At 49.5% G+C, this 144,179-nt stretch overlaps 3 protein-coding genes across 4 annotated transcripts in view; 2 read left to right on the forward strand and 1 right to left on the reverse strand.

Moving 5' to 3' along the window:
* Nucleotides 1-14,581: 14,581 nt before the first annotated feature.
* smyd5 (SMYD family member 5) lies at nt 14,582-64,446 on the forward strand. Of its 2 annotated transcripts, XM_085976080.1 has the most exons (13): nt 14,583-14,707; nt 22,400-22,508; nt 24,239-24,378; nt 24,966-25,087; nt 28,358-28,427; nt 32,636-32,740; nt 34,879-34,941; nt 35,230-35,300; nt 36,442-36,548; nt 38,588-38,644; nt 51,998-52,092; nt 55,434-55,504; nt 62,540-64,446. In XM_085976080.1, exons 1-13 carry the CDS (start codon nt 14,615-14,617, stop codon nt 62,676-62,678), a joined length of 1,242 nt encoding a protein of 413 aa, XP_085832206.1. In that variant the 5' UTR covers nt 14,583-14,614; the 3' UTR covers nt 62,679-64,446. The 2 variants fall into 2 exon arrangements, with proteins under 2 accessions (XP_085832216.1, XP_085832206.1); XM_085976090.1 differs by lacking the exon at nt 38,588-38,644 and having other exon boundaries at nt 14,582-14,707.
* A 767-nt stretch (nt 64,447-65,213) lies between these two features.
* On the reverse strand, nt 65,214-93,337 carry LOC147123794 (protease-associated domain-containing protein 1-like). Its single transcript, XM_085976100.1, has 5 exons — nt 93,232-93,337; nt 88,414-88,514; nt 71,180-71,289; nt 66,975-67,142; nt 65,214-65,471 (listed from the first exon to the last, which is right to left on the reverse strand). Exons 1-5 carry the CDS (start codon nt 93,296-93,298, stop codon nt 65,351-65,353), a joined length of 567 nt encoding a protein of 188 aa, XP_085832226.1. The 5' UTR covers nt 93,299-93,337; the 3' UTR covers nt 65,214-65,350.
* A 7,428-nt stretch (nt 93,338-100,765) lies between these two features.
* Nucleotides 100,766-144,179, forward strand: part of cct7 (chaperonin containing TCP1, subunit 7 (eta)) — a 50,839-nt gene continuing 7,425 nt past the window's right edge. Inside the window, exons 1-9 of the mRNA XM_085976111.1 lie at nt 100,766-100,869; nt 109,465-109,618; nt 113,399-113,505; nt 120,057-120,182; nt 127,879-127,931; nt 130,429-130,600; nt 135,895-136,059; nt 142,874-143,062; nt 143,974-144,071. Coding sequence (XP_085832237.1) covers nt 100,864-100,869; nt 109,465-109,618; nt 113,399-113,505; nt 120,057-120,182; nt 127,879-127,931; nt 130,429-130,600; nt 135,895-136,059; nt 142,874-143,062; nt 143,974-144,071 — 1,070 coding nt within the window. The 5' untranslated portion in view covers nt 100,766-100,863. The remainder of the gene's footprint in view (nt 100,870-109,464; nt 109,619-113,398; nt 113,506-120,056; nt 120,183-127,878; nt 127,932-130,428; nt 130,601-135,894; nt 136,060-142,873; nt 143,063-143,973; nt 144,072-144,179) is intronic.

The raw sequence follows: 144,179 nt of genomic DNA on the forward strand, positions 1-144,179 counted from the left end.
AGCTGCTGCCCAGAGGACCAGGTGGACACTCCTTACCAGTGGCCATCAAAGTCACCACCACACTCAACTTTTTGGCCTCAGGCTCATTCCAGGGATCATCAGCAGACATCAGTGGCATCTCCCAGGCGGCCGCACACACTTGTATCACGCAGGTAACCGATGCCCTCTTTGCCCTCGCGCACAATCACATCCATTTCTCCAAGGATCGCAAATGTGACGGCACGAGCGGTTGGATTAGCTCAGCTGGCAGACTTTCCAAGGGTGCAGGGCGTCATTGACTGCACACATGTGGCCCTTAGGGCACCCCATCGCAATCCAGGTATTTTTGTCAACCGCAAGGGCTTCCACTCCCTTAATGTTCAGCTGGTGTGTGACCACAAGAAGGAGATTTTGCATGTTTGTGCCAAGTACCCTGGCAGTTGCCATGAATCCTTCATACTGCGCCAGTCTAGTGTGCCTCCGCTATTCAGGCCGCCAAACCAACTTTACGGATGGCTACTTGGAGACAAGGACTATCCCCTGAGGACTTGGCTAATGACGCCGTTGAGGAGGCCATCCAACGAAGCTGAGGAGAGCTACAACTCCAGCCACATTTCCACCAGATCCATAATCAAGCAAACCATCGGCTTGCTGAAGATGTGCTTCAGATGCCCGGATAGATCAGGTGGAGCCCTACAGTACTCAGCAGTCAGGGTCTCCAGAATCGTCGTGGTCTGCTGTGCACTTCACAACATGGCACAGCGTCGTGGCTTGCAGATTCCTGAGGACCAAGTGGCTCCTCTCATACCCTCCTCAGATGATGATGTTGATGAGGAGGAGGAGGAGGAGGAGGAGGGCGAAAATGAGCAACCTGCAGAGGCCCATCAACCAGCGGCAGCATTACGCGGGAACATTACTGCCCAGAATGCAAGGAATGCACTCATCCTGGCCAGATTTGCTTAGCCTAGTAAATCAAACTCTTTTGCCTCGCAGCTTCTTACCTGAGCATCGACAATAGCCAAACCCTGCGGATTCCGAGCTATTTGATTAGCATCCTGACAACTGCAAGTGATCAATGTGAAAGCCCCATTCGCGAAATGACACACGCCAGAACTGCAGCAGTTGCCATCAGAAATTTTATGCAAAACAAACAACTGATGGCATTTTTACAAAATACACAACATTTCACCCAAGTGACTACCCTTGTGACTATTTGTGCTTTATTTTCCTCTTAAGCGTGCTCCTACGTAGTGGTTCCCCTGTGGCTTCAGCAGATGTGGAGGCCCCTTGCTCACTTTCCTGCTGCTCCTGTCTCGACACCTTTGGCGGGCGTCCTCTGGGGTGGCGAGCCTGTGAGTGCTCGTCTGCAGTCAGCTGCTCCTGCGGCTGTGCAGGAGTTGAGACGTCTATCTCAGTTGGGTGTGGACTCCGGCGGGGCTCTGACCGTGGGCTCTGCAGTGGCATGGAAGTGTGAGCGCTTGGAGAGGAGCCCCCACTTCCTTGAGGTCTGCCACCAAACTCCCTCTCATGGGTTAGGTCCCCCTCAGTGCCTGCAAGTGGCTTAAGAGCACATTGCTGCACATCAGGGGGGCCATGGGGACCTGCATCTGCAATGGCAGTCCTACTCAGAAGGACTTCCATGAAGGTCTGGTTTCTCTGTTCAATAGATGCCCATCGCTCCTCAAGAGATGGCATTCTATTCTGAACACTCACCATGTTTTCCATACCCTGGCGACTAACCTCCTTCATGGCCGTAGCCCTCCTCTCCTCTACCATAGCCCTCCTCTCCTCTACCCTAGCCATCCTCTCCTCTAGGGTAGCCAGCCTTACCACGGAGGCAGCAATCATTTCCACGTAGGTAGCCATCCTTTCCGTGCTGATGTGTTCATGCACCACTGACTCCACAAAGGCTCTGCTCATGTTCGCTATGGACTCCTCCATTCGCTCCACACTCACAGCGACCCTGGAGACAAAACCTGCCAGAGACTCCTGCATCTGTGCATGGAGTTCCATCACCTCTGATCTTATGAATGGAACCAGAGACATGCAGCTGAGCCAAGCTGGCAGAGTCCTATGCCCTCCGACGAGGACTCTCCACTGCTGTCCCTGTCTCCACAATCTGCTGATGCTCACTTGTGAGCTGTGATACACCAGGTGACAACTCTACTCTATGTCCCGAAGGTCCCACCGAGGTGTGAGTGCCTGCGCTGGTGCTGGGTGCACTTATTTCTGCTGACGCTGCGCCCTCAGAGGTTGCAGATTCCTCTGAGGAGTCTGGCATCTCAGGCTCTTCCTCCTGCACACTGGGGACGGGGGCTATCGATGGTCCTGTGGGGGAGTCAAGGAAAAAGTTAGAGATGTGATGCCAAGGTTACATGCACATTGCATTTTGCAGATGATCATAAGTCCAAATGATGTAGCTTCAGAATCATTATCAGCAACTCATGCAATGCCAATGAGAGAGATGGAAAACTATTCTGTCACCAGCTTAAGGGGATGCACCTATCTGTCCTTCCCCATCTTCCGCATCTCTGTCAGCCCCGACAATCTCCAGGACGGCTTCCTCCCAGGGGGTGAGCTGGGCTAATGAGGGCGGCCCTCCTCCTGTCCTGGCTCGCTCTCTCCTGTTGTGAGCTCTCTTTTCCTGCAATGAGGGAGACAAGTGGAGATTGAGTGAGAATGAAGGAGTGAGTGCAGAGATTGCATAGCATAGATACTTAGAAGGAGACAAAGATGGAGTGAGGTTGCAAGACCAAGGGCCCTCCCTGTGTGTTGTCAGTTGTGTTCAAAGCATCAGAGTGAGAGGGAGTGTGAGGGCTGCATGGTCGAATACTTAGGTGAATGTGAGCATAGAGAGAGAGGGAATGGCTAAGGGTGCATGGATGTGAGTGTCAAGTGGGATGTGGAGGAAGAGATTGCTGAAGCTGAGTGCTGGTGAGGAAAGGCAATGGGGATCAGATTGAGGGTGATGGAAACTTCATACTTACTTTTCCAGTGCGATGAAGGTCATGGAATCTTTTCCTGCACTGCATCCAGGTGCGCTGTGTGAGCCCCAAGGAGTTGACTTCCCCAGCCACCTGTAGCCACACAGCCTTGGTCTGACTGGGAGGCCTCTTCCTCCCTGAAGAAGAGAACAGGACCTCTCTGTGGGCCCAGCACCATCCAGCAATGTCTGCAGTGAAGCCTCATCAAATTTTGGGGCAGCTCTTGCTCTCCCGCTGGCCATTGCTCCTGCAGGCTCCCGTGCCATCTTAATGGTAAAGTTTGGAAGCCTGCAGAAGATGCAAGGCTTGCTGTGGACCTTAAAAGCAGCAACAATGATGATGTAATATTCTGCGACTTTCTGACTGGAAATAGTCAATTGCCAAGGGTTCCCACACGTTGGAAATCAATTGGCTAATTGTGTTAAATTTGCGTCAATCTCACAGACCCATTTAGAATCATGTCAGAATCACTAAATTTGGGGAACCTGCCAATTCCCCGCACCTGAATTAAAATCGACCCCTAAATTCGGGGAACCCGACAATTCCCCACATTGGAGTTAAAATTGACCCCGTTGTTTTTATGATGGTTTTTGAAACACCTAAAGGTAGAGACATAATTATGCATGCAGCAGTTGAATTGGCAGTAAGAATAGAAAGCATTCAAAAGAGAGAATGAATAAGACAATTAGCTTACATCAGCAGAGAACTTCAAAGAATAAACCACTGCAAAAAGGGTATAAAAGATAGACCATTTCAAACAGAAAGTCAGAAGTCGCTGAACGGGCCAAGCGTTTCTCAACTTTACAGGCACCATCTGTAAGTTTTTAACTTTGAGTCTCGAGTAATCAAGATATTGATTTTGGTGAATGTTCTGGATTAGAAATAAGTAAGAAATGTAGAAATGTAACGAAGTAAAGATTTGAGAATAAGGATCTCTGAGAAATAAGAAAAGTAAGCTATTTGGGGGAAAAATTCAGTTGTTTGCACCTCCCGTTAGTGCCTTAAGAGGGCGCTAATTGGGGCGCAAAGCAACTAGCACCCGGGCACGGCGATGTTTGCACCGCTCGCGAAATTAACTAGACATTTTGCAGCGGCGCTATACACTACCGCCACGATCTCCTGCGCCGGCAGACTGTGACGTCAGTCGAGTGCACAACGCCCCGTTAGCACCCCAGACCAGATATTGAGTGGCGTCCCCTGCCTTACCGCCTGCCGCTAGCAATGACAGGTTGAGGGGAGTGTTATGCTGTCAGAAAGGGACTAGGGGAGCGCTACTTAAAGGCGACCGCTTCCTGCCTTTTTTTGTCGGTGACATTTTTGCACCACGCATTCTGAGGGAGAGAGAGACTTCTGGAGAGATTCAACGCTGTGTGAAGGAGTTTTGAGTACTGAGCAGCACTTTGCAGGTATATTTTGATTTGCCCTTCCTTGCTTCGCCAGCGCTCTGAGGTAGCGCCTCTCTCCTCGGCCTTTGCGCCTTAAGACAGGTGTGAAGTGCCTGATTTAGCGCTCCAATCACCTCCAGGGGCGATAAAAGCCAAGTTTGCTGTCGGAGGCGATAATTAGCGCCAGGCGCAAAACTTTGCACACTGTCGATAATGGCGGCCCAAACGGGGCGATACTGAATTTTTCCCCCTTTGTATTTTGAATTGTTAATGTTACGACTGACTCAACAGCTGTTAAATTAATGTCGGCTCTTAAATAAAACTCTATGGGGGAGAAATTGGGTATGAAGCACCACCTATTAGCGCCTAAAGAGGGCAGTCAGTGGCTGTAGCGCCACTGGCTGCGCCTCCCGCGATATTAAGCGGGGGCGCTAATGGTGGCGTTAGCTTGTTGCGCTGCGCCGCCACCGATGACATCATCGGTGTGCGCAGCGCCCCATTAGCGTCCCGATCGCGATATTTGGTAGCGAACGCCGCTGTAGCGCCGTTCGCTACCCGCGCCCGGTTCACGGGGCCTTGCTGTGCCAGCAGTGGTGCAAGTTAAGGTGGAGGTGCGGGGCGGCCGCCTTTTTTGGCGGCCGCCTGCCAGCACCTCCGTCCCCGGCCTCCTGACCCCCCCCCCGCGGCATTGCCGGCTGTTTCCCGAGAGCCCGGCACTTCTCGGTGCCGGGCTCTTTTGCCGGCACTCGCGATCGGGGATCGCGCTGTTGCAGGCCCCTCCCTCTTAACAATGGGAGGAAGGCCTGCAGTACCGCAGTGTGCCGTGCCGCAGCAGTTTCAGCGCCCTAAGAGGGACGCGGAGCGCCTCGCCCCGTCTCCCTCTAGGGGCGCTGAAACTGAATTTCTGACGTTCGTTAATGCTCCGAACGCGGTGCAAAAATCAGCGCCCAGGCGAACTTGGCGCCACTTTGGCGCCTCAACCCAATTTCTATGCCTATATTTTTAGAATTGTCTCAAAGAGTATTTCTGTATAAACTCGTGAACCCAATTTCTGTACACTCTTTTGTAAAGAGTTGCAGAATTCTGCGGGGTATTCCGGACTCTCATAATATCCGGAAGGTTACAGTCTAGTTAAACTTATTAAAAGTGCTATCTGGAGGACGGTAACGTCTTCAGTCGTTCCTTTCCTTTAGGGAGAGGTAGCCTGAACCTTTAGACCCATTTAAGTGTCTTATAGATTTCGGCTATCTCTAAATTAAGTTGCAGGTGAACGTCTGGGGAATACGCCTGATCTCGGGTAGCCCAAACAGGGCTAGGACTGTAATTATCCCTTCATGATGGGCCCAGATTATTTACAGTGTTTAGATTAATTGTAGATTGATAAGCCCAGATTATTTACAGTGTTTAGATTAATTGTAGGTTGATGGACCCAGATTATTTACACAGTGTTTAGATTAATTGTGGTTGATGGGCTCAGATTATTTACAGTGTTTAGATTAATTGTAGATTGATGGGCCCAGATTACTTACAGTGTTTAGATTAATTGTAGATTGATGGGCCCAGATAGAAACACAGAAACATAGAAGATAGGAGCAGGAGTAGGCCATTCGGCCCCTCGAGCCTGCACCACCATTCAATGCGATCATGGCTGATCATCCAAATTCAGTACCCAGTCCCAGCTTTCTCCCCATATCCCTTGATCCCTTTAGCCTTAAGAAATATATCCAACTCCTTCTTGAAGATATTTAATGAACTGGCCTCGACCGCCTTCTGTGGTAGAGAGTTCCACAGGTTCACCACTCTCTGGGTGAAGAAACTCCTCCTCATTTCTGTCCTAAATGGCCTACCCATTATCCTTAGACTGTGTCCCCTTGTTCTGGACTCCCCGACCATCGGGAACATCCTTCCTGCATCTAGTCTGTCCAGTCCTGTCAGAATTTTATAAGTTTCAATGAGAGCCCCTCTCATTCTTCTAAACTCCAGCGAGTATAAGCCCAATCAACTCAATCTCTCCTCATACATCATTCTTGCCATCCCAGGTATCAGCCTGGTGAATCTTCGCTGAACGCCTTACATGGCAAGAACATCCTTCCTCAGATAAGGCGACCAAAACTGCACACAATACTCAAGATGTGGTCTCACCAAGGCCCTGTACAACTGCAGCAAGGCATCCTTGTTCCTGTACTCAAACCCTCTCGCTACGAAGGCCAACATACCATTTGCCTTCTTAACCGCCTGCTGCACCTGCATGCTTACCTTCAGCGACTGGTGCACAAGGACACCCAGGTCTCGTTGCACTTCCCCTTCTCCCAATCTATTGTCATTTAGATAATAATCTGCCTTCCTGTTTTTGCCACCAAAGTGGACAACCTCACATTTATCCACGTTAAATTGCATCTGCCATGTTTCTGCCCAATCACCCAATATGTCCAAATCATCCTGGAGTTTCTCGACATCCTCCTCACTGCACACATGCCCACCCAGCTTGGTGTTGTCTGCAAATTTGGAGATATTACATCTAGTTTCCTTGTCTAGATCATTTACACTGTTAGATTAATTGTAGATTGATGGGGACCAGATTATTTACAGTATTTAGATTCATTGTAGATTGATGGACCCAGATTATTTTCAATGTTTAGATTAATTGTAGATTGATGGTTCCAGATTATTTACAGTGTTTAGATTAATTGTAGATTGATGGGCCCAGATTATTTACAGTGTTTAGATTAATTGTAGATTGATGGGGCCAGATTATTTGCAGTGTTTAGATTAATTGTAGATTGATGGGCCCAGATTATTTACACTGTTTAGATTAATTGTAGATTGATGGGCCCAGATTATTTACAGTGTTTAGATTAATTGTAGATTGATGGGCCCAGATTATTTACAGTGTTTAGATTCATTGTAAATTAATGGACCCAGATTATTTTCAGTGTTTAGATTAATTGTGTAGTGTATGTGCCTTTAAGAGCCCCATGTGTACTGTAATTCCGGTAATGGCCACTCGGGCTATATAAGCCTGTATATTGTGTTGTATCCGTTAGTTCCCCTCCAGACCTTGTTTAGTAAACACCTATGAAACCAACTCCTGTCTTCAGTGTCTCTATCAACACACAGACACAACAGTGGCGACAAAGTGGAAACGGACTTACCTGCAATTCGGCAGCACCTCAAGGACATCGATTCCTCTGGCGTCCAGAATAATCAAGGAAGTGAAAGAAGCTGTGGTTTCACCAGCTGGCCAAGCTGGTGGCAGGTACTGCACTAATCCTTCCTGGACGTCAGGCTGGGGCTCCAGCGGCTGGCTCTACAGCTGGGCCAAGCAGCGAAAGCGGAGGCAAGCAGTAACAGACGGGGAGGGAGCACTCGGGAGACGGCCGGCGCTGCAAGCAGGTCGGCGTTCAGACCTAGAGAGAAAGTCCGGCGGGAACGAGTCTCCAACTGTAAATAAATAAATAAAAAAAGAACGGAAACCGCGGGAAACAGCGTTGTCATCGGCGGCAGCGGCGGGAAAGCGCGGGAAGCGCCATATCTTTTCTGCAGAAAAGAAAGAAAAGCGCGGGAAGCGCCATATCTTTTCTAAAATGCCTAAGTCTGGCAATATTGATGCTTTTGATAACGAGATAGAGGATTGGACCACATATGTGGAAAGAGTGGAGGTATATTGCACTGCAAATGGAATAGAAGATGAAAAAAAAGCTTCAGTACTGCTAAATCTAATGGGCGCAAAGACATACAGGCTGTTACGAAATTTAATCACTCCAGCCAAACCAAAGGACAAGAATTTTAAAGAAATTGTTGATACCCTACAGGAGCACTTAAACCCAACACCGCTGCTGATAGCGGAACGATTCAAATTCTTCAAGGGAAATCTACACAAAAATGAAAGTAACGCTGATTACCTCACCGAATTAAGAAAGCTATCAAAACACTGCCAATTCGGGGCAGGACTAGCAGATTATCTTCGAGACAAATTCGTCTGCGGTCTCTTAAGTGAAGGAACACAGAAAAGGCTGCTTTCTGAAAAAGATTTGACACTGGACAAGGCTTTCAGTATGGCTGTATCATACGAAGCAGCCGCAAGAGGAGCTGCAGAGATACAACAAAAGACACAGGACTTCGGCACCCATGAAATGACACAGGGTTTCGAGAGATGTTATCGCTGCGGCAGATCCACCCATGACCAGAGGGACTGCTGGTTCAAGGACAAAGCATGCAGGCAATGCGGAAAGATTGGACACATTGCACGGGTATGCCGATCTGGACAAAATAAATCCACAGACAGGAAGAAAAAAAATCAATAAAGAAAAGTACAGAAAGGTACAAATGATGACGGACAGTAGCTCCGAAGACCAGAAGAGCGATAGCGACTCCGAAAACAAGAGACTAAGCTGTCTCAAATTACATAATGTACTTGCCAAAGATGATTACCAGACCATTTGGGTTACCCTCACGATAGCAGGGTCCCCAGTTAAAATGGAGCTAGATACAGGATCAGCTCTGACCGTCATAAATCGACGGGACTACGAGTGGCTATTTCCGCATATACCTTTAAAAGACGCATCCATTATCTTGAAAACATATACGGGGCAGAAAGTATACCCCAAAGGAAAAATAAGGGTGCCTGTTGTATACAACGGCAAGGAAATACAAAAGTTGTATTTATACATTCTACAAGATGGTGGCCCACCGCTGTCGGGACGTGAATGGATCAGGAAAATACGTTTAGACTGGCACTCCATTCAGGCACTGATGGTGACCAGTAAGAAAAAAAACGATGATGACGTCATACCTGAACGATTAAAAGACATCTTGGCCAACGCCAAAGAAGTGTTTCAAGAGAAACTAGGAACCTTGAAAGGCATCACCGCCTCAATAAAAGTGGAAGATGCAGCAATTCCCAAGTTTTTTAAAGCAAGACTGGTGCCATACGCAATTCGTCCAGCAGTCGAGGCAGAGCTGGAGAATTTGGAAAATGCAGGCGTATTATCCAAAATAGATTGGAGCGAGTGGGCAACACCCATCGTTCCAGTCATGAAGAAAGCATTGAATAATGATAAATCTGAAGAACAGAGAAAAATTCACATCTGTGGAGACTTCAAGGTGACGGTAAACCCGGTCCTTCACATGGTACAGTATCCTCTTCTGAGGATAGAAGATATTTTCGCCTCACTATCCAGAGGGAAACGTTTCACCAAAATTGACTTGGCACAGGCATATCTACAGATGGAGGTTGAAGAGGCCTCTAAAAAATATCTCACGACAAATACACACAAAGGTCTGTACCAGTACAATCGACTGGTTTTCGGAGTAGCATCCGCTCCAGCTATCTGGCAAAGAGCTATGGAGCAAGTCCTCCAAGGGATTCCAGGGACTCAATGCTACCTAGACGACATCCTTGTAACAGGAGAAAACGACAACGAGCACCTTGCCAATTTGGAGCAGGTGCTCACTAGGCTGAGAGAATGGGGCCTACGAGCAAATCGCCCCAAGTGCGAATTTTTCCAAAATCAAATATCATATTGTGGCCACATAATTAATAAGGAAGGGTTGCATAAGTCACCTGAAAAAATTGAAGCGGTCATAAAAGCCCCAGCACCTGAAAATGTTTCACAATTAAGGTCGTTCCTGGGATTAATAAATTACTATCATAAATTTTTACCGAACTTATCAACTATTCTACACCCTCTTAATGAACTGCTACAAACAGGAGTAATTTGGAAATGGAGCGAAGACTGTAAACATGCCTTCCATAAATGCAAAGACTTAATCACGTCCAAAGAAGTTTTGGCTCATTACAACCCATCACTGCCAATCAGACTGGTGTGCGATGCACCCCCTTACGGCACAGGAGCAGTATTATCGCATAAATTCCCTGATGGCTCGGAATGGCCGATAGCTTTTGCGTCACGCTCATTGAACTCAGCTGAGCGTAACTATGCCCAAATCGACAGGGAAGCACTCAGCCTGGTATGGGGAGTGAAGAAATTCAACCATTACCTACACGGACAAAAATTTACCTTGTTGACTGACCATCAACCCCTCATCTCCATATTCAACCCTAAAAAGGGTGTTCCCATTATGACAGTGCAAAGGCTACAGAGGTGGTCCCTTTTTCTAGGGGCACACCAATACAACATAGAATACAAAGAATCAAAACAGCATGGGAATGCTGACGGTTTATCGCGCCTACCATTGCCAACGGTACAAGAGGCACCTACAGTAGACCCAGTGGAGATGTTCCACTCAACCATAGTGGAATGTCTACCAGTAACAAATTCTGCCATTGAAAAGGAAACGATAAGTGACCCGACTCTTCCACGAGTCTACGACTTAACGGTGAAGGGATGGCCAGCACATGGCGAACCACTGTTGCCAGCATTCTTGCAAAGAAGAGAACAGCTGTCAGTATGCTGAGGAACCTTGATGTGTGGATCCAGAGTGGTGATTCCACCCAAACTCCAGGATAAAGTGCTAAAGGAGCTTCACAGGAAATCACAGGAAATCACAGGAACCCCACAGTGCAGATAGAGGCCATTTCGGCCCATCGAGCCTGCACCGACACATATCCCACCCTATCCCCGTAACCCCACGTATTTAATCCCCCTAACACTAAGGGTCAATTTATCATAGCCAATCAACCTAACCCGCACATCTTTGGACTGTGGGAGGAAACCGGAGCACCCGGAGGAAACCCACGCAAACACAGGGAGAATGTGCAAACTCCACACAGACAGTCACCCGAGGCCGGATTCGAACCCGGGTCCCTGGTGCTGTGAGGCAACAGTGCTAACCACTATGCCACCGTGCTGGCATCTGGGTGGAGTGAAAATGAAGAACCTAGCCAGAACGTTTGTATGGTGGCCAGGTATCGATGGAGACATAGAAGAATTGACCAAGAGCTGCCTAGGATGCCAGAAGGTCCAAAACGCTCCACCCCAAGCCCCTCTACATCCATGGGAGTGGCCCTCATCTCCCTGGCAAAGGGTACACATCGACTTTGCTGGTCCATTTATGGACTCAATGTTCTTAATCGCGGTTGATGCACACTCCAAGTGGCCGGAGGTAATAAAGATGTCCTCCACCACCACGGAAAAAACCATCACAGTATTAAGGACCATATTTGCCAGGAATGGGCTGCCGGAACAGATCTGTTCTGATAATGGACCGCAATTTGTGTCCGAAGAATTCAGGAAGTTCTTAAAAAACAATGGGGTTAAGCACTACACGTCCGCCCCATACCATCTCGCCACCAATGGATTGGCTGAAAGGTTTGTCCAGACCTTCAAGAAGGCCATAAAGGCCATGGGTAATGAAGACATAAAACTTCAGCACAAGGTGGATAACTTCTTGTTCGCATATAGGAATGCAACACATATGGTTACAAACCAAACTCCCGCCATGATGTTCTTCAATAGAAGCCTAAGATGCCGGCTGGATTTGATCAAGCCCAACATCAGAAGGGACGTGGAGAACCGGCAATTTCAAGGCATGAATGAAAGGCCAACTAGAACCTTCCAGATAGGTCAACAAGTTTTGGCCCGGGACTACCGTACCGAGAAATGGCAGCCTGGAACTATCTGCACACGACTAGGACCGCTGCTGTATACCGTGGACATCGGAGAATGCATAATAAGGCACCATGCTGACCAAATCATAGAGTCATCCGAAAAGGGACAACCTACACCACAACTCTATACGCCTAACGATGAAGTAGAGATACCCATATCTACCTCCGATCCGGTGATACTGGAACCCGATGAACCCGACACTGGCATTCAAGCTGAATCAGCCTTGCCAAAAGAACCTACTACACCACCAGAAACTACTACACCACCGAGGCGTTATCCGGACTGAGTCAGGAAGCCTCCAGAGAGACTGACTTATAATTAATTAACTGCAGCAATGTGTATATTATTTTTCTTATAACATGTAATTAATAATTACTTAAAATATTATGTACTGGTTAGCTAAAAGGGGAGGAATTGTAGTGTATGTGCCTTTAAGAGCCCCATGTATGCTGTAATTCCGGTAATGGCCACTCGGGCTATATAAACCTGTATATTGTGTTGTATCCGTTAGTTCCCCTCCAGACTTTGTTTAGTAAACACCTATGAAACCAACTCCTGTCTTCAGTGTCTCTATCAACACACAGACACAACAAATTGTAGATTGATGGGCCCAGATTATTTACAGTGTTTAGATTAATTGTAGATTGATGGACCCAGATTATTTACAGTGTTTAGATTAATTGTAGATTGATGGACCCAGATTATTTACACAGTCTTTAGATTAATTGTAGATTGATGGGCCCAGATTATTTACAGTGTTTAGATTAATTGTAGATTGATGGGCCCAGATTATTTACAGTGTTTAGCTTAATTGTAGATTGATGGACCCAGATTATTTACAGTGTTTAGATTCATTGTAGATTGATGGGCCCAAATTATTTACAGTGTTTAGATTCATTGCAGATCGATTTACCCAGATTATTTACAGTGTTAGATTAATTGTAGATTGATGGGCCCAGATTATTTACAGTGTTTAGATTAATTGTAGATTGATGGGCCCACATTATTTACATTGTTTAGATTAATTGTAGATTGATAGGCCCAGATTATTTACAGTGTTCAATTTCATTGTAGATTAACGGGCCCAGATTATTTACACTGTTTAGATTAATTGAAGATTGATGGGCCCAGATTATTTACACTGTTTAGATTAATCTTAGATTGATGGGCCCAGATTATTTACAGTGTTTATATTAATTGTAGATTGATGGGCCCAGATTATTTACAGTGTTTAGATTAATTGTAGATTGATGGGCCCACATTATTTACAAAGTTTAGATTAATTGTAGATTGAAGGGCCCAGGTTATTTACACAGTGGTTAGATTAATTGTAGATTGATGGGCCCACATTATTTACAAAGTTTAGATTAATGGTGGATTGATGGACCCAGATTATTTACATTGTTTAGATTAATTGTAGATTGATGGGCCCAGATTATTTACAGTGTTTAGATTAATTGTAGATTGATGGACCCAGATTATTTACAGTGTTTAGATTAATTGTAGATTGATGGGCCCAGATTATTTACAGTGTTTAGACTAATTGTAGATTGATAGGCCCAGATTATTTACAGTGTTTAGATGAATTATAGATTGATGGGCCCACATTATTTACAAAGTTTAGATTAATTGTAGATTGATGGGCCCAGATTATTTACACAGTGTTTAGATTAATTGTAGATTGATGGACCCCGATTATTTACAGTGTTTAGATTCATTGTAGATTGATGGACCCAGATTATTTACAGTGTTTAGATTAATTGTAGATTGATGGGCCCAGATTATTTACAGTGTTTTGATTCATTGTAGATTGATGGACCCAGATTATTTTCAGTGTTTAGATTAATTGCAGTTTGATGGGCCCAGATTATTTAAAGTGTTTAGATTAATTGTAGATTGATGGACGCAGATTATTTACAGTGTTTAGATTAATTGTAGATTGATGGGCCCAGATTATTTACAGTGTTTAGATTAATTGTAGATTGATGGGCCCAGATTATTCACAGTGTTTAGATTAATTGTAGATTGATGGACCCAGATTATTTACAGTGTTTAGATTAATTGCAGATTGATGAGCCCATATTAATTACACTATTTAGATTAATTGTAGATTGATGCGTCCAGGTTATTTAGTGTTTAGATTAATTGTAGATTGATGAGCCCATATTAGTTACACTATTTAGATTAATTGTAGACTGATGGGCCCAGATTATTTTCAGTGTTTAGATTAATTGTAGATTGATGGACCCAGATTATTTTCAGTGTTTAGATTAATTGTAGATTGATGGGCCCAGATTATTTACAGTGTTTAGCTTAATTGTAGATTGATGGGCCCAGATTATTTTCAGTGTTTAGATTAATTGTAGATTGATGGGCCCAAATTATTTACAGTGTTTAGATTCATTGTAGATTGATGGGCCCAGATCATTTACAGTGTTTATATTAATTGTAGATTGATGGACCCAGATTATTTACAGTGTTTAGATTCATTGTAGATTGATGAGCCCATATTAGTTACACTATTTATATTAATTGTAGACTGATGGGCCCAGATTATTTACAGTGTTTAGATTAATTAATTGTAGATTGATGGGTCCAGGTTGCACAACCCAGGGCTGTGAGGCGGGGCTCGGCGCTGATTGGCCGCTGCTGGCCGGGGTCGGGAGTCGGGGGTCAGGGGTGAGAGGAGAGGAAGATGGCGGCTCCCATGTGCGAACTCTTCTCGCTGTGCCCGGAGCCCGCGGCCGCCAGCTCCCGGGTAGAGGTTCGCTTCATCAGCACCCTGAAGGTGAGAGGGAGCGGGGAGAGGGGAGGCCCGGGGGTGGGGCGAGGGGGGCCCGGGGCAACCGGCTCATCGCCAGCGAGGCGACGGCACCGGGACAGGCCGCAAAAAACACACAGAAAGAAAGAAGTTTTGCTCTTTCTCCAGCGCCTTTCACCACTGCAGGCCGTCCCGAAGCGCTTCACAGCCAAGGTAGTACTTTTTTTTGACCTGTAGTCGCTGTTGTAACGTGGGAAACGCGGCCAGCCAGTTTTGCGCACAGCAAGATCCCACAAGCAGCAATGTGATAATGACCAGGTGTTGATTGAGGGATAAATATTGGCCCCAGGACACCGGGGAGAACTCTCCTGCTCTTCTTCGTGTGTCAGCTGTGGATCAGTGGGTAGCACTCTCTCCCTCTTTCTCCCCTCCCAGTCAGAAGGTCGTGGGTTCGCGTCCTGCTGCAGAGACTTGAGCACAAGATCTAGGCTGACATTCCCAGTGCAGTGCTGAAACATAGAAACATAGATAGAAGATAACATAGAAACATAGAAGATAGGATCAGGAGTCGGCCATTCAGCCCCTCGAGCCTGCTCCGCCATTCAATGAGATCATGGCTGATCATCTAAACTCAGTACCCGGTACCTGCTTTCTCCCTTGATCCCTTTAGCCTTAAGAAATATATCCAACTCCTTCTTGAATATATTTAATGAATTGGCCTCAACTGCCTTCTGTGGTAGAGAATTCCACAGGTTCACCACTCTCTGGGTGAAGAAATTCCTCCTCATTTCTGTCCTAAATAGCTTACCCCTTATCCTTAGAGGGAGCGCTGCACTGTCGGAGGTGCCGTCTTTCGGATGCGAAGTTAAACCGAGGCCCCGACTGCTTTCTCGGGTGGATGTAAACAGATCCCATGGCACTATTTCGAAGAAAAGCAGGGGAGTTCTCCCCGGTGTCCTGGGCCAATATTTATTCCTCAACCAACATCACTAAAACAGATTATTTGGTCTTTATCACATTGCTGTTTGTGGGAGCTATCTGCCGCGTTTCCTACGTTATAACAGTGACTAGACTTCAATAAGTACTTCATTTTCTGTAAAGCATTTTGGCACTTACGCTGGTCGTGAAAGACGCTATAGAAATACAAGTCTTTCTTTCAAAATATTGCCATGGGATCTTTTACGTCCACCTAAGAGAGCAGACAGGGCCTCGGTTTAACGTCTCATCTGAATGACGGCACCTCCAACAGTGCAGCACTCCCTCCAACAGTGCAGCACTCCCTCAGCACTGCAATGGAGTGTCAGCCTAGATTTTTGTGGTCAAGTGTCTGGAGTGGGCCCTGAACCCACAACCTTCTAACTCAGAGGCGACAGTGCTGCCCACTGAGCCACAGCTGACACACAAATAGACTCAGGCATTGAGGAACTCGACACCGGCGCGCGGGGCGACTCGACACCGGCGCGCGGGGGGACTCGACACCGGCGCGCGGGGGGACTCGACACCGGCGCGCGGGGGGACTCGACACCGGCGCGCGGGGGGACTCGACACCGGCGCGCGGGGGGACTCGACACCGGCGCGCGGGGGGACTCGACACCGGCGCGCGGGGGGAGCTCGACACCGGCGCGCGGGGGGAGCTCGACACCGGCGCGCGGGGGGAGCTCGACACCGGCGCGCGGGGGGAGCTCGACACCGGCGCGCGGGGGGAGCTCGACACCGGCGCGCGGGGGGAGCTCGACACCGGCGCGCGGGGGGAGCTCGACACCGGCGCGCGGGGGGAGCTCGACACCGGCGCGCGGGGGGAGCTCGACACCGGCGCGCGGGGGGAGCTCGACACCGGCGCGCGGGGGGAGCTCGACACCGGCGCGCGGGGGGAGCTCGACACCGGCGCGCGGGGGGAGCTCGACACCGGCGCGCGGGGGGAGCTCGACACCGGCGCGCGGGGGGAGCTCGACACCGGCGCGCGGGGGGAGCTCGACACCGGCGCGCGGGGGGAGCTCGACACCGGCGCGCGGGGGGAGCTCGACACCGGCGCGCGGGGGGAGCTCGACACCGGCGCGCGGGGGGAGCTCGACACCGGCGCGCGGGGGGAGCTCGACACCGGCGCGCGGGGGGAGCTCGACACCGGCGCGCGGGGGGAGCTCGACACCGGCGCGCGGGGGGAGCTCGACACCGGCGCGCGGGGGGAGCTCGACACCGGCGCGCGGGGGGAGCTCGACACCGGCGCGCGGGGGGAGCTCGACACCGGCGCGCGGGGGGAGCTCGACACCGGCGCGCGGGGGGAGCTCGACACCGGCGCGCGGGGGGAGCTCGACACCGGCGCGCGGGGGGAGCTCGACACCGGCGCGCGGGGGGAGCTCGACACCGGCGCGCGGGGGGAGCTCGACACCGGCGCGCGGGGGGAGCTCGACACCGGCGCGCGGGGGGAGCTCGACACCGGCGCGCGGGGGGAGCTCGACACCGGCGCGCGGGGGGAGCTCGACACCGGCGCGCGGGGGGAGCTCGACACCGGCGCGCGGGGGGAGCTCGACACCGGCGCGCGGGGGGAGCTCGACACAGGCGCGCGGGGGGAGCTCGACACAGGCGCGCGGGGGGAGCTCCACACAGGCGCGCGGGGGGAGCTCGACACAGGCGCACGGGGAACTCGACACAGGCGCAGGGGGTACTCGACACAGGCGCATGGGGGAAGTAGACACAGGCGCACTGAGGAAGTAGACACAAGGGATTTAGACGCAGACACACAGGAAATAAATACAGAACCGTATTAGGATATATATACATAGGATTACATAGGATGTGCAGCACAGAAACAGGCCATTTGGCCCAACCAGTCCATGCCGGCGTTTATGCTCCACTCGAGCCTCCTCCTGTCTTTCCTCATCTAACTCTATCAGCATAACCCTCTATTCCCTTCTCCCTCATATGCTTATCTATAATATATATATAACGTGCATGTAACAAGGGCAATACGGTAATCATGGGGGGCTTTAATCTACATATTGACTGGGCAAATCAAATTACCACTAATGGTGTAGAGGACAAATTCTTGGAATGCATGTGAGATGGTTTCCTGGATCAGTATGTGGAGGAACCAACCAGGAACAGGCTATTCTGGACTTGGTACTGTGTAATGAGAAAGGGCTAATCAATAATCTTGTGGTAAAGGGGCCTTTAGGGACAAGTGACCATAATATGATTGAATTTTACATTAAGTTTGAGAGTGATGTAGTCCAATCTGAAACTAAGGTCTTCAGTCTAAACAGGAAACTACAAGGGTATGAGGGACAAGTTGGCCATGGTAGATTGGGAGACTACACTAAAAGGTATGAAGGTGGACATACAATGGCTAACATTCAAGGAAATAATGCATAATTTGCAACAAACATATATTCCTCTAGGGCATAAATACCCAAAAGGAAAAGTGATCCAACCATGGCTAACAAAAGAAATTAAAGCTAGTACTAAGTCAAAGGAGGAAGCTTATAAAGTTGCCAGAAAAAGCTGTCAGCCTGTGGATTAGGATCTTTTTAGAAATCAGCAAAGGGGGACCAAGAAATTGATAAAGAAAAGGAAAATGGAATATGAGCACAAACTAGCGAAATATATAAAAACGGATTGTAAAAGCTTCTATAGTTATGTGAATAAGGAAAAGACTGGCGAAGGTAAATCTAGGTCCTTTACAGTCAGAGACGGGAGAATTTATAATGGGGAATGAGGAAATGGCAGGGAAATTAAATAAATACAGTAAATTCTTTCGTATCCGGCACCGACGGGACCGGGATGGTGCCGGTTGATTGAAAATTCTGGATAACGGAGAGGTATATCTACCGAGGCTATTTTTAACAAACAAAAATAAAATAAGATTTGAATGCTATTTACATAATATGACCAACTTTTATCTGGTATAATCCTTATCTGGACATCAATTTTCAGCTTTCACTGGCAAGTGTACATTGACCTCCAAGTAACTTATCCACTATAGCTTATCCACACTCACATTTCAATCTCTACCTAACTCACCAACAGCCAGTCAACTTTTTCCTCTGGGTAAGTCCCTATGAAGTATTTATTATTCCCTACCAACTGTATATTATTCCCTATACAACTGAAGATTTCCGACCCATCACCTGACAGCCATGAATCCATCGGGCGGTTAACATGCACCTGTCAACCTCCAAATGGAGAAAATTCAGCTCTTTCTCTTCGACAGGGATTGAGTGCATAATCTGACTGTCCTTGACGTTAACTCCTCTCGCCAACAAGTGCTCCATTTCCCAGCACTGTCATTTGTTACAATGATGAGCAAAGAGAAACAGCAAAAAAACAAACCCCGTAAGTTTTAAAAAGAAATTTCTCAGCATCCCAAGAGAATCCAGTGATTTCAGAAAATCAATTTCACATCGAATCGGCAATAGAACCTGGGACTTCCCTAGTCTATATGGCACAGTAACATACTGAAAAATTGGCAATAGAATCTGGGACTTCCCTAGTCTATATGGCACTAGTGGTTAGCACTGTTGCCTCACAGCGCCAGAGACCCGGGTTCGAATCCGGCCTCGGGCGACTGTCTGTGTGGAGTTTGCACATTCTCCCCGTGTTTGCGTGGGTTTCCTCCGGGTGCTCCGGTTTCCTCCCACAGTCCAAAGATGTGCGGGTTAGGTTGATTGGCTATGATAAATTGACCCTTAGTGTTAGGGGGATTAAATATGTGGGGTTACGGGGATAGGGTGGGATATGTGTTGGTGTAGGGGTTACGGGGATCGGGTGGGATATGTGTCGGTGCAGGCTCGATGGGCCGAAATGGCCTCTATCTGCACTGTGGGGATTCTGTGATTTCTGTGAGTAACATACTGAAAAATGAGCTCATCCATTGAGTCTCTGGGAAACACATATTCAATTCTAAAGTAGCTGCCACTCTCAATATTCTGAAGCAAACAGAAACTAAGACTTGGACTCGGCAACATTTCCGGTTATTGAGGTGTTGTTTTCTGAGTATCAATTTTGCCGGTTATTAGAGAATTCCGGATGATTAAGTGCCGTTTAAACAAGAGCTTACTGTACTTTGTTTCTGTCTTCACGGAGGAAGACACAAAAATCCTCCTAGAAATACGAGAAAACCAAGGGTGTGGCGAGAATGAGGAACTTAAAGAAATTATTATTAGTAAAAAAACAGTACTAGCAAAATTAATTGGACTAAAAGTCGATAAATCCCAAGGACCGAATGACCTACATCCGAGGGTTTTGAAAGAGGTGGCCATTGGAATAGTGGACACATTGGTTGTCATCTTCCAAAATTCTATAGATTCTGGAATGGTTCCTGCAGATTGGAGGATAGCAAATGTAACCCCGCTATTTAAGAAAGGAGGGAGAGAGAAAACGGGGAATTACAGACCTGTTAGCCTCACATCAGTAGTTGGGAAAATGCTGGAATCTATTATAAAGGATGCAATAACTGGGCACTTAGAAACTAATAGTAAGATTGGGCAGAGTCAACATGGATTTATGAAAGGGAAATCCTGTTTAACGAACCTATTGGAGTTCTTTGAGGATGTAACTAGTGGAGTAGACAAAGGGGAACCGGTAGATGTGGTGTATCTGGATTTCAGAAGGCCTTCAATAAGGTCCCACACAAGAGGTTGGTGAACAAAATTAGGGCACATGGAATTGGGGGTAATACACTAGCATGGATTGAGAATTGGTTAACAGACAGAAAACAAAGAGTAGGGATAAACGGGTCTTTTTCAGGATGGCAGGCTGTGACTAGTGGGGTACCGCAAGGATCGGTGGTTGGGCCCCAGCTATTCACAATCTATATCAATGATTTGGATGAGGGGACTAAATGTAACATTTCCAAATTTGCTGATGATACAAAGCTAGGTGGCAGTGTCAGTTGTGAAAAGGCTTCAAGGGGATCTCGACAGGCTCAGTGAGTGGGCAAGAACATGGCAGATGGAATATAATGTGGATAAATGTGAAGTTATCCACTTTGGTAGAAAAAACAGAAAGGCAGAGTATTTCCTAAATGGTGAAAGATTGGGGAATGCAGATGCTCAAAGGCACCTGGGTGTCCTTGTACATGAGTCACTGAAAGTGAATGTGCAGGTGCAGCAAGCCATTAGGAAGGCAAATGGTATGCTGGCCTCCATTACAAGAGGATTTGAGTACAGGAGTAAAGAAGTCTTACTCCAATTATATAGGACCTTGGTGAGACCACACCTGGAGTACTGTGTACAATTTTGGTCTCCTTACCTAAGGAAGGATATACTTACCATAGAGGGAGTGCAACGAAGGTTCACGAGATTGATTCCTGGGATGGCGGGACTGTCGTATGACAAGAGATTGAGTAAACTAGGCCTGTATTCTCTTGAATTCAGAAGAATGAGAGGGGATCTCATTGAAGCATACAAAATTATTACAGGGCTTCATAGGGTGGATGCTGGGAGAATGTGTCCCTTGGCTGGGGAGTCTAGAACCAGGGGCCACAGCCTCAGGATAAAGGGTAGGCCATTCAGGACTGAGATGAGGAGAAATTTCTTCAGAGAGGGTGGTGAATCATTGGAATTCTCTACCCCAGAGGGCTGTGGACGCTCAGTCATTGGGTATATTCAAAACAGAAGTTGATAGATTTCTGACTAGTGAGGGCATCAAGGGATATGGCGATAGGGCCAGTGAATGGAGTTGAGGCAGAAGATCAGCCATGATCTCATTGAATGGCGGAGCAGGCTCGAAGGGCCGAATGGCCGACTCCTGCTCCTATTTCTTATGTTCTTATGTAACTGTATAGAAAATACATACATAATGGTATAGGAAATATACATGGAACAGTATAGGAAATATACATGGAACCATTAGTAAATATACACGGAACCTTATAGGAAATATGTACATAACCACATAGGAAAATATATAGAATCATATAGGAAATATAGACAGAACTATATACAAAGTACACACAACAGTATATATAAAATATATACAGAACTATAGGAAAATTATACAGAATCTGTATGGGGAATATATACAGAACTATAGGACATAGAGGTTCCATCACATGCTCCCACGATTGGTGGCCTGACATGTCTGGATCATGATCTTCCCACGTTACCGGGCAAGTGAACAGGCTCGTTGTCACCCAATTGGCTGAATCTTGACTGTCAGTCAAACAACCTTTTTCCCTTTTATTTATATTATAACTAATAAAGAAACTTGATCAAAGAAAACGGGGAAAAAACACCAGTTATTTTAATGCCCCTATAATTTCTTCCCCCCAGGTTGCTGGCAGCAGTGTCCTGGAGATTAACCTTTAATTCCTGGAGATTAACCTTTAATTCCCGGAGACGCCCGGCCAATCCTGGAGGGCTGGAGACTTGAATAGGATATATATGCAGAACTATATAGAAACATATACAGACCTATAGGAAATACATACAGACTGTGTAGAAAATAAATACAAACCTATAGGAAATATATACATACATGTAGGAGATAGTTACACAACTATGTAGGAAATTTAAGAAAATGGTGGAAATGGGGGTAGAACAGATTGTTGAACAATTGCACCAGTTGGATGGGACGAATGGCCTCCTCCTGCGCTGCCGCTCTGGTCGAGGGTCTGCACCTGGGACGTTGACCTGCTCCCTTGTCTCTTTCTGCCGTGGGCAGCCCTGCTGCGTTTTGTGTTTCTGCCGAGGCTGATCCATTTTTGCTTTCTCTTGTTCCAAGGGGAAAGGACTCTTCGCCAGTAAGGCTATAAGGAAAGGGGAGACCATCTTTGTGGAGCAGCCCGTCGTTTCGGCCCAGTTCCTGTGGAACGCCTTGTACAAATACAAAGGTGAGGTAACGAGCCAGACCGGACCTCGCTCGCTGACTCGCACATCGATGTACTGTGTTCCCATCGCAACCCCTCCCCCACAACTTGTTGGGCCAATGCACAAAACCGAGTGGCGCTGAGCTCAAAGTGCACTTGAATTACATCAAATTTATATACAATTGCATAGAATTTGCATATATTTACATAGCACTCGCATACAATTACATATAATTTGCATGGCCGCATCAAATTTACACGCAATTACATAGAATTTACACATAATCACACAATTTGCCTATATTTGCATATCATTTACATTGAATTTGCATGCAATTGCATAGCACATGCATAGAATTGCATATAATTTACATACAATTGCGTCGTATTTACAGCACAGAAACAGGCCATTCAGCCCAACTGGCCCGTGCCGGTGTTTATGCTCCACACGAGCCTCCTCCCACCCCTCTTCATCTAACCCCTTTAACATCACCTTCTATTCCTTTCTCGCGCATGTGTTTATCTAGCTTCCCCTTAAAGGCATCTACGCTATTTGCATAGATGTATTAGTATTCAACCACTCCCTGTGGTAGCGAGTTCCACATTCTCACCACTGTCTGGGTAAAGAAGTTTCTCCTGAATTCCCTATTGGATTTATTAGTGACATCTTATATTGATGGGCCCTAGTTCTGGTCTCGCCCACGAGTGGAAACATCTTCTCTACGTCTACCCATCAAACCCTTTCATAATCTTAGACCTCTATCAGGTCACCCCTCAGTCTTCTCTTTGAGCCTGTTCAATCTTTCCTGCTAGCTGTACCCCCTCAGTTCTGGTATAATTTCTTGTAAATCTGACCCATCCCAGCCCCTGAAATCTCCACCCTTCGGCTCAGGTGCACCTCATTGAGCTGGGGACGGAGGCCGAGCTGTTCTGCCACTTGACCAGCAATCCACAGGTCATGAGTTCAAATCCCACCACCGCAAGTCAACCGACCAAATCCCAAGTCGTGGACTTCAACCCTGGGAATTGGTGAGCTGGCTCCAGATAAAGAGACCATTAAAAGGTATTGGATTGTCAGAAAACCTGGCTGGTTCATTCGTGTCCTTCGGGGAAGGGAATCTTATCCAGTGCTTGAATCAGTTGCTCCTCGCCCCGGTGGTCACTCACCAGGTGGAGCTCAGACGGGGAACCCGAGCAGGGTCTTCATTTGGGGAGGGTCACACCAGGTCCTGTCCCCACCAGCTCTCCACAGGCACACTTTCCATACAGATACACAGGATAGTTAACAGAAGCAATATAGAGGGAGCTTTACTCTGTATCTAGCCTGTGCTGTACCTGCCCTGGGAGTGTTTGATGGGACAGTGTAGAGGGAGCTTTACTCTGTATCTAACCCGTGCTGTACCTGCCCTGGGAGTCTTTGATGGGACAGTGTAGAGGGAGCTTTACTCTGTATCTAACCCGTGCTGTACCTGCCCTGGGAGTGTTTGATGGGACAGTGTAGAGGGAGCTTTACTCTGTATCTAACCCGTGCTGCACCTGCCCTGGGAGTGTTTGATGGGACAGTGTAGAGGGAGCTTTACTCTGTATCTAACCCGTGCTGTACCTGCCCTGGGAGTGTTTGATGGGACAGTGTAGAGGGAGCTTTACCCTGTATCTAACCCGTGCTGTACCTGCCCTGGGAGTGTTTGATGGGACAGTGTAGAGGGAGCTCTACAATGGATACAATGCCTTCAGTTGGTTGAATTTCTCTGCAGCGTGTGACTACTGTATGAGGTCCCTGGAAACGGCAGAGGAGAACAGCCGCAGACTATCGGGAAACCCCAGCCTGATTCTTCCGTACCCGGAGCAGTGCAGCGTCCGGAAGGATCTCCTTGTTACCTGTCCAGTGTGTTTGGTAAGGGACGTTCTGCTTCAGTGCGAGAGAGCCGCGATTTCACCATCATCAGTTTATCCGTGTCAGAATAACGTGTTCACTATTAGGATCGGGTGGAGGGGGTAGCACTGTACGGGTGGCAGGTCACGGGATCATCTCCAAACCCTCCAACACCAGGGAGATCCAATGCGGACCCCTAACAGTGGGGAGGGGCCGTGGGATGGGGCGGAGCCTCTAACAGTGGGGAGGGGCCGTGGGATGGAGCGCGGAGCCTGTAACAGTGGGGGAGGGGCTGTGGGATGGGGTGGAGCCTCTAACAGTGGGGGCGGGGCTGTGGGATGGAGTGCGGACCCTCTAACAGTGGGGATGGGGCTGTGGGATGGAGTGTGGACCCTCTAACGGGGGGGGGGGGGCTGTGGGATGGAGTGCGGAGCCTCTAACAGTGGGGGGGGCCGTGGGATGGAGTGTGGACCCTCTAACGGGGGGGGGGGGGGGGGGGGGGGGGCTGTGGGATGGAGTGCGGAGCCTCGGGCTGTGGGATGGAGTGCGGAGCCTCGGGCTGTGGGATGCAGGGCGGAGCCTCTAACTGGCGATACGTTCTCCTCTAGGTGTTGTACTGTAGCGTTGAGTGCAGGCAGGCTGCATTGAAGCAGTACCACCAGGTTCTGTGCCTTGGTCCCTCGATAGACGACCCTCAGCATCCGCTGAACAAGCTGCAGGAAGGTTGGCGGTGAGTATCTGCGAGTCTGTCCTCTCTCGCGCGAGGCGAGCCTTACGTGTGTGTCCAGTCCTGGGTGCAGTAGTGTAGTGGTCACTGGTTGCTGGGCCAGTGATCCAGAGGCCTGGACTAATAATCCAGAGAGTTCAAATCCCACCAGGGCAGTTTGAGAATTTGAATTTTAGTTTTATTTTAAATCTGGGAATAAAAAGCTGGAGTCAATAAAAGTGACCAGGAAGCTGCCGGATTGTCGTAAAAGCCCATCTGGTTCACTAAACGCCCTTTGAGGAAGGAAACCTGCCGTCCTCACCTGGTCTGGGCCTATACGTGACTCCAGTCCCCACACCGACGTGGTTGATTCTTAACTGCGCTCTGAAGTGGCCGAGGAAGCCACTCGGTCGTATCAAACCCACAGCGGTTCAAGAGGCGGCTCACCACCACCACCTTCTCAGGGGTGACCAGGGGTGGGCAATAAATGCTGGGCCTTGCCCCCGACACCCACATTCCCAGAATGAATTTGGAACAAACCTGTCTTAACTTCCCTGGATGGCGCACTGGGTGAATTCACCGTCCGGAGTTGCACAGAGCACGGGGTGAGTTGCAGTTCCCTAACTTCACCGCGTTGCCTTACCTGAGCCAGTCGGGGCTCCTAGGCTGGGACCAAGCAATCACCGATCCTGGTCCTGGCTCCCGATCACTATCCAGCGGCCCCTGCTGGAAGGCGCGTGTAAATGCCGGGCGAGAGCAGCAACAGTGATGCCCTAGCCTGTCGAATAGCCTGACCAGACTCACCGTCCAGGCACTCGCAAGGTAGCAGAGGGCGGGCGGTATCTGCACCCCAGCTGCAGTCGGCACCTTTTAGGGGAGGGTGGGGGGGGAAAACCTCAGAACGCTCCCCTTCCTAACCACAAAGACCCTGACCCCTCGCTGTGGGAGTAATGGGCATTCTGGAACGCAGAGATCTCCCCACCTCCAGAAAATGCAACCTAGTCATGAGGGGTTTTGATAGAGTAAATAAGGAGAAACTGTTTCCAGTGGCAGGAGGGTCGGTAACCAGAGGACACAGAGTTAAGGTGATTGACAAAAGAACCAGAGGGGAGATGAGGAGGATATTTGTTTACACAGCAAGTTGTTGTGATCTGGAACGCGCTGCCTGAAAGGGCGGTGGAAGCAGATTCAATAGTAACTTTCAAAAGGGAATTGGATACATGTTGTTCTCAGGATGCAGGTGATGCTGGCAAGGTGGATTTATAGCAGTTGATCCACAGCTTTTTGGGGAGAGAGTTCCAGATTTCCACCACCCTTTGTGTGAAGAAGTGCTTCCTGACATCACCCCTGAATGGCCTGGCTCTAATTTTTAGGTTATGCTCACTTATTCTGGACTCCCCCCACCACCACAGGAAATTATTTCTCTCTGCCCCATCAAATACTTTAATCATCTTCAGCACCTCAATTAGATCACCTTTTAATCTTCTAAACTCAAGTGAATTCAAGCCCAGTCTGTGCAACCTGTCCTCATAATTTAACCCTGGTATCATTCTGGTGAATCTGCACTGCTCCCCCTCCAAGGCCAGTATATCCTTCCTGAGATGCGGGGCGCAGAACGTATTGGGGGGGGGGTGTTGGCCTCGGCGGCCCGAGATGTGCAGGAAATGGGGTGGGGGGTGGAAATCAGGCGTGGTTCCTGCCCCTGATCCGGTGACTGCTCCTGGAACGTGCTTGTGAGTGGAAGCCGTTTGAGGGCAGGATTCGGCTCGGCTGTGATGCCGTCCATGGTCGAGAAGCCTGCCGGCGCTCGCAGACATGAAGAAACCGCCACTTGAGTGAGGTATTGCAGGGCAGTGGCTCCTGTTTTGAGCCGATCACCCTACAGGAAGGCAGATTATTATCTGAACGGCAATAGATTGGGAGAAGGGGAAGTGCAAAGAGACCTGGGTGTCCTTGTGCACCAGTCGCTGAAGGTAAGCATGCAGGTGCAGCAGGCGGTTAAGAAGGCAAATGGTATGTTGGCCTTCGTAGCGAGAGGGTTCGAGTACAGGAGCAAGGATGTCTTGCTGCAGTTGTACAGGGCCTTGGTGAGACCACACCTTGAGTATTGTGTGCAGTTTTGGTCGCCTTATCTGAGGAAGGATGTTCTTGCCATGGAGGGAGTGCAGCGAAGATTCACCAGGCTGATACCTGGGATGGCAGGAATGACGTATGAGGAGAGATTGGGTCGATTGGGCTTATACTCGCTGGAGTTTAGAAGAATGAGAGGGGATCTCATTGAAACTTATAAAATTCTAACAGGACTAGACAGACTAGATGCAGGAAGGATGTGCCCGATGGTGGGGGAGTCCAGAACCAGGGGCCATAGTCTAAGGATAAGGGGTAAGCCATTTAGGACTGAGATGAGGAGGAATTTCTTCACCCAGAGAGTGGTGAACTGTGGAATTCTCTACCACAGAAGGCAGTTGACGTAATAAAATTCACTACACACTTGGTTTGAGTATAAAGCAAGGCTTTAATCAACTTGTTTCAGAACATGGAGGTCTAGTTGTACTTCACTAGTTCCTTGTCTTACAAAATGTCCCTGGTAAGCTGGGCCCACGCCTGAGTATTTATACTCCTTGGACGGCGCCACCAGCTGGCCATCCAGTGTTATTTCATGAGTAGTTTCTTGATGATGAGATTTATAACAGCAGTTGAGGCCAATTCATTAAATATATTCAAGAAGGAGTTAGATATATTTCTCAAGGCTAAAGGGATCAAGGGATATGGGGAGAAGGCAGGGACAGGGTACTGAATTTGGATGATCAGCCATGATCTCATTGAATGGCGGAGTAGGCTCGAGGGGCCGAATGGCCTACTCCTGCTCCTATCTTCTATGTTTCCACCAGCAGTAAAAAAAACAAATATTTTATAAATGATATAATAAAGATTAATGTCTATGCGCACTTGCTGTCAATTTTTCCCATGTTAAATTTCTGTTATGTATAATGGAAACTTTCTGTGTAAACTTGTCACGCTGTAATTACACCTCCTGCCAGTGGAGGTGCTGCAGCACCACAAGTAGCAGGAGCGTGTAATTACAGCGTGACAAGTTTACATGATAAATGAGCACATAGGAATTTCTAATTGTAATATAAAAATGTATGATTTTTAGAATGAATCATGTCTGCACACCCTGGTCGATTGACCCTCATCCTCTAACCCCACTTCTCCTGAAGACTTGGTCTCGACTCTCCAGGTGCAGTGTCCTGGGACGTTGAGCGGTAAATCAATATTCTCCTTTTATTGCAGGAACATGCATTACCCTCCGGAGACGGCCAGCATTATGCTAATGGCTAGGATGGTTGCGATGGTGAAACAGGTAAATGAAGAGACTCCCAGACTATTGTACCTGAGCTGGTGGATGATGGGTTTTACTTTTCCCCAACGAGATACAGTAAATGATGTGAATTATTCGGAGCAAAGTCAGCCGGGGCGCCATCTGCCGACATATCGGCAAAGGTTAACCAGAGATTTAGCTGAGCCAGGCCCGCCCCAGGTCTCCATCCCTCGTCAGATGACCTCGGCTAAAGCAACTTGCATTCATATAGCGCCATTAATGTAAAACAAAACACTGTCAGCCATGGCTCAGTGGGTAGTACTCTCGCCTCGGTCAGAAGGTCATGGTGTCAAGTCCCACTCCAGAGACTTGAGCGCATAATCTAGACTGACACTCCAACGCAGTACTGAGGGAGCGCTGCACTGTCGGAGGTGCCGTCATTTAGATGAGACGTTGAACCGAGGCCCCGTCTGTCCTCTCAGGTGGATGTAAAAGAACCCAAGGCACTGTTCAAAGAAGAGCAGGGGGAGTTCTCCCCGGTGTCCTGGCCGATCCGGAGAAGTGTGAGCTAATGCATTTGGGGAGGGCTAACAAGACATGGGAATACACAACAAATGGCCGGACACTGAGAAGTACAGAGGATCAGAGGGACCTTGGAGTGCATGTCCACAGATCCCTGAAGGTATCAGGACTGGTAGATAAGGTGGTTAAGAAGGCATATGGGATACTTATATGCCTCAGCTAATAAAGGCAAGAGCAGGGAGGTTATGCTTGAACTGTATAAAACACTAGTTAGGCTGCAGCTAGAGTACTGCGTGCAGTTCTGGTCACCACATTACAGAAAGAATGTGATTGCACTGGAGGGGGTGCAGAGAAGATTTACGAGGATGTTGCCTGGGCTGGGGAATTTTAGCTATGAGGAAAGACTGGATAGGCTGGGGTTGTTTTCTTTGGAACAGAGGAGGTTGAGGGGAGACCTAATTGAGGTGTATAAAATTCTGAGGGGCCTAGATAGAGTGGATAGGAAGGACCTATTTCCCTTAGCAAAAGGGCCAATAACCAGGGGCATAAATTTAAAGTAATTGGTCGGAAGTTTAGAGGGGATTTGAGGAGAAATGTTTTCACCCAGAGGGTGGTGGGAGTCTGGAACTCACTGCCTGAAAGGGTGGTCGAGGCAGAGACCCTCATCACAGTTAAAAAGTACTTGGATATTCACTTGAAGTGCGGTAACCTACAGGGCTACGGACCAAGAGCTGGAAAGTGGGATTAGGATGGACAGCTCTTTGTCGGCCGGCACGGACACGATGGGCCAAATGGCCTCCTGTGCTGTAAATTTCTATGATTCAATATTTATTCCTCAGTCAACATCACAAAAAAAACAATTTTCATGGTCATTAATATCTTGACTCTACGTGTAAAATGGCAGTTGTGTTTTCCCATATAACAACCATGACTATACTTCAAAAAAGTAATTCATTGTGTGGAATAGGTTCCCTAGGGAGACAATGGGAGCAGTTAGTATTGATTCATTCAATTATTTCAGATTTATTTCAGAAAATAACATTTTGGGACACAGGATGCGAGTAATTTGGGACATGAGGTGCGGTGAGAACAGGTGACTTTGGATCTATGGTTCCCAAAGCTCTCCACCACTGGGGTTTCCTCAGCTCATGTCTGGGTCTACTGTAGCTCAGTGGGTAGCACCCTCGCCTCTGAGTCAGCAGGTTGTGGTTTCACTCCAGTCCCACTCCAGAGACTTGAGCACAAAAATCCAGGCTGACACTCCTATTGCAGTGCTGAGGGAGCGCTGCACTGTCCGAGGTGCCGAGTTTCGGATGAGACGTTAAACCGAGGCCCCATCTGCTCTCGGGTGGACGTAGCACACTATTTCAAAGAAGAGCAGAAGAGTTCACCCAGGTGTCCTGGGCCAATATTTATCCCTCAATCAACATCTTCAGCTGCTTCATCAATGACCTTCCCTCCATCATAAGGTCAGAAGTGGGATGTTCGCTGATGATTGCACACTGTTCAGTGCCATTTGCAACTCCTCAGATAATGAAGCAGTCCATGCCTGCATGCAGCAAGACCTGGACGACATTCAGGCTTATAAGTGGCAGGTAACATTCCCACCACACAGGTGCCAGGCAATGACTATCTCCAACAAGAGAGAGTCTAACCACCGCCCCTTGACATTCAACGGCTTTACCATCACCGAATCCCGAACCATCAATATCCTGGGGAGCCACCATTGACCAGAAACTTAACTGGACCAGCCACATAAATACTGTGGCAACAAGGGCAGGTCAGAGGCTGGGTATTCTGCGGCGAGTGTCTCACCTCCTGACTTCCCAAAGCTTTTCCACCATCTGCAAGGCACAAGTAAGGAGTGTGATGGAATACTCTCCACTTGCCTGGATGAGTGCAGCTCCAACAACACAAGATTCTCGACACCATCCAAGACACAAAGCGGCCTACTTGATTGGCACCCCATCCACCACCTTAAACATTCACTCCCTCCACCACTGGTGCACCGTGGCTGCAGTGTGCACCATCTACAAGATGCACTGCAGCAACTCGCCAAGGCTTCTTTGGCAGCACCTCCCAAACCCGCGACCTCTACCACCTAAAAGGGCAAGGGCAACAGGCGCAATGGAGGTGGTGGTGTTCCCAAGTTCCTCTCCAAGTCACACACCATCCTGACTTCAATTCAATTCAATTTTATTTGCCATATGTAACCAGTACAAGTACAAATTACAATGGAATGCTTACTCCCTGTAGGGACACGTCAGCTATTCTTACAGCGCCGTGTTCAGGAAGTCAATACAATGGCTTCCAGTGGCAGTGGGAGCACGATGTCTCTCAGCCGCTCCGTCCTCCTCATCACCGCGGCCTCCTCCTCACTGTTGCCGGCTCCACGTGTGGTGGCTTGGAAGTATATCGGCCGATTCTTCATCGTCGCTGGGTCAAAATCCTGGAACTCCCTCCCTAACAGCACTGTGGGAGCACCTTCACCACACGGACTGCAGCGGTTCAAGAAGGCGGCTCACCACCACCTTCTGAAGGGCAATTAGGGATGTGCAATAAATGCTGGCCTTGCCAGCGATGCCCACATACCATGAACAAATAAAAAAAAATCACCGAATACAATTTTCATGTACATTCATGTCTTAACTCGATGTGTAAAATGGCCATTGCGTTTTCTCAAAAAACAACCGCGACTATACTTCAAAAAGTAATTCATTGTGTGGAACAGCATTGAGGTGCTGCAAACACTGACAATCACTGTACAAAGGTGAGCCCTTGCACCCAGGCTCTCCAGTGACTCCCTCCTTAGGCTAGAACAAATGGCAGCTGCAGGTGAGGTTACAGAAGCGATCTGTCACTGGTGAGAGAGGTTCTCCCAATGAGGTGGGACTACACAAACAATTCAAAACTCGTCACCTACAGAAAAGTCTGAATACATTAAAAATGATTTTCCCCAACATTTTCTTACCTCTGAAACTCACCAGTCCACCATTGGATCCTTCACACCACTTCTGCAGCTGTCATCAATGCACAAACATTACAGTAGACCCATAGCACGTCACACTTACCTGGCGTGGTGTCCAGACGTCGGGAAGCCCGCAGTAGACCTGTCAAAATTGCAAAAAGCCTCTTAACTGCCTGTTAACAACCTATTAATTTGCAGTTAAGTGCCTATAATCCTCTTCCCGCTGCTAGGTGTCGGGTCCATGCGCAAATCGGGGACCCGACGCCTGGAAAGATCGATTGGAGGCGGGTTTCCGACCCGCTGTCAATCTTTGCAATTTTGCTGGATGTCCAGCCTCCAAACCCGCCCCCTGAGCACCGGCAAAATTCCTGCCATTGATAGAGATTAATTGCTCCGATTAAGCAGCAACCCCATTATTGTTGTATCGTGCGACTACCTGAATGGTAGAAGGCAAACTAGACAGAACGTGGTCTATTTTCACCCAACAATTCCTATGTTTCTGAGTAGTTTGAGGCACTGCGCTAAATATTATTAATCTGCTTAATGTCGGTGCTGTCTTGCTGTGTGAGCAATGATCCTTTCTCTAGATTTCCCAGTCTGTGTCTACTTTTTGACCAGCTCTCAGGTTTGAAGAACACAATGGTTGGAGCAAATCTGCTTCTCTGACCCACCGTGTCTCGCGATTTGGAGGGGACGGTGTGTCGACAATGCCAGAGTGCCGGCTTAACTTCCTAATTCCTACGTCTCTTTCTGACCAAAGGCTAAAGACAAAGGCCGCTGGATGAAGCTCTTCTCCCAGTTCTGCAGCCGGACAGCCAACGAGGAGGAGGAGATAGTTCACAAACTGATTGGGGACAAATTCCAGGTGTGAATTTCACCAGCCCGCACCCCCATTGTCTGTAATATCAGAGGGCAGGAAATAACCCAACTTACTGGGTGAACAATACCCCAACTTACTGGGTGCAGTTGGATTAAAGGGTACCTCTCTTGTCCTTGGCACCCTGCTCCACCTCTTCCATTCATTCTGCGGATGTGGGCGTCGCTGGCAATTCCGGTACTTACTGCCCATCCCTAGTTGCCCTTGAGAAGGAGGTGGTGGGCCGCTAGACTGGGTCAGAGGGTGGTAAAGAGTAAACCATGTAGCTGTGGAGTCACATATGGGCCCAGACTGGGTATGGACGGCAGGTTTCCTTCCCTAAAAGATCTTACTGACCCAGTTTTTTTTTAATTCACGCTGGCTTTTTATTTCCAGATTTATTTTTTTAAACTTTCAACTTCTCAAACAGCCCTGGTGGGATTTGAACTCACTATGTAACAGGCTCGAGGGGCTGAATGGCCTCCTCCTGTTCCTGTGTAACAGGCTCGAGGGGCTGAATGGCCTCCTCCTGTTCCTGTGTAACAGGCTCGAGGGGCTGAATGGCCTCCTCCTGTTCCTGTGTAACAGGCTCGAGGGGCTGAATGGCCTCCTCCTGTTCCTGTGTAACAGGCTCGAGGGGCTGAATGGCCTCCTCCTGTTCCTGTGTAACAGGCTCGAGGGGCTGAATGGCCTCCTCCTAAAGGTGGTAGAGAAAAGGCGGGGAATTATAGACGGGTAAGCTTGACATCGGTAGTGGGGAAAATGCTAGAGTCCATTATAAAAGATGTAATAGCAGAGCACTTGGAAAACAATGACTGGATCGGACAAAGTCAACATGGATTTACAAAAGGTAAGTCATGCTTGACTAATCTACTGGAATTTTTTGAGGATGTAACTGGTAAAATAGATAAGGGAGAACCAGTGGATGTGGTGTATTTGGACTTTCAGAAGGCTTTCGATAAGGTCCCGCATAAGAGATTAGCGTTCAAAATTAAGGCACATGGGATTGGGGGCAAGGTATTGACTTGCATAGAGAACTGGTTGGCGGACAGAAAGCAAAGAGTTGGAATAAACGGGTCGTTTTCCGAGTGGCAGGCAGTGACTAGTGGGGTACCGCAAGGATCGGTCCTAGGACCCCAGCTGTTCACAATATATATTAATGATCTGGACGAGGGAATTGGATGTAATATCTCCAAATTTGCAGACGACACAAAGCTGGGTGGGAGGGTATGCTGTGAGGAGGATGTCGTGAAACTCCAGCACGATTTGGACAGGTTGGGTGATTGGGCAGAAACATGGTAAATGCACTATAATGTGGATAAATGTGAGGTTATCCACTTTGGTGGCAAAAACAGGAAGGCAGATTATTATTTGATTGGCAATAGATTGGGAGAAGAGGAAGTGCAAAGAGACCTGGGTGTTCTTGTACACCAGTCGCTGAAGGTAAGCATGCAGGTGCAGCAGGCGGTTAAGAAGGCAAATGGTATGTTGGCCTTCGTAGCAAGAGGGTTCGAGTACAAGAACAAGGATGTCTTGCTGCAGTTGTACAGGGCCTTGGTGAGACCGCACCTTGAGTACTGTGTGCAGTTTTGGTCGCCTTACCTGAGGAAGGACGTTCTTGCCATGGAAGGAGTGCAGCGAAGATTCACCAGGCTGATACCTGGGATGGCAGGAATGACGTATGAGGAGAGATTGTGTCGATTGGGCTTATACTCACTGGAGTTTAGAAGATTGAGAGGGGATCTCATCGAAACCTATAAAATTCTGTCAGGCCTGGACAGACTAGATGCAGGAAGGATGTTTCTGATGGCCAGGGAGTCCAGAACCAGGGGTCATAGTCTAAGGATAAGGGGTAAGCCATTTAGGACTGAAATGAGGAGGAATTTCTTCACCCAGAGAGTGGTGAACCTGTGGAATTCTCTGCCACAGAGTTGGATATATTTCTTAAGGCTAAAGGGATCAAGGGATATGGGGAGAAGGCAGGGACCGGGTACTGAATTTGGATGATCAGCCATGATCTCATTGAATGGCGGAGCAGGCTGGAAGGGCCGAATGGCCTACTCCTGCTCCTATCTTCTATGTTTCTATTCCTGGTGTGAGTTCCTACCTCTTGTTGGTTGTTTCATGTGTCTCCTGCTCTCCTTCAGGGTCAGTTGGAAACGTTGCAGCAGCTCTTCATCAAAGCTCTCTACGAGGACAGCATCAACCGGGTAAGCACAGCCGGCGGTGGCTGGTGGTTAATGACCACTCCGGACGCGTTCCTCATTGTGTCTCACGGATTATCCTCGGCCATGTGGTTTGACATCTATTGTTCTCTCTCTCTCGCCCTCCCCCACCCTCTCTCTCTCGCCCTCCCCCACCCTCTCTCTCTCGCCCTCCCCTGCCCTCTCTCGCCCTCCCCCGCCCTCTCTCGCCCTCCCCCTCCCTCTCGCCCTGTCTCTTACTATCTCGCGCCCTATCTCTCTCACGCCCTCTCTCTCTCTTTCGCCCCCTCGCAGTGGTTCACTCCCGAGGGATTCCGCTCGCTCTTCGCTTTGGTCGGAACCAACGGGCAAGGCATCGGGACCAGGTGGGTCGCGCCCCAATTGGACTGGGCAGGCGCGTGCGGTCAGTACCGTTAAATTCCCCTCTCCCTCCCTCCCCCCCTGCCCCCCTCCTCTCCCCCTCCCTCCCCCCCTGCCCCCCTCCTCTCCCCTTCCCCCCTCCTCTCCCCTTCCCCCCTCCTCTCCCCTTCCCCCCTCCTCTCCCCTTCCCCCCTCCTCTCCCCTTCCCCCCTCCTCTCCCCTTCCCCCCTCCTCTCCCCTTCCCCCCTCCTCTCCCCTTCCCTCCTCCTCTCCGCTTCCCTCCCCCCTTCCTTCCCTCCCCTGGCTCCACTCCCTCCCCTGGCTCCACTCAATTCAATTCAATTCAAATCACTTTATTGGCATGACAAGGTACATCTTATGTTGCCAAAGCATCGAAAAACACTCATGGTTGTACACAAAAATACAGATCTATCCATACAGTGTATAAACAGATATATCCCTGAGTGTATATAAATATACATAAATACATAAATATACATTCATACACTCCCTCCCCTGGCTCCACTCCCTCCCCTGGCTCCACTCCCTCCCCTGGCTCCACCCCCTCCTTCCCCCCCTTCCTCCCCTCCCTCCCCTCCCTTCCTCCCCTCCCTTCCTCCCCTCCCTTCCTCCCCTCCCTTCCTTCCTCCCTTGCTTCTTCCCTCCCTCCTTCCCTCCCTTCCTCCTTCCCTCCCTCCCTCCCTTCCTCCTTCCCTCCCTTCCTCCTTCCTCCCTTCCTCCCTCCCTCCCTCCCTTCCTCTCGCCCTCCCTTCCTCCCTCTCGCCCTCCCTTCCTCCCTCTCGCCCTCCCTTCCTTCCCTCCCTCCCTTCCTCCCTCCCTCCCTTCCCTTCCTCCCTCCCTCCCTTCCTCCCTCCCTCCCTTCCTCCCTTCCTCCCTCCCTCCCTTCCTCCCTCCCTCCCTCCCTTCCTTCCTCCCTCCCTTCCTCCCTTCCTTCCTCCCTTCCTTCCTCCCTTCCTTCCTCCCTTCCTTCCTCCCTCCCTTCCTCCCTCCCTCCCTCCCTTTCGCCCTCCATTCCTCCCTCCCTTTCGCCCTCCATTCCTCCCTTCCTCCCTCCCCTTCCTCCGTTCCTGAATGGCCTCCTCCTGTTCCTATGAGTGAGCTGTTTCTGTGTTCATTCCCTGACAGCTCCTTGAGTCAGTGGGTCCACGGCTGTGATGCACTCGAGCTTCCTGCACAGGTGAGGGAGGAGCTGGATGGTTTCATTGACCAGCTGTACAAAGACATTGAGAAAGGTACTAATTCCACAGATATACGAGTAGTGCATGTGTAGGTAGCGTTATGTGGGTGTGTAGTGTCTGTGGGGGTGGGTGTGTGTGTAGTGTGTGGGGGTGGGTGTGTGTGTAGTGTCTGTGGGGGTGGGGGGGGTGTAGTGTCTGTGGGGGTGGGGGGTGTAGTGTCTGTGGGGGTGGGGGGGTGTAGTGTCTGGGGGTGGGGGGGGTGTAGTGTCTGTGGGGGTGGGGGGGTGTAGTGTCTGTGGGGGTGGGGGGGGGGTGTAGTGTCTGTGGGGGTGGGGGGGTGTAGTGTCTGTGGGGGTGGGGGGTGTAGTGTCTGTGGGGGTGGGGGGGTGTAGTGCCGGTGGGGGTGGGGGGGTGTAGTGTCTGGGGGTGGGGGTGTGTAGTGTCTGTGGGGGTGGGGGTTTGTAGTGTGGGTGGGGGTGTGTAGTGTCTGTGGGGGTGGGGGTGTGTAGTGTCTGTGGGGGTGGGGGGGTGTAGTGTCTGTGGGGGTGGGGGGGTGTAGTGTCTGTGGGGGTGGGGGGGTGTAGTGTCTGTGGGGGTGGGGGTGTGTAGTGTCTGTGGGGGTGGGGGGGTGTAGTGTCTGTGGGGGTGTGTGTAGTGTCTGTGGGGGTGTGTGTGTAGTGTGTGGGGGTGTGTGTAGTGTCTGTGGGGGTGTGTGTGTAGTGTCTGGGGGTGTGTGTGTAGTGTCTGTGGGGGTGGGGGTGTGTAGTGTCTGTGGGGGTGGGGTTGTAGTGTCTGTGGGGGTGTGTAGTGTCTGTGGGGGTGGGGTTGTAGTGTCTGTGGGGGTGGGGGTGTGTAGTGTCTGTGGGGGTGTGTAGTGTCTGTGGGGGTGGGGGTGTGTGTATTGTACCCACGCTGCCCCACTGTGTTAACAGCATGCTCTCCGTATAGAGCAGGTGGGGCTCCGAGTGTGTAACATTGAATTGGAAGGCGCTGAATGGCCTGAGCTTGTTTCTGCCTCATTCTGTTCTTTGCGTACAGCACAGAAAGAGGCCATTGGGCCCATCGTGCCTGTGCCGGCTCTTTGGTAGAGCTCTCCAATTAATCCCACTCCCCCTGCTCTTTCCCCAGAGCCCTGCAAATTTTTTCCCTTCAAGTATTTATCCAATTCCCTTCTGAAAGTTACTATTGAATCTGCTTCCACCGCCCTTTCAGGCAGCGCATTCCAGAGCAGAGAAGTTTGAGAGGAGATTTGATGGAAGTGTTCAAAATCATGAGGGGTCCAGACAGAGTAGACAGAGAAACTGTCCCCATTGGCGGAAGGGTCGAGAACCAGAGGACACAGATTTAAGGTGATTGGCAGAAGAACCAAAGGCGACATGAGGAAAAACTTTTTTACGCAGCGAGTGGTTAGGATCTGGAATGCACTGCCTGAGCGGGTGGTGGAGGCAGATTCAATCGTGGCTTTCAAAAGGGAATTGGCTAAGTATCTGAAGGAAAAACATTTGCAGGGCTACGGGGAAAGGGCGGGGGAGTGGGACTAGCTGAAGTGCTGTTGCAGAGAGCTGGCACGGGCTCGACGGGCCGAATGGCCGCCTTCTGTGCTGTAACCATTCTATGATTCTAGATCACAACAACTTGCTGCGTAAAAAAATTCTCCTCCTCTCTGGTTCTTTTGCCAAATACCTTAGATCTGTGCCCTCTGGAAACAGGTTCTCCTTATTTACTCTATCACAACCCCTCGTAATTTTGAACACCTCTATTAAATTTCGCCATAACCTTCTCTGCTCTATGGAGAACAACTCCAGCTTCTCTTGTTTAGAATCATAGAATAGTACAGCACAGAAGGAGGCCATTCAGCCCATCGAGTCTGTGCCGGCTCTTTCGAAGAGAAATCTAGTTAGTCCCACTCTCCCGCTCTGTCCCCATATCCCTGCATTTGTTTCTCTTTCAAGCATTTCTCCTAACTGAAACCCCTCAACCCCTGGTGCCATTCTACGTGACTGCGTCGTTCTCAGCTGGCAGAGGCTGAGAGGGAGGTGTTGAAGGGAGAGCGGGGAGTAAATTGCTGGACTGACAGTTGTGTGTCTCCACAGAGAGCGGGGAGTTCCTGAACTGCGAGGGATCAGGCCTGTACATCCTGCAGAGTTGCTGTGAGTAACCAGGATCAGAGGCAGGAGCAGAGTCGGGGAGTATTTAACCACAGGCATTGATTCGCTAATCAACATCGAAAGCACCTTTAACCATCACTAACAAGGGATTAGGACAGACTGCTGCGGGAGGGGTTACTGAGTGACAGTGTGAGGGAGCTGGATTAACATCAGTAGAGATACAGTCAGTAACACAGGGTGCTGGGGGAGGGGTTACTGAGTGACAGTGTGAGGGAGCTGGATTAACATCAGTAGAGATACAGTCAGTGACACAGGGCGCTGGGGGAGAGGGGTTACTGAGTGACAGTGTGAGGGAGCTGGATTAACATCAGTAGAGATACAGATACTGGGACAGTGTAGAGGGAGCTTTACTCTGTATCTAACCCATGCTGTACCTGCCCTGGGAGTGTTTGATGGGACAGTGTGGAGGGAGCTTTACTCTGTATCTAACCCCGTGCTGTACCTGACCTGGGAGTGTTTGATGGAACAGTGTAGAGGGAGCTTTATGTTAAATCTCAAAAGTTTAATAACCTTGCTTGTATATAACAATTAAAAGAGTACGCAGGAGACAGAGTTCAGTTAACAGCCAACCTTTCCAGAGAATCTTCTCAACTAAATGCACTCTATTTCCATAGTGCATGGCACATCACAACTACAGTAAGCTATGTGGGACAATTCAAATACAACATTCAAAATACACAACATCTCCTCCCCTCTTACATTAGATGTCCCAATAAAACCACAACATTTTTAAAACACAATAACCTGGAAGTGAGGGTAGACTTCCTCCAACCATGGCTATACCCATGGGGATTATTCTGCCCCAGATAAAGGGTAAGCCTCTGAACTATAAGTTCAAACGTATAGGGGGCCTGCCAATCTCTGGTAGGATACCGGTGGTCAACCTGGCTCTCCAGTTCATTGTCTCTCACAGGTGACGTCAACACAGGTGTAGGCGGCTGAGGCGCCTGTATACAGGTCTCCCTTGCTGATGAGATAGGGGCTGAAGCAGCTGCTTCCTCAGAAGGTGAGCCTCTCGGTGTAGAAGGCGGATGACCCACAGCATCACCCAATGGCAGATAAACTGCTGTTGGTGGTTCAGTGGGTGTTGCTGCACTTCGTAGAAGCTGATCGGTGTGTCTCTTCCAGACAATGTCCTCGGGTGTCTGTACAGTGTAGGATACTGGACCAGTCTGTGCAATAACAGTAGCAGGAACCCACTTAGGTCCACCACTGTAGTTCCGTGCCAACACATGTTCACCTGGACTGAAGACTCTGGCCTAGAAATTCACTAGCCTTAGCGCCGCTTTTGAGGCGCTAGAGGGACTAGCGCCAGAGTTATGGCCAGTTTAAAAATTCCCTGGGGCCCTAAATCGGCGTTGCACCGGTAGCGCTGCGCCGGCACCGATGACGTCATCGGTGTGCGCAGCGTCCCGGTTGCCGTGGTAACCCGCCCGAACTCCGAAATTGAGTTGCAGCCGCCTCGCCCGTGGCAGCCGCAAGCAACGTTCTGGCAGAGGTGCCTTACTCCAGTTTGCGCCGGCGCATTAAAGGCCCCGCGGCGGCCGGCCACTTTCCCGCCGGCCGCCTGCCCGCAGCTCCCTCCCCCCCCCCCCCCCCCCCCCGGAACAGATGCAAGCCCGGCACTTGTCCGAGGTGCCGGGCTCATTTTTAAGCTGATTTGCGCGGGCCGCGGCCGGGTGCAGGCAGCTCCTCCTTAACGGGAGGAGGAGGCCTGCACGTCCCCAGCCTGCCGCACCGCATCGGGTGCCGCAGCGCCGGAATTGCGGCGCGAAACGGCAGTTAGCGCCGATGTACCGCCGCAAAGACCCTTCAGTAGCGCCGGCAGCCGTTTGGGCGCGGCGCCACTGAATTTTTGGCGCGCGCAGGGGACTTAGCGCCGGCACTAACTTCCGGCGCTAAAGCCCTGGCTAAGCCAAAACCCAATTTCTAGGCCTCTGTCTTTGGAGCGTTGTTCACGTCGCTTGATCTGCTTGTCCTGCTGATACTGTACCACGTTTTTCACCTTTGGTGATTTCAGCAGGTCGAAGTTGGTTCATAGCTCTCTTTTGAGCAGTAGAGTGGCAGGTGATGCTTTTGTGGTCGCATGTGGTGTATTCCTGTAACTCAAGAGGAAACTATTCAGGTGCTGATGAAGCATTCCCTGGCCTTGCGATGCCTTTAGAGAGTGTTTCATGGTCTGAACAAACCTCTCAGGTATTCACCTGCAGGAATGTAGCCATTTCTTGTGACACCCACTGTGGACCGTTGTCTGAGACAAGTTGCATCGGAGATCCAAATCGGCTGAACACCTCACCTAACTTCTCGATGGTCTTCTCAGCGGTGGTGGACCTCATTATAACAACCTCTGGCCACTTACTGTGCGCGTCAACAGCCACCAGGAACATTCTCTCCTCGAATGGACCTGCAAAGTCTACATGAATGCGGTGCCATGCTTCCTCCGGAAAGTCCCAGGGGTGAAGAGGTGCAAGCTGTGGCACATTATGAACTCTCTGACATGAACAGGTTTTAGCTTTGTCCTCAATCTGTCCATCCATACCCAGCCACCAGAAGTAGCTCCTCGCTATTTCTTTCATACGAACCATTCCGCAGTGTCCGGAGTGTAGTTGCTGTAACACTGGTTTCCGTAGCGATGGTGGAATAACCACTCTCCTCCCCCACAGCAAACATCCAGACTGCACCGACAGTTCATTTCTCCTTAAGAGATATGGTTTCAGGTTTGGGTCATCGCTGTCAAGCTTGCCCCTGACGATAATGTCCAGCACTGCAGACAACACTGGGTCGTTTCTGGTGTTTCGTCGGACCTGTGTCGAAGTAACTGGCGCGTTCTCCACCTGCCTAAAATAGCAGATGTCCATGCTACGCGTCATAGGCTTGGTGACAGGCAGCGGCAACCTGGAAAGACCGTCAGCGTTGCCGTGCAGGTCAGACTTACGATATCTAATGTCAAATGTGTGTGCAGACAACAGCAGCGCCCACCTTTGCATTCTGCTCGCAGCAAGTGACGGAATCCCTGTATGTGGCCCGAAGATGGTCGTGAGAGGGCGGTGATCTGTTAGTAGGGTGAACTGTCTCCTGTACAAATATTGGTGAAACTTGCGAACACCAAAAACGATGCTCAGTGCTTCTCGTTCTATTTGGGTGTAGTTAGTTTCAGCTCTGTTCAAAGTCCTAGATGCGAATGCTATCGGCTTCTTTTCTCCGTTTGGCATGATATGAGAAACGACCGCTCCCACACCATATGACGATGCATCGCAAGTTAACTATTGGTAATGAAGGGTTAAAATGCGTCAAAGCCTCTGACTTCAGGAGCGTGTCCTTTGCTGTCATGAACGCCTCCTGGCACTTGTTAGTCCATTCCCACTTCTTGTCTTTACATAGCAACCAATGCAGCGGCCTCAGCATCGAGGCTAGGTTCGGTATGAACCGTCCATAGTAGTTCAGTAACCCTAGAAAAGAACGCAGCTGGCTGATATTTTCAGGTGCTGGGGCATCAACGATTGCCTTGGTCTTGGACGGTGCCTTGTGAAGGCCTGTGGCATTGATCACATGACCGAGGTACTCAACTGATGCCTGAAAAAAATTGCATTTATCCCTGCGAACCCTGAGTCCGTAATCCCTCAGTCTCTGTAGCGTTGCGTCCAAGTTACGCAGATGGTCTTGGTCATTACACCCAGTAACTAAGATATCATCCAAGTAGCACTGGACTCCAGGCAATCCACTAAGGATCTGGTCCATAGCACGTTGGAAAAGCACTGGAGCTGATGTAATTCCGAAAGGAAGTCGACGATACCTAAATAGGCCCTTGTGCGTCACAATAGTCAGCATTTCTCATGACTGTTCATCCACATGCATTTGCAGGTAGGCTTGACAGAGGTCGATTGTGCTAAACTTCTGGCCCCCAGCAAGTCCCGCAAACAAATCATCAATATGGGGGAGCGGATATTGCTCCACTGACAATACAGGGCTAACAGTTACTTTAAAATCTCCACATATCCTAACTCCACCCCCTTTCTTGAGCACTGGTACGATGGGCGTTGCCCATTCACTCACGCTGACTGGTTCTAGTACTCCGCTTTCAACTAGGGCTTCTAAGTCAGCCTCGACTTTTGGTCTGATGGCATAAGGTACGGGTCGTGCCTTCATGAACTTGGGTTTGCTATCCTGCTTAATACGAAGCTTCACAGTAATATCTTTCATGCTACCCCAGTTCTCCATTAAAGACTTCTGCATGTTTCTTTAAGATGGCGGGTAAGCCTGGATCATTGTGTGACATCATGTAGACTGATGACCAGTCTAATTTTATTCTCTCCATCCACGAGCGTCCCAGCAGGGAGGGGTAGTCTCCTTTAACTACGTAGAGTGGTAACTTCCTAGTTTGTCCATTCAACTGAACTGTGACCTCAGTGATACCTCTCACGGTTACTCTTTCACCGGTATATGTCTCTAACGCTATGTTAGCTGGCTGAAGTGGAAGGTGCTTTAATGTCTTTTTGTAGACTGTCTCTGACATAAGAGATACTGCTGCCCCGGTATCGATCTGCATTTGCACAGGCTGCCCCTCTAGCAAGGGTGAGACCCAGTAGCCATGCGAATCCCCAGCTACAGTCAGCACGTTGCGTGATAGTTCCTCCTCTGAAGTGTCACTTGCCTCTGTTTTGTCCTGTTCTACAGAGCGGACATGCTTCTTTGTCTTTTGTCTGAATGTTTTTTTTCTTCCTTCCGTCTTTGACGTTTTCTCTATGTCCTTTTTATTTCTGCATGCGCGCTGAATATGTCCCTTTTTACCACAGCTGTGGCAATCCATGTCCACACACCAGCATGCAGACGCAAGATGCCCCGTTTTGCCACAACGGAAGCATGGCCCTTGGCTCTCTGTTCTTACTTTGTGTACTTTTTCTGTTGCACCCAACTGTTGAGCTTCCTTAGCTGCCAATTCCATGGAAATACTGATTTCAATGGCCTTTTGTAGAGTCAGATTACTCTCCGTTAATAGTCTCTTCTGTATGGCTTCAGTCCCACACACTAGCCTGTCTCTTATAGTATCATTTAGCACGTCATTAAACTCACAGTGCTCTGATAGTCTTTTTAGTGCAGCTACAAACATGGTCACTGTTTCTCCTTCTTCCTGGTTACGCCTGTGGAACCATAACCTCTCAGCTATCACTAGGGGTTTGGGTGAAAAATGCCCTTTTAGTATCTCCACAATTTCGCTATATTGTTTAGTCCCTGGTTTATCTGGATGCACTAAAGTACGCAAAAGATTGAAAGTCTTTGGTCCCATCACACTTAACAATGTAGGTACTACTTTGTTCCCTCCAATGTCATTTGCTTGTGTGAAGTATTCAAATCGTTCTGTGTATGAGCTCCATTGTTCGACATTCTCATCAAACGGTCCAATGTTACCGATAATTCCAGCCATTTTCCTTCTCTCAGGCTCCTAATTATCATTCACTAAGGATCCTTCCAATGTTGAACTCAACTAAAATCACTATCAGTTATTTAGTGCTTCAATTCACAGATCGTTTCACAGTTGAATAAATGTCCTTCCCGATTTACTCACTGCTTTTCCTCCCCTTCCTCAAGTCGTTAGTACCTTATACGCCGTCTCGTCTTCCCGCCGTTGCAAGCTCCTTTATCCTCGAGCCAGCCTCACTTTAATTAACTGTCCACGGCAAAAATAACAGTTTTAAACACGTAAAACCCAACTATCTTCCGCACAGCAGAGCCACGTAAGTTCAGACGTCCTCGTCACCACTTTTGTTAAATCTCAAAAGTTTAATAACCTTGCTTGTATAAAAATTAAGAGTACGCAGGAGACAGAGTTCAGTTAACAGCCAACCTTTCCAGAGAATCTTCTCAACTAAATGCACACTCTTTCCCATAGTGCATTGCACATCACAACTACGGTAAGCTATGTGGGACAATTCAAATACAACATTCAAAATACACAACACTTTACTCTATATCTAACCCGTGCTGTACCTGCCATGGGAAACATAGAAGATAGGAGCAGGAGTAGTCCATTCGGCCCCTCGAGCCTGCTCCGCCATTCAATGCGATCATGGCTGATCATCCAAATTCAGTACCCGGTCCCTGCTTTCTCCCCATACCCCTTAATCCCTTTAGCCTTAAGAAATATATCCAACTCCTTCTTGAATATATTTAATGAATTGGCCTCTACTGCCTTCTGTGGTAGAGAATTCCACAGGTTCACCACTCTCTGGGTGAAGAAATTCCTCCTCATTTCTGTCCTAAATGGCCTACCCCTTATCCTTAGACTGTGACCCCTGGTTCTGGACTCCCCGACCATCGGGAACATCCTTCCTGCATCTAGTCTGTCCAGTCCTGTCAGAATTTTATCAGTTTCAATGAGATCCCCTCTCATTCTTCTAAACTCCAGCGAGTACAAGCCCAATCGACCCAATCTCTCCTCATATGTCATTCCTGCCATCCCAGGTATCAGCCTGGTGAATCTTCGCTGAACTCCTTCCATGGCAAGAACATCCTTCCTCAGATAAGGCGACCAAAACCGCTCACACTACTCAAGATGTGGTCTCACCAACTGCAGCAAGACATCCTTGTTCCTGTACTCAAACCCTCTCGCTACAAAGGCCAACATACCATTTGCCTTCTTAACCGCCTGCTGCACCTGCATGCTTACCTTCAGCGACTGGTGCACAAGGACGCCCAGGTCTCGTTGCACTTCCCCTTCTCCCAATCTATTGCCATTCAGATAATAATCTGCCTTCCTGTTTTTGCCACCAAAGTGGATAACCTCACATTTATCCACGTTATATTGCATCTGCCATGCTTCTGCCCAATCACCCAACCTGTCCAAATCATCCTGGAGTTTCTCGGCATCCTCCTCACCGCACACACGCCCACCCAGCTTTGTGTCGTGTGCAAATTTGGAGATATTACATCCTGTTCCCTTGTCTAGATCATTAATATATATTGTGAATAGCTGGGGTCCAAGGACCGATCCCTGCGGTACCCCACTAGTCACTGCCTGCCACCCGGAAAAAGACCCGTTTATTCCAACTCTTTGCTTTCTGTCTGCCAACCAGTTCTCTATCCAAGTCAATACCTTGCCCCCAATCCCATATGCCTTAACTTTACACGCTAATCTCTTATGCGGGACCTTATCAAAAGCCTTCTGAAAGTCCAAATACACCACATCCACTGGTTCTCCCTTATCTATTTTACCAGTTACATCCTCAAAAAATTCCAGTAGATTAGTCAAGCACGATTTAGCTTTTGTAAATCCATGTTGACTTTGTCCGATCCTGTCACTGTTTTCCAAGTGCTCTGCTATTACATCTTTCATAATGGACTCTAGCATTTTCCCCACTACCGATGTCAGGCTTACCGGTCTGTAATTCCCCGTTTTCTCTCTACCACCTTTTTTGAATAGTGGGGTAACTTTAGCTACCCTCCAATCCATGGGTACTGTTCCAGAGTCTATCGAATGTTGGAAGATGATCAGCAATGCATCTACTATTTCTAGGGCCACTTCCTTAAGTACCCTAGGATGTAGATTATCAGGCCCTGGGGATTTATCGGCCTTCAATACCATCAATTTCCCTAGCACCATTTCCCTACAAATACTGATTTCTTTCAGTTCCTCCCTTTCATCAGACCCTATGTTCCCCGACATCTCTGGGAGGTTATTTGTGTCCTCCTTTGTGAAGACAGAACCAAAATATGTATTTAATTGGTCTGCCATTTCTTTGTTCCCCATTATAAATTCCCCTGATTCTGACTGCAAGGGACCTATGCTTGACTTCACCAATCTTTTTCTCTTCACATATCTATAAAAGCTTTTACAGTCAATTTTTATGTTCCCTGCAAGCTTACTCTCATATTCTATTTTCCCCTTCTTAATTAATCCCTTTGTCCTCCTTTGTTGAATCCTAAACTGCTCCCAATCCTCAGGTTTACTGCTTTTTCTGGCCAATTTATATGTCCTCTCCTTGGATCTTATGCTATCCCTAATTTCCCTTGTTAGCCACGGTTGAGTCACCTTTTTTGTTTTATTTTTATGCCAAACTGGGATGAACAAATTCTGTAGTTCATCCATGCGGTCTTTGAATGTTTGCCATTGCCTATCCACCGTAAACCCTTTGAGTGACATTCCCCAATCAATCCTACCCAACTCGCGCCTCAGACCATCGTAGTTTCCTTTATTTAAATTCAGGACCCTAGTCTCGGAGTCAACAACTTCATTCTCCATCTTAATGAAGAATTCGATCATATTATGATCACTCCGACCCAAGGGGCCTCATACAACAAGATTGCTAATTAATCCTTTCTCGTTACATAATACCCAGTCTAAGATGGCCTGATTTCTGGTTGGTTCCTCAACATATTGGTCCAGGAAACCGTCCCGTAAACACTCCAGGAATTCCTCCTCCACAGTATTGTTACTAATTTGGTTGGCCCAATCTATATGTAGATTAAAGTCACCCATGATGACTGCTGTGCCCTTATTGCACAGTGTTTGATGGGACAGTGTAGAGGGAGCTTAACTTTGTATCTAACCCGTGCTGTACCTGCCCTGGGAGTGTTTGATGGAACAGTGTAGAGGGAGCTTTACTCTGTGATGCGCCATCAATTACTCAAAAGACTGAGGTTGAGCGAGTAACAATCAGGCTTTTATTAACTAAAGAACAAAGGTCTTGTCTCGAGTGGTCGACCCGTCCAGAATACTAAGGGACTGGGAGGTAGTCACTTATATACCTGGAATAGTGGGAGGAGTCAGCCGAGGCATGTCCAGACCTGTACCTAGTGGAATACACATACACATACAGACAGGTATAACAGTGGTTTACCACATTCACCCCTTGTTTAAAAATGAGTCCGGCGGGGTGAAGTGTATTTAAAAGTTCGTGTATTGGAGTCTCTCCGGAGGTCTTGTCTGCCGCTGTGATCGACGTGGCGACGGCAGGGGTGGTGGAGCTTCCGGCGTCGCGTCCCGTGTAGGCTGGGGCCCTGGAGTGTAGTCCTCGTGGGTGACGGTCCAAGGCGAGCCGGCTGCTGGGGTTGGATATCGGGTCGTGGGGGGGGGGGTGGTAATGGGTAGTGGGTTACAGCAGTCCCCGAGGGTGCGAGGTCTCGTATGGAGACTGTGTCCTCCCGCCCTACAGCGGTCCCCGAGGGCGCGAGGTCTCGTATGGAGACTGTGTCCTCCCGCCCGTCCGGGTACGCAATGTAAGCGTACTGGGAGTTGGCGTGGAGGAGGTCGACCCTCTCGACCAGGGGGCCCGTTTTATTGGCCCTCACGTGTCTTCTCAGTAGTACCGGCCCTGGGGACGTCAGCCATGGCGGTAACGATGTCCCCGATGTGGACTTCCTTGGGAAGACAAACATTTTCTCGTGAGGGGTGGCATTGGTGGCAGTGCAGAGCAGTGACCGAATCGAGTGGAGCGCATCGGGGAGCACCTCCTGCCAGCGGGAGGTCAGAAGGCCCCTAGACTTTAAGGCTAGTAGGGCGGCCTTCCAAACTGTCGCATTCTCTCTTTCCACCTGTCCGTTCCCCCGGGGGTTGTAACTGGTGGTCCTGCTTGTGGCTATACCCCTAGCGAGCAGGTACTGGCGGAGTTCGTCACTCATAAACGATGAGCCCCGGTCGCTATGGATATAGCTGGGGAAACCGAACAGGGTGAGGAGGCTGTTCAGAGATTTAATGACCGTGGCACTGGTCATGTCCGAGCAGGGGATAGCGAACGGGAAACGGGAGTACTCGTCAATGATGTTGAGGAAGTACACATTGCGGTCGGAGGAGGGGAGAGGCCCTTTAAAATCGACGCTCAGGCGTTCGAAAGGGCAAGTGGCTTTTATCAGGTGGGCTCTGTCTGGTCTATAAAAGTGCGGTTTGCACTCAGCGCAGACTTGGCAGTTCTTGGTCATGGTCCTGACCTCCTCGATGGAGTAAGGCAGGTTGCGGGCCTTGATGAAGTGGAAGAACCTGGCGACCCCCGGGTGGCAGAGGTCATTGTGGAGGGCCCTCAGCCTATCGATCTGCGCGCTGGCGCAGGTGCCACGCGATAGGGCATCTGGGGGTTCATTGAGCTTCCCAGGCCAGTACAAGATCTCGTAGTTGTAGGTGGAAAGTTCGATTCTCCACCTCAAGATCTTGTCATTTTTGATTTTGCCCCTCTGCTTGTTGTTGAACATAAAAGCAACTGAACGCTGGTCAGTGAGCAGGGTAAATCGTTTTCCGGCCAGGTAGTGCCTCCAATGACGCACAGCCTCCACAATAGCCTGGGCCTCCTTCTCGACCGCGGAGTGTCTGGTCTCCGGGCCCTGGAGGGTTCGTGAGAAGAATGCCACAGGTCTCCCCGCCTGATTAAGGGTGGTGGCCAGAACGAAGTCGGACGCATCGCTTTCCACCTGGAAGGGGATGGATTCGTCCACTGCGTGCATGGTGGCTTTGGCAATGTCCTCCTTGATGCGGTGGAAGGCCGAGCGGGCCTCTGCCATCAGGGGAAAAGAGGTGGATTTGATCAGCGGACGGGCTTTGTCTGCATAGTAGGGGACCCACTGAGCGTAGTAGGAAAAAAACCCTAGGCACCTCTTCAGGGCTTTTAGGCAGTGGGGCAGTGGGAGTTCCATAAGGGGACGCATCCGGTCCGGGTCGGGACCGATGACCCCGTGTTCCACAACACAGCCAAGGATGGTGAGGCGGTCTGTGCAGAATATGCACTTCTCCTTGTTATATGTCAGGTTCAGGAGTTGGGCGGTGCGGAGGAATTTCTCGAGGTTTGCGTCATGGTCCTGCAAGTCCTGGCCGCAGATGGTCACATTGTCTAGGTAAGGGAAAGTGGCCTGCAGCGCGTTTTGATCGACCATCCGGTCCATCTCCCTTTGGAAGACGGAGACCCCGTTGGTAACGCCGAAGGGAACCCTAAGGAAGTGATAGAGGCGGCTGTTTGCCTCAAAAGCAGTATACTGGCGGTCTTCAGGGCGGATGGGGAGCTGGTGGTACGCTGATTTCAGGTCAATGGTCGAAAAGACGCGGTACTGCGCGATCTGGTTGACCATGTCAGCTATGCGGGGGAGTGGGTAGGCGTCCAGCAGGGTGTAGCGATTTATTGTTTGGCTGTAGTCGATGACCAGGCGTTGTTTCTCGCCGGTCTTAACGACCACAACCTGGGCTCGCCAGGGGCTGGAGCTGCCCTCAATAATCCCCTCCTTCAGGAGTCGCTCCACTTCGGTTTTGATGAAAACCCTGTCCCCGGCACTGTATCGCCTGCTGTTTGTGGCGATGGGCTTACAGTCGGGGGTGAGGTTAGCAAACAGTGGGGGGGGTGGGACTCTGAGTGTGGAGAGGTTGCATCTGGTGCGCGGCGGGCAATTTGGAGGCTGCTGGCTGCGGACTGTGAGTGGGGGGAGGGGGCCACCGTACGCCATCGTAACGCTTTTGAGGTGGCACTGGAAATCCAACCCCAGTAGGACGGCAGCGCAGAGGTCGGGCAGGACCAGGAGTTTAAAATTATTGAATACAGTCCCGTCTACTACTAGTGTCACCACGCAGTAGCCGCCAATATCCGCTGACTGGGACTCGGAGGCCATAGAAATCCGCTGGTGCGCAGGCAGGACTGGGAGAGAGCAACGCCGCACCGTGTCGGGGTGGATGAAGCTCTCTGTGCTCCCGGAGTCAAAAAGGCAGTTTATTGCATAGCCGTTTACCTTAACGTCCATTTTGGACCGAGCTAGTTGGTGCAGTCTCGTTTGGTCCAGCATAACAGAGGCCAGCGTAGGGGTCGGTGTGTCGCTGCGGGTATCAGATGGGGTGGGGGGGGTTGGCGGTCTGCTGCATCCCGGCTGGTGTCCAAGATGGCGGCGTCCATGATTCCCATGTGGCTGGAGTCATCCAAGATGGCTGCTGCTGCGGTGGTTCGCACATGGCTGGGGAGGCCCAAGATGGCGGCCCACACGCGGCGCTGTTGGGGGCCCAAGATGGCGGCTCGCCCGGCCCACACGCGGCGCTGCTGGCGTTCGGGGTGGCTTTGGCCTTGCAGACGTTGGCGTAGTGTCCCTTTTTCCCGCAGCCCGAGCAGGTCGCATTCTTCGCCGGGCAGCGCGCTCTGGGGTGTTTGGCCTGGCCACAGAAGTAGCATTTCTGGCCTTGGGATACTGCTGTCTGGCTTTGGGACACTGCTGCGGTAGTTGGGCCATTGTTGGGCTGTGGCTGGGGTGGCACGGTGCTATGGGGCTGTCCTACCGTGTCCCAGGTTGTCGTTCCCCACGGCATCCATGGTGCAGAGGAGTAAGCATCCATGCCCCGGTAGGCTGCGTCCAGCGTTAGTGCGATTTCGGAGGCTTTGTTGAGGTTGAGGTCACTCTGCTCCAGCAGACGCTGTCGGGTGTAGTTGGACCTGTGGCCCGCTACGAAGGCATCCCGGATCAGTTCCTCCGTGTACTTAGCGGGCGTTACCGCCTTACACCCACAGGCCCGGCCAAGCACGGACAGTGCTTGGAGGTATTCCTCAGTCGATTCCCCAGGTTGTTGCTTGCGACTCCCCAGGAGGTGCCTGGCGTACACTTCGTTCACAGGGCGCGCGTACTGGGTCTTGAGGAGCTGGAGGGCGTCTGTGTACGAGGTCGCGTCCTGGATGACTGAGTACACTCGGTGGTTCACCTTGGAGATCAGGACAGACAGTTTGTCCGCATCCGTTGTGACCGCGGTGGAGGCAGTCAGGAATGTCTCGAAGCACATGAGCCAGTGAGCAAACTTGGTGGAAGCGTCCGCTTCCTGACTGTCGAGGTCCAGGCATGCTGGTGTGAGGATCTTCTCCATTATAAAAATTTAGTTAATAAAATTGATGCGCCATCAATTACTCAAAAGACTGAGGTTAAGCGAGTAACAACCAGGCTTTTATTAACTAAAGAATGAAGGTCTTGTCTCGAGTGGTCGACCCGTCCAGAATACTAAGGGACTGGGAGGTAGTCACTTATATACCTGGAATAGTGGGAGGAGTCAGCCGAGGCATGTCCAGACCTGTACCTAGTGGAATACACATACCTCTACAGACAGGTATAACAGTGGTTTACCACACTCTGTATCTAACCTGTGCTGTACCTGCCCTGGGAGTGTTTGATGGGACAGTGTAGAGGGAGCTTTACTTTGTATCTAACCCGTGCTGTACCTGCCCAGGGAGTGTTTGATGGGACAGTGTAGAGGGAGCTTTACTTTGTATCTAACCTGTGCTGTACCTGCCCTGGGAGTGTTTGATGGAACAGTGTAGAGGGAGCTTTACTCTGTATCTGCAGAAGTGGGAACGCAGGGATAGGAAGGAGCTGTAACCTTTGACCCCTCCTCTGTTGCAGGTAACCATAGCTGTGACCCCAATGCTGAAACCTCCTTCCCAGAGAACAACTTCCTCCTCCACCTGACAGCACTCCGGGACATCAAAGCCGGGGAGGTAAGGCCTCATCGCAGGACCGGCGAGTCTTTGGACGCTTGACCTGAAGCCCTTGTGGCTAAAGACAACTGAAGCAAGCTGGCAAGGAAGGGCCCAGCTCCTGGGTCCCTGCTCCTGGGTCCCTGCACCGTGCTGAGTTAAACGGTCTCGGCCAGGGGATGGTGGAGGGAGAGCGAGCGGGTAATGGAGAGAATAGGAAGTGGTTTGCAAACCTGATTGCTGTTCAGAGACCTCCTGCTGAAATACTGCGATGATCTCCGTAGTGGAATAGCCTGCTGACTGACTATGATCACACATTGAAGCTACAGCAGAGAAGGAGGCCATTCGGCCTATCGTGCCTGTGCTGGCTCTTTGAAAGAGCTATCTAATTAGTCCCACTTCCCCCTGCACTTTCCCCACAGCCCTGCAAATTTTTCCTTTTCACATATTGATCCAATTCTCTTCTGATGAACTTGGTCAGGCACCTTTAGGTGACCCCTCTCATTCGCCTCCTTTCAAGGGTGAAGACCCCGAGGTTTTATAACCTTTCCTCATAACAGCCCCACCTGACACTGGTGGAGCCTTGAAGCCCCTCTCTGTCTTTCCCTCTCTCTCCCTCTCCCTGTTTATCTCTTTCCCTCTCGCACTCGCTGTTTCTCTCTCTCTCTCTCTCTCTCTTTCCCTTTCACACTCTCTCTTTCCCTCTCACTCTCTCTTTCTCCCTTTCTTTCCCTCTCCCTCTCACTCTCTCCCTCACTCTCTCTTTCTCTCTCCCTCTCTACTTAACTCACAGTGTAGCTGAATTCATAGAATCATAGAAAGTTACAGCACAGAAGGAGGCCATTTCGCCCCATCGTGTCCGCGCCAGCCCACAAAGAGCTCTCCAGCCTAATCCCACTTCCCAGCTCTTGGTCCGTAGCCCTGCAGGTTAGAGCATCCCAAGTGCACATCCAAGTACTTTTTAAATGTGGTTAGGGTTCCTGCCTCTACCACCCTTTCAGGCAGTGAGTTCCAGACCCCCACAATTCTCTGGGTGAAGAAATTTCCCCTCAAATCCCCTCTAAACCTTCCACCAATTACTTTAAATCTGTGCCCCCTGGTTTTTGGCCCCTCTGCTAAGGGAAATAGGTCCTTTCTATCCACTTTATCTATGCCCCTCATAATTTTATACACCTCAATAAGGTCTCCCCTCAGCCTCCTCTGTTCCAAGGAAAACAGACCCAGCCTATCCAGTCTTTCCTCATAGCTAAGATTCTCTACTCCCAGCAACATCCTTGTAAATCTCCTCTGTACCCTCTCTAGTGCAATCACATCTTTCCTGTAATGTGGTGACCAGAACTGCACGCAGTACTCTAGCTGAGGCCTAACTAGTGTTTTATACAGTTGAAGCATAACCCCCCTGCTCTTGTATTCTATGCCACGGCTAATAAAGGCAAGCATTCCGTATGCCTTCTTAACCACCTTATCTACTTGGCCTGCTACCTTCAGGGATCTGTGGACATGCACTCCAAGGTCCCTTTGTTACTCTACACTACTCAGTGTCCTACCATTTAATGTGTATTCCCTTTCCTTGTTAGCCCTCCCCAAATGCATTACCTCACACTTCTCCGGATTGAATTCCATTTGCCACTGTTCTGCCCACCTGACCAATTTATTGATATCGTCCTGCAGTCTACAGCTTCCTCCTTCAGTATCAACCACACAGCCGATTTTAGTATCATCTGCAAACTTCTTAATCATACCCCCTATATTCAAGTCTAGACCATTGATATATACCACAAAAAGCAAGGGACCTAGTACTGAGCCCTGCGGAACCCCACTGGAAACAGCCTTCCAGTCACAAAAACACCCATCAACCATTTCCCTCTGCTTCCTGTCTCCGAGTCAGTTTTGAATCCAACTTGACACTTTGCCCTTCGAAGCAGCTACCTGCACAGGGTACTGGTGGTGACAGCAGCTCTTTAATTATCCGTTCCTGGACTCTCACAGCGGGGCCAATAAAGAAAGACTTGCCTTTTTATAGCGCCTTTCACAACCTCAGGACGTCCCAAAGCGCTTTGCAGCCAATGAAGTACTTTTGAAGTGTAGTCCGTGTTGTAATGTAGGAAACGCGGCAACCAATTGGCGCACAGCAAGCTCCCACAAACAGCAATGAGATAATGACCAGATAATCTGTTTCAGTGCTTTTGGCCCAGGACACCGGGGAGAACTCCCCTGCTCTTCAAAGTAGTGGCCCTGATAATGACCTGTTTCAGTGATGTTGGTTGAGGGATAAATATTGGCCCCAGGACACCGGGGAGAACTCCCCTGCTCTTCTTCAAAGAAGTGACCTTGGGATCTTTTACGTCCACCTGAGAGGGCAGACGGGGCCTCGGTTTAACGTCTCATCTGAAAGACGGCACCTCCGACAGTGCGGCACTCCCTCAGCACGGGCACTGGGAGTGCCAGCCTGGATTATGTGCTGAAGTCTCTGGAGTGGGACTCGAACCCACAACCTTCTGACTCCGAGGCGAGAGTGCTGCCCACTGAGCCACGCCTGACATCAGTGGGATCGGGAGATGGAAGTGTTCCCCACTGAGGACGTGGGGTACCCGCTGGTTAGTTTGCCCGTGATGTGTTTCTTTCTCCTCCCCACCCCCAGCGAGTAATTCTGCAGGGGTTTCCAGGCTGCTTCATAAGCTTGTGGGCCTTCCTCGTCACTGCTGGTATTTCATCTCAAAACTGAGAGCGATAGATTTTAGGCAAGGGCACTAGGGGTTACAGAACACAGTGGGGTAAATGGAGCCAGGATCCAATTGAATGGCAGAACAGGCTCGAGGGGTTGAATGGCCTCCTCCTGTTCCTGTATGACAGGCTCGAGGGGCTGAAGGGCCTCCTCCTGTTCCTGTATGATAGGCTCGAAGGGCTGAAGGGCCTCCTCCTGTTGCTATGCAATAGGCTCCAGGGGCTGAATGGCCTCCTGTTCCTGTGTAACAGTCTCGCGAGGCTGAATGGCCTCCTCCTGTTCCTGTGTAACAGGCTCGAGGGGCTGAATGGCCTCCTCCTGTTCCTGTGTAACAGGCTCGAGGGGCTGAATGGCCTCCTCCTGTTCCTGTGTAACAGGCTCGAGGGGCTGAATGGCCTCCTCCTGTTCCTGTGTAACAGGCTCAAGGGGCTGAATGGCCTCCTCCTGTTCCTGTATGACAGGCTCGAAGGGCTGAATGGCCTCCTCCTGTTCCTGTGTAACAGGCTCGAGGGGCTGAATGGCCTCCTCCTGTTCCTGTAACAGGCTCAAGGGGCCTCCTGTTCTTATTTATGTGAAGGGATGATGTAGCAGGGGTGACGGACATGGAATTGATGGCGGATGGTTTGTCTTTTGTCAGGAGGTGTGCATCACGTACCTGGACTGCTGTCAGCGAGATCGGAGCAGGCACACTCGACACAGGATCCTCAGGTACTGCTCCCACCCACCCCTCCCCCAACCTTCTCACTCAACACGGGAAGGCTTGGAAACACACTGCTCACAATCACAGAATCTTACAGCACAGCAGGAGGCCATTCGGCCCGTCGTGCCTGTGCCGGTTCTTTGACAGCGCTGTCCAATTGGTCCCACTCCTCTTTCCCCAGAGCCCTACAAGTTTTTCCTTTTCAAGTATTTATCCAATTCCCTTTTGAAAGTTACTATTGAATCTGCCCTTTCAGGCAGCGCATTCCAGATCACAACAACTCGCTGTGTAAAAAAATTCTTCTCATCTCCCCTCTGGTTCTTTTGCCAATCACCTTAAATCTGTGTCCTCTGGTTACCGACCCTCCTGCCACTGGAAACAGTTTCTCCTTATTTACTCTTTTTAAAAAAAAAAAAAAAAAAACCTCAATATTTGAACACCTCTGTTAAATCTCCCCTTAAGCTTCTCTGCTCTAAGGAGAACAATCCCAGCTTCTCCAGTCTCTCCACATTACTAAATACCCTCATCCCCGGAACCATTCTAGTAAATCATTTTCGCACCCTCTCCCAGGCCTTGAACAAGGATGTCTTGCTACAGTTGTACAGGGCCTTGGTGAGACCACACCTTGAGCATTGTGTGCAGTTTTGGTCGCCTTACCTGAGGAAGGATGTTCTTGCCATGGAAGGAGTGCAGCGAAGATTCACCAGGCTGATACCTGGGATGGCAGGAATGACATATGAGGAGAGATTGGGTCGATTGGGCTTATACTCACTGGAGTTTAGAAGAATGAGAGGGGATCTCATCGAAACCTATAAAATTTTGTCAGGCCTGGACAGACTAGATGCAGGAAGGATGTTTCTGATGGCCGGGGAGTCCAGAACCAGGGGTCATAGTCTAAGGATAAGGGGTAAGCCATTTAGGACTGAAATGAGGAGGAATTTCTTCACCCAGAGAGTGGTGAACCTGTGGAATTCTTTGCCACAGAGGGCGGTGGAGGCCAGTTCACTAAGTATATTCAAGAAAGAGTTGGATATATTTCTTAAGGCTAAAGGGATCAAGGGATATGGGGAGAAGGCAGGGACCGGGTACTGAATTTGGATGATCAGCCATGATCTCATTGAATGGCGGAGCAGGCTCGAGGGGCCGAATGGCCTACTCCTGCTCCTATCTTCTATGTATCTATGTTGACATCCTTCCTAAAGTTTGGTGCCCAGAATTGAAGACAATATTCAGGCTGGGGCCTAACCAGTGTTTTAAAAAGATTTACTATTTACCATGGCCCCCTTTTTTCTTCCCTCCCACCTGGCAGCTGTCCTTCACTCTGCCAGCGCAATTCACACTTCATCTAGAGCCATCCTTTATTCCTTAACCTGTCCCATTACCATCTCCTCTCGCCTTGAATATCTCTTAATCTCTCCTGCTCTCTATCCTATCACAGACCTTCCCTTTAGTTCTTTCATCCCCTCCCCCTTTTCCCAGCCCCTAAACTTGCTTTCCATTTCCTGTTTTTTTCCAGTTCTGACGAAGGGTCTTCGACCTGAAACGTTAACTCTGTTTCTCTCTCCACGGATGCTGCCCTGGCCTGCTGAGTTTTTCCAGCGTTTCCTGTTGTGATTTACCATAAACTTCCTTGCTTTTGAACTCTCTTCCTCCATTTCAAAAAATCCGTATGTTTTTTTAACGGCCTTCTCAACACGATCAAAGATTTGTGTTGGTCCACCCCCAGGTCTCTCTGGTCCTGCACCCCTTTAAAATTGCCCCATGAAATGTGGAACAAAGCCCTCGAGCACAGCACAACAGCAACAACTTGCATTCAGATAGGGCCTTTAACGTAGCAAACCGTCCCAAGGCGCTTCACAGGAGCGATTATCAAACAAAATTCAACACCGAGGCGCACAAGGGGCTATTGGAGCAGGTGACCAAAGGCTTGGTCAGAGGTAGATTTTTAAGGAGCGTCTTAAAGGAGGAGAGAGAGGTTGAGGGAGGGAATTCCAGAGCTTAGGCAGCTGAAGGCACGGCTGCCTATGGTGGAGCGATTTATAATCGGGGATGCTCAAGAGGGCAGAATTGGAGGAGGGCAGAGATCTCACAGGGTTGTAAGGCTGGAGGACGTTACAGAGATAGGGAGGGGCGAGGCCATGGAGGGATTGGAAAACAAGGATGAGAATTTTAAAATCGAGGCGTTGCTTAACCGGAGTCAGTGTAGGTCAGCGAGCACAAGGGTGATGGGTGAACGGGACTTGGTGCGAGTTGGGACACGGGCAGCAGAGTTTTGGATGACCTCAAGTTTATGGAGGGTAGAATGTGGGAGGCCAGCCAGGAGTGCGTTGGAATAGTCAAGTCTAGAGGTAACAAGGGCAAGGATGAGGGTTTCAGCAGTGGATGAGCTGAGGCAGGGGCGGAGACGGACGATGTTTGTGGAAATAGCCTCAGACAGTTGCCAAGGAGAGGGATAGAGTCGGTGACTAGGGAACAGAGTTTATGGCAAGGATCGAAGACAATGGCTTCAGTCTTACCAATATTTATTTGGAGTAAATTTCTACTCATCGGATAAGCACTCTGACAATTTAGAGACCGTGGAGGGGTCGAGAGAGGTGGTGGTGAGGTAGAGCTGGGTGTCGTTGGCGTACATGTGGAACCTAACGTTCTGTTTTCAGATGATGTCTCCAAGGGGCAACATGTAGATGAGAAATAGGAGGGGCCAAGGATAGATCCGTGGGGGACACCAGAGGTAACGATGCGGGAGCGGGAAGAGAAGCCGTTGCAGGTGATTCTCTGGTTCCGATTAGATAGTTAAGAATGGAACCAGTGCAGTCCCACCCAACTGGACGACGGAGGAGAGCTGGTGGAGGAGGATGGAGTGGTCAACCGTGTCCAAGGCTGCAAACAGGTCGAGAAGGACAAGGGGGGATAGTTTACCTTTGTCACAGTCACGTAGGATATCATTTGTGACTTTGATAAGGGCCGTTTTGGTACTGAAGCAGGGACAGAGATCTGATTAGAGGAATTCACACATGGAGTTCTGGGCAAGGTGGGCACAGATTTGGGGTCCCAGAACAAACCGCCCCAGTGTTGGGTTTGCTTTGGGGGCAGCAGGATGAGGCAGAACACCTGGCCTCAGTCCCCATGGGATCGGGAAGGTCCCTGATTCAAATACCCCTTCCCCCAGTCTGTGTTCGGTTAGCTGTATGTATGTGGACCACACTTGTAGTACTGTGGGCAGGTCTGGTCTCCATACTCCAGAAAGAATATAGAAGCACTGGACAAAATGCAGAAACAATTTATAAGCATGTTACCAGAATTGAAGATTGAGCAGGCTGGGCCTCGTTTCTCTGGATAGGACAGTGTAGAGGGAGCTTTACTCTGTATCTAACCCGTGCTGTACCTGCCCTGGGAGTGTTTGATGGGACAGTGTAGAGGGAGATTTACTCTGTATCTAACCCGTGCTGTACCTACCCTGGGAGTGTTTGATGGGACAGTGTAGAGGGAGATTTACTCTGTATCTAACCCGTGCTGTACCTACCCTGGGAGTGTTTGATGGGACAGTGTAGAGAGAGCTTTACTCTGTATCTAACCCGTGCTGTACCTGCCCTGGGAGTGTTTGATCGGACAGTGTAGAGAGAGCTTTACTCTGTATCTAACCCGTGCTGTACCTGCCCTGGGAGTGTTTGATGGGACAGCGTAGAGAGAGCTTTACTCCATATCTAACCCGTGCTGTACCTGCCCTGGGAGTGTTTGACGGGACAGTGTAGAAGGAGCTTTACTCTGTATCTAACCCGTGCTGTACCTGCCCTGGGAGTGTTTGATGGGACAGTGTAGAGGGAGCTTTACTCCGTATCTAACCCGTGCTGTACCTGCCCTGGGAGTGTTTGATGGGACAGTGTAGAGTCATAGAGTTATACAGCACAGAAAGAGGCCCTTTGGCCCATCGTGTCCGCACCGGCCATCAAGCCCTGTCTATTCTAATCCCATTTTCCAGCACTTGGTCCGTAGCCTTGCATGCTATGGCGTTTCAAGTGCCCATCTAAATGCTTCTTGAATGTTGTGAGGGTTCCTGCCTCTAACACTCTTTCAGGCAGTGAGTTCCAGATTCCAACCACCCTCTGGGTGAAAAAGTTTTTCCGCAAATCCCCTCTAAACCTCCTGCCCCTTACCTTGAAACTATGCCCCTTGGTTATTGACCCCTCTACTAAGGGGAAAAGTTCCTTTCTATCTACCCAATCTATGCCCCTCATAATTTTGTACACCTCAATTAGGTCCCCCCTCAGCCTTCTCTGCTCTAAGGAAAACAACCCCAGCCTGTCCAGTCTCTCTTCATAGCTGAAGCGCTCCAGCCCAGGTAACATCCTGGTGAATCTCCTCTGCACCCTCTCCAAAGCAATCACATCCTTCCTATAGTGTGGTGACCAGAACTGCACACAGTATTCCAGCTGTGGCCTAACTAGCATTTTGTACAGCTCCATCATAACCTCCCTGCTCTTATATTCTATGCCTCGGCTAATGAAGGCAAGTATCCCATATGCCTTTTTAACCACCTTATCTACCTGTCCTGCTGTCTTCAGGGATCTATGTACAGGAAACTCTTTTTTTATCCGGCACCGACGGGACCGGCGTGGTGCCGGTTGATCAAAATGTCCGGATTACAGAGAGGTATACTTACTAAGGTACGAGAGCCCCGTACACGGCCACAGATCCAGGAGTCCCTGTTGCATGGCAACAGGTGCAGGAACCCCGGTTACACGGCCACAGATCCAGGAACCCCGGTTACACGGCCACAGATCCAGGAACCCCGGTTACACGGCCACAGATCCAGGAACCCTGGTTACACGGCCACAGATCCAGGAACCCCGGTTACACGGCCACAGATCCAGGAACCCCGGTTACACAGCCACTAATATGAAGTAAAACTTACCTGACCCTACTCCTGAATTTTGCCGGTTAAGAGAGATTTCCGATTATTTAGGTGCCGGTAAAAAGAGAGTTTCCTGTACATGCACACCAAGGTCCCTCTGATCCTCTGTCCTTCCTAGGGTCCTACCACTCATTGTGTATTCCCTTGCCTTGTTAGTCCTCCCAAAATGCATCACCTCACACTTTTCAGGGTTAAATTCTATTTGCCACTGTTCCGCCCATCTGACCAACCCGTCTATATCGTCCTGTAGCCTGAGACTTCCCTCCTCGCTATTTACCCCTCCACCAATTTTCGTGTCATCTGTGAACTTACTGATCATACCTCCTACATTCATATCTAAATCATTAATGTACACCACAAACAGCAAGGGACCCAGCACCGATCCCTGCAGTACACCACTGGACACAGGCTTCCAGTCACAAAAACAACCTTCGACCATCACCCTCTGCCTCCTGCCACTAAGCCAATTTTGGATCCAATGTGCCAAATTGCCCTGGATCCCATGGGCTCTTACCTTCTTGACCAGTCTCCCATGTGGGACTTTGTCAAAAGCCTTACTGAAGTCCATGTAGACTACATCAACTGCACTACCCTCATCCACACACCTAGTCACCCCCTCGAAAAATTCAATCAAATTGGTCAGACATGATCTCCCGCTGACAAAGCTATGCTGACTATCCTTGACAAATGTAAGAAGTCACACAACACCAGGTTATAGTCCAACAGCTTTATTTGAAATCACAAGCTTTCGGAGCGCTGCTCCTTCGTCAGGTGAAGTGACTACGTTAGCTGTACTCCAGTCCTCTGGCACTTCCCCTGTGGCCAGAGAGGTTCTGAATATTTGTGTCGGAGCCCCTGCAATCTCCTCCCTTGCCTCACACAGCAGCCTGGGATACATCTCGTCTGGGCCTGGGGATTTATCCACTTTTAAGCCCGCTGAAACCGCTAGTACCACCTCCCTCTCAATACTAATTTGTTCAAGTATATCACAATCCCCCTGCCTGATTTCTATGCCTACATCGTCCTTCTCCATAGTGAGCACAGATGCAAAATATTAATTTAAAACCTCACCTACATCTTCTGGCTCTATACACAGATTGTCACTTTGGTCCATAATGGGCCCTACTCTTTCTCTGGTTATCCTCTTGCCCTTAATATACTTATAATAAAACACTTTGGGATTTTATTTTATTTTGTAGCGGGAGCTTTACTCTGTATCTAATCCGTGCTTTACCTGCCCCGGGAGTGTTTGATGGGACAGTGTAGAGGGAGCTTTACTCTGTATCTAACCCGTGCTGTACCTGCCCCGGGAGTGTTTGATGGGACAGTGTAGAGGGAGCTTTACTCTGTATCTAACCCGTGCTGTACCTGCCCTGGGAGTGTTTGATGGGACAGTGTAGAGGGAGCTTTACTCTGTATCTAACCCGTGCTGTACCTGCCCTGGGAGTGTTTGATGGGACAGTGTAGAGGGAGCTTTACTCTGTATCTAACCCGTGCTGTACCTGCCCCGGGAGTGTTTGATGGGACAGTGTAGAGGGAGATTTACTCTGTATCTAACCCATGCTGTACCTGCCCTGGGAGTGTTTGATGGGACAGTGTAGAGGGAGATTTACTCTGTATCTAACCCGTGCTGTACCTGCCCTGGGAGTGTTTGATGGGACAGTGTAGCGGGAGATTTACTCTGTATCTAACCCATGCTGTACCTGCCCTGGGAGTGTTTGATGGGACAGTTGTCGAGGGAGTTTTACTCTGTATCTAACCCATGCTGTACCTGCCCTGGGAGTGTTTGATGGGACAGTGTAGCGGGAGCTTTACTCTGTATCTAACCCGTGCTGTACCTGCCCTGGGAGTGTTTGATGGGACAGTGTAGAGGGAGCTTTACTCTGTCACTAACCCGTGCTGTACCTGCCCTGGGAGTGTTTGATGGGACAGTGTAGAGGGAGCTTTACTCTGTCACTAACCCGTGCTGTACCTGCCCTGGGAGTGTTTGATGGGACAGTGTAGAGGGAGCTTTACTCTGTCACTAACCCGTGCTGTACCTGCCCTGGGAGTGTTTGATGGGACAGTGTAGCGGGAGCTTTACTCTGTATCTAATCCGTGCTGTACCTGAAACCTGTGTTATTTTCTGAAGGGAGAACTATCTGTTTGTCTGCTCCTGTCCGAAGTGCGTGGCTCAAGCAGCTGACCCTGACTTGACCTCGGAGGAAGAGGAGGAGATCGAGGCTGACGCAGAGAGCGCTGAACTAGAAGACGAGATGACAGACGTTTAACAGACGCTGGGTTGAGGAATCGGCAGGAACGGGGCTATTGCTGAGCACCTCTGTTCACCAATGCAATAACCACACCTAGACATCCATTACAACACACACACACACACCAATCTGTAGAAAGCACTTGCTCCACCTCACGGGCAGGCTGGCTAACTAATCACGCCAGTCGCTTCATGTGAGTGAAGAAATCATCGCTGTTTTGGGAGGGTGGGAGGCTCCACTCAGGGACACTGCTCCCCCTTCCCCCCCCCCCCCTCTTGCTGAGGGACTGGGTCCAATTGCCAATCATCACATGGCGAGGGAAGGGTGCTCCAAGTTAGAAGCTGTGTGCGAGAGCTCCCCCTGATGGCAGCTCTGGGACATACGGGGCAGAAGATTCACGGGCTAGAGCTTGAGTTGGTGGTTTGGGTGCGGGGGGGGGATGAGGGCCGGGGAACGGTGGGGGTGGAGCGGGCAGCACGGAGACGGAGTTTCAGCCACAGTCAGTGTCTCTCGTGACCCCTGCGAGAAAGTGAGCGCATCCGCAGAGCAGCAGCAGCAGCGTCGGGTTTGGCTGTGATGCCACTATGGTGGAATAGCCAGGCCCCCCCTCTCCCAAAGGCACAGTCTGGGGCTCACGCATGGAAGAGGTTGGGTGAGGTTATTGTGAGGTGTCCTGGATCCCGTACCCCAGCGAGAATCAGCACCTCGAGGAGAGGAAAACACAGGGGAGTGGGGGAGACCGAGGGCAGACTGTGCTCATCGCAAAGAAAGCAATTGTATTTTGTTTTGGTGTAACAGCCACTCTCGCTCCAGCCGCTGGGGAATGATTTTAAATGGATGAACCTGGCACACTCAGTACATCCAGCCCCGGTTCAACTAGTGTGATGAGACACAACAGTTCTGTGCCTGTCTCTGTGTCTGTCTGTGCCTATGTGTGTAATGTCTCTGCCTGTATCTGTGTCCGTGTGTGTTTATCCCACTATCTGCCTGGGGAACAAGGTAGAGCCATCAAAGGGCTGTTCGAAGAGATGATCTTTTTAACTCCCCGTGCATGTTTGAGAGGCTCCTCCTGGGGTGCGGCCATGAATCTATCCCACGGACTGCAGACTGTCACCTGTGTGGTCTGTGTGCCAGGCTTGGGTCATTTTTCACTTGTCACCATATTCGCGGCCCCCTCCTACCCGTGCCGAGACAGGATACCGTAGTATCAGGCACTGGGTGTGCAGCCGAATTTTCCATCGACGTGATTGGTTTACGTAGAATTCACGGCACAGAAACAGGCCATTCGGCCCAACAGCACCGTGCCGGCGTTTATGCTCTGCACCAGCCTCCTCCCACTCCTACTTCATCTCGTCCTGTCAGCATATCCTTCTCCAAATTAAGATGCGCTATGAGCCTGTGAGATGCTGGAGTGTGCACGGTGGAGGAGGACAGGATCAGGCCTCCCCATGGTCGAATAACCTGCTGCTGCCGCTCAGAAGTGAAGAATGGGAACGTGTCTTTGTGGGTGGGGGCGGTGGTGTTGAGGTACCCTCACCCCACCAAACGGCGTGAGACCTGCGAAGACGAGGGGGGGGAAGGAATTAGCGAAAAAAAATTTAATGTTACGTATAATGGAGAAGATTCTATGTAAATAACTTTGCTTTAGGACAGATTGTCACTTTGATCAGTTGGACTGTACTTGGGCCAGCGATGCTCTAGCTGCCAGTGTAAATCATCGCAGACTCACAAAGCACTGAGGTGCGACCAATTTGCATGTGCTCAATAAAGGTATGAAAAATAATAATCGGGGCTGCGGTCTCTCTCTGCTCGAGTCCTCCTGTCGTCTTTGTTCAGTCTCCTGCTCTTGGCTCCCGGAGCAGGGCACCACCACTCTCGGGGATGTGGGCGTCGCTGGCAAGGCCGGCATTTATTGCCCATCCCTAGTTGCCCCTTGAGAAGGTAGTGATGGGCAATGTTACCTCTAATATTTTTTTCCCTCGTGCGTGGTCCCTTTAAGTGGCTGCACGGCCCATTCAAAATTTTCACGCAGGCGCGGTTTGTTCCATTTAAAAGTCGGTGAGTGGACTACGCGGGACCTCCAGACCACCGCAGCTTAGCAGGAACGTTGGTGGTGGGCCGCCACCTTGAACCGCTGCAGGTTTGATACAAACCGCGTGGCTTGCTAGGTCATTTCCCGAGGGCAGCCACGTAGTGTGGGACTGGAGTCACACGTAGGCCCAGACTTGAAGGGTGTGTCTTGAAGAAAAGTTTCTCCTCACTCGGGGCGGGGCGGAGGTCTTGTCATTGAGATTGGCTTCAGCAGCCCTGGGCTAGCGAGGATGTGTGCGAAGATAAATTGGCCAGGGATCCCACTCCTGCTTACTGTCCAATGGGCCCTGCGGGAAACCATGCAATGGGACAGGATTGGGCTTGGTGATGCCCTCTAGGGCTGAAGATCTTGCCCTCTGGGTTCAGCCGCTGAAGAATGAGCGATTGTACTCCCACACCCGTGTCCCAGCAGGAGTCTGCAACTGTGGGGCGAGGCGGAGTGAGAGGAAACTGGGGAGGGGATGAAAGTGAAGACCAGAATCATTTATTAAACAAAATGTCAAACCACAAACATCACAAAGTCTTCATTCGATTGGGCGAGTGATCTTTTGGCAATTCAGGAATAGTGCAAATGGGCAGGCCCAGCCCGCGGTCTGTCTTCACCAGAGGGTCCACGGCGGCTGCTTGAGCTGAAAGGTCGGGATCCCGCTGACGTTCACCGGTATCGAGATCACGGCCCACGGGAGCCCGTGCAGTTCCAGCGATCGTCTGATCATGTACCTGCCCAACAGCGGAGAAAGAACAGCGTCAGGGCCCAGCCACACTGCGCCGCTGGACTTGCACTCCATAGCTTTACAACGGTCCTTTCTCTAATGGGAAACACAAAATTGCGGCCAGTGCTCCAACTGTGGCCCAAACAATGTTTAATCAAAAAACGCATTTTAGGACTGATCATAGAACGATACAGCACAGGAAGCCATTCGGCCCATCGTGCCTGTGCCGGCTCTTTGAAGGAGCTCTCCAATTAATCCCACTCTTGTCCCATAGCCCTCTAATTTTTTCCCTTCAAGTATTTATCCAATTCCCTTTTGAAAGTTACGATTGAATCTGCTTCCACCGCCCTTTCAGGCAGCGCATTCCAGATCACAACAACTCGCTGTGTAAACAAAAAGTTTCATGTCGCCTCTGGTTCTTTTGCCAATTGCCTTAAATCTGTGTCCTCTGGTTACCGACCCTCCTGCCACTGGAAACTTTCTCCCTATCTACTCTATCAAAACCCCCTCATGATTTGAGCACCTATTTTAGATCTCCCCATAACCTTCTCTGCTAAGGAGAACAATCCCAGCTTTTCCAGTCCCCCCACATGACTGAAGTCCCTCATCCCTGGTATCATTCCAATAAAAGATAGACTGATATCAAATAAAAAATTTCTCCCTCGCAGAAAAGGCCGGTACATGGAATGGACTCCCAGTGCACTGGATGTCAGCACCCTGGTACCATTTCAGAAATAATTAGATGTTGCAATGGAGGGGTAGCGCAAAGCGAGGTCATTCTGGTTGGGCCGAATGGCCTCCTTCACCTGCAATTACTTCGTGAAATGGGCTGATGGGTGTTCCTCGCCTGAGCCCACCCTGTGAGAGGGTCTGCTCCAGTCTCTGCAGGTCCTGCTCTCCAACTGGACATTAGGTCGGGGACCACTCTCGGGTTCACCTCCCTCCCTCCCTTCTTGTGTTGGACGACTTGAGTTTTTTTCTTAATTCAGTCTCGGGATGTGGACGTCACTGGCAAGGCCAGCATTTATTGCCCATCCCTAATTGCCCTCGAGAAGGTGGTGGTGAGCTGCCTTCTTGAAATGCTGCAGTCCGTGATGTGAAGGTGCTCCCACAGTGCTGTTAGGTTGGGAATAGCACTTTGATACAACGGAGTGGCTTGCTAGGTCACTTCAGGAGGGCAGTTAAGAGTCAACCACGTTGGTGTGGGACTGGAGTCACATATAGGCCAGACCGGGTAAGGATGGCAGATTCCCTTCCCTAAAAGGACATCAGTAAACCAGTTGGGTTTTTAAGACAATTCGACAGCTTCATGGTCACTTTTACTGACACCAGCTTTTTATTTCCCCGATTTGTTTTTTAGCTAAATTCCAATTCTCAAACGGCCGAGAGAGAATTTGACCTCACGTTCTCTGCATTATTAGTCCAGTTCCACTACAGGTTGTCTCAGAAGTGAGCAGAGATGTTGGCCCCAATGGGGCATGGGGAAGCTCTCGGTGACGGCCGAACTCACCCGTCCTTGCCAAGGAGGAACAGAGCTGGGATCTCGCTGTCCCTGGACGTACCGTCCTGCACCATCTCGATGTAGGAGCTGTCGTTGTCGTACATGTTGTCCGAGATTATCACTGCCCTGCCGCCGTGCTCCTGAATAATGCGGGCTTTGGACAAGAATGAGCAGGCCCTGCGGACACAGACACACATTACTGCCTTCCAATTTCTCCCCTCCTCTTGCGAAGGGCTGACTCTCACTGGAGTACGGCTTCCACGGGTCCCCTGACGCCCTGCGGCACCTTACCCAATGGGACCAAGTCCTCGCGTGCGGGCTGGCCAGTCGACCATTACAACCGAGGCTGCTCCCGATATCTACACTGCACTTCACTGCAGGGATCACTGGACAGTGATCAGGGGTGAGGGTGGGTCTGATTTTCCGTCCCCCCATCTCTACTGCCATCTCTGATATGCTAATGCAGCACAGCCCAGCAGCACAGACCAGCGATCAAACCCCAAGGCCCTCTGGGCCAAGAAGCGTAACGTTATGTGACGCCTTGCATTAACCCAGTCAGTCGCCGGGGGGAGCTAGTGGTATCAATGTAGCAGCAGAAAGGTGCTCAGAAAGATACAACACAACTCAAACCTTCAAAGAACCAGGCTGAGGATTACTGTCCCGAGAGATACTAAAACTATCCAATCAACATAAGACTTTTAAATGACCTCTGATGGGAGTTGATAAAACCCGATCCAGGCAATTCATTCAAGGTGAGTGTTCGGATCCCAGGGACACAAGTTCGGAGTGAATAAAAAAACATATTTGGAAGCTTTTCATTGATGGAGCCTAATTATGCCGAGACTGCATATCTGTTCAAGTGCGCAATGTGACAGCCAATCTGTGCACAGCAAGGTCCCATAAAAAAGCAAATGGAGTGAGCAGTTAAGTCTTTAAGTCTGTTCCGTTTAGTTGTGGGAGAAATGTTGGTCAGGACACCAGGGCAACTCATTGCTGTTCGTGGGATCTTGCTGTGTGCAAATTAGCTGCCGTGTTTCCTACATTACAACAATGGGGAATTGGTTGGGAGACAGAGAGTACGGATAATGGGCATGTACTCCAATTGTCAGGATGTGACCAATGGTGTCCCCAGGGATCTGGACTGGGGCCGCAGGTTTTCACTATATTTATCAATGACTTGGATGAAGGAGTAGAGAGCCGTATATCCGAGTTTGCTGATGACACTAAGTTAGGAGACACAGTAAACAGTGTAGATCGGAGCAGAAAGCTGCAAATGGGACATTGATAGATTGTGAATGGACAAAACTGTGGCGGATGGAGTTCAATGTGGGGAAGTGTGAGCTCATCCACTGTGGACCCAAGAAAGATAAATCAGAGTATTCTCTAAATGGTGAGAAGCTGGGAACTGTGGAGGAGCAGAGAGATTTCAGGGTCCGAGTACAGAAATCACTGAAGCTAGTGGACAAAATAAAGGCTCACGGAATGTTGGCCTTTATCTCCCGGGGTCTGGAACACAAAGGGGTGGAAGTTCTGTTCCAGCTGTACCGAGCTCTGGTCAGACCCCACCTGGACACTGCGTTCCGTTCTGGGCCCCGCCCCTCAGGAAGGATAGATTGGCCTCGGAGGGGGAGCAGCGCAGATTCACCAGAATGATACCGGGACTAAAAGGGTTAAATTCTGAGGACAGGTGGCGCAGACTGGGCTTGTATTCCCCTGAATATAGCAGATTAGGGGGTGATCTGATCGAGCTGTTTAAGATGATTAAAGTATTTGATGGGGTCGAGAGAGAGAAACTGTTTCCTCTGGTGGGGGGAGTCCAGAACAAGGGGGCAGAACCTTAAAATTAGAGCCAGGCCGTTCAGGGGTGATGTCAGGAAGCACTTCTTCACACAAAGGGTGGTGGAAATCTGGAACTCTCCCCCAAAAAAGCTGTTGAGGCTGGGGGTCAATTGGAAATTTCAAGACTGAGATTGATAGATATTTGTTAGGTAAGGGTATGAGGTGATATGGAACCAAGGTGGGTAAATGGAGTTAAGACACAGATCAGCCATGATCTAATTGAATGGTGGAACAGGCTCGAGGGGCTGAATGACCTCTTCCTGTTCCTATGTTCCAAACAGTGACTACACTTGGAAAAGTATTTCATAGGCTGTAAAGCGCTTTGGGACGACCGGAGGTCGTTGAAGGAGCTATATAAATGTAGGTCCTTTCTGTAGACCAGTGTTAATTAGTCAGCCCTGGCTCAGTGGGCAGCACCCTCGCCTCTGAGTCAGAAGGTCGTGGGTTCAAGTCCCCACTCCAGAGACTTGAGCCCATAATCCAGGCTGACACTCCCAGTGCAGCACTGAGGGAGCGCTGCACTGTCGGAGGGGCAGTACTGAGGGAGCGCTGCACTGTCGGAGGGGCAGTACTGAGGCAGCGCTGCACTGTCGGAGGGGCAGTACTGAGGCAGCGCTGCACTGTCGGAGGGGCCGTCTTTCGGATGAGACGTTAAACCGAGGCCCCGTCTGCTCTCTCAGGTGGACGTAAAAGATCCCGTGGCACTATTTCGAAGAAGAGCAGGGGAGTTACCCCGGTGTCCTGGCCAATATTTATCACTCAACCAACATCACTAAAAAAAATGATCTGGTCATTATCACATTGCTATAGACCGGTAAGCCTGACATCGGTAGTGGGGGAAATGCTAGAGTCCATTAAAAAAGATGTAATAGCAGAGCACTTGGAAAACAGTGACAGGATCGGACAAAGTCAACATGAATTTACAAAAGGTAAATTGTGCTTGACTAATCTACTGGAATTTTTTGAGGATGTAACTGGTAAAATAGATAAGGGAGAACCAGTGGATGTGGTGTATTTGGACTTTCAGAAGGCTTTCGATAAGTCCCGCATAAGTGATTAGCATGTAAAGTTAAGGCACATGGGATTGGGGGCAAGGTACTGACTTGGATAGAGAACTGGTTGGCAGACAGGAAGCAAAGAGTTGGAATAAATGGCTCTTTTTCCGAGTGGCGGGCAGTGACTAGTGGGATACCGCAGGGATCGGTCCTCGGACCCCAGCTATTCACAATATATATTAATGATCTAGACGAGGGAACTAGATGTATCTCCAAGTTTGCAAACGACACAAAGCTGGGTGGGCATGTGTGCTGTGAGGAGGATGCCAAGAAACTCCAGTATGATTTGGACAGGTTGGGTGATTGGGCAAATGCATGGCAGATGCAGTATAATGTGGATAAATGTGAGGTTATCCACTTTGGTGGCAAAAACAGGAAGGCAGATTATTATCTGAACGGCAATAGATTGGGAGAAGGGGAAGTGCAACGAGACCTGGGTGTCCTTGTGCACCAGTCGCTGAAGGTAAGCATGCAGGTGCAGCAGGCGGTTAAGAAGGCAAATGGTATGTTAGCCTTCATAGCGAGAGGGTTCGAGTACAGGAACAAGGATGTCTTGCTGCAGTTGTACAGGGCCTTGGTGAAACCACATTTTGAGTATTGTGTGCAGTTTTGGTCGCCTTACCTGAGGAAGGATGTTCTTGCCATGGAGGGAGTGCAGCGAAGATTCACCAGACTGATACCTGGGATGGCAGGAATGACGTATGAGGAGAGATTGGGTCGATTGGGCTTATACTCACTGGAGTTTAGAAGAATGAGAGGTGATCTCATTGAAACTTATAAAATTCTAACATGACTAGACAGACTTGATGCAGGAAGGATGTTCCCGATGGTCGGGGAGTCCAGAACCAGGGGTCACAGTCTGAGGATAAGGGGTAAGCCATTTAGGACAGAGATGAGGAGGAACTACTTCACCCAGAGAGTGGTGAACCTGTGGAATTCTCTACCACAGAAGGCAGTTGAGGCCAATTCATTAAATATATTCAAGGAGTTAGATATATTTCTTAAGGCTAAAGGGATCAAGGGATATGGGGAGAAGGCAGGGACAGGGTACTGAGTTTGAATGATCAGCCATGATCTCATTGAATGGCGGAGCAGGCTCGAGGGGCCGAATGGCCTACTCCTGCTCCTATCTTCTATGTTTCTATGCTGTTTGTGGGAGCTTGCTGTGCGCAAATTGGCTGCCACATTTCCTACATTACAACAGTAACTACACAAAGTATTTCATTGGCTGTAAAGCGCTTTGGGATGTCCAGTGGTCGTGAAATACGCTATATAAATGCAAGTCTGTCTTTTTTTGTAAATTGAGCTGGTGAAACCTACCCTCGCTCCACCAAGGCAATCTGATCCTGAATGAAGGCCCCGTTGTTTAAGTCACTGCAGGCGTGGGGTGGGTCAGCTGGGACCAGATAAATCTGTTCATATCTTGTGTGCTGTACAAAAGAAAGGCAAAGTATGGTTAATATTTCAAACATTGCAAGTCACAGAAATATTACTAAATGGAGGCAAAATTTGGGGGTTCGAATAGAGAAGGTCAAGAGGAGATTGATAGGTGTTCAAAATCATAGAAACATAGAAGATAGGAGCAGGAGTAGGCCATTCGGCCCCTCGAGCCTGTTCCCCCATTTAATGAGATCATGGCTGATCATCCAAACTCAGTACCCTGTCCCTGCCTTCTCCCCATATCCCTTGATCCCTTTAGCCTTAAGAAATATATCTAACTCCTTCTTGAATATATTTAATGAATTGGCCTCAACTGCCTTCTGTGTTAGAGAATTCCACAGGTTCACCACTCTCTGGGTGAAGAAATTCCTCATTTCAGTCCTAAATGGCTTACCCCTTATCCTTAGACTGTGGCCCCTGGTTCTGGACTCCCCGGCCATCGGGAACATCCTTCCTGCATCCAGTCTATCTAGTCCTGTTAGTATTTTATAAGTTTCAATGAGATCCCCTCTCATTCTTCTAAACTCCAGCGAGTATAAGCCCAATCGACCCAATCTCTCCTCATACGTCATTCCTGCCATCCCAGGTATCAGCCTGGTGAATCTTCACTGAACTCCCTTCATGGCAAGAACATCCTTCCTCAGATAAGGCGACCAAAACTGCACACAATAGTCCAGGTGTGGTCGCACCAAGGCCCTGTACAACTGCAGCAAGACATCCTTGTTCCTGTTCTCGCTATGAAGGCCAACATACCATTTGCCTTCTTAACCGCCTGCTGCACCTGCATGCTTACCTTCAGCGACTGGTGCACAAGGACACCAAGGTCTCGTTGCACTTCCCCTTTTCCCAGTCTATTGCCGTTCAGATAATAATCTGCCTTCCTGTTTTTGCCACCAAAGTGGATAACCTCACATTTATCCACATTATACTGCATCTGCCATGCTTCTGCCCAATCACCCAACCTGTCCAAATCATCCTGGAGTTTCTCGGCATCCTCCTCACAGCACACACGCCCACCCAGCTTTGTGTCGTCTGCAAACTTGGAGATATTACATCTAGTTCCCTCATCTAGATCATTAATATATATTGTGAATAGCTGGGGTCCAAGGACCGATCCCTGCGGTACCCCACTAGTCACTGCCTGCCACTCGGAAAAAGACCCGTTTATTCCAACTCTTTGCTTCCTGTCTGCCAACCAGTTCTCTATCCAAGTCAGTACCTTACCCCCAATCCCATGTGCTTTAACTTTGCACGCTAGTCTCTTATGGGGGACCTTATCGAAAGCCTTCTGAAAGTCCAAATACACCACATCATGAAAATCAAAAGGGAATTTTATAAATACTTGAAGGGGAAAAATTTGCAGGGCTCTGGGGAAAGAGCAGGGGAGTGGGGCTAAGTGGATAGCTCCTTCAAAGAGCCGGCACAGGCACGATGGGCCGAATGGCCTCCCGTCAGATTCCAACAGATTGAAATGCTGCAATATCCACTTACTGACGCTAGAGGGAGCACTTTTCCCATAGCTCACTAAGGACCTCTAGTGGTACAAACCGAATACAACATGATTCCGCCAGTACCAACAACAACTTATACTTACACAGCGCCTTTAAGGTAGTAAAACGTCCCAGGGCACGGCACGGCACGGCACTGCACAGCAGCGTTATCAGACAAAAAATTTAACACCGAGCCACACGAGATATTAGGGCAAGTGACCAAAAGCTTGGTCAGAGGTAGGTTTTAAGGAGCGTCTTCATAGAGTCATAGAGTTTTACAGCACAGAAAGAGGCCCTTCGGCCCATCGTGTCCGTGCTGGCCATCAAGCCCTGTCTATTCTAATCCCATTTTCCAGCACTTGGTCCGTAGCCTTGTATGCTATGGCGTTTCAAGTGCTCATCCAAATGCTTCTTTAATATTGTGAGGGTTCCTGCCTCTACCACCCTTTCAGGCAGTGAGTTCCAGATTCCAACCACCCTCTGGGTGAAAAAGTTCTTCCTCAAATCCCCTCTAAACCTCCTGCCCCTTACCTTGAATCTATGCCCCTGGTTATTGACCCCTCTACTAAGGGAAAAAGTTCCTTTCTATCTACCCTATCTGTGCCCCTCATAATTTTGTACACCTCAATCAGATCCCCCCTCGGCCTTCTCTGCTCTAAGGAAAACAACCCCAGCCTGTCCAGTCTCTCTTCATAGCTGAAGCGCTCCAGCCCAGGTAACATCCTGGTGAATCTCCTCTGCACCCTCTCCAAAGCAATCACATCCCTCCTATAGTGTGGCGACCAGAACTGCACACAGTACTCCAGCTGTGGCCTAACCAGCGTTTTGTACAGCTCCATCATAACCTCCCTGCTCTTATATTCTATGCCTCGGCTAATGAAGGCAAGTATCCCATATGCCTTTTTAACCACCTTATCTACCTGTCCTGCTGCCTTCAGGGATCTATGTACATGCACACCAAGGTCCCTCTGATCCTCTGTCCTTCCTAGGGTCCTACCATTCATTGTGTATTCCCTTGCCTTGTTAATCCTCCCAAAATGCATCACCTCACACTTTTCAGGGTTAAATTCCATTTGCCACTGTTCTGCCCATCTAACCAACCTGTCTATATCATCCTGTAGACTGAGGCTTCCCTCCTCTCTATTTACCACTCCACCAATTTTCGTGTCATCTGCGAACTTACTGATCATACCTCCTACATTCATATCTAAATCATTAATGTACAGTACAAACAGCAAAGGACCCAGCACCGATCCCTGCGGTACACCACTGGACACAGGCTTCCAGTCACAAAAACAACCTTCGACCATCACCCTCTGCCTCCTGCCACTAAGCCAATTTTGGATCCAATGTGCCAAATTGCCCTGGATCCCATGGGCTCTTACCTTCTTGACCAGTCTCCCATGTGGGACTTTGTCAAAACCTTACTGAAGTCCATGTATACCACATCCACTGCACTACCCTCATCCACACACCTAGTCACCCCCTTGAAAAATTCAATCAAACTGGTCAGACATGATCAACCCCTGACAAAGCTATGCTGACTATCCTTGATTAATCCTTGCCTCTCCAAGTGGAGACTATTTCTGTCCTTCAGAATTTTTTCCAATAATTTCCCTACCAATGATGTTAGGCTCACTGGCCTGTAATTCCCTGGTTTATCCCTACTAGCCTTCTTGAATAATGGTACCACATTAGCTGTCCTCCAGTCCTCTGGCACCTTCCCTGTGGCCAGAGAGGTTCTGAAAATTTGTGTCAGAGCCCCTGCAATCTCTTCCCTTGCCTCACACAGCAGCCTGGGATACATCTCATCTGTGCCTGGGGATTTATCCACTTTTAAGCCCACTAAAACCGCTAGTACCTCCTCCCTCTCAATACTAATTTGTTCAAGTACATCACAATCCCCCTGCCTGATTTCTATGCCTACATCGTCCTTCTCCATTGTTGCGTCTGTGTGTTGATAGAGACACTGAAGACAGGAGTTGGTTTCACATGTATTTATTAAACAAAGTCTGGAGGGGAACTAACTGATACAACACAATATACAGGCTTATATAGCCCGAGTGGCCATTACCGGCATTACAGTACACATGGGGCTCTTAAAGGCACATACACTACAATTCCTCCCCTTTTAGCCAACCAGTACATAATATTTTAAGTAATCATTAATTACATGTTACAAGAAAAATAATCTACACACTGCTGCAGTTAATTAATTATAAGTCAGTCTCTCTGGAGGCTTCCTGACTCGGTCCGGATAACGCCTCGGTGGTGTAGTAGTTTCTGGTGGTGTAGTAGGTTCTTTTGGCAAGGCTGATTCGGCTTGAATGCCAGTGTCGGGTTCATCGTGTTCCAGTATCACCGGATCGGAGGTAGATATGGGTATCTCTACTTCATCATTAGGCGTATAGGGTTGTGGTGTAGGTTGTCCCTTTTCGGATGACTATGATTTGGTCAGCATGGCGCCTTATTATGCTTTCGCCGATGTCTACGGTATACATCAGCGGTCCTAGTCGTGTGCAGATAGTTCCAGGCTGCCATTTCTCGGTACGGTAGTCCCGGGCCAAAACTTGTTGACCTATCTGGAAGGTTCTAGTTGGCCTTTCATTCATGCCTTGAAATTGCCGGTTCTCCACGTCCCTTCTGATGTTTGGCTTGATCAAATCCAGCCGGCATCTTAGGTTTCTATTGAAGAACATCATGGCGGGAGTTTGGTTTGTAACCATATGTGTGCGAACAAGAAGTTATCCACCTTGTGCTGAAGTTTTATGTCTTCATTACCCATGGCCTTTATGGCCTTCTTGAAGGTCTGGACAAACCTTTCAGCCAATCCATTGGTGGCGGGATGGTATGGGGCGGACGTGTAGTGCTTAACCCCATTGTTTTTTAAGAACTTCCTGAATTCTTCGGACACAAATTGCGGTCCATTATCAGAACAGATCTGTTCCGGCAGCCCATTCCTGGCAAATATGGTCCTTAATACTGTGATGGTTTTTTCCGTGGTGGTGGAGGACATCTTTATTACCTCCGGCCACTTGGAGTGTGCATCAACCGCGATTAAGAACATTGAGTCCATAAATGGACCAGCAAAGTCGATGTGTACCATTTGCCAGGGAGATGAGAGCCACTCCCATGGATGTAGAGGGGCTTGTGGTGGAGCGTTTTGGACCTTCTGGCATCCTAGGCAGCTCTTGGTCATTTCTTCGATGTCTCCATCGATACCTGGCCACCATACAAACGCCCTGGCTAGGTTCTTCATTTTCACTCCACCCAGATGCCCCTCGTGAAGCTCCTTTAGAACTTTATCCTGGAGTTTGGGTGGAATCACCACTCTGGATCCACACATCAAGGTTCCTCGGCACACTGACAGCTGTTCTCTTCTTTGCGAGAATGCTGGCAACAGTGGTTCGCCATGTGCTGGCCATCCCTTCACTGTTAAATCGTAGACTCGTGAGAGAGTCGGGTCATTTCTAGTTTCCCTTTCAATGGCAGAATTTGTTACTGGTAGACATTTGATTATGGTAGAGTGGAAAATCTCCACTGGGTCTACGGTAGGTGCTTCTTCTACCGTTGGCAACAGTAGGCGCGATAACCCGTCAGCATTCCCATGCTGTTTTGATCCTTTGTATTCTATGTTGTATTGGTGTGCCCCTAGAAAAAGGGACCACCTCTGTAGCCTTTGCGCTGTCATAATGGGAACACCCTTTTTAGGGTTGAATATGGAGATGAGGGGTTGATGGTCAGTCAACAAGGTAAATTTTTGTCCGTGTAGGTAATGGTTGAATTTCTTCACTCCCCATACCAGGCTGAGTGCTTCCCTGTCGATTTGGGCATAGTTACGCTCAGCTGAGTTCAATGAGCGTGACGCAAAAGCTATCGGCCGTTCAGAGCCATCAGGGAATTTATGCGATAATACTGCTCCTACAGCGTAAGGGGATGCATCGCACGCCAGTCTGATTGGCAGTGATGGGTTGTAATGAGCCAAAACTTCTTTGGACGTGATTAAGTCTTTGCATTTATGGAAGGCACGTTTACAGTCTTCGCTCCATTTCCAAATTACTCCTGTTTGTAGCAGTTCATTAAGAGGGTGTAGAAGAGTTGATAAGTTCAGTAAAAATTTATGATAGTAATTTATTAATCCCAGGAACGACCTTAATTGTGAAACATTTTCAGGTGCTGGGGCTTTTATGACCGCTTCAATTTTTTCAGGTGACTTATGCAACCCTTCCTTATTAATTATGTGGCCACAATATGATATTTGATTTGGGAAAAATTCGCACTTGGGGCGATTTGCTCGTAGGCCCCGTTCTCTCAACCTAGTGAGCACCTGCTCCAAATTGGCAAGGTGCTCGTTGTCGTTTTCTCCTGTTACAAGGATGTCGTCTAGGTAGCATTGAGTCCCCGGAATCCCTTGGAGGACTTGCTCCATAGCTCTTTGCCAGATAGCTGGAGCGGATGCTACTCCGAAAACCAATCGATTGTACTGGTACAGACCTTTGTGTGTATTTATCGTGAGATTTTTTTTAGAGGCCTCTTCAACCTCCATCTGTAGATATGCCTGTGCCAAGTCAATTTTGGTGAAACGTTTCCCTCCGGATAGTGAGGCGAAAATATCTTCTATCCTCGGAAGAGGATACTGTACCGTGTGAAGGACCGGGTTTACAGTCACCTTGAAGTCTCCACAGATGCGAATTTTTCTCTGTTCTTCAGATTTATCATTATTCAACGTTTTCTTCATGACCGGGACGATGGGTGTTGCCCACTCGCTCCAAGCTATTTTGGATAATACGCCTGCCTTTTCCAAATTCTCCAGCTCTGCCTCGACTGCTGGACGAATTGCGTATGGCACCGGTCTTGCCTTAAAAAACTTGGGAATTGCCGCATCTTCCACTTTTATTGAGGCGGTGATGCCTTTCAAGGTTCCTAGTTTCTCTTGAAACACTTCCTTGGCGTTGGCCAAGATAGAGTCATAGAGTTTTACAGCACAGAAAGAGGCCCTTCGGCCCATCGTGTCTGCGCCGCCCATCCATCCCTGTCCAGTCTAATCCCATTTTCCAGCATTTGGTCCATAGCTTTGTATGCAATGGCATTTCAAGTGCTCATCCAAATGCTTCTTGAATGTTGTGAGGGTTCCTGCCTCTACCACCCTTTTAGGCATTGAGTTCCACATTCCAACCACCCTCTGGGTGAAAAAGTTCCTCCTCAAATCCCCTCTAAATCTCCTGCCCCTTACCCTGAATCTATGCCCCCTTGTTATTGACCCCCCTACTAAGGGGAAAAGTTCCTCTTTGTCTACCCTATCTATGCCCCTCATCATTTTGTACACCTCAATCAGGTCCCCCCTCAGCCTTCTTTGCTCCAAGGAAAACAACCCCAGCCTGTTCAGTCTTTCTTCATAGCTGAGGCGCTCCATCCCAGGTAACATCCTGGTGAATCTTCTCTGCACCCTCTCCAAAGCAATCACATCCTTCCTATAGTGAGGCGACCAGAACTGCACACAGTACTCCAGCTGTGGCCTCACCAGCATTTTGTACAGCTCCATCATAACCTCCCTGCTCTTATATTCTATGCCTCGGCTAATGAAGGCAAGTATCCCATATGCCTTTTTAACCACCTTATCTACCTGTTCCGCTGCCTTCAGGGATCTATGTACATGTACACCAAGGTCCCTCTGACCCTCTGTACTTCCTAGGGTCCTACCACTCATTGTGTATTCCCTTGCCTTATTTGTCCGTCCAAAATGCATCACCTCGCACTTTTCAGGGTTAAATTCCATTTGCCACTTTTCCGCCCATCTGACCAACCCGTTTATATCGTCCTGTAGCCTGAGGCTTTCCTCCTCGCAATTTACCACCCCACCAATTTTCATGTCATCTGCGAACTTACTGATCATACCTTTCACATTCTCATCCAAATCATTTATGTAGATCACAAACAACAAGGGACCCAGCACCGATCCCTGAGGTACCCCACTGGACACAGGCTTCCAGTCACAAAAGCAACCTTCAACCATCACCCTCTGCCTCCTGCCACTCAGCCAGTTTAGGATCCAACGCGCCAAGGCACCCTGGATCCCATGGTCTCTTACCTTCTTAACCAGTCTCCTATGCGGGACTTTGTCAAAAGCTTTACTGAAGTCCACGTAAACCACATCCACAGCATTTCCCTCATCCACCCCCCTAGTCACCCCCTCGAAAAATTCAATCAGATTTGTCAGACATGATTTACCCTTGACAAAGCCATGCTGACTATCCCCGATTAATCCTTGCCTCTCCAAGTGGAGACTAATTTTGTCCCTCAGAATGTTTTCCAATAATTTCCCTACCACAGATGTTAGGCTCACTGGCCTGTAATTCCCTGGTTTATCCCTGCTACCCTTCTTGAATAATGGTACTACATTAGCTGTTCTCCAGTCCTCTGGTACATTCCCCTGTGGCCAGAGAGGTTCTGAAAATTTGTGTCAGAGCCCCTGCAATCTCCTCCTTTGCCTCCCACAGCAGCCTGGGATACATCTTGTCCGGGCCTGGGGATTTATCCACTTTTTGGCCTGCTAAAACCGCTAGCACCTCCTCCCTCTCGATGCTAATATGTTCAAGTATGTCACAGTCCCCTTGCCCGATTTCTATGTCCGCATCGTCTTTCTCCATAGTGAACACAGATGCAAAAAATTCATTTAAAAGCCCGCCTACATCATCTGGCTCTACACACAGATTGCCACTTTGGTCCCTAATGGGCCCTACCCTTTCCCTGGTTATCCTCTTGCCCTTAATATACTTATAAAACATCTTAGGATTTTCCTTTATTTTGCTCGCCAGTGTTATTTCATGGCCCCTCCTCGCCCTCCTAATTTCTTTTTTAAGTATGCCCCTGCACATTTTATACTCCTCTAGGGCTTCTTCCGTCTTTAGTCTTTTGTAACTGCCAAAAGCCCCCCTTTTATTTCTAATGCATTTTTGTATATCCCTTGTCATCCAAGGTTCCCTTTGCTTCTTGGTCCCACCCTTGACCTTTACAGGAACATGTTGGCGTTGTACTCTCTCTATTTCCCTTCTGAAAGTCTCCCACTGTTTTGATGTGGATTTTCCTATAAGTAGCTGCTCCCAGTCCACTTTGGCCAGATCCTGCCTTATCATATTAAAATCGGCCTTCCCCCAATTTAGAACCCTTATTTCCGGGCCGTCTTTGTCTTTTTCCATGACCACCTTAAATCTCACCGAATTATGGTCACTGTCGCCAAAATGCTCTCCTACTGATACTTCCACCACTTGCCCGGCTACATTCCCCAGAATTAGGTCCAGTACCGCCCCCTCTCTTGTAGGACTTTCTACATGTTGGCTCAAAAAGCTCTCCTGGATGCACTTTAAGAATTCTGCACCCTCTAAGCCTTTCACACTCTGACTATCCCAATTTATATTGGGGAAGTTGAAATCCCCCACTATTATTACCCTATTATTTTCACACTTCTCTGAGATTTGCCTACATGTCTGTTCCTCTATCTCCCCCTGACTGTTTGGGGGCCTATAGTACACTCCCAGCAAAGATGTCTTTTAATCGTTCCGGTATGACGTCATCATCATTTTTTTCCTTACTGGTCACCGTCAGTGCCTGAATGGAGTGCCAGTCTAAACGTATTTTCCTGATCCATTCACGTCCCAACAGCGGTGGACCACCATCTTGTAGAACGTATAAATACAACTTCTGTATTTCCTTGCCGTTGTATACAACAGGTGAAGCGCCTCAATAACTTAAAGACTCAAAGTTAACTGAATAAAACAAGGCTTTTATTAGCAAAGAAAGATGCCTGTGCTTCACCTAGCTTTCTGCTGTTCTGCTGCAAGACAAGCCTGGGCTTGTCTTAAGTAGGGCCAGGTATGGGCGGAGCCGACACACAAAGGGGGCGGTGCACTATACACAATACAAGGTAAAACACCGGAGCAGGCAATACAATATATGTAGTTAACTACAGAGTCTGATGAATGACATATTTCATCACAACAGGCACCCTTATTTTTCCTTTGGGGTATACTTTCTGCCCCGTATATGTTTTAAAGATAATGGATGTGTCTTTTAAAGGTATATGCGGAAATAGCCGCTCGTAATCCCGTCGATTTATGACAGTCAGAGCTGATCCTGTATCTAGCTCCGTTTTAACTGGGGACCCTGCTATTGTGAGGGTAACCCAAATGGTCTGGTAATCTTCTTTGGCAATTACATTATGTAATTTGAGAGAGCTTAGTCTCTTGTTTCCGGAGTCGCTATCGCTCTTCTGGTCTTCGGAGCTACTGTCCGTCATCATTTGTACCTTTCTGTGCTTTTCCTTATTGATTTTTTTTCTGTTAGTGGATTTTTTGTTTCCAGATCGGCATACCCGTGTAATGTGTCCCATCTTTCCGCATTGCATGCATGCTTTGTCCTTGAACCAGCAGTCCCTCTGGTCATGGGTGGATCTGCCGCAGCGATAACATCTCTCGAAACCCCGTGTCATTTCATGGGTGCCGACGTCCTGTGGCTTTTGCTGTATCTCTGCAGCTCCTCTTGCACTGAAAGCCTTGTCCAGTGTCAAATCTTTCTCAGAAAGTAGCCTTTTTTGTGTTCCTTCACTTAGGAGACCGCAGACGACTTTGTCTCGTAGAGAATCTGCCAGTCCTGCCCCGAATTGGCAGTGTAGGGTATCAACAATCTCCTTAAAATTTTTGTCCATCGGTTCGGCTGGAGTGATTAAGTTTCGTAACAGCTTGTATGTCTTTGCGCCCATTAGATTTAGAAGTACTGAAGCTTTTTTTCATCTTCTATTCCATTTGCGGCGCAATATACCTCCACTCTTTCCACATGTGGTCCAATCCTCTATCTAGTTATCAAAAGCATCAATATTGCCAGACTTAGGCATCCTAGAAAAAAAATGGCGCTTCCCGCACTTTTCTTTCTTTTCTGCAGAAAAGATATGGCACTTCCCGCGCTTCCCCGCCGCTGCTGCCGATGACAACGCTGTTTCCCGCGGTTTCCGTTCTTTTTATTTATTTATTTACAGTTGGAGAGTCGTTCCCGCCGGACTCTCTCTCTAGGTCTGAACGCCGACCTGCTTGCAGCGCCGGCCGTCTCCCGAGTGCTCCCTCCCCGTCTGTCACTGCTTGCCTCCGCCTTCGCTGCTTGGCCTAGCTGCAGAGTTACCCCCCTGCACTTTCTATACTCCTCTAGGGCTTCCACTGTTTTTAGTCCTTTGTATCTGCCAAAAGCCTCCCTTTTTTTCCTAATCCATTCTTGTATATCCCTTGACATCCAAGGTTCCCTGGGCTTGTTGGTCTTCAAGGAGGAAAGGGAGGCGGAGAGGTTTAGGCAGGGAATTCCAGAGCTTAGGACCCAGGCAACAGAAAGCACGGCCGCCAATGGTTGAGCGATTATAATCAGGGATTCACAAAAGGGCAGAACTAGAAGAGTGCAGATATCTCGGGTGGGTTGTGGGGCTGCAGGAGATTAGAGAGCTAGGAAGGGGTGAGGGCAAGGAGGGATTTGAAAACAAGGATGAGAATTTTAAAATTGAGGTGTTGCTTAACTGGGAGCCAATGTAGGTCAGCGAGCACAGGGGTGATGGGCGAACGGGTCTTGGTGCGAGTTAGGACACGGGCAGCCGAGTTTTGGATGACCTCAAGTTTATGTAGGGTGGATTGTGGGAGGCCAGCCAGGAGTGTGTTGGAATGGTCAAGTCTAGAGGTAACAAAGGCATGGATGAGGGTTTCAGCAGTGGATGAGCTGAGGCAAGGGCGGAGACGGGCGATGTTACGGAGGTGGAAGTAGGCGGTCTTTGTTATGCTGCGGATATGTGGTCGGAAGCTCATTTCAGGGTCAAATATGACACCAAGGTTGCGAACAATGTGGTTCAGCCTCAGACAGATGTTAGGGAGAGGGATGGAGTCGGTTGCTAGGGAACGGAGTTTGTGGCGGGGACCGAAAACAATGGCTTCGGTCTTCCCAATATTTAATTGGAGAAAATTTCTGCTCATCCAGAGCTGAATGTCGGACAAGCAGTCTGACAATTTAGAGACAGTGGAGGGGTCGAGAGAAGAGGTAGTGAGGTAGAGCTGGGTGTCATCAGCGTACATGTGGAAACTGACGCTGTGTTTTCGGATGATGTCTCCAAGGGGCAACATGTAGATGAGAAATAGGAGGGGCCAAGGATAGATCCTTGGGGGACACCAGAGGTAACGATGCGGGAGTGGGAAGAGAAGCCGTTGCAGGTGATTCTCTGGTTACGATTAGATAGATAAGAATGGAACCAGGCGAGTGCAGTCCCACCCAGCTGGACGATGGTGGAGAGGCGATGGAGAAGGATGGAGTGGTCAACCGTGTCAAAGGCTGCAGACAAGTCAAGGAGGACGAGGAGGGATAGTTTACCTTTGTCACAGTCACAAAGGATGTCATTTGTGACTTTGATGAGAGCCGTTTCGGTACTGTGGCAAGGGTGGAAAACTGATTGGAGGGATTCAAACATGGAGTTGCGGAAGCAATTAAAATCGGGGATGTGCAAGAAGCCAGAATTGGAGGAGCGCAGATATCTCGGCGGGGTTGTGGGGCTGGAGGAACTTACAGAGATAGGGAGTGGTGAGGCCATGGAGGGATTTGAAAAAGGATGAGAATTTTAATCCCACTGTTTAGGATGCAAGATCTCCAGCTGAAAACACACTAACCTCCCACCCAAACAGCTGCTACTGCACAACCCCAGCTGCCTGCTCGCTGTTAAACTCAACACGACAATAAAACACCCCCAGCAACAGTTTTAAAAAGCAACTATTAATAGGAACTCTCAACAAGACAGCACTTTCAGGAGTAAAAGACACTGGGTGTGCACCGAGGAGGAGGAGGAGGAGGGGAAAACAGAAGAGGGACCATTGAATTCGAGAGGGTTTGGGGAGGTTTTTGAAAGTTGGAAGGAGAAGGCAAGATATAGGGAACTGCACAGAGTTCCAGAGGTCAGGAACATTGAGGCCAACTGAGAGACCATCCTCAGTGGAATGGAGGGTGCAAGGATCAAGGAGAGGACTGGGGTTAGAGGAGTACGGAGAGGGGGAATGGGAGAGCGGGGTTAGAGGAGTACGGAGAGGGGGAATGGGAGAGCGGGGTTAGAGGAGTACGGAGAGGGGGAATGGGAGAGCGGGGTTAGAGGAGTACGGAGAGGGGGAATGGGAGAGCGGGGTTAGAGGAGTACGGAGAGGGGGAATGGGAGAGCGGGGTTAGAGGAGTACGGAGAGGGGGAATGGGAGAGCGGGGTTAGAGGAGTACGGAGAGGGGGAATGGGAGAGCGGGGTTAGAGGAGTACGGAGAGGGGGAATGGGAGAGCGGGGTTAGAGGAGTACGGAGAGGGGGAATGGGAGAGCGGGGTTAGAGGAGTACGGAGAGGGGGAATGGGAGAGCGGGGTTAGAGGAGTACGGAGAGGGGGAATGGGAGAGCGGGGTTAGAGGAGTACGGAGAGGGGGAATGGGAGAGCGGGGTTAGAGGAGTACGGAGAGGGGGAATGGGAGAGCGGGGTTAGAGGAGTACGGAGAGGGGGAATGGGAGAGCGGGGTTAGAGGAGTACAGAGAGGGGGAATGGGAGAGCGGGGTTAGAGGAGTACGGAGAGGGGGAATGGGAGAGCGGGGTTAGAGGAGTACGGAGAGGGGGAATGGGAGAGCGGGGTTAGAGGAGTACGGAGAGGGGGAATGGGAGAGCGGGGTTAGAGGAGTACGGAGAGGGGGAATGGGAGAGCGGGGTTAGAGGAGTACGGAGAGGGGGAATGGGAGAGCGGGGTTAGAGGAGTGGAGGGAGCGAGGGAGGGAATGGGAGACCGGGGTTAGAAACATAGAAGATAGGAGCAGGAGTAGGCCATTCGGCCTGTCGAGCCTGCTCCACCATTCAATGCGATCATGGCTGATCATCCAAATTCAGTACCCTGTCCCTGCCTTCTCTCCATACCCCTTGATCCCTTTAGCCTTAAGAAATATATCCAACTCCTTCTTGAATATATTTAATGAATTGGCCTCCACTGCCTTCTGTGGTAGAGAATTCCACAGGTTCACCACTCTCTGGGTGAAGAAATTCCTCCTCATTTCTGTCCTAAAAGGCTTACCCCTTATCCTTAGACTGTGACCCCTGGTTCTGGATTCCCCGACCATCGGGAACATCCCACCTGCCTCTAGTCTGTCCAGTCCTGTTAGAATTTTATAAGTTTTAATGAGATCCCCTCTCATTCTTCTAAACTCCAGCGAGTACAAGCCCAATCGACCCAATCTCTCCTCATACGTCATTCCTGCCATCCCAGGTATCAGCCTGGTGAATCTTCGCTGAACTCCTTCCATGGCAAGAATATCCTTCCTCAGATAAGGCGACCAAAACTGCACACAATACTCAAGGTGTGGTCTCACCAAGACCCTGTACAACTGCAGCAAGACATCCTTGTTCCTGTACTCGAACCCTCTCGCTACGAAGGCCAACATACCATTTGCCTTCTTAACCTTCACAAGGACACCCAGGACTCGTTATACTTCCCCTTCTCCCAATCTATTGCCATTCATATAATAATCTGCCTTCCTGTTTTTGACACCAAAGTGGATAACCTCACATTTATCCACATTATATTGCATCTGCCATGCTTCTGCCCAATCACCCAACCTGTCCAAATCATCCTGTAGTTTCTCGGCATCCTCCTCACAGCACACACGCCCAACCCAGCTTTGTGTCGTCTGCAAATTTGGAGATATTACATCTAGTTCCCTTGTCTAGATCATTAATATATATTGTGAATAGCTGGGGTCCAAGGACCGATCCCTGTGGTACCCCACGAGTCACTGACTGCCACTCGGAAAAAGACCCGTTTATTGCAACTCTTTGCTTTCTATCTGCCAACCAGTTCTCTATCCAAGTCAATACCTTGCCCCCAATCCCGTGGCCTAGAAATTCATTAAGGCGCTGCCAGCTTTGCGCCCAGTTAACGCCTAAAGAGTGATTTTGCGCCAAAAATGAGTTTGTGCAGATATTCAGCGCAGCGGTATTGGCGGCGGTAGCCGTTAGCGCTGCGCCGGCACCGATGACGTCATCGGTGTGCGCAGTGCCCCGGAACCGCCCCGATCCCCATATTTAGTAGCGGCCGCCTCCTCCGAAGCGGCCGCAAACAGCGACCAGAAAACGGGGGCCGTGCTGAATCCTTAGTGGGGCGCTTTAAAGGGGAAGGTGCGGCCGGCCGCTTTTTCGGCGGCCGCCTGCTCGCACCTCCTTCCCCGGCCTCCTCCACCACCCCCCCCCGCGGCATTGCCGGCTGGTTTGCGGGAGCCCGGCACTTCTCCGTTGTGCCGGGCTCTTTTGCCGGCACTCGCGATCGGGGCTCCGGCTGTTGCAGGCACCTCCCCCTTAAGAGGAGGAGGAGGAGGCCTGCAGTACCGCAGCCTGCCGCACCGCATCGGGTGGCGCAGCGGCGCCAAGAGCGCTGATATTCAGTGTCAGCGCCCCAAGCGGAGGCGGGCACACCCTGGTATAGCGCCCGTTTCCGAATTGGGGCGCTAACAATGAATATCTGACGATCGCTATAGGCTTCCCGCCCAGCGCTAACTTCTGGGCGCTAGCCAGCTGGCGGGGCCATAGTGAATTTCTAGGCCCATGTGCCTTAACTTTACACGCTAATCTCTTATGCGGGACCTTATCGAAAGCCTTCTGAAAGTCCAAATACACCACATCCACTGGTTCTCCCTTATCTATTTTACCAGTTACATCCCCAAAAAAATTCCAGTAGATTAGTCGGAGCGCGATTTACCTTTTGTAAATCCATGTTGACTTTGTCCGATCCTGCACTGTTTTCCAAGTGCTCTGCTATTACATCTTTTATAATGGACTCTAGCATTTTCCCACTGCCGATGTCAGGCTTACCGGTCTGTAATTAGGGGAGAGGGGGGAGCGAGGGAATGGGAGAGCGGGGTTAGAGGAGAGGAGGGAGCGAGGGAATGGGAAGTGGGGGTTAGAGGAGAGGAGGGAGCGAGGGAATGGGGGAGCGAGGTTAGAGGAGGTGGGAGAGGGGGAGAGGAGGTAGAGGAGGGGAGGGAGGGGGGAGGGAGGGGGGAGGGGAGGGAGGGGGGAGGGAGGGGGGAGGGAGGTTAGAGGAGGGGGGAGGGAGGGGGGAGGGAGGGGGGAGGGGGGAGGGAGGGGGGAGGGAGGGGGGAGGGAGGTTAGAGGAGGGGGGGAGGGAGGGGGAGGGAGGGGGAGGGAGGGGGGAGGGAGGGGGGAGGGAGGGGGGAGGGAGGGGGGAGGGAGGGGGAGGGGAGGGGGGGGGAGGGAGGGGGGGGAGGGAGGGGGAGGGAGGGAGGGGGAGGGGGGAGGAGGGAGGGGGGAGGGAGGGAGGGGGGGGAGGGAGGGAGGGAGGGAGGGAGGGAGGGGGGAGGGAGGGGGGTGGGGGGAGGGAGTGGGGGAGGAGGGAGGGGAGAGGGAGGGGAGAGGGAGGAGCGAGGGAATGGGAGAGCGGGGTTAGAGAGGAGGGAGCGAGGGAATGGGAGAAGTCCAGTATGATACATACACACTGACGAAAGGTCATCGACCTGAAACGTTAACTCCAGTTTCTCTCTCCACAGATGCTGCGAGACCGGCTGAGTGTTTGCAGCATTCTCGGTTTTTAGTTATGAGCGACACACAGCTGTGTTGGCAGAGATGGGCCTGAGATTCGATTCCCTCCACCTCCCAATACGCTGCGGAAACTCGCAACTGAGAAATGGCTCTTGGGCAACGTCCCAGAGCGCACTGCTGCAAGGACCGCCACCTTCAGGAGCGAAGGCAGAAAGCCGCGGGAACTTTGCAGGCTCCTTCTCCTGTCTCCAACCCTCTGCCTGGGCTAACTGTGCCCGAGTGAGGCAGAGGCCAAATCACTCCCAGGTCCCCATTCCCTCAGTCACCTGCCCGCTGGATAGGGCCATGATCGCAGCTCAGGGACGGTCTCGTCCTCTCGACAGGCAGTGCCTCACCTTTGCTCAGCATTCCCAACACTCCCTAAAACACTGCTGCAGAGAACTGAGGTGTCAGCTGTGGCTCAGCGGGCAGCACCCTCGCCTCTGAGTCAGAAGGTCGTGGGTTCAAGTCCCACCCCAGAGACGTGAGCTCCTGATCTGACGCTCCAGTGCAGTGCTGAGGGAGTGCTGCTCTGTCAGATGAGACGTTAAACCGAGGCCCCGTCTGCTCCCTCAGGTGGACGTAAAAGATCCCATGGCCACTATTAGAAGACGAGCAGGGGAGTTCTCCTCGGTGTTCTGGCCAATGTTTATCCCTCAATCAACATCACTAAAAATACAGATTATCTGGTCATTTTGTCTGCTGTTTGTGGGATCTTGCGGTGCGCAAATTGGCTACTGCGTTTCTTACATTACATTACAACAGCGACCACACTTCAGAAAGTACTTCATTGGCTGTAAAGCACTTTGGGATGTCTGGAACACGTGAAAGGCGCTGTATAAATGCAAGTCTTTTCTTTCATTCTAGAATGAACTCAAGACACGAGAAGACAAACATTCTTATGATCTCCGCTCCTTTGGGCCACTTATTATGTTGCCCTGGCAACATGGCTGCAATGGGCCGAGGTCTGGCAATCCGCAGTAATGTTGCAAAACTAGCCAGTACTTACAAAAATACCACCAAAGTCTTTGGCCAGGTTAGTCTGAAAGATGTAGCGAATGTCTCCAGGGCTCAGAACTTGGAAATATAAATATTCATTGACTCCCAGACCTGTATTAAGGAGTAAAAAAACACATCAAACACAAGAGACGAGCATCAATCGACCCAACCTATTGAGAGCTTATTCCAGGAGGACAAGGGGACACGAGCCGAAACGGTGGAAGAGTCAAACTCGACCGGATGTTGGGCGGTTTCTCGTCCCCCCCACCATACACACACACACCCCTCCCCCCACCCCACCACTCAATTTACAATTCACAATTCAAATCGCTTTATTGGCATAAGGTACATCTTATGTTGCCAAAGCATCAAAATACATTTATGGTTGAACACATAAACGCGGTTCTATTCATACAGTTTATAAATATACATTCGCCTTGTTTGTATATATTCTTGTCTTAGTTTACTGGTTGTCCCTCTGTTCATGGCAAGCTGTAACATAGTGTGCCGCCAGTGTTACACAGCTTCTCTCCTCCCCCAGTAGGAAAGGGAGTTTTTGGTTGTCATTCAGATTTCTGAATTCAGGGCATATTTGGGAGAATTTTTGGTAGAAATTCTCCCTGATGTCCTGATATTTTCCACAGGCTGTGAGGAAGTGCATCTCTGTCTCAACTACTCCCAGACTGCAGTGAGAGCATATCCTGTCTTCTCTTGGCAGCCTGGTCTGCCTGTGTCTGCCTTTTTCGATCGCTAGGCTATGTTCGCTAAGTCTGTACCTTGTCAAGGTTCTTCTCAGTTTGTTATCCTTTACCATGGTCAGGTAATCAGCTATGTTGTATTGTCTGTTTAGGGCCAAGTAGCAATTGAGTTTGCTTTGGGTTTTTGTTGTTTCTGCCCAATATGTCAGATATTTTTCCTTTTGCTTAGCGACGATTGTGTTGGGTCAAATTCTTTGTGTTACCCTGTCACTGTCCTGGGACTGGTTATTGTTAGTGTTGTTAGTAGTTACTTCACTGAGTCCCAGGACTAGTTGACTGAGGGTATTTTTCTTTATGGTCAGCTCTTGGCATTTCAGGGCGTCGTAGTGATAGCATTGGGGGTTGCTCATTTGTAGGTGATTCCAAAATTTGGTGGCTCTTTTTTGGATAGTGATTATTAATGGATATTGGCCTAGTTCCGCCCTGCATGCATTGTTTACTGTTTTCCTTTGAGTCCGGAGGATACTTTTACAGAATTCTGCATGTAGGATCTCAATTGGGTGTTTGTCCCATTTTGCAAATTCTTGTTGTGTTAGCGGTCCCCAGACCTCACTGCCATAGAGTGCAATTGGTTCAATTACTGATTTGTCTCCCACCCCCACCACTCCCCCACCCCTGCGCCTCCCCACCCACAATTCACAATTCAAATCGCTTTATTGGCATGATAAGTTACATCTTATGTTGCCAAAGCATCAAAATACATTTATGGTTTAGCACATAAACGCAGTTCTATTCAGTGTATAAACAGGTATATCCCTGAGTGTATAAATATACATTCGCATTGTTTATATATATTCTTTTCTTAGTTTACTGGTTGTCCCTCTGTTCATGGCAAGCTGTAACATAGTGTGCCGCCAGTGTTATACAGCTTCTCTCCTCTCCCAGTAGGAATGGGAGTTTTTGGTTGTCATTCAGATTTCTGAAATCAGGGCATATTTGTGAGAATTTTTGGTAGAAATTCTCCCTGATGCCCTGATATTTTCCGCAGGCTGTGAGGAAGTGCATCTCTGTCTCCACTACTCCCTGACTGCAGTGAGAGCATATCCTGTCTTCTCTTGGTAGCCTGGTCTGCCTGTGTCTGCCTTTTTCGATCGCTAGGCTATGTTCGCTAAGTCTGTACCTTGTCAAGGTTCTTCTCAGTTTGTTATCCTTTACCATGGTCAGGTAATCAGCTATGTTGTATTGTCTGTTTAGGGTCAAGTAGCAATTGAGTTTGCTTTGGGTTTTTGTTGTTTCTGCCCAATATGACAGATATTTTTCCTTTTGCTTAGCGACGATTGTGTTGGGTCGAATTCTTTGTGTTACCCTGTCACTGTCCTGGGGCTGGTTATTGTTAGTAGTTACTTCACTGAGTCCCAGGACTAGTTGACTGAGGGTATTCTTCTTTATGGTCAGCTCTTGGCATTTCAGGGCGTCGTAGTGATAGCATTGGGGATTGCTCATTTGTAGGTGATTCCAAAATTTGGTGGCTCTTTTTTGGATAGTGATTATTAATGGATATTGGCCTAGTTCCGCCCTGCATGCATTGTTTACTGTTTTCCTTTGAGTCCGGAGGATACTTTTACAGAATTCTGCATGTAGGATCTCAATTGGGTGTTTGTCCCATTTTGCAAATTCTTGTTGAGTTAGCGGTCCCCATACCTCACTGCCATAGAGTGCAATTGGTTCAATTACTGATTTGAAAATTTTGAGCCAAATGCTAATTGGGATTTCTATTTGGATTGATTTTTTGATGGCATAGAAAGCCCTTCTTGCTTTCTCTTTCAGTTCATTCACAGCCAGTTTGAAGTTTCCCGTAGAACTGATTTTTAAGCCCAAGTATGTGTAGTTAGTGGTTTGTTCAATTTTGGTTGTTCCTACTGTGAAATTTATTTTGGGTCCCTGATGTTTGGATCTTTGCTGGAACACAAGGACTTTGGTTTTTTGGGGATTTATTGTCAGGGCCCAAGTCTGGCAGTACGACTCCAGCAGGTCCAGGTTTTGCTGTAGCCCCTCTTTAGTAGGTGACAGCAGAACCAGGTCGTCTGCATAGAGGAGGAATTTAACCTTGGATTCATATAGGGTGAGGCCGGGTGCTGTAGATTGTTCAAGTAGTTTTGCCAATCCATTTATGTAAATATTAAAGAGTGTCGGTGAGATTGGCGAGCCCTGCGTCACCCCCCGCCCCTGTGGGAAGTATTTTGTTTGTTTGTCTCCAATTTTAACTGCACATTTGTTGTTTGTATACATTGATTTAATTACATCATATGTTTTCCCTCCTACCCCACTTTCGATAAGTTTCAGGAATAAACCGTCATGCCAGATGGAGTCGAAAGCCTTCTGGAAATCTACAAAGCATGCGTAGATTTTGCTTTTGTTATGGTGAACGTGTTTGTCAATTAGGGTCTGTAGGGTGAAGATATGATCGGATGTTCTGTAGTTTGGCAGGAATCCAATTTGGCTTTTACTCAAGACATTGTGCTCCTCAAGGAAGTTTATAAGTCTTTTGTTTATGATGCTACAGAATACCTTCCCCAGGTTACTGTTTACACAGATGCCTCGATAGTTGTTTGGGTCGATTTTGTCCCCACTTTTGTATATGGGCGTTATGAGTCCTTTGTTCCAGATATCAGGGAAATAACCGACACTCAGAACCAAGTTGAAGAGTTTTAGGATAGCCAGTTTCATTTTGTTGTCTGTGTGTTTAATCATCTCGTTTAGTATGCCGTCTGTCCCGCAGGCTTTTCCTGGTCGCAGGTCCTTGAGTTTTTCAAGAAGTTCTTTTTCTGTTATTATGGCGTCCAGCGGGTTTTGGTTATCTTTTATGGCCATTTCTAGCTTTTCCAGTTTTTTGCATATTTGGTGTTGCTCTGGTCTTAGTGTGTTTTTCTGGTATAATTTTTCAAAGTGGTTTACCCATGTGTCCCCATTATGAATGGCCAAATCGTCGTGTTGTTTTTTGTGTAGTGTTTTCAAGTTTTCCCAGAAACAATTGGAATCAATGGATTCCTCCATGGAGCTGAGTGTATTCTTAATATATTGCTCTTTTTTGGTTCTGAGTGTGTTTCTGTATTGTGTTAGTGTCTGACAATAAGTAAGGCGTAGTTCCTCGTTTTCTGGATGTCTGTGTTTTTGGTTTGATATTTTTCTAAGTTTTTTCCTCATGTTATGGCAATCTCGGTCAAACCATTTTTCATAGTTTTTTGTTTTGGGTTTGTTCTTGCGAGCTTTCAAGTTTGCATTTGTTGCCAAATTATCAAAAATATTGTTTAGTTTACTAACTGCCCGGTTTACGCCTTCTTTATTGTGAGTGTATATGTTATCCAGAAAGGTGTCTAAGAGAGCTTGAGTTGATGCGTTGCTAATTGTTTTCTGGTATTTTTCCGTGTCGTTTTTGGCCCATCTGTACGATTTTTTGGTGTTGTACAGTTTACTGGGTTGTGTTTCTATGTTGTTTGTTTCTGTCTTTTTGAGGAACATAGTAATTTGACTGTGATCTGACAGTGTTGTTTGTATGCTCTGAAAGAGGATGGGTCTAAGTCTGTAATCATATAGTCTACTGTGCTGCAGCCAAGAGGTGAGCAATAGGTCGATCTTCCTAGGAGGTCTCCTCCCCCCTCTCCAAATCTCCCCCCCACCCCTCCTCAGTTCTGCCCCTCCGACAGTGCGGCGCTCCCTCAGCACTGCACCTCCGACAATGCGGTACTCCCTTAGCCTGGATCACGAGCTCAAGTCTCTGGAGTGGGACTTGAACCCACAACCTTCTGACTCAGAGACGAGAGGGTGCTACCCACTGACCCAGGGTGACACCTAAAGTACAGGATTGGACTGTCAACCTGCTGACGACCTTAGAGATGAGAGTGCAACCATTGAGCCAGACTGACAGCTGCACTGGGATGCAATTGCCAACAGCCTCCCCTTGCTGCTTTAACCCAAAACCCAAGGCTCAGAGTCCATCAGATCTGTCAAACTCCCTGATTCTGGGTCGGAAGCCTTTGCCTTGCAAATGGGTTCTCACTTTTCCAGGCCCCTGCGTTTTAATCTTGTTAAAATGTCGAATGCAATAAACAGAGCCGGTTGTATTAACTCACCTGCAGTCACCAGCGACCGCTGCAGCAGGACGAGGACCAGGAACCAGCCGCACACAAGCTGCCACATCCTCCCCCCTACAGCCGCTGTCAATCAGCCGCCGGGCTCCCGGGGGCCAATGCCCGCCCCACCTCGCTTCCCATTGGATAAAGGCGCACCGCCCGCATTTCCCATTGGTCGGATCCACTGCCAATCACCAACACGCCTCTCCTCATTGGTCAGGTCAAAGGAGAGCGCTTTCCCATTGGACAAGAGGACTGCCAATCAGTGCAAGGTCGTTCTGTTCTCCCCCGACCCTGATTGGACTAGTGACAGACAATGGGCTGAATTATGATTGGTCAGCTTCACTGTCCATCATATGCATACTCTGCTAGGATTCGACAATATAATGTCAATCGCAGCAGGTGATTTGCTGGTTACGCTGTCAGTCACAGGAGACCACGCCCTCACCCTTAAAATTCTAGTAAGAATTCACACAACACCAGGTTATAGTCCAACAGCTATTAAAATTCTAGCCAATGGGTCCTGAGGATTCAAGGTACCTGTGGCCCTTGTCCCTCTCAGGACCAGGTACCCCTAACCTGGGGGGCATTTACTCCCCCACCATTAGCCCTGCCCCCTCAAACCCCGGTCCTACCCCTAACCCTCTTAGAATCAGAGAAATTTACAGCACAGAAGGAGGCCATTCAGCCCATCGTGTCCGTGCCGGCCGACAAAGAGCTCTCCAGCCTAATCCCACTTTCCAGCTCTTGGTCCGTAGCCCTGCAGGTTACGGCACTTCAAGTGCATATCCAAGTACTTTTTAAAGAAAGACTTACATTTATAGAGCGCCTTTCACGACCACCGGACGTCTCAAAGCGCTTTACAGCCAATGAAGTACTTTTTTTTTGGTGTGTAGTCGCTTGTAATGTGACGAGGGTTTCTGCCTCTTCTTCTTCTCAGGCAGTCCCTCGGAACCGAGGATGACTTGCTTCCACATAAAAAATGAGTTCTCAGGTGACTGATGAGTCCAATGCGGGACCTGCAGTCTCTCTCACAGGTGGGGCAGACGCTGGTTGAAGGGGCGGGTGGGCTGCTTGGGTTGACGTGCACTCCTTGCGCTGCCTGCGCTTGCTCCCGGCGAAGAGACTCAAGGTGTTCGGCGCCTTCCTGGATGCTTTTCCTCCACTTTGTGCGGTCTTGGGCCAGGGATTCCCAGGTGTCAGTGGGGATACATAGATACATAGATACATAGAAGATAGGAGCAGGAGTAGGCCATTCGGCCCTTCGTGCCTGCTCCGCCATTCGATGAGATCATGGCTGATCTTTTAATTCAGTATCCCGTCCCCGCCTTCTCTCCGTAACCCTTAACCCCTTTTGCCCGTAGAAATATATCTAATTCCCTCTTAAATATATTTAATGAGCTGGCGTACACTGCCCTCTGTGGCAATGAGTTCCACAGGTTCACCACTCTCTGAGTGAAGAAATTCCCCCTCATCTCTGTCCTAAATGGTTTAGCCCTTATCCTTAAATTATGTCCTCTAGTTCTGTTCTCACCCGCCAAGGGAAACATTCCTTCTGCATCCAGTCTGTCTAGACCTGTCAGAATTTTATACACTTCTATGAGGTCCCCTCTCAATCTTCTAAACTCCAGTGTGTACATCCCTAAACTACATAGTCTCTCCTCATAGGTCATTCCCGCCATTCCTGGTATCAGCCTGGTGAATCGCCGCTGCACCCCCTCCATGGCAAGAACATCCTTCCTCAGATGAGGCGACCAAAACTGTACACAGTACTCGAGGTGTGGTCTCACCAGTGCCCTGTACAGCTGCAGCAAGGTATCCCTGTTCCTGTATTCTAACCCTTTTGCTATGAAGGCCAGCATACCGTTTGCCTTCTTGACCGCCTGTTGCACCTGCATGCTCGCCTTCAGTGACTGGTGTACAAGAACACCCAGGTCTCTCTGTACTTCCCCCTCTCCCAATCTATTGCCATTTAAATAATAATTTGCCCTCCCGTTCCTGCACCCAAGGTGGATAACTTCGCACTTGTCCACATTATAGTGCATCTGCCATTTATCCGCCCAATCGCCCAGTCTGTCCAAATCGCTCTGGAGCTTCCTGGTCTCTTCCTCTGAGCCCACCCCCCCTCCTAGTTTAGTGTCGTCTGCAAATTTGGAAATGCTGCATCCGACTCCCTGATCCAGGTCATTAATGTAAATTGTGAACAGCTGGGGGCCCAGGACAGATCCCTGTGGTACCCCACTTGTTACTGCCTGCCATTCAGAAAATGAGCCGTTTATTCCAACTCTCTGTTTTCTATCTGACAGCCAGTTCCCTATCCACGCCAAAACTTTCCCCTTTATCCCATGAGCCTCAATTTTCCATGCTAATCTTTTATGTGGGACCTTATCGAAGGCCTTTTGGAAGTCCAGGTACACCACATCTACTGGCTCTCCCCCATCTATTCTACCAGTTACTCCCTCAAAAAATTCCAATAGATTAGTCAAGCACGATTTACCCTTTGTAAATCCATGTTGACTCTGTCCTATCCTGTCCCCATTTGCTAAGTGCTCCGCTATTTCATCCTTAATGATGGACTCCAGCATTTTGCCCACAACTGATGTAAGGCTTACAGGTCTGTAATTACCTGCTTTTTCCCTACCCCCCTTTTTGAATAGTGGGGTAACGTTAGCTACCCTCCAATCCATCGGCACTGTTCCCGAGTCTAATGAATTCTGAAAAATCATCCTTAGTGCATCCGCTATCTCTAGGGCCACCTCCTTCAGTACCCTAGGATGCATGTTATCAGGCCCTGGGGATTTGTCCACCTTCAATCCCTTTAGCTTCCTTAACACCATATCCTTAGAGATATTGATTTGCGTCAGTTCCTCCTTTGCCAATGTCCCTATTTTTCCCGATATCCCAGGGAGGTTTTTTGTGTCTTCCTTCGTAAAGACTGACCCAAAGTATGCATTTAGTTGATCTGCCATTTCCTTATTTCCCATTATATATTCCCCCGTATCTGACTGCAATGGACCAACTTTGGTTTTCACCAGTCTTTTCCTTTTGATATACTTATAAAAGCTTTTGGAGTTAGTTTTTATATTTTCCGCCAGCTTGTTTTCGTAAGCTATTTTGCCCCTCTTGATTATGCCCTTTGCCCTCCTTTGCTCTATCTTAAACTGTTCCCAATCTTCCGCTCTGGCGCTTTTTTTGGCTATTTTATACGCCCTATCTTTGGATTTTATGCTGTCTCTAATTTCCCCTGTTATCCACGGTTGAGTCACCTTTTTAGATTTCCTTTTATGCCAGATTGGTATAAACAATTTTTGCAATTTTGTCATTCTATCTTTAAATGTTTGCCATTGTTTATCTACCTCCAGTCCTCCCAGGAACGTTGTCCAATCAGACCTACTCAGTTCCCGTCTCATGGCATCATAATTCCCCTTGTTTAAATTCAGGACCTTAGTCTCTGAGTCAATTTCTTCGCTCTCCATTTCGAGTGAGAAATCGATCATGTTATGATCGCTCTGACCCAAGGGTCCCCGTACAACAAGATTACTGATTAGTCCCTTCTCATTGCACAGTACCCAGTCCAATATAGCCTGTTCCCGAGTTGGTTCCTCGACATATTGATCCAGATAACCATCCCTCAAACACTCAAGGAATTCCTCCTCCTCATTATTTTTACTGATTAGGCTAGTCCAATCTATATGTAAGTTAAAGTCACCTATGATGACAGCTGTGCTCTTATTGCACGCTTCTCTAATTTCCCTCGTGATGCCCTCCCTAACCTCTATTTTACTATTTGGAGGCCTATATACCACTCCTATTAATGTTTTTCGCCCCTCGCTATTTCTTAGCTCCACCCATATAGATTCTGTATTAACTGAGTTAATATCCTTCCTTTCAATTGCATTTATCCCCTCTTTTACTAGCAATGCTACCCCTCCTCCCTTTTTCAAGGAGGCTTTGAGGGTGTCCTTGAAGCGTTTCCTCTGCCCACCTGGGGCTCTCTTGCCGTGCCGGAGCTCCGAGTAGAGCGCTTGTTTTGGGAGTCTCGTATCGGGCATGCAGACGATGTGACCCATCCATCGGAGCTGATCAAGCGTGGTCAAAGCTTCGATGCTGGGGATGTTGGCCTGAGCAAGAACACTGACGTTGGTGCACCTATCCTGCCAATGGATTTGCAGGATCTTGCGGAGGCAGCGTTGGTGGTACCTCTCCAGTGCTTTGAGGTGCCTGCTGTACATGGTCCATGTCTCTGAGGCATACAGCAGGGCGGGTATCACTGCTGCTCTGTAGACCATGGGCTTAGTGCCGGGTTTGAGGTCCTGGTCTTCAAACACTCTCTTCCTCAGGCGACTGAAGGCTGCACTGGCACACTGAAGGCGGTGTTGGACTTCGTCGTCGACGTCTGCCCTTGTTGACAGTAGGCTCCCGAGGTATGGAAAGTGGTCCACGTTGTCCAAGGCCTTGTCGTGGATTTTGATAATCGGGGGGCAGCACTGTGTGGCGGGGGCTGGTTGGTAGATGACCTTTGTCTTACGGATGTTGAGTGTAAGGCCCATGCTCTCGTACGCTTCGGTGAAGGTGTTGACGATGGTTTGGAGTTCGACCTCCGAGTGAGCGCAGACGCAAGCATCGTCTGCATACTGTAATTCGACGACAGAGGATGGGACGACCTTGGATCTGGACTGGAGGCGACGGAGGTTGAACAGTTTCCCGTTTGTTCTGTAAATTAGCTTCACTCCAGTGGGGAGTTTACTGCCTCTACCACCTTAGTGAGTTCCAGATCCCCACCACCCTCTGGTGAAAAAAGTTCTCCTCAACTCCCCTCTAATCCTACCAATTACTTTAAATCTATGTCTCCTGGTTATTGACCGCTCTGCTAAGGGAAATAGGTCCTTCCTATCGACTCAATCTAGGCCCCTCATAATTTTATACACCTCAATTAAATCTCCCCTCAGCCTCCCCTGTTCCAAAGAAAACAACCCCAGCCTCTCCAATCTATCCTCATAGCTAAAATTCTCCAGTGCTATCACATCTTTCATGTAATGTGGTGAATTTTAAAATTCTCATTCTTGTTTTCAAATCCCTCCATGGCCTCACTCCTCCCTATCTTTATAATCTCCTGCAGCCCTATCTTTTACACAGTGAGTTATTATGATTCGCAGGGCTATGGGGAATGAGCGGGGAATGGGACTAATTGGATAGCTCCGTCAAAGAGCTGGCACAGGCACGATGGGCCGAATGGCCTCCTTCTGTGATGTATCATTCTATACAGCCCCTCCGTCCTCACCTCCAATGCCAACTTTCATAGAATTATGTAGAAATTACACGGCAATAGGCCATTCGGCCCAACCAGTCCCTCATCTTCCACATGAGCAGTACTCCAAATCCCATGTGCCCGCTTTATTCCAACACCCCCCTTTCCTTCAACCACCTCTCTAACCTATTCTTAAATGTCATCGACAGCTCTTGCGGTTCTCCTCATCCTGGCATCTCTCCCCGTGCCTCACCAGCAGCTATCGGCATCTGGAGCGGGAACAACAGTGAGGGGAATGGGGCTAAAGAAAGTGCCAAAACTTTTCTCAAACTTTGGGGAAAGTTTCAGCTAAACTCTTCTTCTGCTCCCAACCAGCGTGAGTCAGGGAAGGAGCTGCTTAATACTGGGCTGTGGCCGTCTATACTTCATACATAGATTGAGTAGGTTGGGCAGATTGAGTAGATTGGGCCTATACTCTCTGGAGTTTAGAAGAATGAGAGGTGATCTCATTGAAACATCTGAGGGGGATTGACAGGGTAGAACCAACACGAGGGAAAAACCTACTTGACCTCGTCCTCACCAGTCAACCTGTTGCAGATGCATCCATCCATGACAGTATTGGTAGCAGTGACCACCGCACAGTCATTGTGGAGACGAAGTCCCGTCTTCACACTGAGGACACCCTCCATCGTGTTGTGTGTATACAACATAGCTGATTACCTGACCATGGTAAAGGATAACAAACTGAGAAGAACCTTGACAAGGTACAGACTTAGCGAACATAGCCTAGCGATCGAAAAAGGCAGACACAGGCAGACCAGGCTGCCAAGAGAGGACAGGATATGCTCTCACTGCAGTCAGGGAGTGGTGGAGACAGAGATGCACTTCCTCACAGCTTGTGGAAAATATCAGGGCATCAGGGAGAATTTCTACCAAAAATTCTCACAAATATGCCCTGATTTCAGAAATCTGAATGACAACCAAAAACTCCCATTCCTACTGGGAGAGGAGAGAAGCTGTATAACACTGGCGGCGCACTATGTTACAGCTTGCCATGAACAGAGGGACAACCAGTAAACTAAGAAAAAAATATATATAAACAATGCGAATGTATATTTATACACTCAGGGATATACCTGTTTATACACTGTATGAATAGAACTGCGTTTATGTGCTAAACCATAAATGTATTTTGATGCTTTGGCAACATAAGATGTAACTTATCATGCCAATAAAGCGATTTAAATTGTAATTGTAAAAATTGTGTGGCACTACCACCGTGCTAAATGGGATAGATTTAGAACAGATCTAGCAGCTCAAAACTGGGCATCCATGAGGTGCTGTGGGCCATCAGCAGCAGCAGAATTGTATTCTAGCACAATCTGTAACCTCATGGCCTGGCATATCCCTCACTCTACCACAACCATCTTCCTTTGTGCTAGGTATGATGCCAGCCAGTGGAGAATTTCCCCCCCGATTCCCACTGACTTCAATTTTACTCGGGCTCCTTGTTGTCACACTCGGTCAAATGCTACCTTGATGTCAAGGGCAGTCACTCTCACATCACCTCTGGAATTCAGTTCCTTTGTCCAAGTTTGGACCAAGGCAGCAATGAGGTCGGGAGCAGAGTGGTCCTGGCGGAACCCAAACTGGGCATCAGTGAGCAGGTTATTGGTGAGTAAGTGCCGCGTGATAGCACAGTCGATTACATATTCCATCACTTTGCTGATGTTTGAGAGTAGACTGGTGGGGCGGTAATTGGCCGGGTTGGATTTGTCCTGCTTTTTGTGGACAGGACATACATGGGCAGTTTTTCGCATTGTCGGATAGATGCCAATGTTGTAGCTGTACTGGAACAGCTTGGCTAGAGGCGCGGCTAGTTCTGGAGCACAAGTCTTCAGCAAGAAAGCCGGGATGTTGTCGGGGCCCACAGCCTTTGCTGTATCCAGTGCGCTCAGCCGTTCCTTGATATCATGAGGGTGGTTGGAATTTGGAACTCACGGCCTGAAAGGCTGGTAGAGGCAGGAACCCCCACAGCATTAAAGAAGCATTTAGATGAGCACTTGAAACGCCATAGCATACAAGGCTACGGACCAAGTGCTGGAAAATGGGATTGGAATAGACAGGACTTGATGGGCCGGCGCAGACACGATGGGCCAAAGGGCCTCTTTCTGTGCTGTATGACTCAGTGTACAGGTCCCTAATGCCAGTACACTGATCCCTACTCTGCAGTGTAGGGACGCCATCTTTGTTGCTGGCACGGCAGCGTCCACCGTTGCCAGGGCCGCCAGCCGCCGCGCAGTGACGCGTGACGCGTGACGTCAGCACGCAGGAGAGTTGCTGGAAGGTTCGGGCAGCGCGGCGGCTGGAAGAAGGTCGGCAGGATGATGGTGGGTGAAGGCGGCGGGCGGCAATCCGGCGCCATCCGCCCGCTAAGGCTGGCGTCAGCGTCGAAATGGGGCGCCGGGCGTATCGGGGAGGGGGCGAGCTTGCGGATGAAGCCGATATTAAGAGGGGAGGGGATTCGCTGTTGGTTGTTCTCTTTTTGGCCCGTGTGTTGGGCGAGCGGTCGATGGCCGCGGGCCTATTTAACGGGCGGTGCGAGGCGGTGAGCCCCGAGGATGGCCCATGGGCGGTGACCATGAGGCGGAGCCCAGCGCCCGGTCTGTGGTGGGGTTTGGGGGGAGTCCCAGGCTCTGCCCATCAAGGCCCGGGGGGGGGGTCCCAGGCTCTGCCCATCAAGGCCCGCTCCAGGGACACCAGTGCAGTACTGAGGGAGCGCCGCACTGTCGGAGGAGCAGTACTGAGGGAGCGCCGCACTGTCGGAGGGGCAGTACTGAGGGAGCGCCGCACTGTCGGAGGGGCGGTACTGAGGGAGCGCCGCACTGTCGGAGGGGTAGTACTGAGGGAGCGCCGCACTGTCGGAGGGGCAGTACTGAGGGAGCGCCGCACTGTCGGAGGGGCAGTACTGAGGGAGCGCCGCACTGTCGGAGGGGCGGTACTGAGGGAGCGCCGCACTGTCAGAGGTGCAGTCTTTCGGATGAGACGTTAAACTGACGCCCTGTCTGTCCTCTCGGGTGGAAAGAAAGACTTACATTTATATAGCACCTGTCATGACCACCGCATGTCTCAAAGCGCTTTACAGCCAATGAAGTACTTTTTGAAGTGTAGTCACTGTTGTAATGTAGGAAAAACAGCAGCCAGTTTGCGCACAGCAAGCTCCCACAAAGAGCAAGTGATAATGACCAGATAATCTGTTTTTCAGCAATGTTGATTGAGGGATAAATAACATAAAAGATCCCATGGAACTATTTTGAAGATTTATCCCCGGTGTCCTGGGTCAATATTTATACCTCAGTCAACATTTAAAACATGATCTCGTCATTACCACATTGCTGTTTGTGGGAGCTTGCTGTGCACAAATTGCCTGGCACGTTTCCTACATTACAACAGTAACTACACTTCAAAGAGTACTTCATTGGCTGTAAAGCGCTTTGGGACGTCCTGAGGTTGAGAAATCCAACTTTAGATTAGCCCTTGGCTTTCTAGAACAAGCCAGAAAAATCTATCTTAACCCATTTAGGTTTAGTTTGGCTCATTGGCAACACACTGAGACAGGTTGAGACGAATAGAACATTTGAGCCCATAATTCAGGCTGACACTCCCAGTGCAGTACTGAGGGAGCCCTGCACTGTCGGAGGTGCCGTCTTTTGGATGAGACGTTAAACCGAGGCCCCCGTCTGAGGTCTCAGGTGGATGTAAAAGATCCCGCGACACTATTATGTAGAAGAGCAGGGGAGTTCACCCCAGTGTTCTGGCCAATATTTATCCCTCAACCACCATCACTAAAATAAGTTCACTGGTTATCTCCTTGCTGTTTGTGGGATCTCCCTCTGTATTAGTTGTCTGTCTTACAGAAGTAACTCCAATTCAGAAGGACTTCATTGGCTGTAAAGTGCTCCATGTCCTGAGGTTGTGAAAGGTGCTGTAGAAATGAACATTCTGTTTTGCAGCATTTGCTTTTATGACATCATTGACTCCAATTCAAAAAGAATTTGATTTACGTTCAGTGCTTTGGGATATTTCTGAGAGATCAGATATGCTACTATATAAAGTTCTTCCTTTGTTATGGTGTGGTTAACTTTCAAAAGGATATCCAGACTGGTACCAGAGATGAGGGAATTCAGTAATGTGGAGAGATCAGAGAAGCTGGGATTGTTCTTCTTGGAGCAAAGACGGTTCAGAGGAGATTTATGAAGTGTTTTTTATTCGTTCATGGGATGTGGGCGTCCGCTGGCAAGGCCAGCATTTATTGCCCATCCCTAGTTGCCCTCGAGAAGGTGGTGGTGAGTCGCCTTCTTGAACCGCTGCAGTCCGTGTGGTGAAGGTGCTCCCACAGCGCTGTTAGGGAGGGAGTTCCAGGGTTTTGACCCAGCGACGATGAAGGAACAGTGAATATATTTCCAAGTCAGGATGGTGTGTGACTTGGAGGGGATAGAGGGTGACTTTTGATAGAGTAGATAAGGAAAACTGTTCCCACTGGCTAGGTGACCAGGGGACACAGATTTAAGATAATTGACAAATGAAGCCAGAGGGGAGCGGAACGTTTTTTTTGTATAGTGATTTGTTACGATCTGGAATGCACTGTCTGAAAGGGCGGTGGAAGCAGATTCAATCATTTTCTAAGAGAATTGGATAAATAGTTGAAAGGGAAAAATTCACAGGGCTGTGGGGAAAGAGTGGGGGTGGGACTAATTGGATAGTTCTTTCATTCTGTGCTGTATGATTCTTCTATATGTTCATTACTGTGATTTTGTATGTATTTTTGTGGCCCAATCAAACAAACCAACCATAAAGGTGGTAGAAAGCGTAGGCTGAGGCACTTGGCTCATTTCTGTCGATTCCTCAATGGAACATAGGAACAGGAGGAGGCCATTCATAGAAACATAGAAGATAGGAGCAGGAGTAGGCCATTCGGCCCTTCGAGCCTGCTCCGCCATTCAATGTGATCATGGCTGATCATCCAAACTCAGTATCCTGTCCCTGCCTTTTCCCCATACCCCTTGATCCCTTCAGCCTCAAGAAACATATCCAACTCTTTCTTGAATATATTTAATGAACTGGCCTCCACCGCCCTCTGTGGCAGAGAATTGCACAGGTTCACCACTCTCTGGGTGAAGAAATCCTCCTCATTTCAGTCCTAAATGGCTTACCCCTTATCCTTAGACTATGACCCCTGGTTCTGGACTCCCCAGCCATCAGAAACATCCTTCCTGCATCTAGTCTGTCCAGACCTGACAGAATTTTATAGGTCTCGATGAGATCCCCTCTCAATCTTCTAAACTCCAGTGAGTATAAGCCCAATCGACACAATCTCTCCTCATACGTCATTCCTGCCATCCCAGGTATCAGCCTGGTGAATCTTCGCTGCACTCCCTCCATGGCAAGAACGTCCTTCCTCAGGTATGGTGACCAAAACTGCACACAATACTCAAGATGCGGTCTCACCAAGGCCCTGTACAACTGTAGCAAGACATCCTTGTTCCTGTACTCGAACCCTCTTGCTACGAAGGCCAACATACCATTTGCCTTCTTAACCGCCTGCTGCACCTGCATGCTTACCTTCAGCGACTGGTGCACAAGGACACCCAGGTCTCTTTGCACTTCCCCTTCTCCCAATCTATTGCCATTCAAATAATCTGCCTTCCTGTTTTTGCCACCAAAGTGGATAACCTCACATTTATCCACATTATAGTGCATTTGCCATGTTTCTGCCCAATCACCCAACCTGTCCAAATCGTACTGGATTTTCCCGACATCCTCCTCGCAGCTTACCCTCCCGCCCAGCTTTGTGTCATCTGCAAATTTGGAGATATTACATCCAATTCCCTCATCCAGATCATTAATATATATTGTGAACAGCTGGGGTCCTAGGACCAATCCTTGCAGTACTCCACTAGTCACTGCCTGCCACTCGGAAAAAGACCCGTTTATTCCAACTCTTTGCTTTCTGTCCGCCAACCAGTTCTCTATCCAAGTCAATACCTTGCCCCCAATCCCATGTGCCTTAATTTTGCACGCTAATCTCTTGTGTGGGACCTTATCGACAGCCTTCTGAAAGTCCAAATACACCACATCCACTGGTTCTCCCTTATCTATTTTACCAGTTACATCCTCAAAAAATTCCAGTAGATTAGTCGAGCATGATTTACCTTTTGTAAATCTATGTTGACTTTGTCCGATCCTGTCACTGCTTTCCAAGTGCTCGGCTATTACATCTTTTATAATAGACTCTAGCATTTTCCCCACTACCGATGTCAGGCTTACCGGTCTATAATTCCCCACCTTTTCTCTACCACCTTTTTTGAATAGTGGGGTAACATTAGCTACCCTCCAATCCATGGGTACCGTTCCAGAGTCTATCGAGTTCTGGAAGATGATCAGTAGTGCATCTACTATCTCTAGGGCCACTTCCTTAAGTACCCTGGGATGTAGACCATCAGGCCCTGGGGATTTATCGGCCTTCAGTCCCATCAATTTTCCTAACACCATTTTCCTACAAATACTGATTTCTTTCAGTTCCTCGCTTTCATCAGACCCTATGTTCCCCGGCATCTCTGGGAGGTTATTTGTGTCCTCCTTTGTGAAGACAGAACCAAAGTATGCATTTAGTTGGTCTGCCATTTCCTTGTTTCCCATTATAAATTCCCCCGGTTCTGACTGCAAGGGACCTACGCTTGACTTCACTAATCTTTTTCTCTTCACATATCTATAAAAGCTTTTACAGTCAGTTTTTATGTTCCCTGCAAGCTTACTCTCATATTCTATTTTCCCTTTCTTAATTAATCCCTTTGTCCTCCTTTGTTGACTCCTAAACTGCTCCCAATCCTTAGGATTATTGCTTTTTCTGGCCAATTTATATGTCCTCTCCTTGGATCTTATGCTATCCCTAATTTCCCTTGTTAGCCACGGTTGAGTCACCTTTTTTGTTTTATTTTTATGCCAAACTGGGATGAACAAATTCTGTAGCTCATCCATTCGGTCTTTGAATGTTTGCCATTGCCTATCCACCGTCAACCCTTTGAGCCCATTCCCCACTCAATCCTGCCCAACTCGCTCCTCAGACCATCGTAGTTTCCTTTATTTAAATTGAGGACCCCTGTCTCTGAGTCAACTACTTCATTCTCCATCTTAATGAAGAATTCGATCATATTATGATCGCTCCGACCCAAGGGGCCTCGTACAACAAGATTGCTAATTAATCCTTTCTCGTTGCATAATACCCAGTCTAAGATGGCCTGATCTCTGGTTGGTTCCTCGACATATTGGTCCAGGAAACCATCCCGTAAACACTCCAGGAATTCCTCCTCCACAGTATTGTTACTAATTTGGTTAGCCCAATCTATATGTAGGTTAAAGTCACCCATGATGACTGCTGTGCCCTTATTGCACGCTTCTTTAATTTCCCTTTTAATGCCATCTCCAACCTCCGCCTTACTGTTTGGAGGTCTCTATACCACTCCCACTAATGTTTTTTTCCCCTTAGTATTTCTCAATTCTACCCATACAGATTCCACATCATCAGAGCTAATATCCTTCATTACAATTGTATTAATCCCCCCTTTAACCAGTAATGCTACCCCAGCTCCCTTTCCTTTTTGCCTATCTTTCCTGAATATCGAATACCCCTAGATGTTGAGTTCCCAGTCTTGGCCGCCCTTGAGCCACGTTTCTGTAATAGCCCCTCAAACCTGTTCTGTCATTCAATTAAATCATGGTGATCTGTATCACAATTTCATTTACCCACCTTTGATCTCTATTCATTGATATCCTTACCTAACAAATATCTATATCTTAGTCTTGACATTTTCAATTGACCCAGCACCCTCAGCCTTTTGGCGGAGACAGTTCCAGATTTCCACTACCCTTTGCGTGGACAGAGTGCTTCCTGATTTCTCTCCTGAGCGGCCTGGCTCTCATTTTACGATTATGCTCCCTTGTGCTGGTATTCTCACCAGAGGAAATAGTTTCTCTCTACCCTACCGAACCCATTTATCATTTTAAACACCTCAATTAGATCCCCCTTCATCCTGCTAAACTGAAGAGAATACAACCATGTTTATACAAGCTGTCCTCATGATTTGTCCCTCTAAGCCCTGGGATCATTCTGGCGAATCAGCACGGTACCTCCTCAGAGGCCAATATCTCCTTCCTAGGGTATGGTGCCCAGAACTGAAGGTAGTATTCCAGCTAGGCTCTGCGCAGTGGAAGGCATGACTTACTTCCTCACTTTTGTATTCCAGCCTCCTTAAGTTAAAAGTTAACATTCGTACCTGTGCACTCGCCTTTAGTGATTTGTGGACATGGACACCCAAATCCCTTTGCTCTTCCACAGTTCCTAGTTACGCACCGTCAAGAAAATACTCCCGATTTGTCTGTCTTGATCCAAAATGGATGTGCCCTCACACTACTCCACATTGAACTCCATCTGCTATCTTCTTACTCTGTCTATGTCCCTTCGCAGCTGCCTGTTTCCATCCATGCAACTTACTGTGCCTCCTAACTGAGATATGTAACTCTGTGCCTCCATCCAAGTCATTGATACCTATGATGAACAACTGAGGCTCCAGTAGATCCCTGGGGAAGACCACTTGCCACATCCCACCAATCAGAGAACATTTCCTTGATCCTTTCTGTGGCTCCTATCCCAACAATTACCAAGCCATGTAACCTCCAATTCCATGCAAACTTATTTTTGCTAATCTCTCGTGTGGAATCTTATAAAATGCCTTCTGAAAGTCCATATAGACAACATCCATAGACACTCCCTTATCCACCATGTTGGTCGTCGTCGTACGTGTCTTCATACTGTTCCCTTTGGGGTGACTTCAGCTAGATTAATCATACTGACCCACCCATCACAAATCCCTGATCAGCTTATACTTGTCCTAGTGCAGGCACCCCTTTTGCACACAGCAAGATCCCACAAACGGGAATGGGGTGAAGGACTGGCTAATCTGTTTTTGGTGGTGATGGAGGGAAGAATGATGTGGGCTGTAGGTAGCCCTTCAGTTGTACCCCTGAGAGAGCTGAACCGTTAAAGGACCAGGCTGTGAGGGTGGATGGGTCGGCCTGCGCTGATCTGTCACTTCAATCAGCTTTGCAACAGACACACCTTTTTACCGAAGGACCTGAATGAAGCAGTTAGTGATGAGGAACCCTGGAGTGAGAGTGCAGACTTCGATTCTGAATGTAGAAATTGATCTTGTAGATTTTTTTTAAAGAATTATACAGGTATGATTTCAAAGTTTGCAGATGATACAAAACTCAAAAATGTTGTAAACAATGGGGAGGATAGTAACAGACATGGCAGATGAAATTTAACAGAGTATGAAGTAATACATTTTGATAGCAAGAATGAGGCGAGGCAATATGAACTAACTGGTTCAATTTTAAAGTGGATGCAGGAACAGAAAGACCTAGGGGGTGTACACACAAACCTTTGAAGGTGGCAGGACAAGTTGAGAAGGGAGAAAGCATATGGGATCCTTGGCTTTCTTAATAGAATACAAAAGCAAGGAAGTTATGCTAAACCTTTATAAAACACTGGTTGGCATCAGCTAGCGAATTGTGTTCAATTCTGCGCACCGCACTTTAGGAAGGATGTCAAGGCCTTGAGGGTGCAGAGGAGATTTACTAGAGTGGTATCAGGGACTTCAGTTATGTGCAGATACTGGAGAAGCTGGGGTTGTTCTCCTTGGAGCAGAGAAGGTTCTGAGGAGATTTGATAGAGGTGTTCAGAATCATGAATGGTTTTGATAGAGTAAATAAGGAGAAACTGTTTCCAGTGGCAGGAGGGTCGGTAACCAGAGGACACAGATTAAAGGTGATTGGCAAAAGAACCAGAGGGGAGACGAGGGAACATTATTTTACGCAGCGAGTTATTGTGATCTGGAATGCGCTGCCTGACAGGGTGGTGGAAGAAGATTCAATAGGAACTTCCAAAATTGGGAATTGGGTCAATACTTGAAGGGAAGACATTTGCAGGGCTATGGGGAAAGAGCAGGGGGGCGTGGGACGAATTGGGATAGCTCTTTCAAAGAGCTGGCACAAGCATGACAGGCCAAATGGCCTCCCTCTGTGCTGTATCATTCTATGAAATAGAGCAAAATTAATTTCACTCCCCTGTGAGTCGGTAACTAGGGAACAGATTTTACACAGTGGGTTGTCAGGACAGAACGAAACACTGGTGGAAGCGGAATCCATAATGGTTTTTATAACAGGAGTGGATAAATATTTTAAGAAAAGTTTAAAAGAATTGGGCAGCAGGATGGGCGAAAGTGGATAGCTCTTTCAGAAAGTCAGCAGAGGCACAATGGGCCAAATGACCTCCTTTACTATAACATTCTATGATTCCATTACCAATTTCTTGGTTTACGCTGTTAAAGAAAGAAGGATTTTAATTTATATATTGCCTTTCATGACCACAGAAGTGTTGTAATTTAGGAAACGTGGCAGCCCATTTGCGCACAGCAAGCTCCCACACACAGCAATGTGATAATGACCAGATAATCTGGTTTTAGTGATGTTGATTGAGGAATAAATATTGGCCCCAGGACACCGGGGAGAACTCCCCTGCTCCTCTTCGATATAGTGCCGTGGGACTAGGTAGGCAGATGAGGCCTCGGTTTTAAGGTCTCACCTGAAAGACATCACCTCTGACAGTGCAGCTCTTCCTCAGCACTGCACTGGAGCGTCAGCCTGGATTTTTGTGCTCAAGTCTCTGCAATGGGACTTGAACCCACAACCTTCTGACTCGGAGGAGAACATGCTACCCACTGAGCCACGGCTGACACACTGTCTTCTAATCTTTTCAACTTTGGTGGCATTTTGTACTCTGGACTTTAGTCTTCAAAAGGTGACTCATTAAAACCATGGCATCCAATTATTAATGGATTCAATCTAAATTTGCTTTTCTTTCCTAGTCCACACCAGTTATTCTCCTCAAGGAGGGGACAGACACTTCCCAAGGGACTCCACAGTTGGTCAGTAACATTAATGCCTGCCAAGTTATCGCTGAGGCCGTTCGTACCACGCTGGGGCCACGTGGGATGGACAAACTCATTGTGGATGACAGAGGTAGGGGCACTGGACACTTTGTCCTGATATTTCTATCTTCTCCACTACAAAGGGGTGTAACATCAGAAGGGTAAATATTTTCAAAAGGTGCTGAGTAGCTGCCCCAGATTGCTTTTTTATTTATATTTCATTGTGATATATGTGGGTATGATTGGGATTACGGAAACATGGCTCCAGGGTGGCCAAGGCTGGGAACTCGACATCCAGAGGTATTCAATATTCAGGAAAGATAGGCAAAAAGGAAAAGGAGGTGGGGTAGCATTGCTGGTTAAAGAGGGGATTAACACAATTGTAAGGAAGGATATTAGCTCTGATGATGTGGAATCTGTATGGGTAGAACTGAGAAATACCAAGGGGCAGAAAACGTTAGTGGGAGTGGTATATAGACCCCCAAACAGTAATGCTGAGGTTGGGGATGGCATTAAAAGGGAAATTAGAGAAGCGTGCAATAAGGGCACAGCAGTTATCATAGGTGACATTAATCTGCATATAGATTGGGCTAACCAAATTAGTAACAATACTGTGGAGGAGGAATTCCTGGAGTGTATACGGGATGGTTTCCTGGACCAATATGTCGAGGAACCAACTAGAGATCAGGCCATCTTAGACTGGGTATTATGTAATGAGAAAGGATTATGTTGTACGAGGCCCCTTGGGTCAGAGCGATCATAATATGATAGAATTCTTCATTAAGATGGAGAGTGAAGTAGTTGACTCCGAGACTAGGGTCCTGAATTTAAATAAAGGAAACTACGATGGTATGAGGCGAGAGTTGGATAGGATTGATTGGGGAATGTCACTCAAAGGGTTGACGGTGGATAGGCAACGGCAAACATTCAAAGACCGCATGGATGAACTACAGAATTTGTTCATCCCAGTTTGGCATAAAAATAAAACAATAAAGGTGACTCAACCGTGGCTAACGAGGGAAATTAGGGATAGCATAAGATCCAAGGAGAGGACATATAAATTGGCCAGACAAAGCAGTAAACCTGAGGATTGGGAGCAGTTTAGGATTCAACAAAGGAAGACAAAGGGGTTAATTAAGAAGGGGAAAATAGAGTATGAGAGTAAGCATGCGGGGAACATAAAAACTGACCGTAAAAGCTTTTATAGATATGTGAAGAGAAAAAGATTGGTGAAGCCAAGCATAGGTCCCTTGCAGTCAGAATCAGGGGAATTTATAATGGGGAACAAAGAAATCGCCGACCAATTAAATGTATATTTTGGTTCTGTCTTCACAAAGGAGGACACAAATAACCTCCCAGAGATGTCGGGGAACATAGGGTCTGATGAAAAGGAGGAACTGAAAGAAATCAATATTTGTAGGGAAATGGTGTTTGGGAAATTGATGCGATTGAAGGCTGATAAATCCCCAGGGCCTGATAATCTACATCCTAGGGTACTTAAGGAAGTGGCCCTAGAAATAGTAGATGCATTGCTGGTCATCTTCCAACATTCGATAGACTCTGGAACAGTACCCATAGTAGCTAATGTTACCCCACTATTCAAAAAAGGTGGTAGAGAGAAAACGGGGAATTATAGACCGGTAAGCCTGACATCGGTAGTGGGGAAAATGCTAGAGTCCATTATATAAAAGATGTAATAGCAGAGCACTTGGAAAACAGTGACAGGATCGGACAAAGTCAACATGGATTTACAAAAGGTAAATCGTGCTTGACTAATCTACTGGAATTTTTTGAGGATGTAACTGGTAAAATAGATAAGGGAGAACCAGTGGATGTGGTGTATTTGGACTTTCAGAAGGCTTTCGATAAGGTCCCGCATAAGAGATTAGCATGTAAAGTTAAGGCACATGGGATTGGGGGCAAGGTATTGACTTGGATAGAGAACTGGTTGGCAGACAGAAAGCAAACAATTGGAATAAACGGGTCTTTTTCCGCGTGGCAGGCAGTGACTAGTGGACTACCGCAGGGATCGGTGCTAGGACCCCAGCTATTCACAATATATATTAATGATCTAGATGAGGGAACTAGATATAATATTTCCAAATTTGCAGACAACACAAAGCTGGGTGGACAAGTGTGCTGTGAGGAGGATGCCGAGAAACTCCAGTATGATTTGGACAGGTTGGGTGATTGGGCAGAAGCATGGCAGATGCAATATAACGTGGATAAATGTGAGGTTATCCACTTTGGTGTCAAAAACAGGAAGGCAGATTATTATCTGAATGGCAATAGTTTGGGAGAAGGGGAAGTGCAGCGAGACCTGGGTGTCCTTATGCACCAGTTGCTGAAGGTAAGCATGCAGGTGCAGCAAGCGATTAAGAAGGCAAATGGTATGTTGGCCTTCGTAGCGAGAGGGTTTGAGTACAGGAACAAGGATGCCTTGCTGCAGTTGTACAGGGCATTGGTGAGACCACATTTTGAATATTGTGTGCAGTTTTGGTTGCCTTATCTGAGGAAGGATGTTCTTGCCATGGAGGGAGTGCAACGAAGATTCACCAGGCTGGTACCTGGGATGGCAGGAATGACGTATGAGGAGAGATTGGGTCGATTGGGCTTATGCTCGCTGGAGTTCAGAAGAATGAGAGGGGATCTCATTGAAACTTATAAAATTCTAACATGACTAGACAGACTAGATGCAGGAAGGATGTTCCTGATGGCGGGGGAGTCCAGAACCAGGGGTCACAGCCTAAGGATAAGGGGTAAGCCATTTAGGTCTAAGATGAGATGAGGAATTTCTTCACCCAGAGAGTGGTGAACCTGTGGAATTCTCTACCACAGAAGGCAGTTGAGGCCAATTCATTAAATATGTTCAAGAAGGAGTTAGATATATTTCTTAAGGCTAAAGGGATCAAGGGATATGGGGAGAAAGCAGGGACAGGGTACTGAATCTGGATGATCAGCCATGATCGCATTGAATGGCGGAGCAGGCTCGAGGGGCCGAATCGTCTACTCCTGCTCCTATCTTCTAGGTTTCTATGTTTCAGGCTGTTGAATAGACTGCGGCACATTATAAAGTGTGTGGTGTGGTTACTGCCAATGTTGCCCCAATCGGGAGGTCTCGCGCAGGTCGCTCGCAAGCTGTTGCTGATGGACGATACTGAATGTGTGCGGCCGTCAGTCTTCCCTCGAATTTTGTTTTGGTCCACACGGCTCCTTTAACGGTCTGTGCAGGCCATTCAAAATTTTGCACATGCGCGGTTTTTCTATTTAAAAGCCGGCTGCGCAGGACCTGCAGAGTGCTGCGCGACCGCGCAGCTTAAAGGGAACGTTGGCAGTCGCTGTGCAAATTTAAAGGGATCGTGCGCGGAAAAAACAATTGGGGGGAACATTGGTTACTGTGGTTTTAAATAACCGTTGCCCCAGACGCTGTGCTAATTTTAATTTTGAAAATTTAAATGCTCATTAGTCCCCCCCTATATAATCCTACCATTTGCCGGCACCCCTTGCTACTGTAGCCATTTTTCGTGGATGGTGATGTTGCAAGCTGTTTGACCATGAGAGTCATCACTGCTGGACACAGTGCCGTTCCCAAGTGACATCCGCACATAGACTTTGCAGCAGGGAGCACCCAATACAATTAGGAGTGGGAACTGATTCAGATAACCCCCACCTCCCCCCCCTGCCCTCGGTACAGTGCAGGCTGCTGATGTCAGTTGTGCTTCCAATACTGCCCAGCTAATCCAACATAGAGCGAGGATTGAGCATGGCACCTTCTGCTCTGTGTGACTGGGTGCTGCGTACTAGACAGTTGGAAGGGTCTCTGATGCATTACATACTCCCACGTTTAACCATGTGTTGTGATTTTTTTTAGGGAAAGCTACCGTTTCCAACGATGGGGCCACCATCTTGAACCTTCTCGATGTCGTTCACCCAGCTGCAAAAACCCTTGTGGACATCGCAAAATCACAAGATGCTGAGGTAAAGTGAATGAATGCACTTTTATTTCCTCTTTTCCAAGTGATACAGCAGGTCACACACTGTCCTTTCACACTCTGGGACAGTGGGTCACACACTGTCCTTTCACACTCTGGGACAGTGGGTCACACACTGCCCTTTCACACTCTGGGACAGTGCATCACACACTGTCCTTTCACACTCTGGGACAGTGGGTCACACACTGTCCTTTCACACTCTGGGACAGTGGGTCAGACGCTGTCCTTTCACACTCTGGGACAGTGGGTCACACATAGAAACATAGAAGATAGGAGCAGGAGTAGGCCATTCGGCCCCTCGAGCCTGTTCCTCCATTTAATGCGATCATGGCTGATCATCCAAATTCAGTACCCTGTCCTTGCTTTGTCCCCATATCCCTTGATCCCTTTAACCTTAAGAAATATATCTAACTCCTTCTTGAATATATTTAATGAATTGGCCTCAACTGCCTTCTGTGGTAGAGAATTCCACAAGTTCACCACTCTCTGGGTGAAGAAATTCCTCCTCATCTCAGTTTGAAATGGCTTACCCCTTATCCTTAGACTGTGACCCCCTGGTTCTGGACTCCCCCGCCATCGGGAACATCCTTCCTGCATCTAGTCTGTCTAGTCCTGTTAGAATTTTATAAGTTTCAATGAGATCCCCTCTCATTCTTCTAAACTCTAGCAAATATAAGCCTAATCAACCCAATCTCTCTCCCTACGTCATTCCTGCCATCCCAGGTATCAGTTTGGTGAATCTTCGCTGCACTCCCTCCATGGCAAGAACATCCTTCCTCAGATAAGGCAACCAAAACTGCACACGATACCCAAGGTGTGGTCTCACCAATGCCCTGTACAACTGCAGCAAGACATCCTTGCTCCTATACTCGAACCCTCTCGCTATGAAGGCCAACATACCTTTTGCCTTCTTAACCGCCTGCTGCACCTGCATGCTTACCTTCAGCGACTGGTGCACAAGGAAACCCAGGTCTCGTTGCACTTCCCTTTCTCCCAATCTATTGCCGTTCAGATAATAATCTGTCTTCCTGTTTTTGCTACCAATGTGGATAACCTCGCATTTATCCACGTTATATTGCATCACCCAACCTGTCCAAATCATACTGGAGTTTCTCTGCATCCTCCTCACAGCACACACGCCCACCCGGCTTTGTGTCGTCTGCAAACTTGGAGACATTACATCTAGTTCCCTCGTCTAGATCATTAATATATATTGTGAATAGTTGGGGTCCTAGCACCGATCCCTGCGGTACCCCACTAGTCACTGCCTGCCACTCGGAAAAAGACCCGTTTATTCCAACTCCTTGCTTCCTGTCTGCCAACCAGTTCTCTATTCAAGTCAATACCTTGCCCCCAATCCCATGTGCTTTAACTTTACACGCTAATCTCTTAGCGAGACCTTATCGAAAGCCTTCTGAAAGTCCAAATACACCACATCCACTGGTTCTCCCTTATCTATTCTACCAGTTACATCCTCAAAAAATTCCAGTAGATTAGTTGAGCATGATTTACCTTTTGTAAATCCATGTTGACTGTCCGATCCTGTCACTGTTTTCCAAGTGCTCTGCTATTGCATCTTTTAATAATGGACTCTAGCATTTTCCCCACTACCGATGTCAGGCTTACCGGTCTATAATTCCCCGTTTTCTCTCTACCACCTTTTTTAAATAGTGGGGTTACATTAGCTACCCTCCAATCCATGGGTATTGTTCCAGATTCCATCGAATGTTGGAAGATGATCAGCAATGCATCTACTATTTCTAGGGCCACTTCCTTAAGTACCCTGGGATGTAGATTATCAGGCCCTGGGGATTTATCGGCATTCAATCGCATCAATTTCCCAAACACCATTTCCCTACAAATACTGATTTCTTTCAGTTCCTCCCTATCATCAGACCCTATGTTCCCCGACATCTCTGGGAGGTTATTTGTGTCCTCCTTTGTGAAGACAGAACCAAAGTATGGATTTAGTTGGTCTGCCATTTCCTTGTTTCCCATTATAAATTCCCCTGATTCTGACTGCAAGGGACCTACTCTTGACTTCAGCAATCTTTTACTCTTCACATATCTATAGAAGCTTTTACAGTCAGTTTTTATGTTCCTTGTAAGCTTACTCTCATATTCTATTTTCCCCCTCTTAATTAATCCCTTTGTCCTCTTTTGCTGAATCCTAAACTGCTCCCAATCCTCAGGTTTGCTGCTTTTTCTGGCCAATTTATATGTCCTCTCCTTGGATCTTATGCTATCCCTAATTTCCCTTGTTAGCCACGGTTGAGTCATCTTTTTTGTTTTATTTTTATGCCAAATAGGAATGAACAAATTCTGTAGTTCATCCATGCGATCTTTAAATGTTTGCCATTGCCTAACACTCTGGGACAGTGGGTCACACACTGTCCTGTCACACACTGTCCTTTCACAGTCTGGGACAGTGGGTCACACACTGTCCTTTCACACTCAGGGACAGTGGGTCACATACTGTCCTTTCACACTCGGGGACAGTGGGTCACACACTGTCCTTTCACACTCTGGGACAGTGGGTCACACACTCCTTTCACACTCTGGGACAGTGGGTCACACACTGTCCTTTCACACTCTGGGACAGTGGGTCACACACTGTCCTTTCACACTCTGGGACAGTGGGTCACACACTGTCCATTCAAACTCTGGGACAGTGGGTCAGACACTGTCCTTTCACACTCTGGGACAGTGGGTCACACACTATCCTTTCACACTCTGGGACAGTGGGTCACACACTGTCCTTTCACACGCTGGGACAGTGGGTCGCACACTGTCCTTTCACACTCTGGGACAGTGGGTCACACACTGTCCTTTCACACTCTGGGACAGTGGGTCACACACTGTCCTTTCACACTCTGGGACAGTGGGCCACACACTGTCCTTTCACACTCTGGGGCAGTGGGTCACACACTGTCCTTTCACACTCTGGGACAGTGGGTCACACTCTGGGACAGTGGATCACACACAGTCATTTCACCCTCTGGGACAGTGGGTCACACAGTCCTTTCACACTCTGGGACGGTGGGTCACACACTGTCCTTTCACGCTCTGGGACAGTGGGTCACACACTGCCCTTTCACACTCTGGGACAGTGGGTCACTGTGGTAAACCACTGCTAACTCTGTACATGTCTGTGTGGTAAACCACTTTTAACTCTGTACAGGTCCGGGCATGTCTCCGCCCCTGGCTCCACCCCTAAGCCCGGGTATAAAGGTGACTCACCACCCTTCCCCCGGGAGCTCTTAGGATGGATCCACTAGCAGAGGCATGCTCCAGTTCTTAGTCAATAAAAGCCTACTTCGTATAAGTTCAACTCGTAGTCTTCGGTGTTGTTGATAGTGCATCAATTTTATTGACTAAATTTTCGACATGGAGCAAATCTTGAAGCCGGAACGTTTAGACCTGGATCCTCAAGCAGCAGATGCAGCCAATAACTTTGAACACTGGCTGAGCTGTTTCGAAGCCTTCCTGGAGGCCTCCAGCACTACCGTCACTACAGATGACGCGAAACGGCTTGTCTTGAACTCACGGGTGAGCCACCGAGCCTACTCGATCATCCGAGACGCCACAACTTACGCGGCCACCATCGCGACGCTAAAGGAACAATACGTGAGGCCTGTTAACGAGGTCTACGCCAGACACCTGGCTACCCGAAAACAGCGCCCCGGGGAATCGGGCGCCGAATATTTACTGGCACTGAGATTCCTCGTCCGGGCATGTAATTGCAAAGCGGTGACGGCCAAGGAATGCACGGAAGACCTGATCCGAGACGCCTACGTAGCCGGCATCAGGTCCAACTATACACGGCAGAGGCTGCTGGAACAGAGGGGGCTCGACCTGAAGGCGGTGGCCCTCGCTAACTCGTTAGACGTGGCCCTCCAGAACATGGACGCCTACCCACCTGACCGGATGGCCACGTGGATGTCACGGGAGCAGCCATCTTGGGACCCGGTAAGGCCACAAGCCGCCAGCAGCAATGACCAGAGGCCAGAAATGCTACTTCTGCACAATACCGGGTATTCTCGACGATTGATCTGAAGTCGGCATACCACCAGCTCCCCATCAGGCCTGAGGACCGCCAGTACACGGCCTTCGAGGCTGACGGTCGCCTCTACCACTTCCTCCGAGTCCCCTTCGGCGTCACCAACGGGGTCTCGGTCTTCCAAAGGGAGATGGACCGGATGGTTGACCAGAACGCGCTGCAGGCCACCTTCCCCTATCTAGACAACGTCCCCATCTGTGGCCATGACCGGCGTGGCCATGACCGGCATGACCACGACGCCAACTTAGAAAAATTCCTCCGTACGGCCCAACAGCTGAATCTGACATACAACAGAGAAAAATGTATGTTACGCGCCTCGCTATTCTTGGCTGCGTGGTGGAAAACGGAGTCATCGGCCCCGACCCCGACCGAATGCGCCCCCTCCTGGAACTACCCCTCCCCCACTGCCTAAAAGCCCTGAAGAGATGCCTAGGGTTCTTCTCTTACTACGCCCAGTGGGTGCCCAACTATGCGGACAAAGCCCGGCCCCTCATCAAGTCAACCTCCTTCCCCCTGACGGCAGAGGCCCGTGCGGCCTTCACCCTCATAAAAGAGGACATTGCGAAGGCCACAATGCACGCGGTGGATGTGTCCATCCCTTTCCAAGTGGAGAGCAATGCACCCGACTTCGCCCTAGCCGCAACCCTTAACTAGGCGGGGAGACCCATGGCCTTTTCACGGACCCTCCAGGGCCCCGAAATTCGACACTCCTCAGTCGAGAAGGAGGCCCAGGCGATAGTGGAGGCTGTACGGCACTGGAGGCATTACCTGGCCGGTAAACGTTTCACCCTGCTCACTGACCAACGGTCAGTAGCATTTATGTTTAACAACAGACAAAGGGGGAAAATCAAAAATGATAAGATATTGCGGTGGAGGATCGAGTTATCCACCTACAACTACGATATCTTATACCGGCCCGGGAAACTTAATGAGCCCCCAGACGCCCTATCCCGTGGGACATGTGCCAACGCACAAGTCGATAGGCTACGGACCCTCCACAATGATCTCTGCCACCCGGGGGTCACCAGGTTCTTCCATTTTATTAAAGCTCGCAACCTGCCTTACTCCATCGAGGAGGTCAGGACCATGACCAGGAACTGCCAGGTCTGTGCCGAATGCAAACCGCATTTTTATAGGCCAGACAGGGCACACCTGATTAAAGCCAGCCGCCCCTTCGAACGTCTCGGCGTCGATTTCAAGGGGCCCCTTCCCTCCTCTGACCGCAACACGTACTTCCTCAATATTATTGACGAGTACTCCCGTTTCCCCTTCGCCATCCCCTGCCCGGACATGACCAGCGCCACAGTCATCAGGTGCCTCAACGACCTGTTTGCCATATTTGGCTTCCCCAATTACATCCACAGTGACAGGGGCTCGTCGTTCATGAGCGACGAGCTGCGCCAGTACCTGCTCGAGAAGGGCATAGCCACGAGCAGGACTACCAGCTACAACCCCCGGGGTAACGGACAGGTAGAGAGGGAGAACGCAACGGTGTGGAAGACCGCCATGCTCGCACTAAAATCCAAGGGCCTCCCAATCTCCCACTGGCAAGATGTCCTCCCCGATGCGCTCCACTCCATACGATCACTGCTCTGTACTGCCACAAACGCCACCCCTCACGAGAAGATGTTCGTCTTCCCCAGGAAATCCACCTCGGGGACATCACTACCGCCATGGCTGACGTCTCCGGGACCCGTCCTGCTCAGGAAACACGTGAGGAGCCATAAGACGGGACCCCCTGGTCGAAAAGGTTCACCTCCTCCACGCCAACCCACAGTACGCCTATGTGGCGTATCCTGACGGGCGGGAGGACACCGTCTCAATTCGAGACCTCGCACCCTCAGGTACGACCCGAAACACCATCGATCACCATCCACTACCTCCACCCACCACCACGACGCACCACCGGGGTGTCTACCACGAACTGACGACATGCCGGTGCCATCCCTACCCCGAGAGGACGACACGCCAGTGCTCCGTCCCACGCGAGAAGCGGCCGCGGGCAAAGAACCGCCGCAACCGGCACCACGAAGATCATTACGGCAGACAAGACCCCCGGAGAGACTTTCGTATACGAACCTTTGAAACACTTCACCCCGCCGGACTCTTTTTTAAACGAGGGGTGAATGTGGTAAACCACTGTTAACTCTGTACAGGTCTGGGCATGTCTCCGCCCCTGGCTCCACCCCTAAGCCCGGGTATAAAGGTGACTCACCACCCTTCCCCCAGGAGCTCTTAGGATGGATCCACTAGCAGAGGCATGCTCCAGTTCTTAGTCTATAAAAGCCTACTTCGTATAAGTTCAACTCGTAGTCTTTGGTGTTGTTGATAGTGCATCAGTCACACACTGTCCTTTCACACTCTGGGACAGTGGGTCAGACACTCCTTTTACATGAGCTCGAGTGCTTAATAGTTGTAAGGATAAAGTTTAAAAAGTGTATAAAGTTAATATGTTGACTTTTTTTGTGTAATTCCAGGTGGGCGATGGGACCACTTCCGTTACCCTACTAGCTGCGGAATTTCTGAGACAGATCAAACCCTACGTGGAAGAGGGGCTTCACCCCCAGACTATCATTAGATCCTTCCGTACGGCCACACAGCTGGTAATATGGCTCTTCATTTATTTTATAACATAATGGGCAGGGCTGCAATTTAATGGATGCCCACGGCTATCTGATGCCTCTATGAAGAAACATTAATACGGTTTCCTGAAAAGTAATCCCCCAGACAGACGCTCGACTTACTGGCTTATGATTCATGTGTCTTTCTTTACCCGCTCACTATCGTTGCGCATCTTTCTCGTCCTCTCTGGAGCCTTTGACACGGTTGACTACACCATCCTCCTCCATCACCTCTCCTCCGTTGTCCAGTTGGGTGGGACTGCCCTCGCCTGGTTCCACTCTCACCTCTCCAGTCATAGAGAATATCCTGCAATGGGTCTCGCCACTGCACCGTTACCTCTGGAGTCCCGTCAGGAGCTATCCTTGGCCTCTCCAATGTCTCAGCTACATGTTGCTCCTCGGTCAAATCACCTAAAACCATGATGTCAGGTTGCACATGTGCGTGTACGGCACCCAGCTCTACCTCACCACCATGTCTGTTCATGAGCGACGAGCTGCGCCAGTACCTGCATGTTGTTGTTGGAAGAGAGAGAGAGAGCGACTGGGGAGGAAGAGAGAGAGAGAGAGAGGGAGACTGGGGGGGAAGAGAGAGAGAGAGAGAGAGAGAGAGAGACTGGGGGGGAAGAGAGAGAGAGAGAGAGACTGGGGGGGAAGAGAGAGAGAGAGAGAGACGGGGGGGAAGAGAGAGAGAGAGAGAGAGAGAGAGAGACTGGGGGGGAAGAGAGAGAGAGAGAGAGAGAGACGGGGGGGAAGAGAGAGAGAGAGAGAGAGAGACTGGGGGGGAAGAGAGAGAGAGAGAGCGACTGGGGGGAAGAGCGAGAGAGAGAGAGAGCGACTGGGGGGACTCTGCGTCCTATTTGTTCTTGAGCTGAGCTTCCAACTTCATGTCCTCGTCACCATGATCGCCTACCTACACCTCCGTAACATGGCCCGTCACTGCCCCTGCGTCAGCCCATCTGCTGAAACCGTCATCCATGTCTTGGTTACCTCCAGGCTCAGCTATTCAAATGCTGTCCAGGCCGGTTTCCCATCCTCCACCCTCTAAACTAATTCATAAAAAATGTGAGCATAAAAAAAGCCTGAGGGTTTTATACCTTAATGCGAGAAGCATCAGGAACAAGGTAGATGAATTAGCTGTGGAAATAGAGGTTAATAATTATGATCTAATTGGGATTACGGAAACATGGTTGCAGGGTGAGCAGGGCTGGGAGCTTAACATACAGGGGTATTCAGTATTTAGGAAGGATCGACAAAAAAGAAAGGGAGGAGGGGTAGCATTGCTAGTAAAAGAGGGGATAAATGCAATTGAAAGGAAGGATATTAACTCAGTTAATACAGAATCTATATGGGTGGAGCTAAGAAATAGCGAGGGGCGAAAAACATTAATAGGAGTGGTATATAGGCCTCCAAATAGTAAAATAGAGGTTAGGGAGGGCATCACGAGGGAAATTAGAGAAGCGTGCAATAAGAGCACAGCTGTCATCATAGGTGACTTTAACTTACATATAGATTGGACTAGCCTAATCAGTAAAAATAATGAGGAGGAGGAATTCCTTGAGTGTTTAAGGGATGGTTATCTGGATCAATATGTCGAGGAACCAACTCGGGAACAGGCTATATTGGACTGGGTACTGTGCAATGAGAAGGGACTAATCAGTAATCTTGTTGTACGGGGACCCTTGGGTCAGAGCGATCATAACATGATCGATTTCTCACTCGAAATGGAGAGCGAAGAAATTGACTCAGAGACTAAGGTCCTGAATTTAAACAAGGGGAATTATGATGCCATGAGACGGGAACTGAGAGGTCTGATTGGACAACGTTCCTGAGAGGACTGGAGGTAGATAAACAATGGCAAACATTTAAAGATAGAATGACAAAATTGCAAAAATTGTTTATACCAATCTGGCATAAAAGGAAATCTAAAAAGGTGACTCAACCGTGGATAACAGGGGAAATTAGAGACAGCATAAAATCCAAAGATAGGGCGTATAAAATAGCCAAAAAAAGCGCCAGAGCGGAAGATTGGGAACAGTTTAAGATAGAGCAAAGGAGGGCAAAGGGCATGATCAAGAGGGGCAAAATAGCTTACGAAAACAAGCTGGCGGAAAATATAAAAACTAACTCCAAAAGCTTTTATAAATATATCAAAAGGAAAAGACTGGTGAAAACCAAAGTTGGTCCATTGCAGTCAGATACGGGGGAATATATAATGGGAAATAAGGAAATGGCAGATCAACTAAATGCATACTTTGGGTCAGTCTTTACGAAGGAAGACACAAAAAACCTCCCTGGGATATCGGGAAAAATAGGGACATTGGCAAAGGAGGAACTGACGCAAATCAATATCTCTAAGGATATGGTGTTAAGGAAGCTAAAGGGATTGAAGGTGGACAAATCCCCAGGGCCTGATAACATGCATCCTAGGGTACTGAAGGAGGTGGCCCTAGAGATAGCGGATGCACTAAGGATGATTTTTCAGAATTCATTAGACTCGGGAACAGTGCCGATGGATTGGAGGGTAGCTAACGTTACCCCACTATTCAAAAAGGGGGGTAGGGAAAAAGCAGGTAATTACAGACCTGTAAGCCTTACATCAGTTGTGGGCAAAATGCTGGAGTCCATCATTAAGGATGAAATAGCGGAGCACTTAGCAAATGGGGACAGGATAGGACAGAGTCAACATGGATTTACAAAGGGTAAATCGTGCTTGACTAATCTATTGGAATTTTTTGAGGGAGTAACTGGTAGAATAGATGGGGGAGAGCCAGTAGATGTGGTGTACCTGGACTTCCAAAAGGCCTTCGATAAGGTCCCACATAAAAGATTAGCATGGAAAATTGAGGCTCATGGGATAAAGGGGAAAGTTTTGGCGTGGATAGGGAACTGGCTGTCAGATAGAAAACAGAGAGTTGGAATAAACGGCTCATTTTCTGAATGGCAGGCAGTAACAAGTGGGGTACCACAGGGATCTGTCCTGGGCCCCCAGCTGTTCACAATTTACATTAATGACCTGGATCAGGGAGTCGGATGCAGCATTTCCAAATTTGCAGACGACACTAAACTAGGAGGTGGGGTGGGCTCAGAGGAAGAGACCAGGAAGCTCCAGAGCGATTTGGACAGACTGGGCGATTGGGCGGATAAATGGCAGATGCACTATAATGTGGACAAGTGCGAAGTTATCCACCTTGGGTGCAGGAACGGGAGGGCAAATTATTATTTAAATGGCAATAGATTGGGAGAGGGGGAAGTACAGAGAGACCTGGGTGTTCTTGTACACCAGTCACTGAAGGCGAGCATGCAGGTGCAACAGGCGGTCAAGAAGGCAAACGGTATGCTGGCCTTCATAGCAAAAGGGTTAGAATACAGGAACAGGGATACCTTGCTGCAGCTGTACAGGGCACTGGTGAGACCACACCTCGAGTACTGTGTACAGTTTTGGTCGCCTCATCTGAGGAAGGATGTTCTTGCCATGGAGGGGGTGCAGCGGCGATTCACCAGGCTGATACCAGGAATGGCGGGAATGACCTATGAGGAGAGACTATGTAGTTTAGGGATGTACACACTGGAGTTTAGAAGATTGAGAGGGGACCTCATAGAAGTGTATAAAATTCTGACAGGTCTAGACAGACTGGATGCAGAAGGAATGTTTCCCTTGGCGGGTGAGAACAGAACTAGAGGACATAATTTAAGGATAAGGGCTAAACCATTTAGGACAGAGATGAGGGGGAATTTCTTCACTCAGAGAGTGGTGAACCTGTGGAACTCATTGCCACAGAGGGCAGTGTACGCCAGCTCATTAAATATATTTAAGAGGGAATTAGATATATTTCTACGGGCAAAAGGGGTTAAGGGTTACGGAGAGAAGGCGGGGACGGGATACTGAATTAAAGGATCAGCCATGATCTCATTAAATGGCGGAGCAGGCACGAAGGGCCGAATGGCCTACTCCTGCTCCTATCTTCTATGTATCTATGTAAACGTCAGCTCAGCCAAAACTCTGCTGCCCAGATTCTAACTCACACCAAGTCGTCGTCTTCGGCAGTCCCTCGGAACCGAGGATGACTTGCTATCACACTAAAAATGAGTTCTCAGGTGACTGATGAGTCCACTGCGGGACCTACAGTCTCTCAGGTGGGGCAGGCGGTGGTTGAAGGGGTGGATGGGTGGGGTGCTTGGGTAGATGTGCGCTGCTTGCGCTTGGCTTCCGCTTGCTCCCGGCGAAGAGGCTCGAGGTATTCGGCGCCTTCCCGGATGCTTCTCCTCCATTTTGGGCGGTCTTGGGCCAGGGATTCCCAGGTGTCAGTGGGGATGTTGCACTTTTTTAAGGAGGCTTGAAGCGTTTCCTCTGCCCACCTGGGGCTTTCTTGCCGTGTCGGAGCTCCGAGTAGAGCGCTTGTTTTGGGAGTCTCGTATCGGGCATGCGGACGATGTGACCCGTCCATCGGAGCTGATCGAGCGTGGTCAAAGCTTCGATGCTGGGGATGTTGGCCTGAGCGAGGATTTGCAGGATCTTGTGGAGACAGTTTTGGTGGTACCCCTCCAGTGCTTTGAGGTGTCTGCTGTACATGGTCCATGTCTCTGAGGCATACAGCAGGGTGGGTATCACTGCTGCTCTGTAGACCATGAGCTTTGTGCCGTGTTTGAGGTCTTAGTCTTCAAACACTCTCTTCCTCAGGCGACCGAATGCTGCACTGGCACACTGAAGACGGTGTTGGAATTCATCATCGACGTCTGCCCTTGTTGACCGTAGGCTCCCGAGGTATGGGAAGTGGTCCACGTTTTCCAAGGCCTTGACGTGGATTTTGATAATCGGGGGGTACAGTACTATGTGGCGGGGGCAGCTTGGCAGAGGACCTTTGTCTTACGGATGTTTAGTGTAAGGCCCATGCTCCCGTACACTTCGGTTGACGGTGGTTTGGAGTTTGCGTTCCGAGTGAGCGCAGACACAAGCGTCGTCTGCATACTGTAATTCGACGACCTTGGATCTGGACTGGAGGCAACGGAGGTTGAACAGTTTCCTGTTCTGTAAATTAGCTCCACTCCAGCGGGGAGCTTACTTGAGGGTGAGATGGAGCATTGCAGCAAGGAAGATCGAGAAGAGTGTTGGTGCGATGACACAGCCTTGCTTGACCACGGTCCGTACATGAATTGGGTTGTGGTGGAACTGTTGGTCGGGATCACGGCTTGCATGTCATCGTGAAGCAGGCGGAGGGTGGTGACAAACTTTTGAGGGCAGCCGAATTTGAGAAGTACTCATCAAGGACAGAGAGGCAGTCAGTGCCCACTGGAAGGAGCACTTCGAAGATCTCTTTAACCGAGACTCTGTCTTCGACGCAAGTGTCCTCAACTCCATCCCGCAGCGTGCTACCCGCCACCATCTCCGCACAACCCCAGCCCGGCATGAGGTTCAAAAGGCCAGCCGACAACTGAAGAACAACATGGCCTCAGGAGCAGATGGAATCCCTGCCGAGGCACTAAAGCATGGCGGAGAAGCACTACTGGCGCGAATTCATGAACTCATTTCTCTTATCTGGAAGGAGGCGAGCATGCCAGGGGATCTCAGACGCCGTAATTGTGACAACCTTCAAGAAAGGTGACAAGTCCGATTGCGGTAATTACAGAGGAGTTTCCCTGCAGCCTGCCACAAGGAAAGTCATCACAAGAATCCTCCTCAATCGCCTTCTCCCAGTGACCGAAGAGCTCCTCCCAGAGTTGCAATGTGGATTCCGCCCACTAAGAGGCACAATGGACATGATCTTCACTGCACGTCAATTACAAGAGAAACATAGAAACATAGAACATAGAAGCATAGAAGATAGGAGCAGGAGTAGGCCATTCGGCCCCTCGAGCCTGCTCCGCCATTCAATGAGATCATGGCTGATCATCCAAATTCAGTATTCTGTCCCTGCTTTCTCCCCATACCCCTTGATCCCTTTAGCCTTGAGAAATATATCCAACTCTTGAATATATTTAATGAATTGGCCTCAACTGCCTTCTGTGGTAGAGAATTCCACAGGTTCACCACTCTCTGGGTGAAGAAATTCCTCCTCATCTCTGTCCTAAATGGCTTACCCCTTATCCTTAGACTGTGACCCCTGGTTCTGGACTCCCCCGCCATCGGGAACATCCTTCCTGTGTCTAGTCCTGTTAGAATTTTATAAGTTTCAATGAGATCCCCTCTCATTCTTCTAAACTCCAGCGAGTATAAGCCCAATCGACCCAATCTCTCCTCATACGTCATTCCTGCCATCCCAGGTATCAGCCTGGTGAATCTTCGCTGAACTCCTTCCATGGCAAGAACATCCTCCCTCAGATAAGGCGACCAAAACTGCACACAATACTCAAGGTGTGGTCTCACCAAGGCCCTGTACAACTGCAAAGACATCCTTGTTCCTGTACTCGAACCCTCTCGCTACAAAGGCCAACATGCCATTTGCCGCCTTAACCGCAGGGAACAGCACCAACCGCTGTATGTGGCCTTCTTTGATCTCACAAAGGCCTTCGACACTGTCAGCTGTGAGGGATTATGGAGTGTCCTCCTCAAATTCGGCTGCCCTCAAAAGTTTGTCACCAAAGTTTAACCATCACCCCAGGGCTCATTGACCTACATTGGCTCCCGGTCCAGTAACCTGAAATTTAAAATTCTCATCCCTCCGTGGCCTCGCCCCTTACCATCTCTGTAATCTACAGCCCTCCATGAACTTTGCGCTCCTTTAACTCTGGCCTCTTCCGCATTTCCCCCTTTGCCACATCATTGGTGACGTGTCTTCAGCCATCTAGGCCCTAAGCTCTGGAATTCTCTCCCTATACCTCTCTGCCTCTCCAGCTCGCTTCCTTAAAACCACCTTTTGACCAAGCGTTACACCACCCCTACCAGTATCTCCTCCTTGGCTTGCTGTCGGTGTTTGTCTGATTACACCCGTGAAGTGCCTGGGAACGTTTCACTACATTAAAGATGCTATATAAATGCAAGTTGTTGTGGTTTCTAGGAGTTACTGATGCTGTTAATACAGGAGGCGATTCACTGATTGTTACGTTAGATTCACCGTCACAGATATTTCCTCCACTTTCCCCTATGTTACTCACTAAACAAAATGTATATTAAAAACTTTGGCTCTGGCGACAGCTCAGTGGATACAGCCCAGTGTGTAACGGAGCCATACAGACCGGGAAGTCCCCAGGATATTGTTTACTTAAGTGTGTCGGCTGTGGGTCAGTTGGTAGCACTCTCGCCTGAGTTGGAAGGTTGAGGGTTCAAGTCCCATTTGAGAGACTTGAGCACAAAATTCTAGGCTGACACTCCAGTGCAGTACTGAGGGAGCGCTGCACTGTTGGAGGTGATGTCTTTCGGATGAGACGCTAAACTGAGGCCTCAAGTGGACATAAAAGATCCCACGGCACTATTCGAAGAGGAGCAGGGGGAGTTAGCCCTGGTGTCCTGGCCAATGTTTATCCCTCCACCAACATCACTAAAACAGACTATCTGGTCATTGTCACATTGTTATTTGTGGGAGCTTGCTGTGCACGTTTCCTACATTACAATGGTGACTACGCTTCAAAAGCACTTCATTGGCTGTAAAGTGCTTTGAGAAGTCCTGTGGTAAGGTGCTATATAAATTCAAGTGTTTTTTTCTTTAACTATGCGGCTGATTCTGATTTTTGTTTTCCGGAACAGGCTTTGGAAAAAATCAAAGCCATCGCTGTAACTGTGGAAAAAGACAACAGGGAGTAAGTATAAAGTATACTATAAGCCCACTGACTCCCACAGCTACCTTGAACACCCTTCCCTCACCTTCACATGGTTGATCTCCGACTCTTCCCTTCCCTTCCCTTCCTCGACTTCTCTGTCTCCATTTCTGGGGATAGGCTATTGACCAACATTCACTAAGCCCACTGAATCCCACAGCTACCTGGACTACACTTCCTCCCACCCCGCTTCCTGTACGGACTCTATTCCATTCTCCCAGTTTCTCCATTGTCGCATCTGTTCTGACGATGCCACCTTCCATACCAGTGCTTCCGACATGTCTTCCTTTTTCCTCAACCGAGGATTCCTCTCCACTGTGGTTGACACGGCCCTCGACCGTGTCCGTTCCATTTCCGGCACTTCTGCTCTCACCCCTTCCCCTCCCTCCCGGAACCACGATAGGGTTCCCCTTGTCCTCACCTTCCACCCCACCAGCCTCCACATTCAACAGATCATCTTTCGCCAGCACCAAACACATCTTCCCCTCCCCTTTCAGCATTCCAAAGGGACTGTTGCCTCCATGATTCTTCAGTCACCCCCTTCCCCCCCCCCTCCTCACGGCGTCTTCTTGACCCGCTGCAGTCCGTGTGGTAAAGGTGCTCCCACATTTGTTAGGTCGGGTTTCCAGGATTTTGACCCAGCGGTGAGATAGAAACATAGAAGATAGGAGCAGGCATAGGCCATTCGGCCCCTCGAGCCTGCTCCGCCATTCAATGCGATCATGGCTGATCATCCAAATTCAGTACCCGGTCCCTGCTTTCTCCTCATACCCCTTGATCCCTTTAGCCTTGAGAAATATATCCAACTCCTTCTTGAATATATTTAATGAATTGGCCTCAACTGCCTTCTGTGGTAGAGAATTCCACAGGTTCACCACTCTCTTGGTGAAGAAATTCCTCCTCATTTCTGTCCTAAATGGCTTACCCCTTATCCTTAGACTATGACCCCTGGTTCTGGACTCCCCGACCATCAGGAACATCCTCCCTGCATCTAGTCTGTCCGGTCCTGTCAGAATTTTATAAGTTTCAATGAGATCCCCTCTCATTCTTCGAAACTCCAGCGAGTACAAGCCCAATTGACCCAATCTCTCCTCATACGTCATTCCTGCCATCCCAGGTATCAGCCTGGTGAATCTTCGCTGAACTCCTTCCATGGCAAGAACATCCTTCCTCAGATAAGGACCAAACCTGCACACAATACTCAAGGTGTGGTCTCACCAAGGCCCTGTACAACTGCAGCAAGACATGCTTGTTCCTGTACTCAAACCCTCTCGCTACGAAGGCCAACATACCATTTCCCTTCTTAACCGCCTGCTGCACCTGCATGCTTACCTTCAGCGACTGGTGCACAAGGACACCCAGGTCTCGTTGCACTTCCCCTTCTCCCAATCTATTGCCATTCAGATAATAATCTGCCTTCCTGTTTTTGCCACCAAAGTGGATAACCTCACATTTATCCATGTTCTATTGCATCTACCATGTTTCTGCCCAATCACCCAACATGTCCAAATCATCCTGGAGTTTCTCGGCATCCTCCTCACAGCACACACTCCCACCCAGCTTTGTGTCGTCTGCAAATTTGGAGATATTACATCTAGTTCCCTCGTCTAGATCATTAATATATATTGTGAATAGCTGGGGTCCTAGGACCAATCCCTGCGGTACCCCACTAGTCACTGCCTGCCACTCGGAAAAAGACCCGTTTATTCCAACTCTTTGCATTCTGTCTGCCAGCCAGTTCTCTATCCAAGTCAATACCTTGCCCCCAATCCCATGTGCCTTAACTTTACACGCTAATCTCTTGTGCGGGACCTTATCGAAAGCCTTCTGAAAGTCCAAATACACCACATCCACTGGTTCTCCCTTATCTATTTTACCAGTTATATCCTCAAAAAATTCCAGTAGATTAGTCAAGCACGATTTACCTTTTGTAAATCCATGTTGACTTTGTCCGATCCTGTCACTGCTTTCCAAGTGCTCTGCTATTACATCTTTTATGATGGACTCTAGCATTTTCCCCACTACCGATGTCAGGCTTACCGGTCTGTAATTCCCCGTTTTCTCTCTACCACCTTTTTTGAATAGCGGGGTAACATTAGCTACCCTCCAATCGATGGGTACTGTTCCAGATTCCATCGAATGTTGGAAGATGATCAGCAATGCATCTGCTATTTCTAGAGATGACGGTGTTCCCACCCATCTTCTGCTATTGTCCTTGTAAGTGGTGGAGGTTTGGAAGGTGCTGTCGAAGATGCCTTGGCGAGTTGCTGCAGTGCATCCTGTAGATGGTCCACACTGCAGCCACGGTACGCCGGTGGTGGAGGGAGTGAATGTTTACGGTGGTGGATGGACTGCTGATCAAGTGGGCTGCTTTGTAATTACATTAACAGACCAGATGTCGATGTAGGATAAACTTGTCTTGTAGTTTTAATGCTGGTCCTGTCAACATACACTGTTTTCTCTTGTCCCACGCTTGCAGGCATCAGAGAGCGCTTTTGGAGAAATGTGCAGCTACTGCCCTCGGCTCCAAGCTGATTGCCCGGCAGAAAGGTTTCTTTTCCAAGATGGTGGTGGGTGCAGTCATGATGCTGGATGACCTTCTTCCACTGAAAATGATTGGGATAAAGAAAGTTCAAGGAGGCGGTCTGGAGGTCAGTGTTTGTCAGCATTAATCTTATCCAGTATCATTTACATGCAATAAAGGGGCCATATATCCCACTCCTGCTCCTAATTCTTATGTTCCCAATTCTTTATACCTCTATAAAGCCAAGGATCCCATATGCTTTATTAACAGCTTTATCAACTTGACATGCCACCATCAAAGACTTGTGAACGTGAACCCCCAGTTTTCATTGCTCCTGCACCCCATTTAAAATTCTGCCATTTTATTTATACTGCCTCATCATTTTTCATTCCAAAACGCAGCACATCACACTTCTCTGCATTAGATTTCAGCCACCGTGCCCATTTCAGCAGCCTGACTGTGCTCCTGAAGTCTGCTACTAGCTTCCTCATTGTTTACTACATTTTCAAGCTTTGTGTCATCTGCAAATTTAGAAATGATGCCCTATATACCCATCGTCCAGCTCATTAATATACATCAAGAAGAGCAGTGGTCCTAATACCAACCTCTGGGAAACACCACTGTATGCTTCCCCCCAGTCTGAAAAACAACTGTTCACTGCTCTCTGCTTTCTGTATACACGCTGACACTATCCATTTCATCCCATGAGCTTCAACTTGGCCCACAAGTCTATTATGTGATACTTTATCAAACGCCTTTTGAAAGTCCAGATACACAACACCAACTGCACTACCTTCATCAATCCTCTCTGTTTCATTGAAGAACTCCTGCCCCTTCCCCCTCCCCCTCCCCCACACACTGCCAGACACCCTGCCCCTTCCCTCTCCCCCAGACCGCACACTGCCAGGCACCCTGCCCCTCCCCCAGCCCACACACTGCCAGACACCCTGCCCCTTCCCCCTCCCCCAGCCCACACACTGCCAGACACCCTGCCCCTCCCCCAGCCCACACACTGCCAGACACCCTGCCCCTTCCCTCTCCCCCTCCCCCAGACCGCACACTGCCAGACACCCTGCCCCTTCCCTCTCCCCCTCCCCCAGACCGCACACTGCCAGACACCCTGCCCCTCCCCCAGCCCGCACACTGCCAGACACCCTGCCCCTTCCCTCTCCCCCTCCCCCAGACCGCACACTGCCAGACACCCTGCCCCTTCCCTCTCCCCCTCCCCCAGACCGCGCACTGCCAGACACCCTGCCCCTTCCCTCTCCCCCTCCCCCAGACCGCGCACTGCCAGACACCCTGCCCCTTCTCTCTCCCCCTCCCCCCACACACTGCCAGACACCCTGCCCCTTCCCTCTCCCCCAGCCCACACACTGCCAGACACCCTGCCCCTTCCCTCTCCCCCTCCCCCAGCCCACACACTGCCAGACACCCTGCCCCTTCCCCCTCCCCCAGCCCACACACTGCCAGACACCCTGCCCCTCCCCCAGCCCACACACTGCCAGACACCCTGCCCCTTCCCTCTCCCCCTCCCCCAGACCGCACACTGCCAGACACCCTGCCCCTTCCCTCTCCCCCTCCCCCAGACCGCACACTGCCAGACACCCTGCCCCTCCCCCAGCCCGCACACTGCCAGACACCCTGCCCCTTCCCTCTCCCCCTCCCCCAGACCGCACACTGCCAGACACCCTGCCCCTTCCCTCTCCCCCTCCCCCAGACCGCGCACTGCCAGACACCCTGCCCCTTCCCTCTCCCCCTCCCCCAGACTGCGCACTGCCAGACACCCTGCCCCTTCTCTCTCCCCCTCCCCCCACACACTGCCAGACACCCTGCCCCTTCCCTCTCCCCCTCCCCCCAGACACCCTGCCCCTTCCCTCTCCCCCTCCCCCCACACACTGCCAGACACCCTGCCCCTTCCCTCTCCCCCCCTCCCCCCACACACTGCCAGACACCCTGCCCCTTCCCTCTCCCCCTCCCCCCCAGACACTGCCAGACACACTGCCCCTTCCCTCTCCCCCTCCCCCAGCCCACACACTGCCAGACACCCTGCCCCTTCCCTCTCCCCCTCCCCCAGCCCACACACTACCAGACACCCTGCCCCTTCCCTCCCCCCCGCACGCTGCCAGAGACCGTGCCCCTTCCCTCTCCCCCTCACACCGCCAGACACCCTGCCCCTTCCCTCTCCCCCTCCCCCACACACTGCCAGAGACCCTGCCCCTTCCCCCTCCCCCTCCCCCAGCTCACACGCTGCCAGACACCCTGCCACTTCCCTCTCCCCCTCACACTGCCAGACACCCTGCCCCTTCCCTCTCCCCCTCCCCCAGCCTGCACACTACCAGACACCCTGCCCCTTCCCTCTCCCCCTCCCCCAGACCGCACACTGCCAGACGCCCTGCCCCTTCCCTCTCCCCCTCCCCCACACACTGCCAGACACCCTGCCCCTCCCCCAGCCCACACACTGCCAGACACCCTGCCCCTTCCCCCTCCCCTGCAGCCCACACACTGCCAGACACCCTGCCCCTTCCCTCTCCCCCAGCCCACACACTGCCAGACACCCTGCCCCTTCCCTCTCCCCCTCCCCCACACACTGCCAGACACCCTGCCCCTTCCCCCTCCCCCAGCCCACACACTGCCAGACACCCTGCTCCTTCCCTCTCCCCCCTCCCCCAGCCCACACACTGCCAGACACCCTGCCCCTTCCCTCTCCCCCCTCCCCCCCACACACTGCCAGACACCCTGCCCCTTCCCTCTCCCCCTCCCCCAGCCCACACCCTGCCCCTTCCCTCTCCCCCTCCCCCACACACTGCCAGACACCCTGCCCCTTCCCTCTCCCCCAGCCCACACACTGCCAGACACCCTGCCCCTTCCCTCTCCCCCTCCCCCAGCCCACACTGCCAGACACCCTGCCCCTTCCCTCTCCCTCTCCCCCAGCCCACACACTGCCAGACACCCTGCCCCTTCCCTCTCCCCCAGCCCACACACTGCCAGACACCCTGCCCCTTCCCTCTCCCCCTCCCCCAGCCCACACACTGCCAGACACCCTGCCCCTTCCCTCTCCCCCTCCCCCAGCCCACACACTGCCAGACACCCTGCCCCTTCCCTCTCCCCCAGCCCACACACTGCCAGACACCCTGCCCCTTCCCTCTCCCCCAGCCCACACACTGCCAGACACCCTGCCCCTTCCCTCTCCCCCTCCCCCAGCCCACACTGCCAGACACCCTGCCCCTTCCCTCTCCCCCAGCCCACACACTGCCAGACACCCTGCCCCTTCCCCCTCCCCCAGCCCACACACTGCCAGACACCCTGCCCCTTCCCTCTCCCCCAGCCCACACACTGCCAGACACCCTGCCCCTTCCCTCTCCCCTTCCCTCTCCCCCTCCCCCAGCCCACACACTGCCAGACACCCTGCCCCTTCCCTCTCCCCCAGCCCACACACTGCCAGACACCCTGCCCCTTCCCTCTCCCCCAGCCCACACACTGCCAGACACCCTGCCCCTTCCCTCTCCCCCTCCCCCAGCCCACACACTGCCAGACACCCTGCCCCTTCCCTCTCCCCCTCCCCCAGCCCACACACTGCCAGACACCCTGCCCCTTCCCTCTCCCCCAGCCCACACACTGCCAGACACCCTGCCCCTTCCCTCTCCCCCAGCCCACACACTGCCAGACACCCTGCCCCTTCCCTCTCCCCCAGACCACACACTGCCAGACACCCTGCCCCTTCCCCCTCCCCCAGCCCACACACTGCCAGACACCCTGCCCCTTCCCTCTCCCCCAGCCCACACACTGCCAGACACCCTGCCCCTTCCCTCTCCCCCTCCCCCAGCCCACACACTGCCAGACACCCTGCCCCTTCCCTCTCCCCCAGCCCACACACTGCCAGACACCCTGCCCCTCCCCCAGCCCACACACTGCCAGACACCCTGCCCCTTCCCTCTCCCCCAGCCCACACACTGCCAGACACCCTGCCCCTTCCCTCTCCCCCTCCCCCAGCCCACACACTGCCAGACACCCTGCCCCTTCCCTCTCCCCCTCCCCCAGCCCACACACTGCCAGACACCCTGCCCCTTCCCTCTCCCCCTCCCCCAGCCCACACACTGCCAGACACCCTGCCCCTTCCCTCTCCCCCTCCCCCAGCCCACACACTGCCAGACACCCTGCCCCTTCCCTCTCCCCCAGCCCACACACTGCCAGACACCCTGCCCCTTCCCTCTCCCCCAGCCCACACACTGCCAGACACCCTGCCCCTTCCCTCTCCCCCAGCCCACACACTGCCAGACACCCTGCCCCTTCCCTCCCCCAGCCCACACACTGCCAGACACCCTGCCCCTTCCCTCTCCCCCAGCCCACACACTGCCAGACACCCTGCCCCTTCCCTCTCCCCCAGCCCACACACTGCCAGACACCCTGCCCTCTCCCTCTCCCCCAGCCCACACACTGCCAGACACCCTGCCCCTTCCCTCTCCCCCTCCCCCAGCCCACACACTGCCAGACACCCTGCCCCTTCCCTCTCCCCCTCCCCCAGCCCCCACACTGCCAGACACCCTGCCCTTTCCCTCTCCCCCAGCCCACACACTGCCAGACACCCTGCCCCTTCCCTCTCCCCCAGCCCACACACTGCCAGACACCCTGCCCCTTCCCTCTCCCCCTCCCCCAGCCCACACACTGCCAGACACCCTGCCCCTTCCCTCTCCCCCAGCCCACACACTGCCAGACACCCTGCCCCTTCCCTCTCCCCCAGCCCACACACTGCCAGACACCCTGCCCCTTCCCTCTCCCCCTCCCCCAGCCCACACACTGCCAGACACCCTGCCCCTTCCCTCTCCCCCAGCCCACACACTGCCAGACACCCTGCCCCTTCCCTCTCCCCCAGCCCACACACTGCCAGACACCCTGCCCCTTCTCTCGCCACCCCTTTCCTATAACCACTGTTTGCTACCAATAATCGACAAACCCTTTTCTGCCTGGCCCGATTGTTTGGAGGAGACCACATGTCAGTCAGCACCAACCATCGTCCTCGTTTAGTCCTGCGCAACTTTGCGTATTGCGAGGGGGTGTGTGAGAAATGGCGCCACAGATCATTGGTCTTCTGTCCATGTGGGGCCAGGTATATTATGTTCTGCAAGCACAGTGACGAGCATTCTGTACTTTGTGTTGGATGCCCTTGGGGAGTTGACACTCAGAAGTTAGGACCGGGGGAGAGGGGAAATCCCAGGGAGTGTTTACAGTTGCAGGTGGTCTTGCACGCAGTAACATTTGAAAACTATTAGCCTGTGTACAAGCGCTGCAGGACCATACATCGACTGTATCTCACCTCAATCTTTTACAGAAGGCAACATGAAAATTGAAGCTAAAGGTTATTTTAGAAATGCCAGTTTCAGTGAATTTCTCGGGTCTCTTACACATGCTTGGTGTTAATCACAGGAATCTCAACTGATAGCTGGTGTTGCCTTCAAGAAAACGTTCTCTTATGCTGGGTTTGAAATGCAGCCCAAGAAGTACGAAAAGCCTAAGATCGCACTGCTTAATGTGGAGCTGGAGCTCAAAGCCGAGAAGGATAACGCAGAGGTCCGGGTGACCAATGTTGAGGTCAGTGGCTCTCTGGGACAGAACAATAAATAGCACTGCACTGGCATGAGGTTTAATTCCATTCTGAGCTTGTACAGAGTGGGTGGGGGAGTCTTGTCCAGGGTTGCTGCTCCTGTTTGCTATTTAGTGACTCTTGCTGCACGGTGCTGCTTACCCTGAACCCTGCTGAGAGTCACTGTCTAGACTCAGTGAAGAACTGGTACTCGGTTGCAATATCGGAGAGCTGTTAGTACCCGCGGCACCACACCCCAGCAAGGAGAAGGTACTTCAATCAGAGGGAGGGATAGAAATTGGTGGTTGTTGTGGTGTATGTAACCGTTCCACCTTTAAGAGAACTATTTTAAGAGATGCACTACTTTATCTTGGCTGCTGTATACTGTAATACCGGTGGTGACCACACCGGTATATAAGTGCTGTGTAATGATTTATTGGGCAGTTCAGCCTGACCCCCGACTAGTAAAGACCTGTTGAATTTACTCTTGTGGTCTGTGTGCAGTGATTCTTATTAACAATAACTAGAACACACAGACTTAACAGTGGCGACGATGACGATCTTACCCTGCGGCAGAGATATATCCAAGGCAGTTTAACGGGCGTCGAGAAGAGGCATCCGCCCTCATCATCCTGCTGAGAAAAGACTCGGGTCTGAAGAGCAAGGAAGAATCCTGACACGAAGCCTTCCATCAGCAACAGGCAGTGATCATCCCTTCTATCACGGTGGTGGGTAAGCCGATCAGCGACGAGCAGCAAGTCGGCCACGTTGGCTGTGAAGTAGGGGAGGGAAAAACGGAGGATATAAGGGCGGAGAACTCGACCACAGCCGAGGAAAAGAGCCGGACAGAAGTCAGGGCCAGAGGTGCTGAGACTGGGGCAGCGTAAGGCACGGGAGCCGCGGTGAATGCAAACGCAGCCGGTGTAAAAGACTGGGCTGCAAGCGGGCTGGGAGACGCAACAGCGTCGAGAGAGAGCTCGACCGCGACCGGGGAAAAAGGCCGGGCAGCTACCGAGGCCGCGAGGCGCGGGATAAAATAAAAAAAATTAAAAACGCGGAGAACTCAGCCGCAGCCGGGGGAAAGGACCGGACTGCAAGAGGGGCTGGGAGGCACGATTTGAGAATCGCTGGGGAGGGCGAACGCAGCAATACGGCAATCGCCATTACAGCCAGCGGGGGAGAAAGGCAAACGCGGGAAGCCGCCATTTTCGTAGGCGGGGGAAGAAGACAAGCGCGGGAAACCGCCATTTTGGAAAGAAAAAAAAAAATTTTTTTTTGTTTCTCAAGAAGATTGCGAGGATGCCTAAGTGTGGTAACATCAACGATTTCGATGCCGATGTTGAAGATTGGGCCACGTATGTAGAACGCATAGAGATTTATTGTAAGGCAAATAAAATATCAGATGAAGATAAAGCACTAACCTTACTAAACTCAATGGGTGCGAAGACATACAGGCTATTGAAGCATCTTCTATCACCAGCTAAACCGGCGGATCAGGCTTTCGCTAATATTGTTGCTGTCCTGAGAAATCATTTGAACCCCACACCGCTGATGTTAGCAGAACGATTTAAATTTTATGTGAGAACGCAACTGAAAGAGGAAAGCAACGCGGAGTATTTAATTGAACTGCGTAAGCTAGCGAAATACTGTCAGTTTGGGGAAAGACTGACAGGCACTGAGAGACAAATTCGTGTGTGGATTGTCGAAAGAAGGAACACAAAAGCGGCTGCTTGAAGAGAATGATCTTACACTTGATAAGGCTGTCACTATTGCAGCATCGCACGAAGCCGCAGCGAGAGGCACTGCGGAAATGCAGCTGAAGGCAGCGGTACTCAGCGTAGATCAAATGGCTTTGGGTACAGCGAAATGTTATCGTTGTGGAAAGACAACACACTATCAGAACCAATGCTGGTTTAAAAATCAGGAATGTAGAAAATGTGGCAAGCTTGGTCACATAGCTAAAGTATGCTGGTCAGGAAAGAAGACCAGCAACAAAAAGTCACCGCAGGAAAAGTGCAGAAAGGTACATAAGGTGGCTGAGAAGAGTTCGGATGAACAGAATTCGGATTCAGACTCCCAACAGCAAGGAACTGGGTAGTCTGCGAATTCACAATGTGAGTAAGGAAGCTGACCTACAAAGTATCTGGGTCACACTTCAGATAGCAGGAGTCCAAGTGAAGATGGAATTGGACACTGGATCGGCGTTGACGGTCATGAATAAGCAAGATTACAAAAGGTTATTCACACACATTCCCCTACGGGATACGGAGATAGTATTGCAGACATACACGGGGCAAAGAGTATACCCCATCGGAAAGATAAAAGTCAAGGTGGTACACAAGGGCAAAGAACACCAAGGAATGGACTTGTATGTACTGCCTGAGGGAGGTCCACCACTTCTGGGACGGGAGTGGATCAGGAAAATAAATATGGACTGGCACTCCCTAAAAGCAATAACGGTAGATTCCGGAAAAAAACATGTCAAACCTGAACGATTGTCCAGAATATTGGATGAGGTTAAAGAGGTGTTCCAACAGGGACTGGGAACACTGAGAGGAATTACGGCAAAAATCAAGATTGCAGAACATGCAAACCCAAAATTTTTCAAAGCCAGACCGGTACCTTATGCGATACGACCTGCTGTGGAAGCTGAGCTGGAAGGGCTAGAACGTTCAGGAGTACTGTCTAAGGTGGACTGGAGTGAGTGGGCCACGCCCATTGTTCCCGTCATGAAGCGTTCATCGAGTAACAAGCCAGGGGAACCGGGGAAGGTCTGCATCTGTGGAGACTTCAAGATCACGGTTAATCCGGTGCTTCACACGGTGCAATATCCGCTTCCGCGGATTGAGGATATCTTTGCTTCATTGTCTGGCGGGAAACACTTCACCAAGATAGACCTGGCGCAAGCGTACTTACAGATGGAAGTTGAGGAAGAGTCGCGCCAGTATCTCACAATCAACACGCACAGAGGCTTGTATCGATATAATAGACTGGTTTTTGGAGTGGCTTCGGCTCCAGCAATTTGGCAGAGGGCCATGGAGCAGGTATTACAGGGAATTCCAAGCACTCAATGTTAATTGGACGATATCCTGATTACAGGAGATGACGATGAGGAACACCTTGCAAATTTGAAACTGGTGCTCACCAGATTGAAGGAATATGGACTTCGAGTTAATCGCCAGAAATGTGAGTTCTTTCAGAAACGGATCTCGTACTGTGGCCATGTCATTGACCAGGAGGGGCTGCACAAGTCACCTGACAAGATCGAAGCTGTTGTGAAGGCTCCCGCTCCGGAAAATGTATCCCAGTTGAGGTCGTTCCTAGGGTTGATTAACTATTACCATAAGTTTCTGCCAAATCTATCCACGGTGCTGCACCCGCTGAACGCTCTTTTGCAGAAAGAAGTACCATGGAAGTGGAGCGAGGACTGTAAGAAGGCCTTTCGCAAAAGCAAGGCATTGATCACCTCAGAGGAAGTGTTGGCTCACTTCAACCCAACGCTACCTATTCGTTTAGCTTGTGATGCTTCTCCTTATGGTATTGGAGCAGTACTCTCACACAAGTTGCCAAATGGCTTGGAAAGGCCAGTCGCATTTGCATCCAGATCATTGACCTCCGCTGAGCGCAACTATGCTCAGATAGATAGGGAGGCTCTCGGCCTTGTGTGGGGAGTAAAGAAGTTTCATCATTACCTGCAGGGCCAGAAGTTTACACTGCTGACAGACCACCAGCCGTTGGTATCCATTTTTAACCCTAAGAAGGGTGTTTCGGTGATGACCGCACAGAGGCTCCAGAGATGGTCCCTTTTCCTAGGGGCATATCAATATCAGATAGAATTCAAAGGTACAAAGCAGCATGGTAATGCTGATGGGCTGTCGCGCCTGCCACTACCTACTGAGGAGGAGGCACCGACGGTTGACCCGGTGGAGTTATTTCACTCGACCATCATCGAATGTTTACCTGTCACCAATGCAAATATTGAAAGGGAGACTAGGAATGACCCGACACTGTCCCGGGACTACGAATTGACAGTAAAGGGATGGCCAGCCCATGGTGATCCACTGTTACCGGCATTCTCAGCAAGACGAGAACAGCTGTCCATCTGTCAGGGAACATTGATGTATGGAACAAGGGTGATTATCCCTCCTAAGTTAAGAGAGAGAGTTCTAAAAGAAGCACATGAAGGTCATCTGGGGGGAGTCAAGATGAAAAGCCTTGCTAGGGCTTATGTGTGGTGGCCGGGTATCGACCAACAGATAGAGGATCTGACGAAAAGCTGCTCAGGGTGCCAAAAAGTCCAAAATGCACCTCCAATTGCACCGCTGCATCCATGGGAATGGCCTTCAACCCCATGGCAACGTGTACATATTGACTTTGCTGGTCCATTCATGGATTCCATGTTTTTAATTGCGGTGGACGCACATTCTAAATGGCCAGAAGTGATTAAAATGACTACCACTACCTCGGAGAAGACGATCACGGTGCTAAGAACGATATTTGCAAGAAATGGATTGCCAGAGCAAATATGTTCAGACAACGGACCACAGTTCGTGTCAGAGGAATTCCAGAAATTCCTGAAGAAGAATGGGGTGAAACATTATACCTCTGCCCCATATCATCCAGCTACGAATGGGCTGGCCGAGAGGTTTGTACAGACGTTCAAAAAGGCAATAAAGGCCATGAGCGAAGATCAGATTCCACTGCAACACAAGGTGGACAATTTCCTACTGGCATATCGAAACGCCACCCATGCAACAACAAACCAAAGTCCTGCCATGATGTTCTATAACAGGAGGTTGCGGTCCAGGTTGGACTTGTTAAAACCAAATGTGCGGAGGGAAGTCGAAAACAAACAGTTCCAGCATATCAATAACAAGCCCACTCGGAGTTTTGAAATAGGACAACCGGTGTTAGCCAGGGACTATAAAAACGAGAAATGGCAATCTGGAACAATTCGGGCCAGACAAGGACCCCTGATGTACACGGTAGATGTTGGTGAAAATGTAATGCGACGTCATGCTGACCAACTGGTGGGATCGAGAACAAGGGTCGAGCCCATGGTTACGACAGAGACAACCGTGGAGGAAGTTAGTGAACCTGAAGCATCTACCTCAGAAGTGAATATACCTGATGATGATGTCCTATCCATAGGGGATCAACTAGATGAGTCACCCCAGCAACGAGAACCAGAGACCCCTGAAAGGCGTTATCCGTCTCGGATCAGGAGGCCTCCTCAGAGACTGAATCTGTGAACTGTTTTTACATGAAGTTGTGTATATATGTTGTTATGTTATGTTTAATGGGGAATATATACTGTTAAGCTAAAAAAGGAGGATTGTGGTGTATGTAACCGTTCCAACTTTAAGAAAACTATTTTAAGAGATGCACTACTTTATCTTTGGTGTGGAGATGCCGGAGTTGGACTGGGGTGGACAAATGTAAGAAATCACACAACACCAGGTTATAGTCCAACAGCTTTATTTGGAATCACAAGCTTTCGGAGCGCTGCTCCTTCTTCAAGTGAAGTGGAGAAATGCATAAAGACACAGCTTATATAGTCAGAGAATCATGTCAGATGTTTACAGGTAACCTTTCCAACTGCCATTTGTCACACCTCGGCAGAGAGATAATCACAGCAGTCAAAGGTGTGAATGGTGTCCAAACAGTTGTAGAATGTCTGGAGCTCTCATCCTCCAGCCAGAGAGTGAGGCGTGGCACAGATTTCTAACTGTTCCCATATAATCAAAGCACATGCTTGATTGAGTGATCCAACCAGTATTGGCTTCTCCCATCCTGGGATGCCCGGAACACCGCTATGTTGTCCTCTGTATCCATACAATGAAAATGATTGAGTGCTCAATATCTTTGCACCTGTCCTATTGTTTTCCTCATTGTAACTTGTCAGGGGAGACACCAATTCTCAAATCCTTCCAACAAACGCACGGAAGTAAAGGCCAGTCCCAATAACTCATGTCTCTTACTGCCCACTCCCTCAATAACTCTCCAATTTACTGATATAATTTTTCACAGTATCAGCCTTGCAGCTGTTTGCTCTGCAGTTTGTTAATCCCCATACATTGCACAGCTTCCATACTCTTCCTGTGTATCTAGTGTGCATGGTGTGAAATGCATGGGGATTAACAGCTACAGGTGAATGGGGCGCCGCGTGTTGATGTTTGCTGACTTGATTCTGTCCGGCCCTGGTAGCTGGGTTGCTGATCTCTCCGTTCAGCCCACTCTTCTCTGCTGACTCTATTTTTTAAAATGTAGAGATACTGGCTGGCTCAGGGAGCTGGACCCGTGCTTTCACTTCAAGAAGCTGGGCTCAAATCGAGCCCAGGCTGATGGGATGAAAGTATCCTTTCCCTGCGAACTGCAGGAGCCCTCTGTGGAATGACTTTCGGTCGTCGCAGTAAAGATTCCAGTTGGCACAGGCCCATAACACAAAACGGCCTCTTATTCACCACTAATTGGCTGTCTTGCAGAGAGGCCACAGGATGTCGAGTATGGGAAATGGAGGAGTGTCACACTTTGCAGTAGGGAGTGCTTGATGCTGAGTCTGGAGTATTGCATTCACCAGCCCTACCCTCACTCCTTCAGCACCAAGTTCTGTATTTGTTGGAAGTGGTTGAGAATGAGTGCCCCGGCACGGACCAGGGATCCAGCAGTGGCCGTGCGGCTTAGCTTTAGCTGGATTTAGACGCGGGGTGTGCGGTAATAAAGAGCAGTGTGCTAATCTGTGTCCCCACCACACTGCAGTGTACGGACTGGGTCCACTACACGCTCTGGCCATTAATTACGCTGCGCTCTCTTTGTTTCTAGGACTATCAGGCCATTGTTGATGCAGAGTGGAATATCCTTTATGATAAGCTCGAGAAAATCCACCTGTCTGGGGCCAAGGTGGTGCTGTCCAAGCTTCCCATTGGAGATGTGGCGACCCAGTACTTTGCAGACAGGGACATGTTCTGCGCCGGCAGGGTTCCGGAGGAGGATCTCAAGCGGACTATGATGGTCAGTGAGTCTGCGGAGTCTAATGGCTAAATGTTTGACTGGAAATGAGCTGCTTGAAGTGTTAGCTAGTTGTGTTTTTGCTGCTGATAATCCAACAGATCTGGGAATGGAGACTGCTGCTCTCACTGACAGTTTGTGGCCAATATTAGCTGAGCGAATCCACCCGCACTAATATAACAGAATCAGTCCGTGCTGCAGTCTGTCACCAACAGTTGGTGCTCGTCACTGTGATGGCTTATTCATAAAAATGTGTGGGAGATATTGAAACTACTGTACTGTACTGGCACAATCTCCTTTCAGCAAACGCTCAATTATAGGTAAAGAATAGGTGAGCAATTGTTGAGTTTGAGTTCTGCAGGGCAGAAGATGTTAAACGAGGTTCTCTTGCTGAACTCCTTTCCTCTCTTACCCCTGGTTTCTCATCGACGCTAACCCTTGCTGCAGTCTGCTTTCATGGGCACCAGCAACCGTTCAGAGCCTCTCCCCTGTTCACACGATAGCACCGTGACCGCTCGGCTATTTGACCACGGAGAGCACCAGAGCCTGGGCCTGACCCGCGCCCATTCTTCAACAGGGGCCAATAAAAAGCTCCGGGGCGGGTTTGTGGCAGAATCTCCTTTCCTCCACCCTCCTGAAGTGCAAAGAACAGTTGCAGTGGCTCCGGGTATAAGCCAGAGGCATTTGCTGTTCAGGCTGTGGACAATTAACTGCACTGACCAGGAATCCAATCTGGTCTACGCAGCGTACTGTGCAGTGCATGTGGCCATCAGGGTGAGTTTAGAACAGTCGGGGATCCAGGAGGTTTGAAGGTTGAGTATGGATGTATGATATCTGATTGATGTTAATGGACCAGATACACGTGTTGGCTCTCTGCGATCATTTTTGTGTCTTTGCCTTTCTTGCCCTTTTAGGCCTGTGGTGGTTCCATTCAGACCAGCGTTAACGCCATGGCTGATAATGTGTTGGGACTGTGCGAGCAGTTTGAGGAGGTCCAGGTTGGAAGTGAAAGGTATAAGTAATACGAGGTGCTCTATCTACCCTTATTATTCCATTCACCAGCTCGAGTATGCCTCACTTTCACGAGCGCAGCGTGTATATCCTGAAAGGTGTTTTCTAA

The sequence above is a fragment of the Somniosus microcephalus genome, chromosome 2 (genome assembly GCF_052327205.1).
Source record: "Somniosus microcephalus isolate GS21.2 chromosome 2, FLI_Smic_1.0, whole genome shotgun sequence".
NCBI classification, from domain to species: domain Eukaryota; kingdom Metazoa; phylum Chordata; class Chondrichthyes; order Squaliformes; family Somniosidae; genus Somniosus; species Somniosus microcephalus.

Coding starts and splice junctions, on each gene's coding strand:
- smyd5 (XM_085976080.1), top strand. CDS start 14,615: ATGGCGGCTCCCATGTGCGAACTCTTCTCGCTGTGCCCGGAGCCCGCG. Junction 22,509..24,238: donor CGCCTTGTACAAATACAAAG/GTGAGGTAACGA, acceptor ATTTCTCTGCAG/CGTGTGACTACTGTATGAGG. Junction 35,301..36,441: donor GGGCAAGGCATCGGGACCAG/GTGGGTCGCGCC, acceptor ATTCCCTGACAG/CTCCTTGAGTCAGTGGGTCC.
- LOC147123794 (XM_085976100.1), bottom strand. CDS start 93,298: ATGTGGCAGCTTGTGTGCGGCTGGTTCCTGGTCCTCGTCCTGCTGCAG. Junction 88,515..93,231: donor GCGGTCGCTGGTGACTGCAG/GTGAGTTAATAC, acceptor TCCTTAATACAG/GTCTGGGAGTCAATGAATAT. Junction 67,143..71,179: donor ATTGCCTTGGTGGAGCGAGG/GTAGGTTTCACC, acceptor CTGTGTCCGCAG/GGCCTGCTCATTCTTGTCCA.